The following is a 144179-nucleotide window of genomic DNA, read 5'->3' as shown; positions in this document are numbered from 1 at the left end:
TGCATTTCGGGAATTGATGAAGGTTTTGGATTGGAATCCTTATGCCTTAGGTCAATATGTAAATTATGAATCATAGGGTGTATCATGAGCACTGAAATGAGGACTTTACGTGATGGATCAGCCTAGGAAGGCCAGACCTAGGAATGGTCGGAGCAGTTCTGACCTTAGGATGCAGTTTGAACGGTTGCATGGCATGGACTCGCCGAGTTAGATGAACAGACTCGGCGAGTAGCTTGAAGATTAACTGGGACTCGTCGATTTGTTCTTCAGACTCGGCGAGTTGAGTCGGGGTGGCCCCGCGATTCTTCCAGGAGTAACTCGTCGGGTCAAGGAGGATACTCGACGAGTAGATAGGGAATCTCAGAGGATTGGAGGACGTCTAGACTCGCCGAGTCGCCATGGCACTCGCCGAGTCCAGTCGAGTTGACCGTTGACCGTTGACAAGAGTTGACCTAAGTCTGACTTCTTAGGGATAGTCACACTTAGAAGAGATAAGTATTAATGAGAGATATGTGATGTTATAGGGAGGTTGTAGCTCGACGGATTGTGCACGAGTGATTTCAGGATTTGCTAGCTTTCAGCATTCACGAGGTGAGTCTTCTCACTATACTGTACCCAGAAGGGTTTGACTGTGTGACAGGAAGGTCAGATATGATATGTGATATGTATGCTATATGTGGTAAGTTATTTGTTATATGTGCTATGTATGTCATGTGGGCCGGAAGGCAATATGTGATGGGCCGGAAGGCGATTATGTTATGGGCCGGAAGGCGTTGTGTTGAGGACCGGAAGGTCAGGGCCTGGAAAGGCGTATGTGCGTAAGTTGTATATTGGGGAACTCACTAAGCATTTATGCTTACAGTTGTTATGTATGTGTTTCAGGTACTAGCGAGGACCGTGGGAAGGCGCCGGCGTGATCTGTACACGCTGAAGGATGTTTTTATGATCTTGGGATTTAGACAATTTGTATTGGACATGACACTTAAATTATTTATGCCTTGTTTTGAATGAAAATACTTTATTTTTAAAATGAAAATTTTGTTTGAAATTTGCGTTGTCACATGTTTGATCTGCTTGTTGACTGTGAATTGCTATATGATTGTATGTATATGTGCACATGGTTGTTTGGACTGGAGTTGGGTTGAGGCGGGTCCTGCTTTGTGCTGTAGGCCAAGATACCCAGGGCGGACCGGTTGTTCCGAAGGCCCAGCGAGCGGTCCGGATAGGCTGTAAGCCCCAAGAGGGCGGACCAGACGTGCTGAGGCTCGGAGAGTGGACCAGGCCGACTGAAGGCCCAGTGCGGGCGGACCAGTCATACTGTAGACTCAAAGAGTGGACCAGGTGGATTGAAGGCCCGGTGCGGGCGGACCAATCACACTGCAGACTCGATGTATGTGGTTAGATTCGGAGAGTGGACCAGGTGGATTGAAGGCCCGGTGCGGGCGGACCAATCACACTGTAGACTCGAGGTTTATGGCTAGACTCAGTGGGTGGACCAGGTGGACTGTAGGTCGGTGCGGCGGACCAGTCACACAGTAGACCCGAAGTGCATGGCTGTTCTGTGATCAGATATGTTGTGGCATGTTATACGTGTATGGTATAAGTGGTTGGTATTTTGGGGATATCTCACTAAGCTTTCGGGCTTACAGTTGTGGTTTTATGTTTTTCAGGTTCTTCAGGAGACCGTGGCAAGGCGAAGGCATGAACGTACCGCTCCTCATGATTTTGTAGTAATGTGATTCTGGGAATACGCTAAATGTTTTGTATTGAAAACCTTTTTGTAATGATTTAATGAAGTCGAGTTGTTTTTGAAAACTTTAAAATTGGTTGTATTTTTCGGTCGTTACAAGTTGGTATCAGAGCCTTTGTTTGAGTGAATTGGAGAAACACTCATGTGACTCCAGTCTCAAATCGAGGAGAGTTTTCAAAAGAGAGTTTAAAATGGGTTTCAAAATGAGTAAAGGAGGACGCAGAGGTACGATCAGCCGGAGCCAGTAAGTAACCCCAAAATACCATGCATGTTATTTGTTTTTGAGCTTTGATAGAACAGCATGCTAGTGTTAGGCTAGGGATCTTCCGGATTTCATGATAATGTTGCCTGATTTGTGATGCCTGTAGCCTAGGGTTTCCTTGTGGGAGATTTTCAAAGTTCCTCTAGTGGTGAGGGTTGAGAGTTATTATGCATGTTTTCACTAGGGTGTTGTGGTAGTACTTCATACAAATATGGGTAGGTGTGGAAGGTAGTATGGGCCCGTACTACTGAAAGCACAGGACCCATACGCGTATCCGGGAAACCATGACCTCTAGGGTTGGGCTGAGAGAGTTGGATCCTAGGATAATGGGAAGAGTCTGAGATTTTGTGTGGTGTTTTTCAGTATGGAGATTTCGAGGTATGATGAAAGTGGATCCGGATCAGGATTGGGAGCAGGAGAGGGAGTTTCGGGCGGGTCAGTACCGCCCGAGGTTATCGGTCAGATGAGTACGTGCGAGTTGGATGCGAGGATTCGTGAGATCCTGCGTGATGAGATTGTTGAGTTGTTCCGGGCTGAGTTGTCGGAGCTGTTTGGGTCGATCAAGACCGCCATGGTTGAGTATTTTGATGAGCGTTATGCAGCTCTCACAGAGACGGCTGCCGCGGTGGCTACAGCAGCTGTAGCAGCGGCAGGGGGAGGAGCTGGTCGGGGCTTTCAGTATCGGGACTTCAACAATACGAAGCCTCCCACCTTTGATGGAGTTCAGGACCCAATTGTTGCTATGAGGTGGTTATCGGACGTGGAGGGGTGTTTCTTCACGTGTTCATGCCCTGCTGATCAGAGGGTGAGGTGTGCTCTGAACCTGTTGAGGCTCGGGGCGAAGGATTGGTGGAGATTGACCACGGGGTCATATTCAGATGCGCAGAGGGTTGCGGTTTCATGGGATCAGTTCAGTGAGATGTTCAGTACTCGTTATGTTCCGCAAGTTGAGAGGGAGAGATTGGCTCAGGAGTTCCTTGAGCTGAAGCAGGGTTCGGAGTCGGTGACTGAGATCACCAGGATGTTCACTAAGAGGGCAATGTTTTGCCCAGAGTTCGCTTCGGAGCAGGCTCAGATGTCTCGATATCTAAGCATGCTAAAGAGGGATATCAGACAGTTTGTGTCTACCCAGAGGTGCGATACCTTGTTGGAGTTGCAGGAGGCCGCTAGGCGGCGTGAGTTAGAGATTGAGTTGCAGTTGCGTGAGCTAAGGCAGGCTCCGGTGCAGTCGCAGCCGGCGCCGAAACGGTCTAAGACCGTTGATGTTAGAGTGGGGGATATGAGCAGCCATACTTGTGGGAAGTGTGGGAGGGGTCACACCGGAGTTTGTAGGTCTGGTGGTGCATGCTGCAAGTGCGGAAAGGAGGGGCACTATGCGAGGGATTGTCAGCAGTCAGCGCTGGTTCGGGATTTGAGGATTTGTTATCATTGTCATCAGGTTGGACATTTGAGGGTCAACTGTCCACAGCTTGCTGCGGGACCGGTGCAGGCTCCAGCACCGGCCACTTTGAGGATTACAGGTGGAGGTCAGGGTGGAGTGGAGCCCCCAAGGGCTCAGGGTCGTGCTTATCAGCTTGCGGCAGAGGAGGTCAGAGCAGTGCCGGATGCAGCTGCGGGTATGTTTCTTTCCTGATATCTTGTTATCATGTGATTATTTGTGGTGTATTGTTTATGTGTTGGTATCTTTGTGTGGTGGGTTGTGGTTTGGTTATGGGTTATGGTATTGGGAATTTCGTTGGTTCTCATTCATGAGGGTTATTAGTGAAAACCTGGCATTGGTTTGAAGGCCGGGTAGCATCTGCTTTCTGAGGAGTGGTTAGATGCAGATTGAATTTCTTTCGAGCGGGTTAATCAGTGTTGATGTGGGATCTTGTTAAGGTTGTTTATGCCTGTGTAAATCAGTCCACGTGTAAGTGTTGGTTTTGTGCAGAGCTGTTATGGGAGGTCGGTGATGGCGACCGGTGGTTGTTAATTAGTGCTACAAGTGGGGGAGAATTGGAAAATTCTTCGGGAGATCGATGAGTATTTGAGGGTGCTTAGCTGCTTGGGTTTCAGCAGTGGTTCTGTCAATCAAGAGTATAGGCTGGTGCGAGTGAGTGGCAGGCATGCGGGGCGGGATACAGACCTAGGGCATTCGATTGTGGAGGGCCTGGGAGCAGGCCGGGATCGAGCATGTGCTATTGAGACAGAGTTTGGAACCCTTACAGGGCTAGAACAGTATGCATGGGAGGATTTCCGGGAGAGATAGCTCGGAATGATGAATGTTAGTTGGGCGGTCCGGATAGACTGAAGGCCGGTGAGCGTACCAGTCAAGCCGAAGGCTCGAGTCGGAGAACGGGCCAGCCAAACTGAAGGCACTGAGAGCGGTCCAGATTGGCTGAAGGTTCTAAGAGTGGTCCAGATTGGCTGAAGGCCTGGTGAGGCGGTCCAGTCATGCTGAAGACTCTACAGGTATTGCTAGTCCGGTTGAGGAGATGGATTGAGTATGTTGTGATGTGTTAGCATCAGGAGGTCTGGCCCCGGGTATTGATCTTGATTAGTGGAGATGGTGCATGGACTCGAGAGTCCTTGTGAGCAGATTCAGAGCATGTGTGTTGCATGGATAGCGGTTATGCTATAAAGGGGTGGTGCAGCGTTAGGTGAGCACCGTGGCACTTGTTGTGGTGACAAGGCAGCCAAGTGGATTTCCTTGGTAAGGAATGAGAGAGGAGTGTAACTCCGAGAGGGAGTGCAAGTTCACAGAAGTGAAAACAGCAGAGCAGAGTTATGATTAGAGTGATCCGAGTATGGTTATTGAGCAGCATGTTTGCGGCAGTGGAATGGAGTCACATCCGGATTGGGATGTCTGCTGAGGTCGCGGAGGGAATTCCGTGGGTGTAGAGCCAAGAGGCTCGGAAGGGATGCAGGGAGAGAGTCTTGGGCTCTCAGTGTGATTCTGATCAAGGGTTGAGTGTGTAGTAGTGGTTCATCCTGGGGGATGTTTGGAGATATCATCAGTGTATCGGGTTTTCCCAACCTGAGGGTGCTAGAGCTAGTTCAGCATGTGTATGTGATTACAAGAGGAGAACTCAGGGGAGTTGCTCTGAAGAATGTGTCTTTCTGTCAGCAGAATGATTAGAGTTGGACTCGGATCAGGAATCCGGTGGTGCATGGTTATCTTCTAACTCATATGGGTCGAGTGATGGTTGTGATTTGGAGCAGTGATGCATCTTGGGTAATTTTCGATTGTTGAGTGTGATTATCAGAGGGTACAGCCGGTGCTCGATTTGAGACGGTGGTCAGGACACCGCAAGGAAAGAGGAAATGAGTTCGAGTTTCGATGGTTATGCCTTGAGGAACCTGGTCCGGTTAGGTCCAGGTGGCGCGTCGTGGGAGTATTTTGGAGTTGAGTTGCCGTAGGCTTCGAGGACGAAGCCTAATTTAAGTGGGGAAGAATTGTAACATCCCGGAATAGCAAAGAGTATAGTTGAAGGGCTAAAAGAGTAAACCTGGAAGGGAACTCGGCGAGTCCATGGGTGGACTCGGCGAGTAGAGTCGCGACTTGGTCGCGTGTTAAGTGGCCGACTCGGCGAGTCAGTAAGGTGGACTCGGCGAGTAGGCGCTGAGTGGAGAAAACCCTAATTCTCGGGGTTGAGCCCTATATAAAGAACATAACATTCATTCCCCCAACCTCTTTACTCATCCTTAAGTCCAGAAACCCTTAGCCTTCGTGTGTGAGTGATCATATTGCATTGGGAAGCTTGGAGAAGCAATTGTTGAGGGAATCTTGAAGGGTAGGAGGCTTGGAGCAAGGGGCTTTGCTTGGATTCGAGTTCCATTGCAGTTGGGGCATTCTTTTGAGGTAATATCTCGTCCTTGGGTTGTTATTCTTATGGATTCATCATTATGGGGTTTGTGGGGAGCTTATCTTTTGGTGTTTTGGAGTTTAGAGGTTAGATCTGAGGTTGCTACCTCAGATCTGGAATGGAGAAGGGTTGGAATGCCTGAAAGTCCCTGTGTTTGAGTGTGTAGTGAAGCTATCGTGTCCCAAACCCTAGCCCTAAAGTGTTAAAGGCCTAGATCTCTTTGGATTCACGTAAAGTTTGCCACTTTACGTGATGGATGGGTTGTAGGAGGGTAGATCTATGTTTTGGATCAATTGCATGGCCTGGAGTGCTTTTGTATGGATTCAGACCAGTGGTACTCGGCGAGTCACATGGGTGGACTCGACAAGTTGCTTGAAGATGAGCTGGAACTCGACGAGTTGGAAGAACAACTCGGCGAGTTGGATGACGATGGTTTGGAACTCGGCGAGTTGTATGAACAACTCGGCGAGTAGGTTGAAGATAGCCTTAGACTCGGCGAGTCTGTTCTTGGACTCGGCGAGTCTTGTCGAAGAGTCCCAATATTTTCTGGTTGAGTCGAGAATCAGCGAGTCAAGGGATGACTCGGTGAGTTGTGGGCGAGTGGACTCAGAGTTGTTGGACTCGACGAGTCTCGGGGTGATTCGGCGAGTTAGGTCGCGGATTGAGGGAAGTTCTGAGTATGGGGACCCGGCAAGTCATCGGGTTAACTCAGCGAGTAGAGTCAGTCAGGGGTTGACTTTGACCTTGTCTTTGACCAAGGGTTGACCAATTGTCTTCCGGGGGTATTTTGGTAATTAAGGGTATTTATTGAGTTGAGTGTTTTGGTGTTCAGTGGAGGAGTTCGTGTCGGAGTTTGGAGCAGCGGGATCTTATCCTTTCAGCCGACAGTTTCGAGGTGAGTTATCCTCACTATATCAACAGGGTCTAAGGCACCAAGGTCGGCCCTTATCGAATTGAGATCCGGGTAGTTGTTGTTATGTTACTACTTTGATATGTTTGCATCCTGAGAGCTAGGATGGTATATGTTAGAGACCTGATTGAGATCGGTATCTTGAGAGATAGGGAGATGCTATGCTAGTGACCTGTTAGGTCGGTATCCTGGTTAGGATGATGATATGTTATGTGATATGTTTGATCTGCTTGTTGACTGTGAATTGCTATATGATTGTATGTATATGTGCACATGGTTGTTTGGACTGGAGTTGGGTTGAGGCGGGTCCTGCTTTGTGCTGTAGGCCAAGATACCCAGGGCGGACCGGTTGTTCCGAAGGCCCAGCGAGCAGTCCGGATAGGCTGTAAGCCCCAAGAGGGCGGACCAGACGTGCTGAGGCTCGGAGAGTAGACCAGGCCGACTGAAGGCCCAGTGCGGGCGGACCAATCATACTGTAGACTCAAAGAGTGGACCAGGTGGATTGAAGGCCCGGTGCGGGCGGACCAATCACACTGCAGACTCGATGTATGTGGTTAGATTCGGAGAGTGGACCAGGTGGATTGAAGGCCCGGTGCGGGCGGACCAATCACACTGTAGACTCGAGGTTTATGGCTAGACTCAGTGGGTGGACCAGGTGGACTGTAGGTCGGTGCGGCGGACCAGTCACACAGTAGACCCGAAGTGCATGGCTGTTCTGTGATCAGATATGTTGTGGCATGTTATACGTGTATGGTATAAGTGGTTGGTATTTTGGGGATATCTCACTAAGCTTTCGGGCTTACAGTTGTGGTTTTATGTTTTTCAGGTTCTTCAGGAGACCGTGGCAAGGCGAAGGCGTGATCGTACCGCTCCTCATGATTTTGTAGTAATGTGATTCTAGGAATACGCTAAATGTTTTGTATAGAAAACCTTTTTGTAATGATTTCATGAAGTCGAGTTGTTTTTGAAAAATTTAAAATTGGTTGTATTTTTCAGTCGTTACAAGAGGAGTTGGAGCCTTGTGCTATGAAGGAGTTGTGTTGGCGAGAAGTTGATTGGTTTACTGTGAGAGTAGCAACAACAACAGAGGATCATGGTACAGAGGCAACACAAAGATGCTCATGTTTAAGTCTGGATTCCTCGTAAAGCAAGAACCCTATAAGCTCATCAACACTAAGAGCTTCACAATTCTTCATAAATGTTGTAGTAAATGGATCGTATGAGGAGTCCAGTACACCAGGAATGTAGTTAATCAAATCTTCGTCGATAACTGGATAAAGATTCTCAACTAAGGAATCAGCAATTGAATGTTTACATTCAATATATTTGAGTATTGACATAAAGCCTTTATTAAGGGTTTGGAATTGGGACTTGAGTTGCATACGAGAAGCCCAAGTTTGAGCATGGAAAGTTTTCTCTATTGTATGTCATGTTGTGGAAGACAAAGTTGAGTGAGTAACTAGAGCAAGATCCGATGATTATAGAAGATATGGGTCTATCTACTTAATCAAGAACAAGTCAGAAACCTTTGAAAAGTTCAAAGAGTTTAAGCAATAAGTGGAGAATCTGATGGGGCAGGAAAATTAAGATACTCCGATCTGATCGAGGTGGTGAGTACCTTAGTCTTGAATTCCACGACTACCTCAAGGAATGCAGAATTGTTTCGTAATTAACGCCACCTAGGACAACGCAGTTGAATGGTGTGGTTGATAGGCGCAATCGAACCTTGTTGGACATTATTCGTTCCATCATGAGTTGAGCTTCGTTACCTATCTCATTCTGGGGGTATGCCTTAGAGACTGCCGCCTATATCCTTAATCTAGTCTCAACTAAGAAGGTTGCCAAAACACCTCACGAGATGTGGAAAGGGAAAGCTCCCTCGTTGGCACATATCAAGGTTTGGGGTTGCAAGGCTTTCGTAAGATGAGAGACTCATGCAAGCTCGAGCCTCGTAGTGAGCAGTGTATTTTCATCTGCTATCCACAGAAGTCCTTTGGATAGCTCTTCTATATACCGAGTGAAAATGTTGTTTTCGTTGCGAGGAGAGGGGTTTTCTGAGAGCAGGAACTCATATGCCAAGAGGACAGTGGAAGGCAAATTGATCTTGAAGAGCTTCAAGAATCAAGCGATGAAGGAACCTCTAACACTGGCGCTCAACCCGAGGAGGAAAATCTTGTTGAATCGATTGACGAGTCCTTACCTCTTAGACGTTCCAATAGAGTTAGTGTTCCGCCCGTATTAAATGGTTTCCATATAATTGTTGAGGATGATACGTTTATTAGTGATAATACACTAATAAATTTGGATTAACCTAACAACTACAAGGAAGCCATGGCAGGTCCAGAGTCTGCAATGTGGAAAGAGGCTATGGACAGCGAGATTCAGTCCATGTATGACAATCAAGTTTGGAACTTGGTTGACAATGTACCAGGTCGTAAGACGGTTGGGTGCAAATGGATCTTCAAGAAGAAGACCAACATGGATGGGAAAGTACACACGTATAAGGCGCGATTGGTGGTGAAGGGCTTTACTCAAACTCCCGGAGTTGACTATGATGAGACCTTCTCACCAGTAGCAAAGATTAAATCTATAAGGGTTATGCTAGCCATAGTTGCGTTTCATGATTATGAAATATGGAAAATGGATGTCAAAACCGCTTTCCTTAATGGAAAGTTGGTTGAGTATGTTTACATGAGTCAACCAGAGGGTTTTGTCGATGCGAAGCACCCTGATAGAGTGTATAAGCTTGAGAAATCCATTTATGGATTGAAACAAGGATCTCGTATATGGAATCTTTGTTTCGATGAGAAAGTCAAAGAGTTTGGCTTTTCGAGAAGCGAGGATGAGTCATGTGTATATGTCAAAGCCAGTGGGAGTATAGTTAACTTTCTCGTATTGTATGTGGATGACATACTGCTCATAGGAAACGACGTCCTAACCCTACAGGAGGTTAAGTCCTGGCTTGGGAAGTGCTTCGCTATAAAGGACCTTGGAGAAGCTGCTTATATTCTAGGGATAAGGATAGTGAGAAATAGGAGTAAAAGACTAATAGGAGTTAGTCAAAGTACTTACTTGGATAAAGTGTTGAAACGTTTTAGCATGGAAAATTCCAAGAAAGGGGAGTTACCAATCCAAAGCAATACCAAGTCGAGTAAGACTCAAAGCCCGAGTACCGAAGCTGAGATAGCAGAGATGATCCGAGTACCTTATGCTTCCGCTGTTGGGTCGATCATGTATGCTATGACGTGTACTCGCCTTGATGTGGCATTTGCTTTGAGCATGGTCAGTAGATATCAAGGGAAATCTGGTAGAGCACATTGGACCGCAGTAAAGAATATTCTTAATTGCCTACGAAATACGAAGGAATGGTTCCTTATCCTCGGTGGGAGCGATGAATTGAGAGTGTGAGGGTATAGTGATACTAGTTTTCAGGCTGACCGGGATAATTTCCGCTCGCAGTCGGGTTGGGTCTTTACCCTGAATGGAGGAACAGTGACTTGGAAAAGTTCCAAGCAGGAGACCGTAGCTGATTCAACATGCGAATCAGAGTGTATAGCAGCAAGAGAAGCCTCAAAGGAGGCAATATGGCTAGAGAACTTCATAGGAGACCTTGGAGTTCAACCAGCCATAAAGGAGCCTACAAATATTTTTTGTGATAACGAAGGTGCAGTTGCCTTGACTAAGGAACCGAGGGATCATGACAGATGAGCATATCGACAAAAAATATCATTTCATTAGATGTAACGCCCCGTTTATTTAAATAAATTAATAAATGAAAGTTTAGGACTAAATTGAAAAGGATTTCGGAGGTCAGGGTGCGTTTGGTAATTTATGGATTTAAATAGAAAAAGATTTGAAGATTTAAGGGTATAAATGGTAAAGTAAGTATCTAGTTGGAAAGAAATTTGTCATGAGGGGTTATATGGTAACTTTTGGAGCTCATTTGAAAAAGAACGGATGGGGAGGGACCAGACTTGTATATTTGGGCATAAGCTTGGAAGAGACACGGGATATACCCGTATCCTTTCCCCACGTCGCATCTTCAACCCTAAGAGAACAAGATGCAGCCGCCACTACCCATGGAACGCACGCATCGACCGCCACCTCTGTCTTCTTCTTCTTTCGACCAAACGAGGTCGTCGCCTGCTGCGTCGCCGACGAGCACCACCTCTTTGCTGTTGCTGGTGACGTAAGGGAAGCCGGAAGAGCCACCAAGACCGGCGACTTCAGCTGCGTCGTCACTATGTGGGTTCTACGCGACCTGGAGGTTCTTGGTAAGCTCATATGTCACTTCTCTTCTCATTTCCTCGTTTGTTTTGGTGTTTTGACGCCGTGTTTGGAGGCTGCGAACACCATCGGCCCTTGAGCCACCGTTTTCTTCCTTTTTTCTGCTACCAGCCACCATAGGAGGTGGCTGTGTATGTTTATTTATTATTTATGAAGATTCAAGTGTGATTTCCTTGGACAGGGACCGCCACCACCATTGGGAATGGTGGCCGCCGCCGCTGCTGTTGCTTTTCTGGTGCTCCTGCCGCCGCCGTAGGCCACCAAGGGGTGGCTGGAGTTGCTTTGCGACCTCATAGCAGGTGTGTGTGTGTGTTTTTTTAATCTTGTTAGTGTGTGTTTGTATAGCCGGAAAAGCAAGAAAGGCCAACGCCACCTCATTTCGCCGCGAGTCGCCGTCGGCCACTTCAAGGTGGTTTGTGTGTGTATGTTAGCTTAGTTAGGGTGTGTGTTTCTTTGGTATTTTTGTTGTAATTGTAACTCAAAATCAAAATAATGGAAAGAAATTAGAAACCACCACCCTAGGGTGGTGGCTGCCGCCACCGGCCGCCGTGTCGGGTGGCAGTGTGCTTTGATGGTGTTTGGACTCGTTTGGAGGATTGGACAAGGGACTAAAACCCTAATGGGCTCAAAGGAGCTCTAATGGGCCAATGAAGCTTAATGAACTCTAATGGACCCAATAAAACCCTAATGGACTTGATGACATTCTAGTGGGCTTGATAGGCCCAATAAAGCCCTAAATAACCTAAAAGTCCAATAAATAAATAAATGGGCTAGTATATGGGTTTGGAAAACCCTAATGCAATGAAACCCTAATTTGGGATAATCGGGACACACGAGAAATTATTTAATAACTTGGAATATTAAATAATAATCATTAACGGAAATTAATCTAAGAAATATTGGACTTAATGGATTAAGTCCTTAATGGGTTAAGTAGGAAACTTAACCCTAATCATCATTTTATGTGAAACCCTAATTTCACTTGGGTTTATTGTTGGACCTTCTTTTGGGCCTTGAGGATTGGGTAATTAATGGGCCATCCAAAGTCAAGCCAATGAACTAGAATAATTTAATGGGCCTGGGGTAAGGCCCATGTAAGGGGCTTGGGCCCAATTTGGAAAATTGGGCCTTAGATGGGCCATAGTTTGGGCCTTAATGATTATATGGTGTTGGGCCTTAGAATGAGACCGTATTTAGGCCTAGGCCCAATTTGGAAAATTGGGCCATGTGTTGGGCTTTGACTTCCTAGTTGACTTTGGGCCTACGGGTTGGGCCTTGGGCTTGAATAAGCCAAGCTTGGGGTAATGTAATTATCCAAAGTAAGTGTTTATGGTTATGTAGTGGGACCCAATTATTAATCGGGTGATGTTTTGATATTGACAGATCGGGAATCTGTCATCAAGCAGCTGGGTTGAGTCTGCGGGATTTCAGCAGTGTGGGATTGTGTCTACGGGACTTCAGCAGTGTGAGGTGAGTTACCTTCCAGTAGCGGTGGGTCTAAGGCCACAATGCCGGCCCACCAGTAGGAGACGTATGATAGGTGATTGTCTTTGTGATATCATCTAGGTTTGCTACTACCTGATATGTTATATGCTAGCATGATATGTTGTATGTGATAGTAGTCGAGTTCGGTTGTTAGGACCGAAGGGTAGTCAGACACCCCAGATATGTCTGACAGTATGTGATGATATGATTGCATGCTGGCTTGTTATGTTATATGAGATAGAGGTAGTATGAGGGGACCAGTCCCCGTGTTCGGTTGTTAGGACCGAAGGGTAGTTCAGGCACCCCAAATATGTCTGATAGTATGTTTATGTTATGATATATGTGATAGTAGCAGTAGGGGGTGGAATAGTCCCTAAGGGTCGGTTGTTAGGACCGAAGGGTAGGTCGGCACCCCAGAACGGCTTGACATGGGCAGGTCAGCACCCCAGAACGGCTTGACACGGGTAGGTCAGCACCCCAGAATGGCTTGACACGAGTAGGTCGGGCACCCCATAATTGCCCGACAGTATGTATGCTATGTGATTGTATGGTATGTGGTATGATGGGGGAACTCACTAAGCTTTGTGCTTACGGTTTTCAGTTTTGGTTTCAGGTACTTCGTGTTTAAAGGAAGGGAGTCGGGTTGATTGCAGCGCATCACACTATAGCTTTCCGCACATGAGATCTTTGGGATTACACTCTGATATTGTTCCATGATAACATGTTTTGATTATTTCTACGTTGGTTTTGACATGACATGATATTATGGATGTTTTCTTATACTGTTGGTTTTATAATAATATATTTAAAAATGAAATTTTTGGCCTGTATTTTTGGGATATTACATTAGACATCGGGTAGAAGATGGACTCCTCGTAATAAAGAGAGTATCGTTATAGGAGAACCCAACAGACCCCCTTACGAAGGGACTGAGTAGGGTTAAGCACTTGCAGCACGCTAGGAGCATTGGGTCGAAGGACGATATTATTTTTAATGATTAGATAGTTTCAGAAACTTGTAATAGATAAATTGTAATTAACCTTTGATGATTAAATAAATGATTTTTATTTGTAAGTAAAGTTACTGTCTTGTATCAATTATTTACAATTGTTTCACTTTGCATGTTTTGACTTCCTAAATAATAAGATTATTTAAACTATCCACAGTCAATCATACGTTAAAAGTAAGTATGAAAGAAGACTGTCATGAATTGGCTTGTAGTCGTAGATTGTTTAAGCGTTTAGACAATAGAAAAAGTTTGTTGCGACGTTCATGAGTACTCCTGAAATAAGATTTGAGTATTGGATTAAACCCACGCTCACATGAACCACTTCATGGAATTTAATCACGAGTGATTGTGAAATGATAATATCATATAGTCTTTAAACCTAGATATATGAGTTGTTGTTTACGAGTTGGTTATACATTGATAATACGTAAACGCATCAGTGACTTGATGTTATTGTTGTGTACGATTTGATGAGTAAATAGTACAAGCATATAAGTCGAAGTTTATCTGTTCCTTTTATCCTACGAGGCTAAAATCAATATCTTGGGCCCCTCGATGATTTGGTTTGACTTATGTGTCGGGCCCGGCCAGGACTGAATTGATGTGTTCATTTAAGTTCTATGTCAAAAAATCAACGATCGAGAAACAAACTGTTAGAAAATAAGTATGACCATGTTCCATGTATTTGTCCACACAATATCTTAAGAATGGAGGACTATACGACCCCTTATCTAGAGGACGTGTCATTGACTAGGTCAGAGTTCGACAATGGCTATTGAGAGCTACGATTGCTATTTAGATTTTGAAGTTACATTGGTAGTTATAGTTATTAGACTTATCCAAGTGGGAGACTATTGGACTAGGTGTCTAAACCCATAACTATAAATGGGATGTACTTGACCCGATAGTAGCATGGTCCTTTTGGGTTGCCTTCACATTGGTGACTAGACAAGATGACTGTTGAGGAGAGAGGCTGATTTATTATTAAGAATAATAAAATAGGGCATAAATATGATTTATTAATATATTATATGAATAATATAATAATTTGGAATCATATTATTAATTATTATTTAATCATAAATTAATTTTGGGATTAAAGGAACTGATTAGAAGTACATAGGTTGTTTTGTAATTATTTGATAGTTGAGACTATGGGCCATTAGATCACCCTTGTTAGGGCTAGGCCTAAAATCCTATAAGGATCTAGGATTTTTCGTCCAAGGCTTAATGCAAGGAGGTCAATGGACTTGATTAGGCCCTAAGCTAAGGGATTAGGGTTTCCACCCTGAAACCCTAGTTGGCCTCAAGTATAAATAGACCCCCTAGGCTTAAGAATTCATCCCACCCCTTAAGAAACCCTAGAAGAGAAGATTTCTAGAGCAAGTTACATTCTATCCCCTCTCTCATATTCATCTTTTCACTCTTGTGTGTTTGTGAGCCATTATAGGTACTGCATTCGTGGTACTTGTGCTCAAGAGCAAAGGAACTTCAAGATTTAGTTGTTATTACTATATAGCAACAAAGGTATGTATTCTAATCCCTTTTGTTTGTGATTTTTCAAAATATTAGATGCATGCGAGGGTTTCCTTTTGTGTTCATTTGTTGTATGTCTAATAAAGAAAACATAGATCCAAAACTAGGGTTGCATGCACACATATGATTGTTTGTATAAAACCCAACACAAACACGTATGCAATATACTTCGTTTGAGATAAAAGATAACCCTTTGGAGACTGAGCAACTTCAATCCCTAAGAAATGTCATAGCAAACCCAAGTCTTTCATAGAAAAACGGTGAGCCAAATCACACTTTAAAGACTCTATACCATCATGATCATCACCTGTAATAATCATGTCATTAACATATAAGGAAATAATAATCCAAATTACAATCGTACATGGAAAAAACAGAGCCGAGTCATGGTTACTTGGCAAAATTTATCAAACCAAGCACGAGGGCTTGTTTGAGGCCATATAGTGCCTTCCGAAGTCGACAAACTTCACCTGGTTGGTGAGAAATACCAGGGGGAGACATGTATACTTCCTCATGAAGATCACTATTTAAGAACGCATTCTTGACATCCATCTGATAAATCTTCCATTGGCGAATGGATGAAACTACAATCAAGGTGAAAACAACCGTCATTTTTGTAACAAGAGCAAAAGTCTCCTAATAATCCATACCATACTTTTGTGAGTACCCTTTTCGCAACAAGTCTGGATTTATAATGCTCAATGAATCCATCAGACTTTGCATTTTATTTTATATACCCGACGACAACCAATTGTGTGCTTTCCAGGCGGAAGCGAAACCATATCCCACATCCGCGTCTGATAAATAGTTGCAATTTCCTCAACAATAGTGGTCTGTCAATGAGGATCAGAGATGGCCTCTTTATAGGATGATGGCTCAGAGAGATGATGTTCATTAGCAATAAAGGAGGCAAATAGTGGCGAGTAAGAGGAATATACAAAGTCAGGAAGCTTTGTGGACTTCTTATTACAATAAGGCCTCGATGGTGGGGGATCTTGATGATCTGCAAGTAGAGGATCAACGACATGTGGTGGATCAGCAACAAGTGGTGGATCAGTGGCAGGTGGTGGATTATCAATGTCAATGCTAAACGGATCAATAGTACAAAGCTCCTATCGGGTTGCATCTTGTGATTGAACAGGAATACTATATAATAGAATGTGATCCAAAAAAGTGACATTGAAAGAGACATACAGTTTCTGATTTTATGGATCATGACACTGATAACCTTTCTGAGCAATACCATATCCCAGAAATACACAAAGGGATGGTTTTGAAGACCACTTATCTCTATCTACATGAGGCTTCAAGACAAAATGGTACACCCAAAAACTCGTAATGAAGAATAAATTGGAAGTTGCCCAAACAACATTTCATAAGGAGACTTCCTTGAAGTGTGTGGAGTAGGAATAAGATTAATAACATAAGTGGCAGTATGAACAACTTCTCCCAAAAACATATTGGGAACTTGAGTAGAAAGTAGCAAGGATCTTGCATTTTTTAGGAGATATCGATGTTTTCTTTCTGCAACACCATTCTACTGAGGGATGTCTGTACAAGATGACTGATGCACAGTGCCATAAGATGCCAATAACAGTTTAAAATCATCAGAGGTAAATTCCCCGCCTAAATCACTTCGAAAACATTTTATGACCGCAGAGTGTTGAGTCTTGACAAGAGCTCTAAAGTCATTATATATAGTGAAAAAGTCAGACCTGCGTTTCATAAAGTAAACCCATATGTAGCGAGTGTAATCATCAATGAATGAAACATAATAGTTAGCTCCAGATTTAGAGGTAATCAGAGATGGACCCCACACACCAGAATGCACAATATCAAAGGGAGCAACAAAATGGGTGACACTTTTATTAAACGGTAAAGCAGAAAATTCTCCCAGTTTAGAACCACAACAATAAGAAATATCATTAGTTTTCAAAGAACCTAACACACCAGTGGAAACCAAAAATTTTAAACGAGAAGTTGACACATGTCCCAAACGAGAATTCCAAAGATAAAAACAGACGATGAAGTATTTAAACAAAAAGACGACAAATTGACACTAAATGCAACAACATCACCAGCATGTAGTTGCTCCAAAACATAAAGCTCCCCAAGTCTACGGCCTATCCCAATCACCCTCCGAGACCGAATGTCCTGTACACTACATAATGAATCAGAAAAGAAGACCCAACAACCAGACTTACACAATTGACTGATCGAGGCAAGATTCAAAGAAAGTGTGGGTATGTAATAGACATCTGTTAAAGATATATAAGGAGTGACAATAGAACCAACACCCTCTACTGACATAGGTGTAGCATTAGCAGACATAACAAAGATAGGTGTATGAGATGATAACGAAGCAAAAAATGACATATATGATGAGATGCACCAAAACCCAATATCCACAAGGATGAAGGAATACCTGAAGTGTTGAATGAAGACAGACCCATATGAGACATGGAAGCTGACATATAAGTTGGATTGGCAGCAATGAACTGTCTAAACTGTTCAACAATCTGGGGATCCAAGGTTGGTGATGGTGTAAAATCTGTCTCATTCTCAACTGAATGTGCATCATCAATGTATTGTGGTGGCCTAAAAGATGGAAACTAGGGACGTGACTGAGATTGTCCAGAAGACATGTTCTGTTGTGAAGACTGAGGTTGTGCAAGTGATCTCATTTGTTGTTGTTGCTGATTTCTCTTGTTTTTCAACAAAGGACAATTTTCCTTCCAATGGTTCTTCTTCTCACAGAAAGAACACTCGTCAAATGCAACTTTGGGGCAATTCTGGTTTGAAGACCGAGGTCATTGTGGATCAACAAAGACAACAGGAATGTTGTCTTGGGACCTTTGTCAACATGGGACTTAATACGAGTTTCTTCAGCAATCAACTCGTGAACAACCAAATCAACAGTGGGAAGAGATGTGTGATGCAAGATTGATCCATATAGGCCTTCAAAATCTGAATGTAATGCCATCAAGAACTGAACCAAAGGTTGCTCTCCCCTTCTATCAATATAAGGCTTAAAAAGCCTTCAACACATCAAGTTCAGTAAGAGCCAACTGATCCCACAAATCTAACATAACTGCATAAAATTCCTAAACATTGAGATTGTTCTATTGGAAGGCTCGAATATCAAACTCTAACTGATACTGCTTTGCAAAGTTAGACTGAGTATACAGCCTAGCCAAGTGATCCCAAACCTCATTTGTTGTGTCATACTTCGCCAACTGAGTACCAATAGACTGGGTAACAAAATTATTAATCCAAATAATGATCTTAGAGTTATCAGTCTCCCATGAATCCAATAAAGTTGCATAATTCTCATCATTTTCATCTGTTGGTTTCTTCTTGTCACCTGTAACAATTCCCACATAGTCTTACCTCGCAAGAAATTCTTCATAACATAACTCCAATAGACATAGTTTTGTCTTCAACTTGGATACTAATGGACTGAATTGAATCATCTCTCGGGGCCATATTTCAATATCAGTCAAACAAGGATAACCAAAACAGCAGGAAGTTCGATCCGCACAACATTGTGCCTGCTACAACTCACCCCCAAAAACAAAAAAAAAATACAAATAATCAACTGAGCTCTAATACAATGAAAACTAACAAGACAGAGAACAACTAGTGTTTTGTATTATTATCAAATGAGAAGTACAAGATATAATGAAAGGAAAAGATATAATATATAGACTGGTTAATTAGCATTTTCTAACTAACGAGCCAATGTAAAACCGAATACAAAATATAGTCCAAAATCTTATTATGACACTAAGAACTATAGAAATATAAATTTAATATTAAAAAGTGGTGAAAAAATATAGAATTGTAAACTCTATATTGTTCTCGTTAGTGGAACCAGCTACAAAACCCATCGCTCCAACTTTTGAACTCGTCTGGGGAAAGGCTCAGTGCGAAACGCGTTACAAGTTCAATTTACCAAAGCGATTCGTCTCAAGAGAATCAATGGCGCACAATCCTTCGCAGCTCCTCCCTTCAGGTTCACATTCTTCTATATCGTTTCATAACCCTCTATCATTTGCACCAGTTGGCAGAAATAGCTTTTAATTCAAACTTAAACTTTTGTTTCGATGATGCAGAGTTGATAGATCGGTGCATAGGTTCGAAGATATGGGTGATAATGAAAGGGGACAAGGAACTCGTTGGAACTCTCAAGGGTTTCGATGTCTATGTTAACATGGTTCTCGAGGACGTCACTGAATAGTAAGTAATTGCTCCCTCTTTTCTTATCTGCTACAATTTCATTGATTTTGGATAGTTCAGTGTAGATTTGTGTTACTTATTGCTATAAACTTGATTACATTGGTTAAAGCAAGTTCGGAAAATTGAATAGCTTTTATATATTAGGGTTTATTCAAACCCTAAAATTAGGATTTTTTTTTCGAGGGGATTGTTTGAAATTACAATAATAGGCAGGATTAGTAAATATGAATGATGATCTAGTGTTCAGTTTGAAGGCAGTGAATGCAAACAGGATTGGGGATCTGTTGTTATTGAGTATAAACAGCAATGAACTCCACTTATCTCTCTTATTACATATGCTGCTATCAAACTCTGTTGAACTTGACTTTAGGGCTGTGTCTGATTCAGTCAAATTCAAACTGTTTGATATCACACTGATTCTTAGTCAACAATTATCAAACAATATCTTTTTTGATTTTGTCACTGAAGTATTAATGTTTATAATTATTATCAACACATGTGTTTATATCTATTTTGATCCTTTTTTGTATTGCAGTGAAATAACACCTGAAGGACGTAGGATTACAAAGCTTGATCAAATTTTGCTCAATGGAAATAACATAGCAATTGTAAGTATCATTTTCATGCTTCTTGATTTTTGTTTAACTCTACACAAATCTGCTGCCAAATCCCCGTTTTACCCATATTTGAGTTCCTCATTGTTTCATTGTCTTGATGCAGCTTGTTCCTGGTGGTTCTCCAGATCCAGAATGATTGAAGAATTGGTGAAATTGACGAGTAGGGGTAAGGTTGGAAATTCTGTAGTTGTTATTTTGAAGGATGGGTGCTTTTTTGAACCCATCTCGTATCCTTTAAATGACATTCTAAAACCACCTTACAAAACATTTGTAATTTCTTAATGTCGTTTTTGTTTTTTTTTTATTACTTTGTAATTTGGTGTTGATCAGGATGTTTTAAAATTGATGTTTGTAAGTCTAAATCTTATGGTTTATGTCCAAATGTTTGCTACTATTTTATAATGTAGGGATGATCATTAAATTGTATTTTTGTGTTTGATTTTAGTAGATAAACTTAGAAGATTTGTATTCTAATTGGAGTTAAAACAACATCAAAATTCATTTCAATAAAAACTGAAGACATGTATAAAGGAGTTATAACGTGTTATTTAATTTTTTGGAAACCATTACAAAATATAAAAGATAGTGAAAGCTTTTAACTTTTTATTAGAATATTATTGGAATGTTTAACTGGTCACTAATTTTTTTGTTCTTGAATTAATTCTTGTGAGAAAAAGATTACTTTAAAAGAAATTTAAAAACCAAAAAATTCATGTTCTTAAAATCATATTTGAAAAAAGAAAAGAAATGTTGATTTTCCTTGAGGTTCTAAAAACTTGTCATGGTTCTGAGGTTTGTATATGTTGCCACGTTTTAACAAAATGTCGCCTTAAGTTATTTGTATATATAAAATTTTTTGCTTTAGGTGCCTTACAATCGACATGATTTGCCATAACTCGTAAAATCTTGAGGCTTGACATACTTACTGTCAAGTCACGCCTAACGTTATTTAGAGCCTTGATTTTTTCTTCATTAATGGAAAAAAACCTAAATATTATAATATTTTTCTCTTGTTATGGATGTTGACTTGCACCAACACTTGGTTTTTTTGTAACTATATCATCCATTTTGCTGCTTAATTTATGGTTTTATGCATTTGACGGTTTTGTCGGTAATGATGGTTTGGGTCTTTAGCATGCCGGACAACAACCAACATAATAGAAAAATGTTGAAACAGATTAATGAAGTTTCTTACCTGATGTAATTTCAATAAACCATAAGAAAGAAGCCAAACATGTTGGTTTGAAGTCAATACAAACTATCAAATTGAGGATCAATTGTGTAATGAAGAATACCCCCAAGAGTTTTTTTTAAGAGATACCAATTAAGGCAATGAACTTTTGCTTACATTTTTTTAACCATAACAAGTAGTAGCACTTTTTTTATAATAACAAATATGTAATGAAGAATACCCATAATAGTTTTTTTTTTAATGAAATACCCTATGGCATCCCTTAGTTTCTAGAACAGGAAAAAAAAATTATTTATGCATTTAAAATTTATAACATCTTTATTTGCGGAAAATCTCAGTACATTAAAACATTTTGAATACAATTGATTGTCTTAGATAATAAAAACACTAAGGATGTCATAATCGATACACAACATATGCTACAACGTAATGACATAATGATCCTGAACATTATGACATGTCTTCTCTTCAATCACTTAACATCCTATTCAATTAACAGTCTTAACACCGCTACCTGTGATGCATATAAAATGAGTGGGTCAGGTTGGAAAACCTGATGAGATACATAGGGTTTTCAATCCCTTAATATTTTAATGATAATAAATCATATATCTCAAACCTGCAAAACCAACTGTTATCATCAACATAGATATATTATATCCATAAGACAATCTACCTCGTCCGGTCAATCCTCACATACCGGTACTATACAATGACCTTAAGAGACCTATCTAGATGGGTCACTGTGAACAACAAGATGACTACGTTGCTTCGGGGATTTCCTGGCAGCAAACGAGGATCAATAAAGACAACTTATGAGGGTAACGGAGTACTTGAATGAACCACTGTTCATTAACACCACAATACATTTAAGCCAGGGGTCATATATACTCTGTTGGATGACTTAGACACACCTAGTAGTGGTCTGATACAGACACACCCTATATGACAGTCTCATAAAGCTTACCTGATCATTTCGTAAAGGGAAATGGCAACACACGAAGCTCGTTTGATCACTTCGTAAATGGAAACGATGACACACGAAGCTCATCGAAAAGAAAATCAGGAGGATACTAATACAACACTCATGTACGTAAAACATACCCCACCGGTCATCAATAAGGAAAAGTATGGGGAATATTAATATAGCACTCGTGTATGTAAAACGTACCCCACCGATCATCAAAATCAACGAACAGAGTTCTACTCATCCGTCCTCATCTCACACATACCCTTAATATGATGCTACCCAGTATTCAAGCTTAATTAAACTAAGTATCTCCTCTAGATCTTACAACACTCATAATCATCCTTCAACATCAAATTCATGCCTATCGAATATCTTTATGGTACAAGGTATAACTAACACTTTTTTTAAGCTCAAATCGAAGTAAGCATCCTTTATAAGTCTTATTTCATCACTAGATAAGACTATAATTCTTATAATCAACTTCCAACACCAACTTTGTTTAGGAAACACTATCCTAATTTAGTGTATATTTTTAACACCGAGTATTAGGTATTTTATCTTTTCAGTAATAACAATTTTATTATTATTATTATCATCACATGATAATATTATATATACATCTTTACACTGTTAAAGTTCGTACAAAAATCATAACTCCTTCATATGAACTTCGTTCTCAACTATCTTTATATCGACATATTCGTATTTACGAGATCTTCAACTCTCGTTTATGTCGTTTTGGCTAACAATCAATCGATTTTAACTTCGATTTATTTGTCACACATTGTTTTATCGAAACTTCGAAAAATCATAACTTCTTCATACGATGTCAGATTTAGGCATTCTTTATATGCACGCTCTCGGAATTATGATTACTATGACTTTCATTTAGATCACTTAGGATAAAAAGAAACCTATCGTTGATTCATATTTTATGACACACTTTGTTGTATAGGGTTGAACGCGAAACTTCGAAAAATCATAGCTTCTCCATACGGAGTTAGATTTGAGGGTTTTTTATACCAACAAAATCATCATCGTGACTACTACAACTTTCCTCAATATTATTTATCCTAAATAATCATCTATCAAAAACATTATTGTATTGGTCATCAATAAATTTATCAAATAGGTTTATACAAATATTATATACTAATCATATTTGTCCACACTTCATGTATAAAATTAATTATGTAACGCGTACGACAAACAATTATCATATTCTAGGATTTCAATTATTCAATAAAATCAACAATTGCTACTATAATCACTTAAAACATCTAGCCCGAATTCATGGGTGTTACAGTTCTTCCCTACCTAGGACGATTTCGTCCTCAAAATCACAAGCTCAGTGGGTGAGTGCAATCCTGCCACTTGCTTTTAGTTTTCGCAAGTAAGAATTGTTTTTGTATTGTGCCCCCACAGTACTAAATCATCTCATATCATTGTCTAATACTCATCATAATATTATAGGTTCCTTTATGAGAACTTATTAGTCTGTCAGCCTAGTTTCATCATCGAAACATCAACCATGTTGTTTAAAAGTTTACTATAACCAAGAAACTTTTTTCACCGAATTTCCTCACATGACCAATCCCTTTATCACTAGGGATTAAATGACAAAGCTCACAAACCTATGTATTTCGCGTCCCCTTCGGGTTTCGACTTTGTCAGACTATAACAGGTTTCGCATTGTCACTAATATAAGTATTCTCAAGAAATCAGAGAATAATAAAAAACCTTTACTCAATCATGATAATGATTCTTATGAAAACATTCTCCATAGACCAATTCCTCATATATGTAATGCCTAGAAATGCTTATTTTTATCTCTCGTAACATATTGTGGTTTTATATAATCCCTAGGACCTTGATGATAAGATCATTCCCTCATTAACCATAGGTAAAGGTTTCAGGTTCCCTCACGATAATTAATGTCGTTTCTCACTTTCCAACCAAAACATCCATTCTATCATCTTCATAACAACAATCGAAGCTAATAACTCTCCCTTAGCTTTTGGTGTTGCAACTCTCCTACATCTTGACATCGAATTTGATGTCGAGTTCCCTTTCATACCTTTGCCTTAATGGTTGGGTCTCCTCCACTTTGTTTTGAACCCTCACTTTTTTTACTTACAACCAATCAAAGACCATACTAGCTTTGTCTCCGTGATTGCTAATTTTCTTTCTTCTTGAAAGAAACTCCTGATTGTCCCATTAATGGCTTTATCATCCCCAACATAGCATCACTACTTGTGCTCACAACGAGTGATCTTCTCGTGTTTCAAAATCATAGCATGATCAAGATCACGACAAGCATGATGTCATCTACCAATGTACACATGCAAAAAATGGTACAAGTAGGTCTTAATAACGTAATGGAAAATACTAACAACAATGACGGTTATTGTCACACCCCAAAACCAGAACGGCGGAAGCGTTCTGGGGTGGAGGACGTCATGTACAATATCACAACAATGCATAATAGTAAACAAGCAACAATATCATCCATTCCATTAATAGTATAATTCAATACAAGTATGTTCTGTGCAATAATAATAAGACACCAAAAATGATTAATCAAAATAAAGACGAGTCTTGAAAGATCCGTCTTCTCAAAACGTGGTCATCGGTACATGTCTACTGGTGACCTGAGAATACAAGTTATTTTGAAATAGTTGATCAGCATTTAAGTTAGTGAGTTCATAAGTATTTTAGTGTCATTTGATGTATAAGTTTGATGAAAGCATTTGAAAATGTTTGTTGTAAATGTTTGTAAGTGTTTGTATCTCCTAGAAAATCCTATATTTTCTACTAGAATGCAGCCTTCTACCAAGGCTCGAATGTTCTATCTGTTGTTTGTTTGCAAAAGTGTGTATTTTCCCAAATATGACTATCATTACCAAAATATAGTTTACATTTCCGTTTATGTGAGAAGATCACAAAGTGAATGTTATGGGAAAAATACAGATGTATTGTAGTATTATATGTAAGTAACTATCAATGTACTAACTACCTTAAACCAGATTGTATAATTAAGGTACAATGTGATGTAGTTGTAACCATACTCGATTGATTAGTAAAACACGACGATCAAAGATGCCGATATGGTATGACATTCGTCACCCGTAGACCTGCAGATCCCATTGTAGCTAGCAGCAAGGTGTAGGACGGTCAGTCTCATATAGATCTATACACAAACTCACGCTCTCCCTCTAGGAGACTCTGGTTACAAAATGTGACACAACAGTAGGATGCCATGCCATGAAGTAGTGGCTCACATTAGTGTTATAGTATTCTTGTATATGTATAGTATGCTCTATCTGTTCTAGTGTATTGTGTGTTCTCTTTGTATAGTATATAGTATGCTCTCTTTGTATAGTGTATAGTATGTTCCTCTCTGTTTCTCATTATAGTATGTTCTTTCTGTTTATAGTATGTTCTAACTGACTCACGTATGAACTGACTCTTGTATGTTTCATTGTTCTGGAAATAGTGAGTAGTAAACCTCTAAACTATACCTATTATAGTTTACTAGTAATGTTATTTGAATGACTGTATATGTTTGTAGACCTGTAACATCCCAAATTTCGAGTCCAAAATTTGCATTTTAATTAATTGATTATAAAACATTCATAATAAAACTACATGAAAATATATCATTTCGTAAATCAATATATCATGTCTGAAAACCCAAATCATAAAGTAATAACATGTTAAAGTACAATCCCAGAATATCTCAAGTGCAGAAAACCAATGCATGTGTGTATGATGTGCTGCTACCGCACCAGCTCCTTCCCCTTCACTGAAGAGGTACCTGAAACCAAAATTGTAAGTTGTAAGCACGAAGCTTAGTGATTTCCCCCATCGTACCACATACCATACAATCACATAACATACATATCCTGTCAGACATATATGGGTGCTCGACCTACCCCTTCGGTCCTATCGACTGGATACTGCCTAACATATCTGGGTGTTGGCCTCCCCTTCGGTCCTGTCGACCGGATTCTGCCTAGCATATATGGGTGCTGGCCTCCCTTTCAGTCCTATCGACCGAATACTTCCTAGCATATCTGGGTGCTGGCCTCCCCTTCGGTCCTGTCGACCGGAAACCTTGGGGACTATCTCCCCTACCTGCTACTGGCATATAACATCATATCATTGTTGGATTAGTGTCTAAGTCCATAACTGTTTTGGTATGTACTTGACCAGATGGTGCATGGTCCTTTTGGGTTGCCTTCACCAAAGCAACTTGATAGGATGAATTATGGAGAGAGAGGAGATTAATTATGATTTATTAATGTATTATAATAATAATATATTAAAGGAGAAATCATATAATTTAATTAATATTAGTCAATAATTAATTAAGAATTAATTTTGTGGCTAGAAGAGATTAATTAAACTTAGGGGACTATAATTGGAATTATAAGATAATTGCAATTGGACTATGGATCACCTTGGAATATAGGTTGGACGAAATCTATGGGAAGCCCATATGATTTTCGTCCAAGGCATGTTCAGAAGGGGTCCATGGGCTGCTTAGGTCTTAAGCAGTCAAATTAGGGTTTCCTTGTTAGATAACCCTAATTGCCTACCAATTTAAAGAACCCTTGAGACCCAAAAATGTAGCCAACTAATTTATTAGGGTTTCCATCCGTTTTTGGGTGTCTCATCTCTTCTCCTTCTTCATCCTCTTGCTCTTGGTGTTTGTGAGCCATTATAGGAGTGACACTTGTGACTCTAAGCTTTCTGAAGCCATTACAAGGAGGATTTGAGATTGTTATTGCTACATAACAATCAAGGTAAGATCTAAACCCTAATTCAGATTGAAATATGATAGATCTAGGGTTTATAGCTTTGGATATTCAATTGCATGTTCATTAGACAAACTAGATCCAAACGCTATTAGGGTTTGCATGTACACCATAGGAATGATGTATTGTTTAAATCCCATCAATCATACTAGCACATAACATAATAGGTAATAGCAAACCTAGATGAATATCACAAAGACAATCATCTGACATACAACTCCTACTGGTGGGCCGACATTGTGGCCGTAGACCCACCGCTACTGGAAGGTAACTCACCTCGTGCGAGCAGCTGCTAATATTATGCGCAGGAAATCTCTGTTTGCGGCTGCTCCGGCAATCCTTTGACTATAATTCCCCACAAAACACTCAGTCAGAACCTGATATCTACTCTTAGGGTAAAATGACTATTTCACCCCTGACCAAGTCCAAGTCAAAGTCAACTTCCAGTTGACCCGACTCACCGAGTTGGGCCGCCAACTCGTCGAGTCCCTATACTCTCATTTGTCCTTCTTCACGCCTCTACTTGTCGAGTTTGGCAACGACTCGACGAGTTCTCCTTCTAAATAACCCCGAATGAACTTTCATCCGACTAGCCGAGTTGTATGAACAACTCATCGAGTTCATCTCCATCCTAAGAACAAGTCCTACCCTTGACGCGCTGAGTTGTATGAGCAACTCGTCGAGTTCATCTTCGAAAGTTGGGAGATTGCCTTGGACTCGCCGAGTCTCTTCATACACTCGCCGAGTCCTATGATTTTCAAGTCTATGGCTAAGTCCAATGCATTGGGTCACTCCCCCGGACCCCTTTAAGACCACTCTAACACTCACTGGGTTCCTTCGAACCATTACAGAAAAGGGAAGTCAAGCCATGGACTCGCCGAGTCCCAAGAACGACTCGCCGATTCGAGAATGACCAAGTCTCATTTCTCAATTCCTGGTGTACAACACTTGACCAAAAGATAAATCTAGGCTTCTAAGATCGATCTAGCACGTAAAGTTACAAACTTTACATGCATGCATGGGACTATGAGCTCAAATGGACCTAAATGAGACTCTTAAGATGCATGGGGCTCTCTAAGGCTCCAAAATCAATCCCTTTCTGCCTTGTAACCCCTTAAAGACCTTGGATCTGAAGTCTTACCCCCCAACCATGCTTGCACTCATGATTGGTCACCAAGAATGGCTCCTAAAAGCCCTAAATCACCCCCAAAAAGGGATCTAACACACGAAAGAGCAAGGTATCAGCTTTATACCTTTAATAAAATGCAAAGGGTGCACAAACTCGAACTCCTCTGGCCTCCTCTTGATTCATCAAGCCTTTTTCTTCATTCTTATGTTCCAAAATCACCAAAAACCGCCACAAAGGCCTTAGATCTTTACACAAACGATTAGGGTTTAATATGGAGAGTTCTATGGGCAATAGGGACGAAGGGAGGCTGAATGGGATGCTTAAATAGGGTGCAACCCCCTTAGATTAGGGTTTCACTCAAACAACACCTACTCGCCGAGTCAGCCTACCGACTCGTCGAGTAGGTCACATAAAATGTCCGTGGGTCCCGACTTGACTCGACGAGTTGGGCCTCCAACTCGTCGAGTCCCAGAGAAAAACATAAAAATACTTTGAATTAAGGGCGTACCAAGAATCTGGTGCTACAAATCTCCCCCACTTATTTTAGACTTCGTCCTTGAAGTCTGCTGTTCGACCCTGAAAAAAGCTCTGGGTAATGCTCCATCATCTCGTCCTCCGGCTCCCACGTCCATTTTGAGCCCTTTCGGTGCCGCCATTGCACCTTCACCAGCTCGAACTTCTTGTTCCTCAAATCCCTCGACATTCGGTCGAGGATTGCCACAGGCCGCTCAATGTAATTCAGGCTGTCATCCACCTGAATATACTCCAGAGGTACCACTACCGAGTCATCTACCAAGCACTTTTGCAACTGGGAGACATGGAACGTGCCGTGAATCTGACTAAGTTCGGCCGGTAGATCCAGCCGATATGCCACCCTGCCCACCCGGGCTATAACCTTGAAAAGGTCCAATATACCTGGGACCCAGCTTTCCCCGCTTCCTGAATCGGATGACGCCCTTCCATGGCGACACCTTCAGGGGGACTATATCCCCGACCTGGAACTCCAGGTCTGAGCGATGCTTGTTGGCATAACTTTTCTGCCAACTCTGAGCAGTCTGAAGCTTGCTCCTGACCTGCTGAATCCTCTCTGTCATCTTGAGCACCACTTGGGTGCTCCCCATGACCCTCTGGCCCACCTCACCCCAACATATCGGGGTCCTGCACTTCCCCCGTATAACATCTCAAAGGGAGGACGACCGATGCTCGCGTGGTAGCTGTTGTTGTAGGAGAACTCAGCTAATGGAAGGTAGGTATCCCAACTACCACCGAAGTCCAACACGCATGCCCGCAGCATAGCCTCAAGTGTCTGGATGGTCCGCTCGCTCTGCCCATCCGTCTGCGGGTGAAAAGCGGTGCTAAAGTGTAGACAAGTACCCAACTCGTCGTGGAATTTCTTCCAAAATCTGGAAGTAAACCGCACATCCCTATCAGAAATCACGGAGACTGGCACTCCATGTCGAGCCACCACCTCCCGAATGTAGATGTTGGCCAGCTTCTCGGCCAATATACTCTCTTGGATCGGTATGAAATGAGCACTCTTGGTCAATCGATCCACGATGACCCGTATGGAGTCTACTCCCCGCGTGGTCCTAGGAAGTTTGGTGATGAAATCCATGGTAATATCTTCCCATTTCCACATGGGAATATCTAACGGCTGCATCTTGTCGTGTGGTCTCTGATGCTCGGCCTTGACCTTCTTGCAGGTCAAGCACCACTCCACGCACCACGCCACATCGCACTTCATGCAGGGCCACCAATAGTCGGGACGAAGATCCCTATACATCTTCGTCGCCATGGGATGGATAGAAAACCTAGACCCGTGCGCCTCCTCCATCAATGTCTGAAGGACGCCTCCATGATAGGGGACCCACACCCTATGGTGAAGGGTCAACAATCCTCGGCTATCATAGTCGAAGGAGGAAACCTGACCCACAATACGCTCACTCTTCCCATGTTCCTCCTTCTTAGCCTCCTGCTGGGCCTCTCGGATCTGCTCCAACAGTGGAGTCACCACGGTCATCCGCATGCAGATATCCCTGATCGGTGCTGCCTTGCGGCTAAGCGCGTCGGCTACCATATTGGCCTTCCCTGGGTGGTAAAGGATCTCACAATCATAATCCTTCATCACGTCCAACCGCTGACGCTGCCTCATGTTCAGATTCGGGTGGTCCATGAGATACCTCAAGCTCTTGTGGTCCGTCTAAATGGTACAACAAATCCCATAGAGGTAATGACGCCAAATCTTGAGGGCAAAAATAACCGCCCCCAGCTCCAAATCATGCGTCGTGTAGTTCGCTTCGTGAGGTTTCAGTTGCCTCAAAGTGTAAGCAATAACATGTCCTCTCTGCATCAAAACTACACCCAAACCCGAGATGGACGCATCGCAGTATACGACAAAATCATTCATGCCCTTTGGCAGAGCTAATATTGGCACCTTGCACAATCTCTGTCTCAAAGTCTCAAAAGCAGCCTGCTGCTTAGGCCCCCAACGAAAGACCACGACTTTCCTCGCCGGCCTGGTCAGGGGTACAACTATCTTGGAGAAATCCTGGATGAATCTCCGATAATATCCGGCTAATACTAGGAAACTCCGAATCTCAGATGGAGACCTCGAGACCTCCCATATCATCACGGCCTCCATTTTGGCCGGGTCAACCAATATCCCGTTCTGGTTGACAAGGTGCCCAAGAAACTGCACCCTGCGCAACCAGAACTCACACTTGGAGAACTTAGCATACAAGTTCTCCCTCCTCAAAGTCTCCAAAACCTCTCAGAGATGCTCCTCGTGCTCCTCCTGTGTCTTGGAGCAAACCAAGATATCATCGATGAAAACTATCACGGACCGATCCAACATCGATCTACATACGCGGTTCATGAGATCCATGAACGTGGCAGGAGCATTGGTGAGCCCGAAGGGCATCACCACGAACTCAAAGTGGCCATAGCGAGTCCGGAACACAGTCTTTTACACATCCTCCTCTCGGACCCTCATCTGATGATAACCTGAATGCAAATCGATCTTGGAAAACCAAGATGCTCCCTGTAGTTGGTCAAAGAGGTCGTCAATCCTTGGGATTGGGTAACGGTTCTTCACCGTTACCTTGTTCAGCTCCCGGTAATTTATGCACATATGATGCGACCCGTCCTTCTTCTTGACAAACAGGATCGGGGCTCCTCAAGGCGAACTACTCGGCCTGATAAATCCCTTGTCTAGTAGCTCCTGCAGTTGCGTAGACAACTCCTGCATCTCCGGAGGAGCCAACCGATACAGTGCCTTGGCTATCGGAGCCGCACTAGGGACTAGGTCGATCCTGAACTCCACCTGTCACTCCGGAGGTATCGCAGGAAGCTCCTCTGGGAACACATCTGCGTAGCCTCGTACAACCGGAACGTCGCTCACTGTCGCCTTACCCGCCTCCCGGGTATCCATAACATATGCGACATACCAGGCGCAACCCTGATGTAGGTAGCGTCTAGCCCTTGCTGTTGAACACTGTGGGTCCATGATGGGGCCTCTCGCCATGGATCACCAACTCTCCCCCACCTGGGGTCCTGACTCGCACTAGTTGTTGTGCGCAATCTATCACTGCCCCGTTGGGGCTCAACCAATCCATGCCTATAATTACCTTGTTCCCTCGCAATGGAATGGGAACCAGGTCTACCAGGTAGCACTCCTCGAATAACCTCAGCACACAATCTTGAAAAATTGTTGATGCTCGCACCGATCAATCATCGACAATATCTACCTCTAAAGGGCAATCCAACATGCCCGAAGACTCAGAAAACCTCTTGCTGAGCTCAAGAGAAACAAAAAATCGAGTGGCGCCTGAATCAAACAACACCTTTACCAGAATACCGTTCACATGGAACGATCCTAAACATGTACACACAGAGCATATATAAATATCATAAACATCATATAAATAGAACAGGGAGAAAGAATCATACCCGTCACCATATCGGGTGTGGCGCGTGCCTCCTCGGTAGTCAACTGGAAGGCCCGACTCCTCACCACTGGAGACTCTGACTTGCCTTGCTGGCCATCAGTGATCCATAGGGTCGCTGGGGCTGGCGCCTTCACCGGCGCTGCTGATGTCAACTAGGGGCAATTGGCCTTCTTATGGCCCCTCTAGTTGCAGTGGAAACACAACAACTCAAATGTCTGAAAAGTGGGTGCAGGGGCGGTACAATCCATGCTGAAATGCCCCGTCTTGCCACACTTGTAGCAGCCAGACGCTCCAAACCTACAAACTCCCTCATGCGACTTGTCGTATTTCCGGTAGTGGCTACCTCTCTGTTGGCCTTTCAGCCTAGCATCTGATCCCTTGGGCTTCTTCCCCGAAGCCCCAGTCACTTACCCCTCCTCGCCCTTCCTCTTCCGGATGTGCTCCAGATCGATCTCCCTCTCCCTTGCCCTAGAAATCATGGAATCCAGGGTAGGGCAAGCTGAAAAACTGCCATGTTCCCGAATTTCAGCTCGTAGCATGTCATGGTAGCGGGTCCTCCTCATGTCCTCATCTACCGCATACTGGGGCACCAATAACACCCTCTCTCGGAACTTGGCAGTGATCTCTGCCACTATCTCAGTCGTCTGTCTCATATCTAGGAACTCCTGGGCCAACTGCTGGAGTTCCACCACAGGCGCGAACTCAGCTCTGAACCAGGTCACAAAATCCGGCCATGTCATAGCCTCGATAGTCGAGGCTCCCAAAGAGTCACCAACCGACTCCCACCAATACCTGGCCCGGTCCCTCAAGCATCCCGCTGCATATCGCACCTTCGACCCCTCGGGGCAAAAGCTAGTCAACCGTGCAGACTCAATGTATGCAATCCATCGTCTGGCAGCAATGGGGTCCTTTGCCCCATGGATATCCGGCGCACCACTGCCCCTGAAGTCCTTAAAAGACAGTGTGCGTGATCCTGACTGGCTGGTCGCCATGTCACTCCTGAATGCCCTAAGGCGATCCTCCATCGGCTCGACAATCCCTTCCTTGATCGACCCAAAGATGACCAGGGTCGCATCAAGGATGTATCTAGTGATCTCGGACGCAATAAACTTGCATAGCCTCTCATCTACTAGTTCGGAACCTGAACCTGAACCCGATCCCTCTCCTGAACTGCCAACTGCTGGCCTTGGGCGTAGTACCACCATTCTATAATTCATAATGAAAATCGTCAATGATACTTATACATTTAGAGGGATCACATCTATTACAAGTTCCTTAGTCTTGCCTCAACCTTCCTCGATTCAAGTACGGATCCTTTGCTTTCAGTAGTACAGTCCCATACCACCTTCCACATCTACTCGTACTTTCCTCAAGAACTACCTCGACTCCACTAAGTCCCTTCTACTGCTACTGATTTCTGCTACTCTCATCCTAGGCTTGCCCTAGGGTACCTCTGGATCTACCCTAATCAGTCCTCAGCTGTTGAAGGCCTCTTTGTAATGCCAATTAGCCATTACCTGAATACAATCACATGCAACGAAGCCCGAATAATCCTTCGAGTAAGGGACTCATCCCTACAACGGTTAGGTCTCAAACAAGAGCTGCGAAATAGGGTCAAATCCAATCCTCTACGATTATTCAACCCTGATAACATGTGACTTTAACGTATTCACCTAATAGCTAACTCCCATCGCTCAAAGTCCCACAAAGCACAAAGCAAGCAACATTCTGACAAAAGGGCACTACAAGAAAAATAACCTTTTACGACGCGCAAAATACGACACTCGTTGATTTATGTTATGTAAAAGGGAGTGACATTAAAAAAGTGTCATCTCTTCAAAAAATTTATGGATTTAGGTCACGCATTATTGCGCGCCCTTAAATTAGTGTCTTATGTAAAAAAAAGTAAAAACACGGAGGGAACTTTATCTAAAATGCGCGTCCTTTGTGAATGTCACTTTATAATTTTTACTCAAAACACGCGCTCTTATAAGGGGGAAATGAAATCCTCTTAAAATTCTAAATTTTTTAAATACCCCGCTTCAAGATCTCCCTTCTCCCTTCGTTTTCTTCTTCCATTCTCTCTGCAAACCCTAACCACGATACCATCTCTGCTATAAACCTCGACAACTCATAAAATCGTTCTATAATTTTTTTTCTTAAAAAGTGGCATTTATTCCTGAAGATCATAGAATGGCGACCAACAACTAGGGCTTTTATTTCCCACTTACATATAATCATGATTTTCATCAAGACTTTCAAAAACACTTCCTTCACGTACGCTTTTCTTCTTCAATCTCACATCCATTTAGGGTTTTGGCATACAAGAACTCTATTCGACTCATCACACACCAACTATTAAGGGAAGACATCAAGGCATTCATAGGCCGGATATAGTAACAGTCGAAGATTCACCTTGTCTTGCCTCGTCCATTCGACAACCTCTTTGGTCACCTCTCCTCAGGTAACCTCGTGCTCACTTCTCCTCGTCGGAGACCCTGTCATTTGACCTCGTCAGAGACTATGACGATTGCTCAAATTTACATGCCCTAGTTTGACTAAGGTATGTTTTGTTTTTTTCTCTCTTCCTAATGTTTTCGTTCTTCTATCCTCACTCATCCATAATTTCTGAAAAATCCCGAAGCTTACTGGTTTTCTCATGATAAAAATTAGATTTTGGTTGTTTTAGTCGATAGAGTTTTCATGGCAACATCTCTCTCTCTCTCTCTCTCTCTCTCTCTCTCTCAAACTATTACCCTCCATGGCGATGTCTCCATTTCTTTTATCTTATATCTTTTCCAAAATTGATCCCTATCTATTTTTGGTGGGTGATTAATAAATAAATTGAACTCCTCATGTTAAATATCTCACGTAATTAGCTTAAGGTTCTTGGGTTCGACTCCTGGTGTGTTTGGCGTCCTTGATTGTGTGGAATTTTATAGATGAGGCTCTTTCGTAGCTGCATACTTTCAATTTTCGTGTTGAACTCATAATCTTATAAGCTTTATCCTCATATGACGATATTGCCCTTCCCACTGTAGCAATATATGTATTGTTCCATGTATTATTGTCCACAATCACAAAAAAAAGATTCTCACCTTAGATAATCCCTTTATACTCACTGTTCCCTTAGAAGACATGATTTGAGTGGTTTTTCCTCTAATTTCTTGGGTCAAATTCTTTGTCTAGTCGTAAAGCTACTTTGGAGGGTTATTTCCATGAACACGAATCAGTTATTGACGCCCACAAGGTGGTCAACGCAATGTTTCTGTTAGGTCAGTTACTGACGCCCACAAGGTGCTCGACATAATGTCTCTATTAGGTTTTCACCAAGATGAGACCAATTTTGCTACCTTGTCTATCTATATGCAACAAAAGGACTTGAGAAAAAGATAATTGAACTACAATACTTGGAATTTAGGTTCAATTTTACCAATAAATCAGTGTTTATTAGTGATGGCTTGTTAGCAGCAAGTCAACTTGTTAACAATCTTATCAAAGATGGTGAAATGTATTTTGTGTTAATAAGGATACCATTAGTTATTAAGTTTGACATCTTTCTTTGTTGTTGTTGTAGGTTTGACAACCAAAGCAGAAACTCTATTTGGCATGTTATTGAAGCACGGTTATTAACTTCATATACAAAATTTACAAAAATCTCTTTTAATTCTTTCCTTTATGAGCTTGTTAACTTCATTTTGAAATATAATAGACAACATTTTTTGTGTAGTGGAGCTGACCTGTTTACATCTGGTACCCAATCACCTACCTATCAGAAGGAATTTGGATTTAGTAGTCTCAATAATTTAACTGAATAGGTTCAGTAGTCTTTAGTCAACATATTCTCAAGTCCAAAGGCTAAAGGAGAATCTAATTAGGTTATAAATTGTTATTTGTATTATATTTCTATATTATATATTTATAAATTCTGATTTTATCTTATTCTGTGTTTTTTTCTGATTAAATATTATTATTCCAGATTGGTATTAAAGCGGACTGGCGAGGTCTAATCAGGTTATAAATTGTTATTTGTGTTATATTTCTGTGTTTTTTTCTAATGATTTAGGTTCAATGCCCAGTTGAAATAGTATTTCAGTACTTATCACTTGTTATTTACACTTTTATTGTATTTCAGTTGTGTATACTCAACCCCTTTCATCAACCTCTTAGTTTTCAGTGTCGGAGAAGGTGAGGTGAGGTCTCGGTGGATTTCTTTATCTGTTTCATGTAAATAAAAAAAATACACCCCTGAATTTTAAAAAAGGAAAAGAAATAGATGAAAGTATATGTTGATATTTATTTCATAAAAATGCACGTAACTCTACAATACAACAGCGAAAAGCTCTAAAATGCACTATTTCTTCAAGTTTTTCTTTCTTTCTATTGAAGTATTTATTTGGTGTTATGTGTCGGAACACTAAGGTAAAATTTAGTATTTACAATGTCTTTGAGAAGAGGGTTATATCCGTCTTTTGTCTTTGTCTTTTTGGTCAAACCAAACTCTTCCATAAACACCGATGTATGAAGCTACATATACCCGAAACTGTAATTGTCGATCCGCTCCAAAAGCCAAAGATCAGTTGGGAAAAATATATCCACATCACCCTGCAACAAATATAAAAAAAAGATATGTGAATTTATTTATAATTAAAGAGTGCAAATATGAAACTATACCTTGGAATCCAAATATGGATGTGTGTGGTGATTTATGCAGCCCCTTTGATTATGGAATTTGATGTGTTGTGCGTGTGTGTTATATTAAGAATAATCACCACGTCGTTATCGTTGGTGCTCCTCCCAGACTCTCCACAGGCCACCGTGCAAGGGTGGTTGTGGGATGTGTTGTTGCAACCTGTTAAGAGTAAGGGTTAAGGTTGTTAAGAGATGTTTCTTTTTAATTAGTGTAACCACGATATTTTATTCTGATTTTTGAATTGGGCTCATGTATCTGACTCTTTTGGCTCTTGCTCCAACTGTATCTCGCTATTTCATCTTTGGTTCTCGTTTTTTCATGTATCTTGACTCTTTTGTTCTGCTTTTTTTATTGTTTTCTTCTTTGATATATGCTATTTCATTACTTTTTTTCGTTAATATTATAGTTGTTGAAAATAAAGTAATAAATGTCGAATTACCCTTCACATAAGGATTGTTATAGTTGTTGAAAATAAAGTAATAAAGGATGGGGAACGGAAAGAGGTTTGCTCCTTTTGGTCTTAGTTGGACAAAATTGCCCTTCTTGGAATTACTCCTGTCAAAGCCTTTTTTACTAACTTTGTGGGGTTGTAGTCTTAGCTCATATACTTAAGATTGTTTTGTCCCTTGTTTAGTTTTTTTTCTTGATCTATTTTGGTGTGTAGCTACTTTGTATCTTTCCACCTCCTAGATGGTTTTACTTCTTTTTTTTTTTAAATTTAGTTCTTTCGTTTGAAAAATATATAGGTCTTGTATATAAAAAAGCTTCGATATGGTTATCATTTCTGTTTTGGTAAAAGCTACCAAAAATGAACTATTAATTTTAGTTATTTAATTATAATATTTGTTTTTTTACGGGGCCTCATTTTTACTTTCGCCCTAGGCCCAAAATTAGCTAGGACCGACCTTGACGAAAATGTTGCTTGAAGAAAAAGCACAAATGAGACGCTTGAAGAACAAACAACCCTGGTTGCAGGAAGCCTTAATAGGTATCTCTCTCTCTCTCTCTAAGTTAAAAAAAAAAAAAAAAAAAAAAAAAAAAAAAAAAAAAGAGGATAGTTAGTATCTGATATGAAGTCTGTATATCTCCTTCAATTGTTATACATACAATACTCCCAATAAACAGAATAACAAGTAGTAATATAAATTGATAATGAATAACTGATCTCAATTTCAAAATATTATAGGTTGAAGTAACACATGAGAAAATTTACAGAAACAAATTGAGAAGCAGGGGTTTGAAATCTCCATAAACAAATTGAGAAAATTTACCACAAGGTTTGCTTTGCAGACTTCATATTTGATCATTTTAATGTGAAATAGCGACTTACTTTCACTAGTTTATTTCATTTCTTCCTATTACATTTACAGCATTGTACTTTGAATTATCCACCCAATTATAGCAATATAATCTAAATACCAAGCAATTTACAGTTCAAGATGTCATGTAGAGCACGAAACATGCCTGGTTGCAGGTTTGTTTTTCTCGCAAGTAGGGTAAAATGGTCATTTTACCTTCTTCATATTTAGATCATTCATTCAGTCCCAAACTGTTTGATAAAATGCTAAAGAGACTATCATCTACGAGGTAAATTATAAATATTATTATTGATACTAGAAAATAAACTATGAAGAAGCTTTACTTTTTTTTTTTGCAGCTTGTCACATGGATTGAAGCATTGAAGACAGCAACAATGGTTTCGACTTTGGACTTACAAATCTATATATAATATATGTTATTTTCCAATTTGAATGAATGGGTATTAATTAACTTTTTTGGTATTTTCAGATGTACCAAAGATGTAGTCAGCATGAACGCATTGTCAGCATTCTAGACGATTATTTGAGAAAGAACCCAAAAGATGTTGCTCTGAGTGTGGTCCATGTATTGGCTTCAACGCATATGTTGGGAAATGCACATGACAAAGCTCTTCACCATATTGAATATGCACAACATAATTATTCTGCTGCTAAAGACTTACCTGTTTAGTTGTTGGTTCAAGCAGGGATATACCATGTTCATCTTGGAAACATGGAAAAAGCATAGGTATTTTTTTTATAAAAAAGTACTCCTTATATATCATGGATTAGGATAAGAAGAAATGGAAGTATAACGCTATAACATAATTTTTTGTGGAAAGAACATTACTATTTCATATATTTAGCCCTTGAGTGACTTGTTTCTCTTTGAAACTAACCTTGTTCTCTTTTGTTGTCAAATGTTTGTAGGCTTTCTTCGGTGTGTTCACACATGAGACTGTAAATGATTATTCTCACTTAATTATTGAAGCTGCTGACTCATTAATGACTGTAAAGCACCATGCATACCTTATGTTAGAAGGGAATGATGGTGTCAATAAAGTAAGTAAATAATCACAACCATGAAGGGTAATTATTATCATTTTCTATTGCTTTTCAATTCATGAACTGGTTACAAACTGTAGAATGTGTTCAGTAGTGAATCTCATAGGGACAAAATTAATGGTAAATCTACAGGTGGTCCAATCAATGTCATTTATTAATATTTGGAATTATAGCCGCTGTATGTTTGACTAAAACCTTCTGATTTTGTTGACTTTTTAACTTTGTATTTGGTTTCATTTAGTAATAAAGTATCAAATATCAACAATTATGTGGTAGTAATCCTTCTAAGGGGGTGTTTGTTGGGCTGCTTCTTTCAATGTCATTAACAATAGTGGTAAGTAAAATCATGGCTGCTTCTTTCAATGTCATTAATAACAGTGGTAAGTAAAATCTTACTATTATTAAACTCTTTTGTTTAAACCTACCTTATTGACCTGTAGCTGATTAATTACACATTAATTTAATTATGCAGGTTTTGAAGTTTTTGATGGAAAAGAATAGTGTTAATGCTCTTCAAAGAAAAGTATGTTGGTATTTTAGGAAATTTGGCTAATAATTTAGTTAATTATATAAAAAATGTTGAAATTTTACATTTGTCTACTATTGGAATGATTATTTGATGTATTACATTTGTCTACTATTGGAATGATTATTTGTATGGCACTAACTTTTGTGCAATGTATTGTATTTTTTGTATATGGTATTTTATTTTCTATTATGAGACATGAAATGCAAATTTAATTTGAAAATCAGTAAATCTATAAACAATTTTTTTTAAAAAAATTAAAATTACGATACGCAAAAATGTGTGTCGTCTTCATTTATGACATGGCCTATCTTGATAGGGGCTTCCTTGATACGCATTGTGTGTCATAAACACGCGCGTCGTAAGGTTACGACACGTAAATGCATGTCGTCTTCCTTTATGATAGGGCATTCCTTGATACACATTGCGTGTCATAACCGCGCATCGTAAATGTGCGTCATAAATGTGCGTCGTAAATGCGTGTCGTCTATAGACGACGCGCAAAAGTGCATCGTCTCTCTTTATGACAGGGCCTTCCTTGACGCGCATTTGCGCGTCGTCTCAGCGTTTTACGACGCGCAATGAGCGTCGTAAAAGGATGTTTTTCTAGTAATGGGGAACGATCTCAAGCAATTATATTTTCATAACAGGAAACTATACTAGCATACAATGCTAAGCTCATACTATCAGGCATAACCTAAACAGGCTATCCTACTTACATCTACTTAATGCTAGCATGCAGTTCTCATAAGCTGAAACACATAAAGCAGACACATAAGGTATCATTCCTAGATCCTTATTCCTATTCTAGCATGTTGTTCTACTAAAACTGATAAACATAACATAAACTTGTATGGGTACTTTGGGGAATACTTACTTGAGCTTGGTCAGTCACGCACATCACACACTTCGTTCTTTTTCCAAAACTCTTTTAACTTATCTTTTAGAAAACCATTTCCTTGTAAAAATCTTTTAATCCCTCGATTTGAGTCCAGACAACCCCGAGAGTGTGTCTGAATCCATCAAACTAGGGCTCTGATACCAACTTGTAACATCCCAAATTTCGAATCCAAAAATTTCATTTTAATTAATTGATTATAAAACATTCATACGAAAACTACGTGAAAATATATCATTTCGTAAATCAATACATCATGTCTGAAAACCCAAATCATAAAGTAATAACATGTCAGAGTACAATCCCAGAATATCTCAAGTGCAGAAAACCAATGCGTGTGTGTATGATGTGCTGCTACCGGCTCCTTCCCCTTCGCCGAAGAGGTACCTAAAACCAAAATTGTAAGCTATAAGCACGAAGCTTAGTGTGTTCACCCATCGTACCACATACCATACAATCACATAACATACATATCCTGTCAGGCATATCTGGGTGCCGACCTACCCCTTCGGTCCTGTCAACCGGGTACTGCCTAGCATATATGGGTGTTGGCCTCCCCTTTGGTCCTGTCGATCGGATTTTGTCTAGCATATCTGGGTGCTAGCATCCCCTTTGGTCCTGTCGAACGGATACTGCCAAGCATATCTGGGTGCTGGCCTCCCCTTCAATCCAGTCGACCGGAAACCTTCGGGACTATCTCCCCTACCTGTTACTGGCATATAACATCATATCATACTAGCACATAATATATCAGGTAGTTGCAAACCTAGATGAATACCATAAATACAATCATCTGACGTACAACTCCTACTGGTGGGCCGGTATTGTGGTCGTAGACCCACCGCTACTGGAAGGTAACTCACCTCGTGCGAGCAGCTGCTGATAATCTGCATAGGAAATCTCTGTCTGCGGCTGCTCCGGAAATCCTCCGGCTATAATTCCCCACAAAACACTCAGTCAGAACCTGATATCTACTCTTAGGGTAAAATGACTATTTCACCCCTGACCAAGTCCAAGTCAAAGTCAACTTCCAACTGACCCGACTCACCGAGTTGGGCCACCAACTCATCGAGTCCCTATACTCTCATTTGTCCTTCTTCACGCCTCTACTCGTCGAGTTTGGCAACGACTCGACGAGTTCTCCTTCTAAATAACCCCGAATGAACTTTCATCCGACTCACCGAGTTGTATGAACAACTCGTCGAGTTCATCTCCATCCTAAGAACAAGTCCTACCCTTGACGCGCCGAGTTGTATGAGCAACTCGTCGAGTTCATCTTAGAAAGTTGGGAGATTGCCTTGGACTCGCCGAGTCCTATGATTTTCAGGTCTATGGCTAAGTCCAATGCATTGGGTCACTCCCCCGGACCCCTCTAAGACCACTCTAACACTCACTGGGTTCCTTCGAACCATTACAGAAAAGGGAAGTCAAGCCATGGACTCGCCGAGTCCCAAGAACGACTCGCCGATTCGAGAATGACCAAGTCTCATTTCTCAATTCCTGGTGTACAACACTTGACCAAAAGATAAATCTAGGCTTCTAAGATCGATCTAGCACGTAAAGTTACAAACTTTACATGCATGCATGGGACTATGAGCTCAAATGGACCTAAATGAGACTCTTAAGATGCATGGGGCTCTCTAAGGCTCCAAAATCAATCCCTTTCTGCCTTGTAACCCCTTAAAGACCTTGGATCTGAAGTCTTACCCCCCAACCATGCTTGCACTCATGATTGGTCACCAAGAATGGCTCCTAAAAGCCCTAAATCACCCCCAAAAAGGGATCTAACACACGAAAGAGCAAGGTATCAGCTTTATACCTTTAATAAAATGCAAAGGGTGCACAAACTCGAACTCCTCTGGCCTCCTCTTGATTCCTCAAGCCTTTCTCTTCCTTATTATGTTCCAAAATCACCAAAAACCACCACAAAGGCCTTAGATCTTTACACAAACGATTAGGGTTTTATATGGATAGTTCTGAGGGCAATAGGGACGAAGGGAGGCTGAATGGGATGCTTAAATAGGGTGCAACCCCCTTAGATTAGGGTTTCACTCAAACAACACCTGCTCGTCGAGTCAACCTACCGACTCGTCGAGTAGGTCACTTAAAATGTCCGCGGGTTCCGACTTGACTCAACGAGTTGGGCCTCTAACTCGTCGAGTCCCAGAGAAAAACATAAAAATACTTTGAATTAAGGGCGTACCAGGAATCGGATGCTACAACACCTTTGCTACCCAAAGATGTTGAACTGAGGTAAAAGCTTTTATATCTATACACATATACATAATATATAACTAAGATTAAAACGACACTCGGACAAACAACCGGATACCCTAAGTCCACAACCAAACAAGGAACAAGAAATAAAGTGAGTTATCAGTCCTAAGCCCTTTCAACCTTACTTATATAACTATAACTATATAGACATGATTTTGACAATATATAAGTTTAAAAGAGTTCAACATATAAAAGAGTTTAACATAAAAAGAAATTTTAACCATTTGAATAGTAACAGGTGACTTGATGTCAGTTTATAAAATGTTTTGAAGAGTTTGTTTGATAAACAGTTTTGAAGTATATGAAATACACTTGTTTGATAGTTATTAATCACATGTGATTTATATAATAACTATAATGTTTTCAACTTGTATCCCCCCCCATAAAAGCATTTAAAATCATTTAAAAGGTAGATTAAGGGGTATGAACTCACCTGTAGTGAGTGATTCGAATGTAAGTCGAGGGTAGGATGCTAAGTGTCAAGTGAAGACTCGAGCACACACAGATCCTATTAAGCATATAATGACATATATATGGATATAATTAGTGTTTAAGCAACTAATCTAATAGAGGACCGCCTTAGGGACTAGGAAACACCAATACTGAAGTGTTACAATCACAAAGGATTGCATTTAAGGGGTTTACGGCCACACAATGGAGTGTACGCCCAAGATGTGTATGGTCCATGTGTATATGGCCAATGGGGGTATACGGCCCATGAGTGTACGGTCATACACTCATGAATAAGTATGAAAATGAGGTGTTTTAAGGTCCTATCTAGCATCAAGGAAGTGTTCTTGGTCCCATGCTTAGCTTTAAGGAAAGATTAAGGCCACTTATGAACATCAACAAGGGTTTACGGCCCTATGAGGTGTGTACGGACGTATAAGGGTTTACGACCGTACACTCTTCATGTTCTTGCTAAGATGGTCGATTTTAAGATGAATAACAAGTGTTTCTAGTAGATAACAAACATAGGAAGTAGTTACTCACGTTTTGGAAGCTTGATGAGGGTTCACGGCCACCAAGAACTAGTGTGTTCTTGGTGAAAGATGAAGATCTAGCCAAATATGAAATTCATGGAATGGAAACATGGATTCTTCACTAGTAAAGCAATGAAGCAACTAATCAAGGTAGGAAACACTTACATATTTGAAGATCTAGGTGAGAAACTTGATGATAGTTGAGAGAGAATCTGAATTCTTGGCTTGGAAATGTGAAAAGTGTTGAAAAATGACCAAGTATCATTTATATAGGTGAGGGTTTACAGCCAAATATGGGTGTACGGCCGTACACTCCTCTTGAAGGAGTTTTTGGCCCGAATGCAACCCAATGATCTTAAGTGACTAATTCCTAAACCCAAACCTTGAATGTACTAGGCTTAGATCACTTAAACAGACTCTAAACAATGCTAAAAGTAAGCGGAAAAAAGTCTGCCTTTGATTGAATTGAATGGTTGTACAAGATAGAAATTTCGGGTTGTCATACTTATTGAACTCAATATTATCCTCCATCTACTCTAGGAGAATTGACTTGTTCCTCTCCAATTGATCTTCTTGCCCATATATAAAGTATCTGGACACAAACACACAACGAACATCCTCATGAGTCTTCTTACTTTTCCTGTAATATCCTAAACTCCTATGGATTGCTAGACTATAACACCCATTTTTCCAGAATGGTTTGGTTTAGGGAATTAAGGAGTCAAAAGCTTAGTTTTTAGGGGAAACTGAGTGTCACAACATGACCTTAGGTTCGTCACGACGTGACAAGACAAAAGTGAAGAACGTGTATCGGGACAATGCTCACGATATTACACATAAGTGGTCACAATGTGAGAAATGTTGCAACCCAAGCCCATGATCTTTTAGGTTCGTATTTAAACCCCATTATCTTGAATATAGGGTCCATTATCAGCCTCCATCACCCTCAAACGTCATAAAATCCTAACCCTAAACTCTCTCGGTGAATCTTGGCCTTTTGGTGCCCTTGGTAGCTTGAAGAAGAAGAAGAAGAAGAGGAATGATAAGGTGTCCTTATAGTGGATATAGCAAGGGAAACTCATCATCATCATCTTGTACTCATTTTGGACCTTTGTAAGTGTCCAAGATCCAAAATTTATTGCCTTACGTTGCTAGATCTAGGTTCTTGTCCTATTTTTTCTCATGTTTGAGCAAGTGAACTGAAGGGATTCATAAAGTTATAAACACTATGGATTCTAAGGTGATGGCTTATGTGCATAACATCAATCATATGGTGTTCATGCAACCCTAATTGCTTTGATATAGGTTTTTCTACTATGAACACAACAACATTGAATACCAAAGCAATGATCCTATGAACTGGAATATAACAATCAAATTGACATATAAAGTAGGGTTTAGATCTTAGCTTTTATTGTTATGTAGTAATAACAAGTTCTCCATGAATATCCTTGACCTTTGAATGCTTAGTGCCTAAAATGTTGCACCTCTAATGGAGTCACAAACACCACTAGCAACAAGATGACTTAGGAGAGGGGATGAAATCGGCTAAGGAAACATCAAGAAGCATAGGGTCGAAATCCTTATGCTAGGGGTCTAGTTATACTTGTGGCTGCTAGGGTGTTTAGGTGGAAACCCTAATATGACTACTTAAGCCTTAAGCAGCCCATGGACTCCTTCTAGAATATCCCTTAGACGAATTCCGTATGAGCTTCCCATAGAATTCGTCCAACCTTTATTCCAAGGTGATCCATCAGCCCAATTGCAATTATCTTATAATTACAGTATCAGTCCCCTTGATTTAATTAATCGCTTTTGATCACAAAATTATTTATAAATTAATTCTTGATCAATATTAATTAAACAATATGATTTCTCTTTTAATATATTATTCACATAATATAATAATAAATCATAATTAATTCACTTTCTCCATAATTCATCCTATCAGTTGCTATGGTGAAGGAAACCCAAAAGGACCATGCTCATAATTTGTTCAAGTACATACCAAAATAGTTATGGGCTTAGACATCTAATCCAACAGTCTCTCACTTGCATAAGTCTAATAACTATTTTGCAAGTACGACTTCAGAACCCGATCAGCAATCGTAGCTTTCAAAAGCCGCTGTCAACTCTGATCGTATCATAAACGCGTCCTTTAGATAAGGGATTATATATTCCTCCATTCTAGATATTGTATGAACTAAGACATGGATTTTAATCATACTCTCTGTTCATGTGTTGTTTCCCGATTTCCGATTTATGGCGACTGACAACAGACTACTATTGAACACATCAACTTAGTCCAGTCTTAGCCAAGCGCTTAGGGTGTCATCACTAAATCATTGAGGGGCCCACATATATTGCTTTTATCTAAATTTGGGTAAAAGGAACGGATAAACTTCACCTCAAATGCTTGCTTGTATTTACTCATCAAATCACACAAAACAATATGTTTTGTAACACCAAGTTATTGGTGCGTTTACATATTATCCATGTGCAACCGACTTGCAAACTACAACTCACACGTATCAGTTTCAAGAATATAAGATATTATTGTCTCACTAATCACTCGTGATAAAATCCATGAAGTGATTCAAGTGAGCGTGAGTTTAATCCAATACTCAAATCTTATTTTAGGAGCACCAAGGTTGCAGAAAACGCTCGACGTAGGCTCGGCGGTGGACTGGGATCAAGGGATTAATCGGCTAGGCGGGGATTAATCGGAGGATTAATCGGGGACCATTAATTATTAAAAAATTATTAAGTTTTTAATAAATATAACATTAATCCTAAGAATATAACACTAAATATAACATTAAATATAACATAAATAGAACATTATAACATGAAAATATGATTACAAAAAAAACCCCTTTGATTTTTAATACATCACATCTAAATAACTAAATATTACATTGCTTTTCTCAATCACTTGATACATCTTAATAACCAACTTTTAATGAGGTTTTGAATCGATCTCATGCTAACTTTCCAAGCTGTTTTAGTAACACTTAATGCCATCACAGGAACATTTGGAAAATTCTGCTTTAGACACCCGAGCAATTTGTAATCTGGATGAAAATCATGTCCCCAATTGTTGAATAAACAATAATGAGTATGTATGTTTATATATCATAGTGTAAAATCATAAGAGTAAGTAGAATTGGACATTGTTATACCTTACACAATGTGCTTCATCAACAACAAATCCAACAAGTTGTCCTTGTAATTGATCGAACAGGTTGTTGCACTTTATCAACTAGTTGTGGCACCTTATCAACATTATCAACATTCACTCAAGCAATTGATCGAACACTCGTGAATTGAATTACCTTCAAGATCAATCACTTCTAATTTCTCCATATCCTAAATTTCAAAAGGGATTTTACCACTCAAATATTTGAAAGGAAGTGATAAAAGAACAGAAGAAAGAACAAACTATAGAAAACACAATCTTGAATGCTGTAGCCTCCAACAATTGTGAATCAAATTTCATTGTGACAAAACATCAAACAGCTGGTGTGCACCTTGATTCGCTATCACCTGCACAACATTTTCATAAGAGATTACGACCTTTTATGTAATCGCTATTCTATTTTCTTATTCTCAATCGATTTCACCATTGGGACTTAACCCATGGTCAACAAACATGCTACCGATAAGTGAGAAGTCGGAAGAAGAGTTAGAAGTAAAAATGAACCCGGATAACTCAATTAGTGTTGACAAGAGGAGCTGAAGTCGGAAGAAGAGTTGATTTTGGAATCGATAAACTTCAAGAGTTGATTTTGGAACCGATAAGCTGAAGTCGTGAACTGAAGCTTGGAAGGAGACTGCGGCATCGTTGCTTGAAGGAGATGACGAACCGGGCGACGGCGTGAGACTGTCGAAGGTGAACGGAAGAAGATGCAATCGATTTCCCTTTGTTCATTCTCGTTCGTGGTTCAGAGAGACAGAGAGAATGATACTTAATCGATTTTATTTTGACTGCATCAAGTGAGAAAACGGAAGCAACCCTAGAAGCATTTGTTACATTTTTTACAATTTTGCCCTTATTTTTTTTTTAAATTGCGTTGACTTTCGTTGACCGATTTGGGCGCCCAGACCCGCCTAGACCCGTCTTTGACCAACTTTGACCACCTCCGATTATATAGCCCGATTAGCTATAAACGTCGACAGTCGAGGACCGCCAAGCGCCTAGGCGCCGATTAATCGGCCGCCTAGGCCGATATTTGCAACACTGAGGAGCACTCATGAACACTGCAACAAACTTTTTCTATGTCTAAAACGCTTCAGAAAATCTACAGTCGGATTCATGACATTCTTCTTTCATACCTACTTCCAAAGTATGATCGACTGTGAATAGTTTAAATAATCTTATTATTTTGGAAGTCAAAACATGCGAAATGAAACACAAGAATAATTGAATCCAATATGGCGCCAAACTTTTAAGTATAAATAAAACACCTTTTATTTAGTCACCATATTGATTACACATTATTCATTGTATAATGTTTCGGATAATCAACTTATTACTTGAATTATAACAATAGTTGTCCCATGCTCCAAGCATGCACACTATGTTTACCTATGGTCCTTACTTTGTGAAATAGATCAATTGAACACATTTCCGACGATACTCATTTCACAACTCCTAATCCATATCATTAGTGTAAGAATACCAAGTTCTTCCCACCATTAGAATATGTTAGATTCTAACATTTTATGCAACGATCCTTACGTAATGTCATAGCACTAAAGTCACCAAGAATTTGCCAATGAAATTATAAATTGCTCTATTGGAGATTGTTACAAGGTAATTCCATAGATATGAAGTCTCACATTCAAAGTACATTCCTTTGAACATCCTTCTTGCATAAAAGTTTCTAATCTAGACATAGATTCTTGATCTTTAACTCCCATTATGGAAACATTTCCATATCTGCCATATGACAACTCATTCTTAATAGAATCATATCTCTAATAATAATGTCAGTATGCTCCACCCAATACTATACTTCCAACTGCCCACAAGAGACCAATCCTTGGCAAACCTTAAATTGTCCTTGACAGTTGTTTAATTAATTTCAGTCATTTCCGGTTCTGATCCTTTTTCCCTCTTAATGCCCTAGGCATTTGGAAAATTCAAAACGGTCGAATATTACAACATATGCAATCGATCCTATATCCGAAGCGTATGGGATATGATACATAATGTCTTACGTAAAAACATGGTACTTTCCCAGTCTCTTGCTATAATATTGCTATATATAGAATGCCCCTATGTTAAATCTTTTCAACATAACATTCATATATGTCCTTTGACTAATTTTGATTAAAATTTCTCGATCCAAACTTTTAGATTTTGAAATGAAGTATAATATTCTCTCCTTTAATTATAGCAAAACAACTTTTCAACCCCTACAACTTTGCAAAGTGAAACTTTTGTTTTCTATAATTAATATTGCTAACTTGCAACTTTTAAAATAATAATCATGCTCCCACTAACATGATAATTATATCCTTACCAACATAACTCTTATGTTCCAACTAGCTTAGACATGTATTCAAAAAACAGTTGGACGTCTAGAAATCAATAGTTATTGACTTCCAAATTTTATATTTCTAATACGATATGCTTCGATAATCCTTTATCTAAGTTTCTCAAACTCATACACCTTTCCTTAGATAACTTATATGTATGTCTAAACTAATTCAAAACTTATAGCAATAAGTCTCGAATGTTCAAACTAATTGCCAAATCTCACAATTCGAACAATGAAGAAGGATGTCGTAGTCATAATCGAATTTAAGAATGCAAATATCACAATTGCTATCTTCTGAAAATCTCTCTTAGTGAAAGCGTTTCCTCACAATCATTTTCATGAAGGAGAGAAACCTTCTGACACTTAGATTTTATGGTGTATGTGTTCCTATCCATGTTCATTTTACATAACCATAATCATAAGACAATGTTTGTGACAAATCCAACTCATGTGGACAAAAGTTGTACAATCCTAATGTAACGACCCGTCCCCGGTATGATGATTCCATAGTATTTAATTAGAAGTTTGCAAGAGGGACTCGGCGAGTTCATAGCCTGACTCGCCGAGTAGGGACGGGATTTCGAGCACGTGTTAGTCGGCGACTCGGCGAGTCCATATTCGGGACTCGGCGAGTCTGCCTGCCTGGGAGAAACCCTAAATCCCCGGGTTGCTCACTATTTAATCCACCTTATAGCCCCCAATCTCGCCTCCTTCACCCTCAGAAAGCTGTGAGAAAACCCTAATCCATCCTTGAGTGATCTAAGTGTTCTTGTGTTAAATTTTGAAGGCTTGAAGAAGGAGAAGAAGAAAGGAGCAAGGAGAAGAGGTGTAGAGCAAAGATCCAAGGGCAAATCAGAGTTCTTTGAGGTATTCTTCGGATCCCCTCCTGTTTTATGCTTTTAACCTCCATTAGAACTCTTTTAGATCTAGTTTGATGCTTCTCTCAAGCCTTATGATTGTATGGATGCCCTATTATGTCGAGATATCCTTAGATCTGTTCATTTAGGAGTTGTAGAGCCCAGATCTATTGCCTTTTTGAAGTTATCTTGCATGAAAACCCTAGATCTAGCCTTTATTATGCTTTTTGAGCCATTTTAGCTTCATGGATGCATATGGGCACGTAAAGATAGAATCTTTACGTGCTAATCGAGTTAAGGGAGTTCAGATCCATTAGTTTTATACACTGGATTCAAGCAGAATCGAGTTTTGAGTTGCTGCATGCAAGCGACTCGGTGAGTCGAGTCGCGAGTCCCCGTTTTTCCCCTTTTGAGTGATGACGAGTGGAAGCCTGTGAGTAGTAGAGTGGACTCAGTGAGTCGGAGAGCAAACTCAGTAATGGAGGGACTCGGCGAGTTGTTCATACAACTCGGCGAGTCCAAGGCAATCTTCTTAAGCTCAAGAACAACTCGTCGAGTTGTTCATATGACCCGGCGAGTCGGATGAAGATTGTCTAAGTTCTGGGATAAAGAGAGTACTCGTCGAGTCGATGCCATACTCGACGAGTAGCCACGAGTGGGGTTGTGAAATGAGATTAGAGACTCGGCGATTTGGTGGCCCAACTCAGCGAGTCAGGTCAACTGTGGGTTGACTTTGACCGGGAGAGTTGACTTTGACCAAGGGTAAAAGAGTCATTTTACCCCAGTGCAGTGTTTAGTATTTGATTGAGTGTGTTTATGGCCTTGTAGCCGGGGAGATACCGGAGCAGCAGCAGTTAGCTTCCAGAGCCATTCACACAGCAGCCAGTTCACGAGGTGAGTTTCCTTCCAGTAGTAACGGGTCTAAGGCCACAATGCCGGCCCGTTTAGCTAGCAGTCAGCTTCGGACCTCGATCCGATGTAGTAGTTAGTATGCTTGATGCCTTCGTGGTTCAGACAGGATATGTGTTTATGCCAGTTGATATGTTTATGCTATGTTCAGTCAGCTTCGGACTTCGGTCCGATGTAGGGGACAGAGGTCCAGTCAGCTTCGGACTCCGGTCCGATGTAGGGGACGTAGGTCCCAGTCAGCCTCAGACTTCGGTCTGATGTCTCAGTCAGCTTCGGACTTTGGTCCGATGTCCTAGTCAGCTTCGGACTCGGTTCGATGTAGGGGACGAAGATCCCAGTCAGCTTCGGACTTCGGTTCGATGTAGGGGGCAAGGCCCCGGTTAGCCGGACTTCGGTCCGATGCAGTGGGCAAGGCCCAGTATGTGCTTTATATGTTTGTGTGGTATGTGGTAGTTTGGGGGAGCTCACTAAGCTTCGTGCTTACAGTTTCAGTTTTGGTTTCAGGTACTTCCGCAAGCAGAGGGAAGGGCTCGGGATGATGGCATCGCACACACCACAGCCACAGTTTTTATCCTGGGAGTTGATCAGTTATCTTATATATGTTTTGATACAGTCATGACACCGTTTTCTCATTTGTATTTTAGTATGGGTTTGAGATTTGCAACGCATGGTTTTATTATGATATACTCTGTTTTATGATTATGGTTATATTAAAAATGAAATTTTCAGGCCGTATTTTTGGGCCGTTTCACCTAATTTCTATCCACTTGGCAGCATAAGGGCCTACCATATCTTCCAAGTCGTTGACCAGCTCCCCTTACTGATCAAGGTGTTCTGCCTTATGCAATCAAATGGGAAATCATATGCATAGTCAACCTTAATGGAATGACACGGAAATAAGAATATGTCAACGCGATAGGTTACAAACCTCAAGTCATGTGCTAGTGTTTAACAATAGGTTTAATCTTGATTAGTTCTTGAAAGTTTTCAAGATCTTTAAGACTCCCACTGACCTCTTGACATATAAGATTCTTTTGTCAAGAAACATTCCTTGTCAAACAAATATTCAAGAGTTATTGTGGTTTTTTATCAAGATAAACACCTCACACAATTGGTCTTAGTTGGTCTTTGTTTTATCCAAAACATCACAACTTACCAATTTCAAATGTACAAGAGTAAGAAACCTTTTACTCTACATTTGATAAGTGTTATAAACCTTTCTTAAGATGATGTCACTCAAGTCACAATCTTGGAGTATGACTCTAAGACTCGATATTGGAACGAAGTATGATTCACCTTTTTGATTTAACCATTTCAACAATTTCCAATTCCTCTACTTAGCAATGCTAGTGCACTAAGTTATCCTTGGAGGATCAATTGTGGTATGATTTCATAATCATTCAAATGATCATAAAACATGATACTTAAGTACTCTCCCTTCTTTTCAGATTGGAGAAACTTTTTATCTTTCTGCCTTATTGATTCTTCTTACTTGTTCTGCCATTCATTAAACTTTTCAATGATTCATAATTACACTTATCTTGTATGCATAACCACATTTACTAGACTTTTTAGTAAATCATGACAAATAATCATATTGTTCTTTGTGGCATACTTGACCTAGTGCACAACAATGCGTACTAGATCCTTTATTTCTTCACTTGACTCACATACTTATGTGAATAAGGAATTAGTCTTAATTTCCTAAGTACCAAGATTTCCATACATCACATGACTCAAATCATATGATTCCAAGATTCTATCCAATCGAAACTTAGGCAATACGAATCTTTCCTTACTTAGAAAATTACGACACTACCATAAATAACATAACTAAGAATCACATCCACATAATATATTGCTTATAATAGAAACACACAAGCATCAATTTTCACAAATGACATTCCAAGGAGACATAAATAAGACAAAACTCAAAATTTATTTTATTTATAAAAAAGTGCGGAAAATTTGTCCTTACAACACAAATTCAAATGAAAACTATGTTATTACATATTCCTAAGCAATCTATCATAACTCTAAGTAGAAGCTCAAAAATCTGATCATCGAATCATGCGATCAAAATCCATTTCTTCGTAATCAGACTCAACTCACTTCTTCCTTTAAGCTTCCTTTCTTTTCTTCGATCCTACAACACATCACAAGGTAATCTTATCACATCATGTATTAAGAGCCTAAAATAAAAAACTTAATAAAGTTATATAATGGATTTTACCTGCAGCAGAGTCATACATCTTGACTCTCCCATCTTTGCGATCTCTCGGGTAACTCTGGAAGCTTCGCATCCAATGCCCCTTTTCTTGGCAATAGAAACAAATGGACTCTTTTAGAACGGTACACGAGACAATCTCAGACTTAGCCTTTCTCTTGACTAGAGAAAATCTTTTTGGACTTCCAATGTTGCCATTGTCAATGTCCATGGAAGTTGGGGACATTGATTTACCAGACAGATTTGCTTGACCAGTGTGCCAAATCATTGTTGATTCAGCAGCAACAAGCAAATAAGTCAAATCAACGAGGGTCACGTCGTGGTCCATCATATAGTACTCTCTAATGAACTCACTATATGAGTCAGGAAGTGATTGAAGAACCAAGTCAACAACCAGCTTCCCAGAGACTTCCACACCCAACATTCCCAATCTATCAATATGCAACTTCATATCTAAGACATGAGCACATATAGAATTCCCATCTTCATGTCTTTTTGCCAATAGGGCTTGAGTGACCTTGAACTTTTCAAGTCTTCAAACTTGTGGGTCAGGGAGAATAATTAGAAGAGGTGGAGGAAGTGAAGTTCCACTTAACCATAAACAAGGGATTGATCTTTCACCTTGATCGTTATGTGGACTCCCACTTTTATGAGGAAAACTTTTTCCAAAGGATTTGGGAAGACCATGATTGTCATAACTAGACATCTAGAAGGGGAGAAAATTCAAGTTAGTTGATTGAGTCCTTAACAAAACACCCAAGTGAGATATTAAGGCTAGGACGCAACACAATATTCTACAACTAGGAAGAAGGATGCCGTAATCCAGTTGCAGAATATTTGAAGGTAGGTAAATGAAGATTTACAAATTTCCACCACGAAAAACGAAAAAAAATAGTTTTTAGATGAATTGAAACTCCTAGATCTTTTGAGATTCATTGAACTTTTCAATGGCATGTTTAATCTCGATTATGCCCTTCAAGTTTGTGACTGGGATGCCGAGGATCACAAACAAGGTGTGAAAAACCATGAAAATATACTTGGTACCCTCAATGTCACTATCACCTAATCAATGTGCCGGTTAACCACACACGCTCCATTGATCTATGAAAAACATCGAGTTACCTTCTTCCATCCTTGCTAGTCCCAAATTAGTGTGTCGGTTAACCACACACGCTCCACTAACGTCTCATCAAGGTGCAAATTGTAATTTATGATGGAATAAGCTGACAAGACCATGTACTCGATTCATCCTGGCAGCACAAAAATGTATAGGGATCTAAAACCCTACTACTGGTGGTCGACGATGAAGATCGATGTTGCGAAGTATGTGGTCGAGTGTGTGACATGTGCGAGAGTTAAGGCACAACATCAGAAACCGTATGGGAGTTTAGAACCTTTACCTGTTCCCATGGGTAAATGGGAAGACATCACCATGAACTTTGTCACTAAACTGCCCAGAACAAAGGATGGTCACGACATGATTTGGGTGGTCGTTGATCGATTCACTAAGAGTCCACACTTCATAGCAGCCAATGAAAGATGGTCTATGGATAAGATTGCTAATGCTTATGTAAGGAAGTAGTAAGACTTCATGGTGTTCCTTAACGATAGTATTAGACCATGATATCCGTTTCATGTCAAGGTTTTGGAGAAGTCTACAAGAGGAATTGGGTATGAAATTGTGTTTAAGTACAACTTACCATCCGCACACTGATGGTCAGAGCGAAAGAACAATCCAAACGTTGGAGGATATGCTAAGAGCATGTACCCTGGAATTTCAAGGTAACTGGAATGAACATTTTCCTCTGGTAGAATTTTACTACAACAACAGTTACCATTCGAGCATCAAGATGGCACCTTATCAAGCCTTATATGGACAAAAGTGTCGTACGCCGTCTTGTTGGCTTGAAGCCGGAAAAAGCAGTTTATGGGCCCCGAGATAGTCCATCAGACTGCTGAAAAGCTGAAAGTGATTAGGGAAATGATGTTAGTAGTTCAGGATCGTAAAAAGAGCTATGCTGACAAGAAGAGGCGACCGGTGACATTCAAAGTTGGGGATTCAGTTTTGCTCAGAGTCTCACCGTGGAAATGACTTATGAGATCTGGGAAACGAGGAAAGTTGAGTCCAAGGTTTATTGGACCATTCAAAGTTCTTCAAAGGATTGGGAACCAAGATTACAAACTCGAACTACCAGAAGAACTAGATGGTATTCATAACACATTCCATGTGTGTTATTTGAGGAAATTTACGGGAGAAGTTCCTGACATAACTCCAATTTCAGAGTTAAGGATGGATGAGAATAAGAGGCTAATCGAAGAGCTCGACGCAATCGTTGACCGTAAGACTAAGAAGTTGCGACGCAAGATGGTCGACTTAATGCTTGTACGATGGAAACATTCGAATGGGTCGAATCTCAACTGGGAAACAGAGAGTGACATGATGAGTCGCTACCCATATTTGCTTGTTGATGCATGATTCCGGGACAGAATCATCCAAAGAGGGAGACAATTGTAACTCCCGTGTTTCTGGGCCAAGCATTAGTATAGTGATGTAATAGTCAGGGTTAACCATTGTAACTCGTTTTAAAGTAATAAAGATGAATTGCTTGAATATTATGTGAATAATGTCTTTTTGTGTGCTTATTACATGTTTATATTAATATAATAAATAAAGGATAAAAATAAGCGTAAAAAAATGTTAGATAAACCTGATATCTATGAAGAAAGTTGTAGTGGTCGTGACAAGGATTCCGGAGATATAAAGAACGCCGAAATCCGAGTTATAACGAAAAAGTTATGGCATGTCGAAGTTTCACGACAGAACCGGCATGACACTACGTGACGTAAATAGTGAATTTACGATAGAGGAATTTTTATCCCTATCTATCTAAACGAAAGTCGTAGTGTTCGTTAAACCAAGAGCATGCATAAAAAGGACGCCCAAATCTGACTTCGTATGAGGAAGTTATGATTTTTCTAAATTTCGGATCGGCAGTGCACAGCCCGAAGTTTGAATTCTAGAGCGAGAGATTTTTAGCCGACACAAACCAAATAAGAATTTAAGATCTCATTAATAGGAGCTCAACGATAAAAAGACAGTTGAAAACGGAGTCCGTATGAAGAAGTTATGAATTATACACGGCCGTTTAGCAGTGTAATTTTCTCATACTGTTAAATTTAAAATCGGTCAATAATTAGCCAATGGAGTCTAAATAAAAGTTGTAGAGCATGTTCCTGCCTATGCGTGGATATAAAGAATGTCAAAAACGGATCTCGTATGAAAAAGTTATGACCTTCCGAAGACACACCTGTCTGAGAGCACGACACGTGTCAGAAACCCTAATATGAAAGGACTCACGACGTGAGCACAGATTCTCACGACGTGAGGAGTCAAATCGTCACTTTTTAGGCCTAGAATGTAGATGACAAGTCTATGGAGTGATAGGTCAAAAGCTCACGACGTGAGCATGGATTCTCACGGCGTGAGAGGGCCCAAAATTGCCTATAAATAGCAACTTCGACCATTTCATTCCTTACACCTTTCATTCTCACTCTACTCTCTCTCTCTCTCTCTCTCTCTCTCTCTCTCTAGCCACCCTAATCCACCCAGAAGCCTAGGAAACCTTTCTAGCTCTAGGAGACAGCCTCGGAGAGCCCGAAGGCTCTGAGAAAAATAATTTTTCGGTTTGATACTCTGCCCGCATGGAGCCCAGTTTTCAAGCAAACTTCCCGGTTTCGTCGAAGAAGATTATTTTAAGAAGCGAAGTGATGTCCGAATCACTCTTTATCAGGTGAGTGTGTAGTCGCTTTCATCTTACACATAGATATGAAGTATTTTATATAAATTACGTGTTATGTGTATAAATATATGTTGTCTATTTACCTGAGATGTTTGTTGGATGAAAGATCTGAACCTCTTTCTTTTCAGATCTGAACTTCTTCCTTCAGATCTAAACATTTTCTTCCATATCTGAACTTTCTCCTTCAGATCTAGATTTTTCCTTCAGATCTAAACTTTTTCTTTTTAGATCTAAGACTTTTTCCTTCAGATCTAGACTTTCTCACTTTAGATCTAAACTTTTCAGATCTAAACTGTATATGTATGTTTTATACTTTGAGATCTATGTTGTATGAAAGATTTAAACTCTGTTTTCCAGATTTAAACTATGTATGTATTTTATATCTACAAAAATGTTGGTTAAAACATGGGTAGATGAAATAGTTGGTGCGTGGTGAAATAAAATGATGAGAGGCTTCGATGTTGACGTTGATCCGGTCATCTAGCGGAGTATGGATGACGACCACAAACTTTTCTACGAAGTCCAGTGGAACGCTAGCAGGCTCGCAACCTGTAGGTGTTTGTGAACGATGTGTTCATCAGTGTACTCCATCTCCCCATGGTTGCCTTACGGACACTTATGGCTGAGGAATCCCCTTAGCAGTAGTGTCCATCCCGATGAAATTCCTTAGGATAGTTCCCTTATGATAGATGCTTTAGGGACGTAAGGTGAGGATAACGGGAATGGGTAATCGGGTTTAATGATTGTTGAAAATAATAAACTTATTTATTGTGGGTTGAAAACCCTATATGCTCACCAGCCTAACCCACTCAGTTTCTTGTATTACAGGTAGTGGCAAAAGCATAGTTGGATGACTTGACGGGAAATTATGGATTTTAGGCCAGTAGAAAATAAATGGGATATTGTAAGGCCTATGTTGTTTTGAGGCCAGATTGTGTTTTGTGGCCTATGATGTTTTTGGTTTATGCTTATGATCTGTATCGATGATTGACATCCCGAGTTTTTGTAATGTAATGAAAATACATTTCTTTAAGAAATGCTTTGATAAATTCTTATCATATTTTGTTTTGGGAACAAATTCCGCAACACTTTTCTTAAGAAGTTACTCTGATTTTTATTAAAAAGCATAAACGAAATTGGTCTTTTTTGGCCGTAAAAATGAGGATGTCACAAATACCCCCTCCTCTCCCCTCTCATCCTTATCTCGGCCGAGACCACCATCACCTCCCTCATTCTCACTTCAAACACACTTACAACTCTCTCATTTCCCTCTCAATCCTCAAGAAAATTTTCTCATCCTTCACTTCTTGCTCCAAAAACAGTGGGTTTTGTGTGGGCTTCACAGGAAGTTCTCTTCAAGCCTTTTATCAACTTGGTAAGCTTCTAACAAACTTAAGGTGTTCCATTTACATTTTATACTAAGATTATTCCTCAAAAACCACTCTTTTTTGTGATATGATCCTATAAACCAACTTGGGTTCAAAAATCTCTTCAAAATAGTAAGCTAGGCCGAGAATCACCTCTACATTCCTCTTCAAAACTGATCAAACCCCAAAGGTGAGCTTCAGACCCCTTTGTTTTGTGATTTTCCATCTTTAGGGGGAAATACAAGCTTGGCTTTGTGTTTAATCTTAGTATTTATGCATGCATGTGTATATTTTCATGATATGTTGTGTTATGTGTTATGAAACCATGATAAACACACATTAACTTGAAATTTCTTCCAAGTTTCGAAGTTATTAGTAAACAAGTCACTTTATGTAACTCCTTATGATGTTTGGAAAGATTAAACATGTTAAAAGTTGCTATGAAACTAAAGAAAGTATACAAAAGGGCCATATTTGACAATGAAGATAAAAATGGAATTTATTTGACATTCTCGAAATTTATGGGCCAAGAGTGCCATTTTTTATAAAAATGGGCTTCTATTGATGGTCTCGGCATTAATGGGCCAAAAGTGTCATTTTTGATAAAAATGGACTTTTATTGACAATCTTGGTAAAAATGGGCCTTTTATGTCATTTTTGATATTAATGGGCCAAAATGGACATTTTATGATAAAAATGGGCCCTTTGTGTTATCTTTGACATTTTTGGGCCAAAAAGGCCATTTTTGATGAAAATGGGCCTTTTATTGTTAGTTTCGGTATTTTTGGGCTAAAAGGGTCATTTTTGATAAAAATGGGCTTTTTATGACATTTTCATTTACAATGGGCCGAAAATGAACTATTTAACAAATTTGGGCTAAAAATGACTTTTTATATAAAATGGGCCGAAATTAGATTATTTAGTAAAATGGGTCACCTATAACAATTTGGACCAAAAATTGGGCCTTATATGGCCCTTCTATCCTAATTGGGCATTATATGACACCTTTTATGTTAATTGGGCATTAGTGTCAATTTTATGTAAATCGGGCCTCTCGTGAACATATCGTTAACAATTGACTATTTTGATAACAACGATGAAACAACGAACTATTCCAACACTCTCGATAAAAATGATTACAATTTTACTATTTATGAGTTATAGTAAAAAATATACACATGTAACATTATTTTAACACTAAATAATGGAACATACTATTCGCACCCTCACCGTATCTATCTTAGTGTACACCGTAAGTCTTGTAGTTATAACCAGAGTCTCCTGAATGTAGAACGATAATTTGTATATAGATCTATACAAGGTTGATACCCCACACCTGAGTTGCTCGCTACAGCTAGACAGGTCAGTCTAGGGTGACCAATGTCTTCTCAGAAACCGACGTCCGAAGAACGTCAAGACATGCACTCTGTCGTATTAGTATGGTTATAATGACTCACATAGAGAATAACAAATCTATTATAAGATTTACGCTGAATATACATATCACGTAGTTTTGTAAAGTATAAACATTGTGTTGATTATCTTATACTATTCACATCACTCCGGTCTTAGGGTTTAAGACCATATTTTTTCATAATACAGAAAATACAGGATTTTATGGAGATCATTCTCCTTACATTTTCAAACAAGATACAACAAAAATACACATGCTATTATACAAGATTTGAAACAAAACCCACAAACTATTTATTTTAGAAAATATCGGATTTTATGGAATTTACAAACCAATACAAAGTTTTCATTTAAACATACTTATGAACTCACCAACATTTTATATATATTGGCGCTTTTCAAAATAACTTGTATTCTCAGGAACTCATTAAGCATGTTAGCAGTTTTGACTTTTTGGAATTTGCTGTATTTTTGTTTTCACCATACACTTGTTATTTTTGGGATGTAATTTATGAATGGATACAATGATGCAAACCATGTATGTTGTCATATTTTATGTATGGTGGTGATGATGTATATGTTTCATTTATATACACTTGTTATGATATTAAAAGATGAAGTCATTCGCCCCCAAATGTTTCCACCGTTCATGTTCGGGTGTGTGACACACACACACATACACACTCTCCCCCCTCTCTATCTCTCTCTCTCTCTCTCTTTTTCTCTCTCTCTCTCTCTCTCTCCTACATTAAAGCCAACTACCTCCTTTACCATCGACTTTTAACCCATCCCCCTCTATCTTGCATTCAAATTTGACATCTCTCTCTTATACCCTCATTCTTCCGTCCTTATTTTGACATTACCAGTTTCTCTTTCTCTCATTACCCCATACTATTTTGTTGTTGTTTTTTGTGGTTGTTGGAGGTAGATCATCGGAGATGAAGAAGGTGAGGAGGTGGGTTGATTATTTTTTGGACTATGGTGGTGGTAGCTCGTCGGAGATGAAAATGGTTGATTATTTTATGGAATGTGGTAGTGATGGCTCGTTGGAGATAAAAAAAAAGGGTGAGGTGTGTGTGTGTTTTTTTTGGTCTATAGAGATGGCAGTGGTAGTCCGTTGGAGACGAAAATTGATGTTGGAAAAGGAGTGTCACTGACAAATTCAAGGTGGGGTTAGGGTTTTAGGGTAGGTAGGGCCTATTTATTTAATAATAATAATAATAAGTATAAACACAAGGAATGATGGTATTAGAAAAATTAGTCTTTTTATATGTACTTAACGGATGACTGATGGTAAACGGGATAGGGACCATATTTGATGGATTTGAAGACCATAAGGATATTTAGCATCAATTTTTAAAAATATGACCAAACCTACAAAAATATGCATACCTGAGGGATCAAACTGTAAGTTACTTTAATCATAACGTATAATGATACATGTCAGTTGTACTTTTATTTTTATACCACCATATTGCATGGTACAATATCACTGTCGCGTGTTTGTGGTACCAAAATTTGATTGGGTCCGCGTGGTAGCTAATAAAAACGACACGTGTCCTTCACTCGCATGGTTATGCGCGTGGGTTTTACCATTGAAGTAAAAATCGGGTCAGCCCCGTAGAATGGGGCATTAAAAGCTGACCGACCCGGATATGGTTGTTAAGATTAAGAAATTCCTTCTAATGGGTTTTAGCCTCTCCGGCTGCTTCTTCTTCTTCATCTTTCTCACTCATCAGAAAAAAGGGTTTTAGGGCTATTTTCTCTCTCTAGGGTTTTGAGCGCCATGGACAGGTACACGAAGGTGGAACAGAAGAAACCTGATATACCTATCAACGAGAATGAGATCAGAATCACTTCTCAGGGCTTGGTTCGTAACTACGTCAGCTATGCTACTACTCTTCTTCAGGTATTACCATTATCATTCCGATGTCTATTTAATAAATGTGCATTACTTTGTGCTTCTCGTTACCTTTTTGTAAGTTCTGTTGCTCAGTTTATGCCAATGTGAAATCCGTGTCTGATCTTTTGGTTCATGTGGGCATTGTTTGCTTCTTCATGCATTTTGTGTTTGATCAGAGTCTGATCATAGAATACGACGCCGATTGCTGTTTATTTTGTGTTTTTTCGTATTAATTTTGCATCGCTCTAGTGCAGCAACAAACATTTTATTTCAATGTGGTTTTCTAGGCGCTCTGATCTGCTGATAGATGGTTGGTATTAACTATCAACATATGATATCCGATTGTTTGATTTTCTCCATGGATTTGTGCATTGTCTGTTTCTCCTTGTATGTTTTGCTTGGTAAGAGTGTAATGTTAGAAATACAAAACCGTTTATCATGTCATATTTATGTGCTTTTGTTTTCTGATCACCGATTTTTACTTGATCATGCTCTATACAATCTCCATGGTACCTCAAATTCTTCTTAACAGATCCTTCTCTCATGTGATTATTACATTAACTATTATATGTAACCTATATCTCAGTCTTTAGCCATATATCCATCTCCACATTCTCATTGATGCTGCAATCATGTATGCTTTTATTTACATGACCAACTTTTTTTTGTCTGTAGTGTACATGTACCCTGCAACATCAATTCTTGTTTTCTTTCCTGATTTGATTGTGTGTTCCTCTAGGCTTCATCTTGTTTTATGTATCAAACAAATCATTTTGATGTTTATGAAAAGAATTATTGTTTTTTTTTTTAATAGGAGAGACGTGGGAAAGAAATTGTGCTGAAAGCAATGGGACAGGCAATTAGCAAGACAGTAACCATTGCAGAATATATCAAGGTTTACTACTTAAATCACTTGTCTGTAATTTTATCCTTTTTCTTTTTAATGTTATCATGTGCAAATTAGTAAAAATAACAAGAAGTTTCAAACAGAGAAACATTCCTCGATTGCATCAAGATACTCAAATCAGCTCCATAAGCATAACTGACGTTTGGGAACCTATTGAAGAGGGTCTTTTCCCGTAAGTTTCAAAACATTTTATTCCACATTTCAAGATTTATAACAATTTGTTAAAGATAAGATATGGTTTTTGGTAAATGCAGTGTGGAGATGACTCGCCAGGTGTCAATGATATCAATTACTTTGTCAACCAAGGAGCTAAACAAGAATTCACCAGGGTGAGTTCTGCTTGTAATAATTATTACCTTTTTTTTCAAAAAATTAAATAAAAATTGACATAAAGTCAGGTACCAAGCTCCACTCTATGTTGAGAGGCCAAGGCCACAGTATAACAATTATCAGAGACAACAACAACAACCACCAAGAAACACACAGCAAGCTTACAATGTGATCAATGAAGGTGTCTTATCATGATTATATTGTCATGTAAAAAACCATTATTATTTTTTTGATAAAAAAAATGTTCTTTTTTAATTGTAGAGCCATATGGTGGAAACTACCATGGAAACAGGGGGGGTCGTGGTCAAGGTGGGGGAAGAGGAGGGAGGGGTCGTGGGTGGAACAGGGGTGGTGGGTATGGGTATGGGTATCAAGGGGGGGATGGGTATAGGAACTACCAGGGTGGTGGTGGTGGTGGTGGTTATGGTAACTACCAGGGTGGTGCTGGTGGTGGCAGGGGGTATGGGAACTATCGAGGCGGCAGGGGGTATGGAAACTATCAAAGTGGCGGTGATTATGGAAACAACTATCAAAGTGGTGGTGGTGGTGGTGACTATGGAAACAACTATCAAGGTAATTTAGATTTTGCATAAACTTTATTTATAGGATTGAATTTTAATTTTTGTTTTGATTATTGTTTTTCATAGATAACAATGGTTATGTAAACCGTGGTCGAGGTGGTGCCCGTGGTGGGAATGCAGGCTACCGTGGTGAGTGATTTTTGATTTTTTATGCAAGTTACATTTTTGGTCCCTGACTATAGCTGATTTTTTATATTTTAGTCCCAAAAAGTTAGTTCTCTTGCAATTCTAGCTCTTATTTCTGGATTTAAAACAAAATGATTATTTGCAACAAAAAACAGCTATAGTATTACTATTACTCAAAGACCAAAAATGTTACAAGAACCTCAAATGATAAGGCAAGAGAACTTTTTGGGACCAAAGTTACAAAAATCAGCTATACTCAGGGACCAAAATGTAATTTACTCTTTTTGTTTAATCCTTTTGATATTTGATGTTAAATTGAAATACAGGAGGTGGGTTCATGAGAGGAGGTGGTGGCAGGGGAGGTGGAGGTGGAAGAGGTAGGGGGAGGATGGGCGGCCGGTCTAGGGAAGGTGGCGAGCCACAGCAACAGTAGGCGGCTAGTGGTGCTTGGTTGGTTTGCTCTATTTAATCAGTAATTAGTGATTTTATTATCTAAAAAAAAATCTAATGATGTTTTTTTTCCCTTTTTTTTTCTGGGTATTGGGCGAGGTTTGTTATTATCTATGGTGTTTTGGTAATATTGTTATATAGCAAAAGGAGCAAGTCTTCTTTGTTCGACTAGTACTAGGTAGGATGAATGCTTTTGGTATATTCTGATCTGAGCTACTTTTTTCACTGTATATCGCCATAAAAAAGGTTTGCTTTTATTATTCATCTTTTTTTTTTTTCAATTTTGGTTTGGCTTGTATATTTTAAAAATACACTATCTGATAATAAAGGGACTATAGCTGCACAAAACTACAAAAAAAAGTTATAACATTGGTTGCAAAAGTTTTGTACCAACAATAGTAGGCATGGTACATAGTTTGAAGAAATAATGATCAATATTGCACCATGTTCACCCCTAATTATGGATGAGGATTTATAACCTCAAACCTTCCAAACTTACATGTAGGTTGACCATAAAATTTATAAATTCATGTATGTAATGCAATGTATATTCATATTTCAAATCTAATTAGAATTTGAGTAGTATTTATTTGATCGATAGGGTTTCTAATGAGTGTTGTCAAGTCATACAAAAAACTCAATTCGATCTAAAATGATGACGCCCGAGAAACTATTGCACCATACTCATCCATCCATGATCATATGACTATATGGTTAGGATAATTGGATTTTTAGATCGATCTTTATCAAAATCGTATTATTTTGGATTTCGGATGGGTTTTGGTTGCTAAAATGATAATCGAATAGTCCACACAAATTGGATAACAATTATTTATTTATTTATTTATAGTGTGTATATATATTACTAATATTGTTTTGAATTTTATTATAGGATGTCCCAAATAATGTCTCAAGTAATATAAAAATTCAGTTCACAAGTAAGTCATTTCTTTGTTTTGTTTATTTACTCGTGTTTACTAAGATGAAATAACATGAATGTTTGTTGAAAAATCAAGCTTATTAATATTAAAGGTATATGATTTTTTGGAATGTATTAAAACTTTGAAAACTGAATAGTGAAAATTGATTCAACCGAATTATAGTTTTGTTGGTTTGGATCAGATTTTAATTTAATTTTAACTATTCTAATCCATGTTTTGAAAATCAAAATTAAATTGAATTACTTCTCGATCCTATGTCTTTTATTTCACTATTTTGGATCACCGTATTATTTCATTAACAGAGTTCTACAAAACGTCTCATCCCTTGTTTTATTTATTACACAAACACAATCATTATTTCCAATGCTACATATCATTTGTATGTGTTAAATAGCTCTTTAATATTATTATGGAAAATTAAATTAATTCCTATTTAATCCTTCTACTTCGTCCTCTTACTCATTCAACGATTGACATGTGTAAAACACTAATTTTCTTTTCTCATCTTATCCTTTGATTTTGACACTTATGACAATCTTACTAGTAGGATGATAAGTGGAAACATTTAGTAAGAGGATATTTAACATCTCCATTATCATTCCTCGTTAGACTTGACAACCAACAATTTTATGATTTTATGAGTTGCATTTTACAGGAAACTATTACCTTGAGCTTATTATTTGCCTTATAAGTTAGAAAATAATAAAAAATAAAATTTATTTGTATAGGTAAAAAAGCCAATTGTTACTACTTGATATAATTGAAAATTTGAAATAGTCGGTTAAAACAAATATAACACCCCCTAACCTCTTAAGCATGTCGGTGATTTCAATATCAATTTTATTTATTTATTGTATTAACATTAGAGACAAATAAGGATTTGAATTGTAATATAATACAAATTAGATGGTACAGAATATATTTGTATATAAAACAAATTTGATCTCAAAACATGATGAAATATGGGATGTTAGAAATCGGGGTATAGAAAAGGTTGGAATTCTGAGAATTGTGTTAAACACTTTCAGATTAAAGTATTTGGGTGGTACTCTCAATATTCTTTAATCGGATAAGACTCAGAGAGACAAGAACTTAAAATGTTTTGATGATAGTTTCGTATGTACCAGAAATGAAACCAAAACCAACTTTATGATCTTTATCTGAAAACTGTCATATGACAGTTTCAAACTGTCATAAAACTATAAAAACTGACATAAAAACGGAAGTTTGGATAAGGATCAAACAATGGTCAATTCTCTGAAAATCCGATTTTCTGATGTATTTTTAATGTAGTAACATGCCCTATATAAAAAAAATTACGCTGACCTAGTAGCTCGACCCTAGCCAGGGGCTCTGCCCCTTGGACCCCGCTGCCCCCGGACCCCGTTCGTTTAGGGGCTTCGCTCGACAGTGTACTTTGAAACTTGATCAAACTTAAACAAATGTGTACCCCACACCTTCATTACTTGTTTAATATTTATCAAAATCACTTTTGGTCAACAAAGTAATCTCATTACACTTAAATAATATTGATGATAACAAATCACCAATATAAAGATAATGGGGCAAGGCTCCCATTCAAAGCTTTACAATTTTGTACTAAGAAAGAACATAGGAATGAATCATTCGAAAAGTACCGCCATCTCTCATTTGTTCGTAAGGAATACATGTTTCCGGAAGGTTCGAGCCACTAAAAGGAGCTAAAAGTTTGAGAACATTATTAGCGGTATCTGTTGGGGTGATAAAAAGTTGGCAAAGATTCTACTTATCGAATAAGGTCCTGGAGAACTTACTTCAGGAGTTACCATTGTTAAGGGTCCTAAGTTTGAGTAATGTTAGCATAAGCAAGGTACCCGAATTCATTGGCAGTCTAAAGCACTTACGGTATCTGAATTTATCTCAAACTAATATCAAGCGTATACCAGAAAATGTCTGCAATCTTTATAATCTCCAGACATTGATCCTTTTTAGATGTGAAAGTTTAACTAAGTTGCCGAACAACTTCTTAAGGCTTAAAAACTTGAGGCATTTGGACGTTAGGGATACCCCATGTTTGAAGAAGATGCCCTTAGGGATTGGTGATTTGAAAGGCCTACAAACTCTCTCCAAGATCATAATTGGAGGTGAAAACAGCTTTGCAATAACCGAGCTTAAGAATTTGCAAAATCTCCATGGGAAAGTTTCCATTTGGGGGCTGGGAAATGTGCAAAATGAAATGGAGGCATGTGGTGCACACTTATCTCCAAAGAGGCTTAGTGGGTTAGAGTTGAATTGGGGTTATGGCTCATTGCAAAAAAGGTTTGGTGTGTTAAAGTACGATAAGTAGGTCCTTAATGTGCTGAAGCCTGAAAATGATAGTTTAAAAAAGCTTAAAACTGTGTCATATGGGGGTACAGATTTTCCAGATTGGGTTGGGGATCCCTCGTTCCTTGGGTTGACTCATGTATCGATATATGGCTGTGATGAATCTATGTCTCTACCTAGACTTGGGCAGCGACCATCACTTAAGGAGTTGTATATTGGGAAGATGAGTAAGGTGAAAGTTGTAGGTTAGGAGTTGCTTGGAACAGGTGTTGCATTCCCTTCCCTTGAAATTCTAACTTTTGATAGTATGCCAACATGGGAGGTATGATCAACCAATAATAATGGGGTTGTAGGTGCAGCAGTCTTTCCATGTCTTCAAGAGCTTCGTATTTATTTTTGTCCTAATCTTGTTGAAGTCTCACTTGCAACACTACCTTTACTCAGAGTTCTGACAGTAAAAGGATGTGGTCATGGTGTGTTGACAAGCCTGGTTCATGTAGCTTCATCAGTCACCAAGTTGAACATACACGGAATTTTAGGGCTTACTAATATGTTGTGGGTAGGTGTTATAAAGTATCTTGGGAAAGTTGAAGAAGTAACAACTGAAAGGTGTAATGAAATAAGATACTTGTGGGAATCAGAAGCAGAGGCGAGTAAGGTTCTTGCGAATTTAAGGACGTTGATTGTATATGAATGTTCAAATTTGGCGAGTTTAGGAGAGAAAGAGGAGGATAATTGTGGTAGCAACCTAACATCTCTTAGATTCTTGTCGGTCTATGGTTGTGCAAGCTTACAGCATTGCAGTTGTCTAGAGAGCCTTGAGTTATTGAGTATTGATAGTTGTGATTCAATTACATCTGTGTCTTTCCCAACAGGAAGATGGCAGAACCTCAAGTCACTTTCCATCTACGACTGCAAGAAACTTAAATCGATGAATGAATTGAAGTACTTCATCCATCTGACCTCATTTAGAATAGACGAGTGTCCAAGTCTGGAGTCATTTCCTGACCATGAGTTGTCGAATCTTGCCTCGTTAATTTATTTGGAAATAAAAAAGTGTAAAAGTATGGATGCTTCCTTTCATGGTGGGCTTTGGCCTCCAAAACTGTGTTCCCTTACCATAGGAGGGTTGAAGAAGCCCATGTCAGAGCGGGGCCCACAGAGTTTTCCAACCTCACTTTTTGACCTACATTTATATGGCGGACCATATGAAGATGTGACTGACCTTAGTCGATTGTCCGGTCTTTTTCCTTAATCTCTTACTACACTTCGAATATAAACATTTGAGAAACTGGAATCAGTTTCAATGGGACTCCAACACCTCACCTCTCTCCAGCATCTCAGCTTTGACAAGTGCCCAAAGATGATGGATCTACCAGCAAAGTTGTTGCCTTCACTTTTGAGTTTGGGGATTAGTGAATGCCCAAATCTGGAAAAAAAAAAAAAAAAAAAAAAGACTAGTATAGGAGGCTCCTATTGGCCCGTCATCTCTCTAATCCTACGCCTCTACACGGATGACTATATTTTAATTTGAAGGTGCGTCCTTCTCTATGTATTTTAACTTCTTTTTGTTTCATAATGTATAATGTTGGTGTACCTTTGGGTGATATGGAACTATCGAAACCAAACACTTCATGCTCCAAGTACAGGTTCAAAATCTAATTCGGCATTGGCTATCGAAATAAAATCGCTGGCTCATTTATGGATAAATGCACGGAATCGAAAGGGGACTTTTAATTGGCGGGAGTGGTGTTGTGACCCAATCCTTGAATCCTACAACAGGATTAAGTAGTCATGTTCTTAGTTATCGTTTTCTGTCTTGTATTTTCCACAACATTCTCTGTTTGGGTTTTTTTTTCTTTTTTTTTTTTTGTTTTTGTACCCGTAGCCTCTGGCTAGCTTTTCAGTTAATGGTTATCGTTTGCTTGCCGTTCAAAAAAAAATTAAATTAAATAACTGTCGATCAAACAAATGTTTTAAATATTATCTTAATCCAAGCATGTATTTCAACAAAGGTTCTATTTGTGTCTCAGTATTTGTTTGTTAACATGGTACGCTTACCGATTTAATATTGATAACGGCACCCAATTATAGGTCAAAACCACTGCAAACCTAAAAACCACTCTTACTAAACCACTATTAAAACCATTAAAATATAGTATTAAAAATTTATGACAGAACAATTCCATCTTTACTCTTTTACTTTATAATTTGTTTTCTATTTCAATCCCTTTTAATTTTGAAGTATTTTACTTACAACCCTTTATTTTCTATTCTTTATAATTACTAACCTATTTTTTAAACTTGAATGTGGCTTTTAGTTTACTGAATTCAGTTTTTTAATTAATTTATATGTTTGTTCGTAAGTTTATTTAATCTTCTTTTTATAATTATTCTTTTAGAAACATGATATAACCAAGTTATTTTATCATTAAGGAAAATATAATAGTATTTAATAAAAATATATATTCTACATTCCTTTTATAATGAAGTATATTTTTATTATTTTATTGTCTTGCTACCAATATTTTAGTGGATATTATCTTAATTTTGTAAACAACTCTATGATCATATTGAAAATAAATATTTATGTTAGCAGTTGATCTTTTTATTATAATAACCTAACCAAGTCGATACTCCGTCTTTTTAACTCGGTCTATTAATTGTTCACGAGAACTAAATACCTGGAAATAATTTTTTATTAGAATACTTTTACTGTTTAAAACTTTTACCATGTCATTTTCAAAATTTCATATGTCACTAATGAAGTAATTTATTTTAATATGGTCATCTTGAGGTGCATTGCTTGTATGAATATCGCTGGCCTAATTAATACATATACATATTAATATATATGATTTACATAAACATAAATATCTTAATAATAATAAATGAACATAACTCGTAATTTATTTCATTAAACGATGACAAATACTCGTGTTTTTTTGTTTAGTTACACGAACAAAAATCATGTTTAGATTCGTTCATTTATTAAATAAACGACGATAAATGTTTTTTTTGTCAAACTGGATGTTTTGGATATGCATTCGACTTGTTTACCTTCAAATTTTATAATAACTCTTAAATTTTAAAATACAAAATATTAAATTACATTAAATAAAACTTTTTTAGATATTACAGAATAATTTATTTTAATATAAACTAAATAAAAATCTTTAGAAATATATAATTATTAAGTTTATAATAAATTATTTTAATATAATGGTAAGGTTTAATAATAAAAATTATAAAATATAAAGGTTTAAAATAAAACTTCGATATGTATTAGGGGTTAATATGTAAATAAAAGGGAGAATTTCATATATGCCCCTCTTAAACTTCAAAATATCATATTTGTCCGGTTTAATTTTTTAATATCATATTTACCCTTCATAAACCTTCAAAATATCATATTTGCCCAAAAAAAAATTATAATGTTTTTAATATTTTATAATATTTTTTATACCTTCGAATTAGTATAATAATTAAGAAATTAAACAATATTATCCTTACGTCTATGATAATTGAATGTGAACTTCCAAATTGTTGGAATGTCGGCCTCTTGATAGATAAAAAGATTCATCTTCAACCATTTCTATGGAATGTATGTTTTGATTGTTTAGTTTCTGTTGTTGTTGATTATTATCATGTTGTAGATATTAGATATTAACATTAATGTTTTGATGTTTAAAAAGTGCATATAAGATATTTTGATATTTAAGGACATATAAGATATTTTGATGTTTAAAAAGGACATATATAATATTTTAAAATTATATGAAGGATAAATATGATATTCAGAAATTTTATGAAGGGTAAATATGATATTTAAAAATTAAGTTGGATAAATATGATATTTTGATGTTTAAGAAGGGCATATATGAAATTCTCCCTAAATAAAATATTAGTATCATCGTCACAAGAGAAACATCCATATTTGGACCCGCTAAAAGCAAATTCAAGTTGCCTTGACATGTGATATGTCTCAATATGACAACTCAAAATGTCTCGATAGTTTTTTCAAAAACATTTTTTCAAGTTTTAGAATTGCAGTCTTCAACTTTATCTAACTTTTCAAATAGATAGTATATATGCTCATATTTCATCATATTCTGAACTCCCTTACGAAATTGAACAATATGTATACACTTTAGAACGTTTTTTCTATTTTATTCATGGCATACGAGATATTTTTACGAATTATTTCTTGTTAATCCAGACACAATAGAAATCAGAAAACATTAATATCAAAAGCGAGCTTACTGATATGTGGAAAAATTATTTTTCAAACCCATTATGGAAACCTATTTTTTCTAATAAAGTCACACGATAATATTGATTTTATTTTCAACGTTGTCTTGAATATTTTATTTAGCCTCTTTCTAATAACGGATATTCAAAGAAAACAAAACACCAATAAAATGTGAATAAAGGGATTTCACGTGGTTGTAACCACTGCATCAAAAGTTGTAAATTCACGGCGGCGATGAACAATCCAATCCCAAGTCCCAACCATTTGTAACGAACGCTACCGATTTGAAGTTCTTCACTCCCGCCGCCACCTAGATCTGCTCAAAGAAGCCTACCCCTAATCTCCAATACGCTACCAAAAATGGCGCCCAGAGAACCAGAAATCATCAGAAACAAAGAACAGATGAGAAATTGGACAAGATCTATGAGAGCTCAAGGTAAAACAATCGGATTAGTTCCAACAATGGGTTACCTCCATCAAGGCCATCTCTCTCTCATCGCCGAAGCTCGAAAACACGCACAGCTTATCGTGGTCTCAATCTACGTAAATCCCGGTCAATTTTCCGCAAATGAAGATCTGTCCACATACCCCTCTGATTTCCAAGGCGATATTGAAAAACTCCAGTCGACTCCAGACGGCGTAGATGTTGTTTTCAATCCCTATAATCTGTATGATTATGGAAAAGAGAGGGAACGATCAGGTGGGAAGAAGAGAGAGAAAGAGGAGGGAGTAGTGTCTTGTTTGGAGGACGAGAGAGGAGGGGGATTCGGACATGAGACATGGATTAGGGTGGAGGGGTTAGAGAAGGGAATGTGTGGGAAGAGTAGGCCTGTGTTTTTTAGAGGTGTTGCTACTGTTGTGGCTAAATTGTTTAATATAATTGAACCTGATGTTGCTGTTTTTGGGAAGAAGGATTATCAGCAATGGCGGATCATTCAACGAATGGTGAGTTCCTTTCTGATTCGTAATTGTTTTCATCTTTTTGAAGCTTAATTATCCGGAATTATGTTGATATACTTGTTCAGATTGTTGTAGAAACGTGTGTTTAAGTGCGAGTGAGTGAGTTTCCATTCTGATTCGTAATTCTCCTTCAAATCTTAGCTAATTATGCTCATAATTTGCATGAAATTGTTTCAGAGATGTTTGTTTGAGTGCCCAGTGAGTTCCCTTCTGATTCAAAGTTATCTGAATCTTGCTTTTGAAGTTGGAATAATTGAGAATGATGTTGTTCCTGTGCTTGAAATTGTTGTATCAGTTGGTTGATGTTGATACCATGGTTTATCTGTTGGAATTTCATATGTGAATTATGTCGATTGTAGAAGTTGTGCTGCCATGTGAGTGATTAGGTGCAACTTCTTTTCTCATTCATGATTTATTTTTTGTTTGGCGTTCATGTCATCCTGAGTTATGTTCATATCATAGTACTTTGCTTCAAGTTGTTCATGGAAGTGTGTTCATAGTTCGGTTTGCATGGATGTTGTTGATCTTGATGGATTTATGATATGCTTCCAGGTTCGAGATCTTGATTTTGCAGTGAAGGTGATTGGTTCTGAGATGATACGAGACAAAGATGGCTTAGCAATGAGCTCTCGTAACGTGCATCTTTCACCCCAAGAAAGGGAACAGGTCAGCTCCCAATTTACTTTTTTTTTTTTTTTTTTTTTTTCCTTTTGTGGGTCCTCTTTATAAATGCAATAAAAAAGAAAGTTCAAATAGATGTTGAATTTGTTGATTTGATGGTACACAAGAAATGAAGGAGCTGCAAAACCTAGAAAGTTACCTAAAATTGAATGCGATGTTGATATAGTTTCTTCTTGCATGACTAAAAGGACAAATGGTGAAGTTTTTGAACTATCATATTCATACTTGATTTTGATTGCTAAACCATAATTACATTGTAGTTTGCAAGAGTGAACTATTTTATGCATCATGGTTCCTTTTTTTGCATCTATATTTTTACAGATACAATATGTTGTGTTCTTTTGTGATATCTACAAAAACCATATGCTTAGTAAGTTTGCAAGGTGGAAATATATTAATCTTGAAAGAACCAAACTTGTCTATAAGAATTGATGTAATTGGTGTTTACAGTTTGTCAAAGTGTGTATTGTGGAAATGGTAAAGAAATATGTTACAAAATGTTGCAGGCATTGTCGATAAGTAGGTCGTTATTTGAAGCCAAGAAGGGGAAAAACATTTGCAGTGAATTGAGAAGATCAGTGATTGAAAGCATAGAAGCAGCAGGTGGAAAGATTGATTATGTTGAGGTGGAACAATTAAAAACTAGATTACTTGGTTTCTTTTTCTCTTTTTTGAAGTAAGGAAATCAGGTTGTAAAGTTGTGGATTTATGTTTGTTTCAGATTGTGGATCAAGAAAGCCTAGAAGCCATTAACGATGAAGAGATTACAAGAGGTGGAGGGGTTGTTATGTGTGTTGCAGCATGGTTTGGGAAGGTGAGGTTGATCGACAACATGGAAATTGATGTATTGTAGCATATATAGCTGATAGCTTATAACGAACACATGGGGACTTATGTTTTATGATCTGTCAACAATTTCAAATAACTTAAGGAATAAATAAATCTAGATAGATAGACGTGTATCAAAAAATACAACAAAGAAACAAACCTATACAGATATGAAATGAAATATGGTCTCACAATATAAAAGGTATAATAAACCTCCTTTTATGTAGAATCAGTTTACCAAAAAGAAGAAGAAAGAAGCATGGTTTTTGAATGATATCAAAATAATGTTTCACTTGCCACAGTTGAAGCCACCACAAACGGAAAGAACTATAATCAGAATCAATGCAATAATGATTCCAAGAACAATCAGTTTTATCTTCATGTTCTGCAACCACATCTTTCTTCTCAACTGAGTACCTCCCGTCCTAAAATCCTGTGCCTGCATGCAAATTTTACATATTATTATTTGTTGTGGGCCCAAATTGTAAAATTTTGGTTTTCCTAAAAAATACAAAATGTTAGCATTTTCAAATAATCTTAAAATCCTGACTGACCTGTGAACGAAGGTTCTCTGTTTTATCAACCAGAATCTCAATCTTCTCTCCACGGTCAAGAACCTACAGTAATAAAAGAAAATTAGACAATAGGTTTTTATGCTGATTGTAAATTAAAGCTTCTTACCTTCTCAATATTTTCCATCATCACCCCTTTGACTTCTGAAACCTGGGCCTTGACTTTAGAAAGCTTACTGATCTCTTCTGGATGGTCCACACAATATTGCATCTGTTCCTTCAGCTTCGGGCTGATAATCAAAACCAACCCAACCAATTAAAAAAACTAAAAGAAGATGACAACAAATAAATAAAATGGAGAGTGAGATTAGAATACCCAAATTCTTTGTTCAGACTGTTGGCAATAGCTGTTGCAGCTTTCCCACCACCATATTTCTTGGTGAAGTCCTCCTTGATGCGCTCCAGGAAAGCAATTGGAACCTGTCTGCCAATGGCTTCAACCGCAACCACACAGTATGCTTCATACACACAACATAAACTTAAATCAACATCCAAAACCCAATTAGTAACCACATAGCATGTATACAATTGTAACATTTACAAATCAGCTTCTAACTTATCTTCAATCATGTACAAGTTTTGAAGGGTCTAGGGATTAAGATCCAAAAACTATATAGCCAACAAATCTCAAATATTTACTAGTCTCTGTAAAGACAAAGATTAAACTTACGCTGCCATATCATCCAAATCCATATATTATTATTATTAATTAAATAGCAATTAATCTGCTGCGAGGAACACGTGCAAAGTGCAATGGAACTTTACTTTTAAAGCTAAAGCAAGCTAACGAAATCATTGGTTAAAGCAGATCCCAAGTATAACAGAAGTAACTGCAACACCAAGCATCTCGGATTCACATTCAATCAGCAAATGCACATTGGCATCAATTTCATCAACAACAAGCAAATCAAACTAGTAGGATCCTCATACTCCATAAAAGTAATCTCCGATAGCATATTCAAAACGAGCATATACTAAAGAGAAAGTAAAGATGTACGTTCCTTGTTAAATATAGGAAATAGTTAAGGGGAGAAACGCATCTAAAAATAATAGCATCAATATACGAAACAACAAAGAATAAACAATCAAATCGACTAATCATAAGTTATCATTTCTCATTAGCATGGTCAGATCGAGAAAAAAACAAAACGACAAATAGATCAGATCGGACTCACTGTATCCATCTTCGACAAGATAGTTGAAGGTGTGGCCGTCGCAGTTGTAGGTGAACTTATTGTTGGTGGCAGGAAGCTTCTGGAGACACTGAGCAGCGATGCTAGTGAAATTACCGGTGAATTCCGTGTACTCCGACAGAATCACCGTTCCTCTAGCCACGAAACTGTAGATCAGCGACTGTTGTCCCATAATAACCTCCTTCTCTGTCTCCCACGACTATAAAACCGGTCACCGAGCACCACCGCCGGAAGATAACAGATGCACCGAAATGGAGGAAGCGTGACGAAGAAGACGCTGATTAATTCTTAGAGAGAGGATGCAAGAGAGAGAAAGTGGGAGGTGAAATGGGATAAAGGATACACTATGGGTTTTCGTATATGAAAAAGGGGGGTTTTGTTGACGTTGTGGTAAGTGGTTTATAAAAATGCCTGGGTAGGCGCTAGGAAATTACGGAAATGCCACGCGGTGTTTCATTGAATACGTATTTGAATTTTTCAGATCCACATTGACGTTCCCTTTGAATAAATCCCTTGTAAATATAAATTTTGTGTAAATAAATGTCAACATGTCATTTTCAATTACTAATAGTTCTTGCGTTTATGTAAAATTTAATGGGTTCGGAGTCAAAAAACATTCAAACTCTGGAACAAAAGTCCTAAAATAACAAAATCCACACATTTTTAATTAGATGTTGTTATGAGGTAAAATGTTACGGTTACACTTTCTTATGTAGTTTGTTTATCGCAACCAATCTCCTTAAATATTTGTAAAAGTACAATAGTTTACAAATGAAGCTAGAGAGAGTAGAAACAATTTTGTTCATGCAGGATTATTGTCTTATAGCCTGTTTCAAGCTTTACAATTTACAAATGAAGCCATAGAGAGAGTTCTCAATTAATTGATGTGTTTATTTTATGTCATTACTGATACTTATAAACTCGACTTTCATCTATAATACTTTTTAGTTTTGCAAAGGGGATTTTAGGTATTTTACTAAAAATATTGTTAAATAAAATGACAAATTAGATATCATATACTTTCACACAAACATAATCATCCTTCCACCTCAAAAAGCTTTGCAACGGTTTACTACTTTACTTAAACCAACAAAAGAATTTCTAATTACCGTTTGAAGACTTAAAATACATATATGCAGAATAGAAAACAAACCTCTTTTGAAAAAAAAAAAGGTCATGTTTGTCTAGAGTAATGCTAAAAGAATATTATGCTTTTCTATTAACTATTTAAAGTATCTTATTTAATGCAAAATTAAATATCTTCGATAATTTTAAGATCATCATTTCAAAGTTAGAAAAAAGATACACGCTTTGTTTTTTATATATACTTTATTGTGTTGAAACAATATTATAATCTACAGAATAAATCTTTACATTTCAACTTAATTAAAGAAGGCTGCTAAAACGGTCTTCATAATTTGGTGGCTGAATATACCAACATATAACAAAGAATAGGTCGAGTTGACCACCCAATTCTTCCTGTATTAATTTCAACTTTCTAGAATTCGGAAAAAAAATATCGTGAAGATTGTCAACTTTGAATACATGATGTAATTAAAAAAGTGTTAATTTCGTAATTAAACCAAAATAAGTTCGTTACACCATCACAAAAAATATATATTAACCTCGTAAACTGGATAAAAAGTAAAAACATTCTCTACCGGCAAAATTCAAAGTGACAATATAAAAAACCTTAAACCTTAGAGCTCCACGTCCAAATCAGCCAATGCAAATCTGTTGTTGGTGACCTCTTTAACTGACACGTCATCATCTCCCTCATCAACATTCATCCCATTACCAGATTCATTTTTGACATCGTTCATAGACTCATCATCATCTCCTTCCATTAAAGCCAATTTGTTAGCCTTTTTCCTTCTCTTTTTCTCAGCTTTCCTTAACTTTGTGTTTAAAACACCTTCAACAGCATACAATTTTTCATTCTGTCGACTATTTGAACTCTTAATCACTGGGTCCACTCTATCAACATCAGCATCTTCACCCATCGCTTCATCCTCACCCACATGATTGATTTTTTCTACTCGGTTTTCATCACCAGAAGGTTTATCCTTCTGTATAAATGTTTTTATAGTAATGATCAGTATGATTATAAAAAAGGCAAATGAATAGAGTTAAAATGTTGAAGGAAGAAAAAAAAACCTCAAATAGCATTGTCTGGTCAAAAGCAATGGGATTATTGGGTGGGAGAGTAACAGAGTTAAAATCATCTAGGGATTTTAAGCTTCCGATAATGGTGGAATCGGTGCCATATACTTCATCCACATTGAACTCCTTTCCAAGTTCAGACACTATATTTGCCTCCATAACCACTCCTTCATTCCTAATTGGAGGCATCGTGTAATACGGAATTTTACCTGTCAAATGCAATACAACCTGTTATGGAGGGGGCCCACAAGTAGAAAATGCAAAATGGTGATAACTGATAAGATACGATACAAACCTTCATTCCAATCATGCAACACGATTCTTGCAGCAGCATTGATATCAACAATCCCTCCCTTTTTAAGCTTACCTCTAATGGTGGCTACTTTGTAAAGGAAGTCATCAACAGAATCAAAGCCGGAAAGTTTGTATATCCTTGCCAACATTTGCTCAGGGCATAACTTGAGAATCTCCTTCACTGCAGCAATCCACCATCAAAAAAAAAAAAATAACATTCAGATACAAATTACAATACAACGCAACTATTTTCAAGATATATAAATAAATAAATTCAAAATGACCTGGGGCAACAGGATCTTCTAGCTTTTCAATTCTTTTGCAATTGCGAAGTGCAATGGAAGCATCATTTTGATTATCCCCGGATCCGGATTTAAGCATGACAACACCAGGGCAATCCAAAAGTTTAACATTTTTGTCCAACTGGACTTCTTGCATGGTTCTTGTCAGTCCAGGTGTCGCCCCCACATTCACCACATGGCATCTCTTCAAACTGTTGATTAGACTGCTCTTACCAACGTTTGGTAGCCCAACTACACCCACAGTGATTGACTTTTTAATCTGTGACAACAAAAACAAAACATACATCCTTTCTAAGGTAAAATCTTAGTTTTTAACCATATTATTATCTAATAATCAAGATATTATTAATTGCATTTAGTATTTTATATGAAAGAAGCAAGGAAAAAAGATTGAAATGCAGCTAGATATGCATACCTCATGACTTCTTGAGTAATTTTTAAGCAACTTTAAAAGTGTTTCTGCTCCAAGACAGTCACTTGTTTGTAAAAGATTGCTTGTCTTCTTTGCAGACTTGGAAGACTTCCACCCAAGATTTGACCTCTGTTCTTGTGTACTGCACTTAAAAGCAACTGCAGGCAACTCCTCTCTAAGATACTTGAGCCATTTTTCAGCAGCTTCACGAGGAACAAGATCTGATTTCCATGTTCCATTTTGGTAAGTTTCAGTTTCTCAAAAAACAGTCTGATCAATCAAGGCCTCATTTTGATAAATGAAACGAAAATATTACCAATTTTATTTAACAGCAAAACGAGATGCTTCTCAGGCCCGGCTCTCATAACCATCTTTTCCATGTCAGCAGCACGAGTACCAAGTGGGTCCCGAGCATCAAGAACTTCCAAGATGACATCTGATGCTTCGATAACTTTTGCCAATTCCTTGTAGAAAGATCTCTCTGAATTGTCTGTGTAAACAAGAATAATTTAAGAAAAAACGTAACAAAACCAGATTTACATTGAGACATTTATCCGGAGTTATAAAGGGCAGTTTATGAAAGGTCAGATTATTACAATTTACAAGTTAAGTTATCATCAAATCAAATCTAACAAATAGATTGAGATCAACAGTAACTTACCCCTTATCTTACTCGGAACTGTAAAATCATCACGGGCTTCAGGCAGATTTGTGATATCATCATCATCTTCTTCTTCTTCATCCATTTGTCCCAACTTCCTTTTTTTAACCTGAAGAGACATTTGATGTAAGTTTTCGGGCCAAAGTGTTGTGGCAATAGCAGTAATATTTTAATTACTAAAATACCCTCTCTTGGCTTGCAGCCTTTTTGTGCTCGATTCCATTGAGAGCCTTAGCTGCACGACGTGCCTCGAGAGCCTTGAGTTCTTCTTCATTCAAAGGCGACTCATCATTGTTATCAGCATGTTTGTCAACCTTAGGCTTTTTGTTCATACCAAGCTTCTTTGCCTCTTTGGCCTTCTTCTTGTGGTGCAGCTTTACCTTCTTTAGCACCTTGTTCTTCTGCTTCAGAGTGACTCTCTTGTTCTTGCTCTCTACATGTTCAAATTCAAAATCACATTCAGGTAAATATATTGAGCAGAAAAGCAAAGAGAATCACTCACAAATTCAATAGAACCTAAGAAAAAAAATTATCCACTATCTGATTCATCTTATTCACTTTCAATGAATTTGAGCAGAGGAATGGTTAACACAGATAGAAAAGATCCACATATGAACATAATAGGACTCGTGAACCACATACATGCATTCAATAGAATTTGTTCAATACACCCACATAAAAATTCAATCAAATTTCAGCAGAAGAAACTGTCAAACACACAATGTAATGTATAAACGTTCAATCATTTATTCGAATTTGCTGAAGACTTGTTACAACATAAATATATATTCAATCAAACTTGTTATACACGCAGACTAGCATAAATACGTTCAATTGGATTCCTCATAGCAACATAAATCCTATTTGAATTAGAGCAGGAGAAACCAACAGAACCAGAATTTGTTAAACACGCACACATAAATTCAATGGAATCTAAGCAGGAAAATATGTGAAGCGTACAGTCGACCCAGCATAGAATATAACTAACACCAACATACCAACACATACATGAAATAAAAACGAATATGTTAAACATACACATATGTTCAACCGAATTGGAGCAGATAGAAGGATAAAAAATCTGAAGTTGCTTACTTTTGCTTTGTTTCCCCATTATAATGTTGGTTCGATGTTTGGAAGTTGCAGAGGGATTTAGGGTAGGAGATTGGGTTTTTGAAGAAGAGGGATTTAGGGTTTTTGAAGAAGGGTGCCGAATAAATATAGCTCAAAAATTAAAAAGGTAACCAAGGTTGGGGAAAAATTATGGGGTGAGAGAGGCTCGAACTCTCGACCTCAGGATCACTCGCTTAGCTATGAGACCTACGCGCTAGCCAACTGCGCCACCACCCCTTTGTGTTGCTTATCGACTTTATTGTTATATTATATGAACTTGGAGGAAAGAGCTTAGCGAAAAAAATTGACAAAATGTGAGAAAAAGATCATTGGGGTGAGAGAGGCTCGAACTCTCGACCTCAGGATAACTCTTAGCTATGAGACCTACGCGCTAGCCAACTGCGCCACCACCCCAGATGTCTTTGACTTGCAGTTTATCGATATTAACTTTTTTGGGTTGTTTAGTTTTATTTTTTGTTCTTGTACCAACCCAAAGTTCTCCGAGTTGGTCTTCTTCAAACAAAAAAGCATATACCTGATTTTTTTAAATGGCTACGTTGTCTTTTGGGTACAGTCAATATCTTCGATTTTTGCAAATGGTTAGGTTGTTGGTATGTTAAGTAAGGTCGGGCATAAAGCTAAGGTAACACTTGTTAGAAAAATGATCCGTTAGTTTGGCTATCGAACTATTTTATAATGATTTTATATGATAGGTACAATATGATGAATATGACATTTGTCCATAAGTTGAGGGACCAAATTTGTGTGGTTCTAAAACTTTTTCATAAAACGTAATTGATCAATAAAGCACATACATATGAGAGTACATGGGTTTTATAGAGATATTAATGGTTCTACATTTCCTCCTCCCAACACCTCTCTATAAACACCATTAACATGTGTGTGATCTCATCCATCATGATAAACATCATTATGTGAAGTGAAAAGAATCAAAGTATGGCATCCTCAACACCATTGAATGTGTTAATCCCTTCAAGTAAGTATTTTTTTTTATTAATTTAGGGTTTTTCATGATTATTCATTAATTGATCTTGATTATGCATGTCAACTCTACATCAGCCTCCCTTATGTGTGAAAAATGTTCGGGTCAATGTAATTGTGATATGGCATAACCTTAGCTACGAGTGTAAATGACGGAGAGAAAAAGTAATGGTCGTCATTAACTCTTAAAAAAACAAAAACAAAAAACTATTCTTTACTTATAAATATTTACCTATTTTATAAACATTTTCCACACTACAACCACAAAAAATTTCTCTATAAAATACCACATATTTCTCGTTCACCGAACCTCAAAAAATGGATCAACATCCAAACACCTCAAAACATCCCCATTTTCGATTCACTTACCCATTTATATGTCCTTAACACAACAACTCATCAATGCTTACACTACGAATCACATGGATTCATCGCAATCCTCATTGACTCGGGTATGGATGCTCTGCTTGACTGCTTCCAGTAGTACGGGTCAATACTATCTTCCATATTTATTCGTACGTTCCTCAAAGATCGCTTTGAATCCTCCAAGTCACTCATTGTCCACACAAATAATCCTTCACAAGACAAGGCTCCCATCACTAAATCTCTTCCTATGTTTTCCTAGGGCAATCACCACACCATTCTCTGCCATCAGCTGCAGAAGGAACTCCTACCAACACCCTCTAACCAACTTATGAATACAATTACATATCACTAACACCAGATAATTCTTCAAATGAAAGGTCTCACACTACAACGGTTGGACTCAAACAAGAGTCGCGCAAAATAGTTAAAATCTAACCTTCTGAAATTATTCAGTTTTCGTAAGATGTAACTTAACATATTCGCTTACTAGTTAGGTGAAGTTATTGACAATTCCTAAAAAGCACAAATCAAGCAACATTCGAGTGTTGAGTACTCGAAACCAAGCATAACCTAAGCAGTTCATCCTATCACTGACTTATCAGTACTAGCATACAAGTCTACAATCTCATATAGTAGGCATAAAAAGGCATATCTCCTAGCATTCTATCATACAAATCTTGAGAAGATCCTTAGATCTAACTAGCTTAATGATTATTATAAAGTAACTAAATGTTTTTTATAAATTCCCAATCTTAGTAGGCCTCATTCACGAAGCCGGTCTATAAGGGGGATATAAGGTTGTTGCCTATAAAATGACAGCTTAATGGGTGTCCACTCTCACCCACTGCTTCCTTGATCGGTGGAGGGTCGCTAGCCGAACGGGTAGGACAATGACTTAAAAAATATCATTAAAAGTATAATGATTATTATAAAGTAACTAAATGTTTTTTATAAATTCCCAATCTTAGTTACTTTAGGAAAATGTGAATAAGGTGCTAACCCATGAAATTACATTTTGCACTTTGATTAAATCGTTAATGGAGCGTGTGTGGTTAACCGGCACACTAACTTGGACTTAACAAGGCATACAAAGGGTGACTTAAGGTTTTTCATAGGTCGGTGGAGCGCGTGTGGCTAACCGGCACATTGATTGAGTGAAAAACATTAAGGGTACCAAGTAATTTGCATGGTTACTTCACACCTTGTTTTGTGATCCTCGTCATCCTAGTCACAAAACATGAAGGGCACACTCGAGATTGAAACATGTCATTGAAAAAGTTCAATGAATCTCAAAAGAATCTAGGTGTTTCTAAAAACCAATTAAAAACCTAATAATTTATATTTTGTTTTTCATGGTGGAAATTGGTGAATCGTCATTCACCTACCTTTCAAATATGTTATAGCTTATATTACAACATTACTCTTCTAAGTTATAATATATTGTGATTGGATCCTAGCCTTAATATTACATTTGGGTGTTTTATTAAGGACTATCTTTATATCTAATCTAAACTTGTCTTTCTTCTTTTCAGATGTCTTCCAACAATGTTGCTTCTGACTCAAACCCTACCGACTCCTTATCTCTCATGAACCTTTGTGCAAGAGTCATATTTGATGGATCCAACTTTATGGATTGGATCAGGAACATCAGGATGGTCACTCGGTATAAGGACAAGGAATATGTCCTCGACAAGGAGCTTAAGGTACCCGAACCGTTTGCTTCTCCTGAGGAGGTTGCTGAATATGAGGCACATGAAAGAGATGCTACCAAAGTGGCATGCATCATGTTGGTCACTATGATAGCCGAGCTCCAAAAGTCCTATGAGGACTACTATCCTTTTGAGATGCACCAAGATTTGATGGACCGCTACCATCAGAGTGCTCATCAAGAGCGATATGAAATCATCTCCTCTATGATAACAAACTGAATGAAGGATAGTGAACCCATCACAAGCCACATGCAGAAAATGCAAAGATATGTGGACCGTTGGTGAAGCTAAATGTGAACTTCCCAGAGGAGTTAGCAATAGATATTATTTTGCACTCCTTACCATCGTGTTATGATCAATTCCGCATGACATACCACATGAACAAGGAGGAAGTTACCCTCATTAAGCTTCAAGGACCCCTAAAGACCGCTGAAACTGGTCTTAAAGGCAAGTTGGTTGTTACCACTCCTACTCCTACTCCAAGCTTCGCCCCTATCCTGGCAATCGGGAAAAGTAGAGGGAAAAAGAGGAAGAACCCTTCGAAGGGTACCAAGGGTAAGACCCTCGATGACTCATCCTCAAGTGGAACCAAAAAAGGTTTCGTCACTCCTTCTTCTGACCCAAAAGAGGCTGAATGCTTCTATTGCCATGAAAAGTCGCATTGGAAGCGGAACCGCCCAAAGTACCAGCAAGACTTAAAGGACGGGAAAGTAAAACCCACCCATGCAGGTATTTACACAGTCTTGTCTAATAACTCACCCTATTCTAACTCTTGGGTCCTTGATACAGGATGTGGATGCCACACCCCCAAACCAGAACGGCGGAAACATTCAGGGGTGGTTGACGTCATGCGTAGTATCACAACAGTTGTATCATAGCAAGCATAGTAAACAAAACCAAACATTGAATACATATATGAATAAGGTTTACATTGTCTTAGTATATAGTTTTGTTCATATCGAAAGTAGAATAGAAATACGTGACTCTAACGCGCCGATTTCTCCAAAAGTCCTAGAAGTACATGTCTACTAAATCCCTGAGAATACAAGCAGTTTTGAAAGAATATCAGCATAAAGCTGGTGAGTTCATAAGCATTTAGTTTTAATGGGAAATGTTTCCTTGAATCCTTTTGAAAAGTGTTCCTCAAGAAAATCCTATATTTTCTTATGAAAAGCGTGTTTGAAAAACCATTCATTCCATGACATTCAGATTCATACAAGGTATGTACAATCCAAGGAGTCGTGGAATGAATATGAATATGCGTTAGTTACATGTAAAAACAATCCATTTATGAGTATCCGAGTTATACCGAGAAAATCCTATATTTTCCCTAAAAGTTGATGACGCACAAACAATGACGCGCACTAATAGAGGACGCGCATTTGTGCGTGCCCTAAAAAATAATTTCAGCTCTGGAAAATTTGAAGGATAGAGGGCACGCATTTTTTGAGCGCCCTAAAATTAGTGTCCAACAAAAAAAATTAAAAACACAGAGGGCACCTATCCTAAAAAGCGCGTCGTGTTACCCTGTCGCTTTATAATTTTAGTCTATTAGCGCGTGTTTTCATTTTTTGGGGGGGGAATGAAATCCAAAAAATTAAAAACCCCGCTTGCGTCTCCTCCTTCCATGGGAATGCTCACCTCATCAGACTCACCACATCTCTCTCTCTCTCTCTCTCTCTCTCTCTCTCTCTTTCTCTCTCTCTCTACAGTTCCGCTCCATACCACCACCATGGTTGTCGCAGCTACATCTCACCACCTGCAACCTCAACACAATCGACCATCACCACCATTCCTACCATCCATCGCCGCCCTACCATCTTCTCAATCACCACCTCTTTCTTGTTCTATGTGAAACCCTAAAATCGGTACCAACAATTGATAGGTTCGATTCTAACCCTGGTTCGTTCTCCCCCCCCCCCCCCCTCATTTCCTCCACAACAACTGATAGGTTTGATTCTAACACTGATAGGTTCGATTCTATGGGGTTCACGAAGCGTGGTTTATACATCTAGGGTTTCTGATTTTCGAGTGTTATGCACACAAATGTCAGACGAAATATGGTCCGATTCCAGTTCTTTCAGCCCTCAACTCCGATTGACATGTGATCAAGGCTGGAAGAATTATCGACTCCTTCAAAAAAATGTTACCGTCTTCCTATATCAAAATGTTACCGTAAATACACCTTAATTATTTCTTGTTTAAAATAGAATGCATGTGCATGTGCAGGGGTCAATTCATACAACAATCCGATCATTGTTGACTCCTCACCCAATGAAGGAACTCCGAGTAAAGGTGAGGATATGTTTGAACCTTTTTGGGCATTTTAAATTTGACAAATGTTTTTCAAATTCATTATTTTTGTTGAGTCTTTATGAGTTTGTTTGTTGTTTGATTCAGGGAGCTTACATTCATCATAAAGAAATCAAAGCTGCACAAGGGATTGATTTACTTACTTCGCTTCATAGACCCTTCTCTTTTACTGTCCCATGTGGAAGATTTCCCAAATAGATTGATTTGTGGTACGCTGCTGATGGAGACACAAGATGGAGGTGATGTCAAAGGAGAAGTTTCTCCTCGTGACATAGTTTACACACAGGCTGCTGGAGGTGAAGAAGACCTAAACATCTTTCACATGCTTGATCTTCGCTATGAGTAAGTTTTTCTTTTTTATTTTCCCTCGGCATAAAGTCATATTTTTTTTCAATATCAGCAGAGGAATAAGCTGGCGTGATGATTCACTTGCATTGATATATGAAGATGCGTACTCTGACCCATGCTGCGGAGAACTTCTGATGGGACTTATGTTATTGCCAAGTTCAAGAAGGAAGATAAACAAGAGACATACCGGTTGCTAAATGGAAGTGGTGCTACTGCAGAAGGAAACACGAAATAATTAAGGTGTATTTACATTCTACATTTCTACATTACATTACATACCCACATCTTTTATTTATACTATAACTTACGTTTTATATATATTCTTAGGGTTGTGAAGGAGAACCCGATAATTTGGGCAATTGTGAAGAAGTACATAATACCTGTCTTTTGGATTTATATCATTAGTATGTCAGTGAAGTTGGGGACCGAAATTTAAAAATTTAATATCTGTTTTTTGTAACAGATCTTCTTAGAGCCAATGAAAGTTCCATGTTCGGAAGCTAAACTCATAGTTTACTCTTATAAGTTGCAGTTTAGTACACAGGTCAGGAGATACTATTCTTTTCATTTCATGCTTTCTTATATTTACCATATTTTAACTTTACTGTTCTTTTTGCAAATTTAGGTTTCAGAACTTAGGGATAAGCTAAACATTGTATATTTATCAATAGAACATGCAAGTTCTTTGTAATTACATGTGACTTTAATTATGCAGTTATTCAGTGACTATAAGATTGGATTAAAGTTTACTTACTTTTTTATTATGTTGGGTGGTGGTTATATCAGATTAGGAGTTCTGTAAAGTTGAGGAGAGTGTTGCTGACAATTTTTTCTCTTGGAAATGCTTTCAACTAGGGAACTACAAAAGGTTAGTTTTCTATTTTTTTTTGGAGTTACAAAAATTAAAAAAGCATGGCTTTGGTTTTAGGTTCTGCTGTTGGGTTCAGATTGAGCAGCCTCTTAAGACATGACGAAACAAAGGCACATTTTGATTTGGTTTTGAATTTTGGTGTTAGATCTTTAACTTTGATTTTGGGTTGGTTTGATTTATATAGGATTTGGTTGAATTTGGTTAGGGTTTCTCTAGGAAAGAGATGGATTGATGTTGGGGTTTAATTATACACCATGACCATGAAAGACAGAAGCGATAAAGTCTACAAGGGCAAAATGGTCATTTTCATAAATTTAGTTGATTCAGGGACCAAAAGTGTTATGAAAAATTGCCCTCATCAAGCCTTCAAAACTCGTTCCTGCCCTCAAGGTATACATATATATATATATATATATATATATATATATATATATATATATAACCTCCTTTAATATTTTTTAAATTAATTAATAAAATGTAATTGTTTTTAATATAAATTTTTTAGGAGCGAACAACTAGTCCTGCTGCATTCACCAGGGCAACGGTTGTTGTTGCGGTCAAGTATTTGATAGTTGAACAACCAGAGAAGATCGATGCGGTCCTCTACCCTGAAATTTCCTCATTTCTTATGCTTATCAAGGATCAGGACCGAGTAAGTCTCTCTCTCTCCCTCTCCCTCTATATATATATATATATATATATATATATATATATATATATATATATATATACATATATATTCCAATATCCTACATACCTTCACACACATGGAAACACGGTAACTTTTATGAACTTTTCTTTCTGTCTTCCACTCTCTGTGATACAGAAGTCTTATTCTGTTTGGATAACTTACAAGTTATAGTCTATTTGGACATGAAACTACTGGGGGCAGAATGTGAGGGTGACCTACTAGGTGTATAAACTTGATCCTGTCTCTTTCTATTTCATATATGTGTCTACACCTAAGTGAGCTTACTCTTATTCTTTTACTTTTACAGTTACCACTAAAAGCAATCTGAATCCTTTTGATTATGTCCCTGAGACATAGTCACAGACCTTGAGGCCTTCTTCAAAGCATTCTGACCAAAATACCCTTCACAACATTTACCTTTTTATCCTTCTTCTTGAGACTTTATTTTGACTTATCCTTGAGGTACACACTAACCCATAAGCTTAAACTCCCTGCCTGATACCCTGTTAACTGTAAGCTTTACTAAAGTAATCAACTTTTTCACATATTTTGAGCTGGTTTTGGGCGAGGTGGTTTTAGGCGAGGTGGTTTTGGGCCTATTTTCAGTTAATTTTCTTCACAAGAGGTCGCAATACAGCCAATTATAAGTGCTTTATTATAGGGTAATCTTCCTGGAGACAAAGAAATTGCAGTGAAGAGGTTGTCAAGCCTCTCTGGACAAGGTTTGCAAGAGTTCAAAAATAAGGTTATGCTTATTGCTAAACTTCAACATTGAAATCTTGTTAGACTATTGGGATATTGCATCAGGGGAGAAGAACAGATTCTTCTTTACGAGTACATGCCAAATAGAAGCCTAGATACATTTATATTTGGTTAGTTCATTTCTCCATTCATATGCTTAGTTATATCTGTAAACATAACTAACTTTTTTTTATAGTAAGATAAAGAAAGGTCTTCATGATGCTGAATTTTTCTAATATTGGTTTTGCGTTGCAGACAGTATGGTACAAGGGAAAGTAAAGAAGTTACATTGGAAGGGAGAGTTCAGTTTGATTTACTTCAGGTCATTTCTTCTAATAAATGTTATTGAACAAGTAAGTTGATATGTAGGGATAACGATAAGGTTTTGATTCATTGTCTTATTTTCTGCAGGCTATGCAAAGAGATTATAAATTGAGCTCGTACTCACTGAATTCTGTTTCAACACACTCTTTTAATGAGCAGGTATTCTTTTTACGTTCTAGTAAGGTACATATAACTAACTTTTTTTATATTATGAAACTATATCTTATATATATTTATATAAAAAACTAGTAGAAGTTTGGTTAGATATGAATTTTGTGCATGCAACATCGATTAGAAGAAGAAGCAAAAGGAAAGGTTTTGGGAGGAGATTAATCTCATAATTAAGAGTCACGTGGGAAGGTGCTTAAAAAATTGTAAATCACACCACACGTTAAGGTCCTAGGGTCTTGTTCAATGCTTTAGCTTTGTTTGCTCTAAGGGATATCAACTTATCAAAAGTAAGTTATTTTTTTCACCCTTTTATTTAATATTTTTTTGATTGAATGAAAGTCTTAATGAAAGTAATTGACAACCCTTTTTCTGTAAATGATGTTGTGATTGTGGGAGAGGTGTTGTGTTTTTCTCTGTTGCTAGGTAACCTTCTCAACAACAACATTCTACTTAAGCAGGTGAGTAATCAAGATTAAGGGAGACTTGTAATCATGTTTGGCATTCCTTTCCAGTAAGAAACAGAGTTGTATGATTATTTGTTAGTTTTACAGGAATGTATAACCCATGTTAGCAATGTATTATTTTTGTTTAACATTTGAATGATTATTTGTATGACATTATAATTTGTGCAATTTATTTTATTTTTTGAGTATAAAATTTTATTTTATATTATGCAATGGATTGTATTTTTTGTATATGGTATTTTATTTCTATTATGAGAAATTAAAAGCAAATTTAATTTAAAAATCAATAAATATATAAATTTATTTTTTTTAAACATTTAAATTTATGATACGCAAAAATGTGTGTCGTCTTCATTTATGACATGGTCTTTCTTGACAGGGGCTTTCTTGATACGCATTGCGTGTCATTAAAACGCGCGTCGTAAGGTTACAACACGCAAATGCGTGTCGTCTTCCTTTATGACAAGGCCTTCCTTGATACGCATTGAGTGTCGTAAACGCGCGTCGTAAATGCGCGTCGTCTCTCTTTATGACAGGGTCTTCCTTGACGCACATTTGCGCGTCGTCTGAGCCTTTTACGACGCGCAATGAGCGTCGTAAAAGGCTGTTTTTCTAGTAGTGCTGCTAACTTTTCAGCAGAGGAACTCTCACTGATAGCAAGAAAGTGAGCGCTCTTCATCAACCGGTCCACGATCACCCAAATTGCATCGACACCCCTGGCAGTCCTCGACAATTTGGTGATAAAATCCATGGTGATTTGTTCCCACTTCCACTCAGGAATCTCTAACGGCTGCAACTTACCATGTGGACGTTAGTGCTCAGCCTTAACCTTGCGACAGGTCAAGCACCTCTCCACGAACCATGCAACATCCCTCTTCATACAGGGCCACTAATACTCTTTTTTTCAGGTCCAAATACATCTTAGTGGCTCCGGGGTGGATCGAGAACTTCGATTTATGCGCCTCCTCCATCAAGACGGTACGCGTTCCTCCCACAAACGGTACCCAGACCCGACCCTGGAAGGTCATAAGTCCTCGACTATCGGTAACAAACTCCGATACCTGCCCGATCACCCGCTCTCTCCTGCGGTTCTCCGGTCTCACGGCCTCCGCCTGGGCCCCTCGGATGGCGTCCCATACCGGAGTCATCACTGTCAATCTCATGCAAATATCTCGAATCGGGGCGCCCTCCGCCATACGGCTCACGGCATCGGCTACCACATTAGCCTTGCCCGGGTGGTACAGGATCTCACAATCATAATCCTTTACTACATCCAGCCATCTCCTCTGGCGCATATTCAGATTGGGCTGATCCATCAAATACTTTAAGCTCTTGTGGTCCGTGTATATCGTACACCGAACCCCATACAAATAGTGACGCCAAATCTTGAGGGCGAACACCACCGTTCCCAATTCCAGATCATGAGTGGGATACCTCGACTCATGAGGCTTAAGCTGCCTCGATGCATATGCTATCACATGCCCCTTCTGCATAAGCACCGCTCCTAATCCAGATATCGATGCATCACAATATACCACGAAATCCTCCATCCCTTTCGGAAGGGCCAACACCGGGGCTTCGCATAATTTCTGACGAAGTGTCTCGAATGAGGTCTGCTGCTCCGGACCCCAAGAAAATGCAACACCATTTCGGGTCAGCTTGGTGAGTGGCACGACAATCTTGGAGAAATCCCTGATAAATCTCTGATAGTAGCCTGCCAACCCTAAGAAACTCCTGATCTCAGAAGGTGACCTCGGCACTTCCCCACTCATCACCGCCTCAATCTTAGCCGAATCGACCAATATCCCCTGCTGGTTAACGAGATGCCCTAGGAACTGGACCTCCCATAACCAAAAATCACACTTGGAGAATTTGGCATAAAGCCTCTTCGATATCAGAACTTCGAGGATTTCCCTCAAATGCTCCTCATGCTGCTCTCTAGATTTTGAATATACTAGAATGTCATCGATGAAAACAATCACTGATCGATCAACCATCGGTCTGCACACTCTGTTCATGAGATCCAAGAACGCGGCTGGTGCATTGGTGAGCCCAAAAGGCATCACCACGAACTCGTAATGCCCATAACGAGTTCTGAACGCTGTCTTCTGGATATCCTCATCCCGAACCCTCATCTGATGATAACCTGGCCTCAAGTCAATCTTGGAGAACCAAGACGCTCCCTGCAACTGATCGAATAAATTGTCGATCCTCGGTAACAGATAACGGTTCTTGACCGTTAGTGTGTTCAACTCCCGGTAATCAATACACATCCGGTGTGAACCATCCTTCTTCTTGACAAAAAGGATCGGCGCTCCTCAAGGTGAGCTACTCGGTCTAATAAACCCCTTTCCCAACAGCTCCTGAAGCTGCGAGGATAAGTCCTGCATCTCGGACGGCGCAAGGCGATAGGGTGCCTTGGAAATGGGCACCGCCTCGGGCACCAAGTCGATACGAAGCTCCACCTACCTCTCGGGAGGCACACCCGACAAATCCTCGGCGAAAACGTCAGGGAACTCCCGCACAGTTAGTACCTCATCGATCGAACTTGGCCTCCCAGCGGCCACTCGTGTGTCCATCACGTAAGCCACAAATCCCATACAGTCCTGCTGTAAACTCTGCCTCGCCTTAGCAGCCGAACAAAATGCTGACTCAGGACGGGTACCCTCACCGTACACCGTAAGTACTCCCCCACTAGGGTCTCGTATCGTCACCAACTGACGCTCGCAATCTATAACAACTCCAAATCGGCTCAACCAATCCATGCCCACTATGACACACATGCCCCCCATCGCAATCGGGACCAGATCTATTGGGAACTCCACACCAAAGATCTCAAGGATACATCCTCGAATCACATCTGTGGCATACACTGCTCGCTCGTTAACTATAGAAACTCGCAGAGGTCAACTCATGGCCTCTCGACAAGTGCTGATATGACGACTGAAGGCTAACGACACAAAAGATCGACTCGCTCCCGAGTCAAATAACACTAAGGCATGTACATAATTCACAAGAAAAGTACCTACGCATAACATAATATAAGCATAATATCTCAGACTTAGATAAATAGAGAGAATTATACATACCGGCCACAACGTCGGGTGCTGCACGGACCTCCTCCGCTGTCAACTGGAAAGCTCTCCTACGAGCCTTCGGAGCCTCAGCCTTTACCGACCGAACCTTGGTAACCCTAGCAACAAGTGCAGATCCCTGTGTTGTCCCCTGATGCAACTGCGGACACTCGGCCTTCCGATGGCCAGTCTAGTTGCAATGGAAGCAAACCATGAATCCCTTGGGGAAATCCTTGGCGATATGCCCTTCCTTTCCACATTTGTAGCAAGCACCCGATCGACAAGCTCCCTCATGAACCTTGCAGCACTTCCCGCAAGTGCGGCCCTTCTGGCCTACAGTCCTCGAATCAGCGGACTTGGCCCGCTTGGCTGTCGGCTGAGACTGAGTCGGCCGCCGATCCATCCTCTGAGACTCGGCCTCCTCCCTGGCCTAAGTCTCCAACTCGATCTCCCGCTTCCGGGAATTTACTGAAGCTCAGCAAAAGTATGGTACGTCGAGTTCGACACGAACTCTCGAATGTCCCTCCTCAAAATGCCCAAATACCGGCTCATCCATGCCTGCTCTGTCGACACCTGCTCAGGCAGAACATCGCCTTCTCATGAAACTTCCGGGTAACCACAGTAACCGAATCATTACCCTGCTTGAGGGTCAAGAACTCCTGAACCAACCATTCCCTCTCCATCGGGGGAACATACTCATCTCTGAACATGGCGGTGAACCTCTCCCAGGTCACCTCAGAAATCTCTGCCAGAGTGAAACTCGCCGTCACGAACTTCCACCAATCCTTCGCTCCCAAGCGAAGCTGGTTCAAAGCGAACCGCACCCTCAAGTGTTCTGGACAAGAACACGTATAGAAACATCCCTCAATGTCAGAGATCCACCTCATCGCTGCTATCGGATCCTGCGTCCCATCGAATTCTGGTGGCTTCGTGTTGCTGAACTCCCGAAACAACAACGAGTCACCTCCCTGAGGTCTGGAAGCAGCAATAGCTGCGGTAGCCGCATCAGCTGCAGCCTCAGTCACCGTTGCATACCGCTCATCGAAGGTTTCAATCAGTGTGGTCTTGATGTCCCCAAACATCTCTGGAATCTCAGCTCGGATGGCAGTAGCCACCTCCTCATGAATCAATTGACGGATCTCCTCGTCACTAACCCCATTGATCTCAGGTGTGTGTCGTGTCCCAACCATGATGCCTCTGAAATACAACATAAAAATATCAGAGACTCGATCGAGCATACTCGCACTCGATAACGCAACCCTACTCGTCCTCCAATACCCAAAGGATTCTTACCTGGGCTGCTCACTGATCCGGTGTCTTTAGTAGTACGACCCTATACTACTGACTACACCGCATCAGCATTCACCCCAAGTCCTCCTCCCTGGATCCCGGATCGCAAGTACTCTATTCTCGCTATGCTTTGACTACCTACTCGCTCTCAAGGCATCTCATAGCAGCAGGATTCTCCTAGGCTAAGGCATCACAAATCAGGCCACTCTAGTCCTAATATGAGTACATAGCCCACTCTAGCATGCATAACATAACATAACATATCTCATAACATATATTGTAAGGGTATCTTGGGGATTCACCGTTCGGGCGCTGGCTGACCGTACACACTGTTCTGCTCCGTTTGTTTGAAAACTCTTTGATCTTTTAGAAAATTTTTGTTTTTATTGTTGAAAATTTCTCAAATCCTCAGTTTGAGTTCAGATACGCCCAAAGGTGCATCCGAGTCCCTCAAACCAAGGCTCCGATACCAACTTGTAACAACGTAATTTTTCAAAGCAACTTTTCATTTCTTAAAAACATATTTTCATCCAAATCCAACCATAAAAATCCCATGTATAATAATCATAATACAAAACATATCAAATCCCAAGATCAAATAAATCCAAATCCGACTGCGTGTGTGTGTGTGTGTACGAGTCATGCCGGTGCCTTCCCACGGTCGTCACTAGTACCTGAAACACATAACACAACAACTGTAAGCATAAACGCTTAGTGAGTTCCCCAATATACCACTTACACACATACGCCCTTCCAGGCCATGACCTTCCGGTCCATGTGTCTCAGGGGACTTCTGTCCCGATCCGGTAAACCTTCCGGTCCCACCCGTGTCGACCTTCCGGTCCATAACTCCCTGACCTTCCGGTCCACAGCATGATGCCTTCCAGCCCATAACATATTGCCTTTCGGCCCATATCAATCATAACATACATAACGCATACAAAACAGGCAACTTCACATATAATGTATATATCTTATAGCATACCAGACCTTCCGGTCACATGATCTTCTCCCATGGGCGTTAGCGGACGTTTTTCATTTTTCACTCGGTCCATGTAGATACCTTTCCAGGTACAGTATAGTGAGAAGACTCACCTCGTATGATGTCTAAGTCTCACGTGCTCGATATTTCTGAATCTCGTAACCTCGACCTAGCCTTGCCTAATCACATCAAATAATCATTCTAAATCATTAACGACTTGCAAGGCTATACCATATTCCTTCTAAAATTCCACAGAAGGGTAAAAGACTATTTTACCCCTCCCTGATCCAAAAGTCCGCATGTTGCCTAAAACCCTAGAAGTCAACAAAAGTCAACAGCAAGCAGTACGCGGGGCATACTCTTGCCTTCCAGAAACGGGGTACGCAACCCCTTACGGGGCGCGTACTGGGATTACGCCCAACGTAATGCCCAATTTCTCTGTTCAACATATTAAGGTCTTAAACGATTAAGACTTGCATCCAAATTTCATATATGACCCCTCTAATACGTCTTAAACCATAAAGTTGGAACCTTTAAGCCTTTGCATGGATGTAAAGATCACTTTGTGCCCAAAACACCTTTCCTCTTTCCATAATGAGACTATAACTCATGCGTGCCACAAGATCCACGTCCAAGACTCGATTTTTATGACTCCTCAACACATTTTACACTAGAAAAAGCCAGATCTAAGCTTATGGAGACTCTTTGCACATAAAGTCTCCAACTTTGAACGAAAACCCTAACAAATGGTCCAACAAGCAAAGCTTATGAAGAACAAGGAAAGCTTTGAGCTTTTTACCTCAGGAAGGATCTCCAACCACTGTAAAACTCGGATCTATACTCGTTCTTCAACTTCTAGCTCCAACAATGGCTTCCTCTTCTCCTTCTTCACCTTGAAAAGACAACTTCAAGCTCAAAAACTCACACACCAGCTAAAGCACAAATCTCAGCTCTCTAAGGGTTCTCTCAAGGGTGTATGGTGGCTAAGGCAAAGGACTACATGTTCCTTTTATCGTGCAAGGCCACAATTTAGGGTTTTACATCTGGTCAGGTTACGCTCGTCGTAACCTTGGGTACGCCCAGCGTACCCGGATGAACACGCGTATGAATTAAGCGCATGAGTACGCGCGGCGTACGCCCCAGTATGCCCAACGTACTCACCAATTCATCTTTTCAACTTCACGGGACTAAAATGCCAACTCACCAAAATAGAAGGGCCATAAAGCTAACCTGGAATTTGGGCTGTTACAGTATAGATCTATACACAACAGTCATGTTCTCCCTACAAGAGATTCTAGTCACAAGTGCTAGTCTTACACTCTGTTTTTTGTGGTGAGTGTTACCAAGGACGTGTCTCCAACTTAGACTAACAAATTTAAAAGTAATAATATAGAAAATCCTTTTGTGATTAACATGAATCTTTTATAAAACGATACATTTTGCTACATGATTCATAAGTTCATTGCTCTAGTTTAGAAAACAGTTTCTACGAGTTGATCTGTTAATCGTTTGGTAAAACTGTTTTTTGTGTTACTGTGTTAAAAGCATACTTAAAATATAATTATCTTAAACAAAATAATATATTTTGAGCACAAGTTTCCTTGTACTTTTGCTTGTATTCCCCCTGAAAACATGAAAAACTCGGAAAAACGTAGGGGTATGAACTCACTTCGGGCAATTAGAATGGAAGATCGATACGGAAAGCCGGATGTTCAAGTGAAGCCTTGAACACGATTTGATCCCAATTAACATGTAATGACACATAATTGAGTTAAATGAAGGTATTTATCTATTAAATGTGATGGAGAACCACTCTAAGAACTTGGGACTACCTACACTAAGTGCTAGAACCTTAAAGGATTGCACGAGGGAGGTGTATGGCCACCTTAAAGGTGTGTACGGCCATGGGTGTGCGACTGTACACTCATGATGGAAGGTACTTTTGTGGTGTTTTCAAGGTCCATACTTTCATCCATGAAGTGTTCTAGGTCCAACTCGAATATGGAAGTCCAACTCTCACTTTTGGAGGGTCTTTTAGGAGTGTGAGGCCACCTTGTGTGGGTGTGCGGCCGCACTCCTTCAAAGAGATGAAGAACATGATGGGACTCAATGATTATAGGCTTAGATTAAGTGGTTCTTCAAGCACAACAAGCTAAGAGATGGATTACTCATGTTTTTGAAGTCTTGGGAGGATTTGTGGTTGAAGAAGCCTGAGAGAGAGAGAGAGAGAGGTGTGCGGTTGAGGAGAGGGGAAATGAAGTGAAAATGAGCCTCATCTATATATAGATAATGGGTGTGCAGCCACACACTCGTGTGTGCGGCCATACACTCGGGTGTGCGGCCACACACTCATGTGTGCAACCATACACTCGGGTGTGCGACCACACACTCCTTTTGATGGAGTGTTTGGCCTTTTTGCAACCCTAAATCTTAAACCAACTCATCCCTAATTCAAACTTTGGTTGTAATCGAGTTTATAACGCTTAAATGAACCCTTAATCAATGTTAAGAGTTAAAAGAAATTAGTTTAACTTAGATTGACTGACTAGATGTACCAGGTGGAAGTTTCGGGTTGTCACAGTGGAACTCACATATGTTCTGATTTGCAGGGACTAAGAAGAAGTGAGAATGTGGAGCATGGAAAGATAAACTTGATCATGGGGAATAGGAAAGCTTCACCTATCACCAAGATTGGAGTTTATTCTTTGTTGCTAAGTAGTGGGTTTACATTAGATTTGAATAAATGTTGTTACTCGCCTGAAATGGCAAGAAATATTATTTCCTTTCATGCTTTGTACAAACACGGGTTACCTTTTCTTTTGATAATGAAGTTGGTGGAATAAATGCTTTCTTTAATAATGTTCTTTATTTTAAAGCATTACCTTGTGATGATGTATATGAAGTTGTGTCTGTTGTAGATAACATGGGAAATAATGTGTTGTGTATTGATTCTTCTAATAATAATAACTTGGATAAAGCATCATTATGGCATTGTCGTCTTGGACATGTAAGCAAGAAACGCATAGGCCAACTCCAAAAGGATGGAGTCTTGGAGTCATTTGACCTAAAGTCAGATGATAGTTGTAAATCATGCTTACTTGGGAAAATGACAAAGTCACCCTTTACTGGTTCTTGTGCAAGGGGTGAAGGTTTATTGGATCTAGTGCACACAGATGTGTGTGGACCCTTCAAAACTACCACAAGGGATGCTAATCGTTATTATGTGACTATTACATATGATTATAGTAGATATGGATATGTCTACTTAATCAAGCATAAGTCGGAGACTTTTGAAAGGTTTAAAGAGTTTAAACAAGAAGTCGAGAATCAATTGGGCAGGAACATTAATATGCTTTGATCCGATCGTGGTGGTGAGTATCTTAGTACAGATTTCCTCGACTATCTTAAGGAATGTGAGATTGTCTCACAATTGAAACCTCCCATGACACCACAATTGAATGGTGTGGCTGAGAGGCGTAATCGAACCTTGTTGGATATGGTTCGTTCCATGATGAGTCGAGCTTCGCTACCAATCTCATTTTGGGGGTATGCCTTAGAGACTGTCGTACATATCCTTAATATAGTCCCTACAAAGAAAGCTGCGAAAACTCCTCATGAGACATGGACTGGAAAAGTTCCTAATTTATACCACATCAAGATTTCGGGTTGCGAGGATTTCATGAGGCGTGAGACTCACGATAAGCTCGAACCTCGAAGTGAGAGGTGTATTTGCATCGGCTACCCACATAAATCCTTTGGTTACCTCTTCTACAGACCCAGTGAGAATGTGGTCTTTGTAGCAGGGAGGGGTGTCCTCTGAGAGAGAGAGAGAGAGAGAGAGAGAGAGAGAGTTCATAAGCCAAGGAAATAGTGGGAGGCAAATTGACCTCGAAGAAATTCAAGAGTCAAGTGGTGAAGGAACTTCAAACCTTAGCAATCAACATGAGGAGGAAACTCCTGTTGATCCAATTGATGAGTATGTACCTATGAGGCGTTCCACAAGGGTTAGGAATGCACCTGAGCACTACTATGGTTTCCATATTACTGCGGAAGGCGAGACACTTATTAGTGATGATACATTGGTAAGTCTGGATGAACCTAACAACTATGCGGAAGCCATGACAGGCCCCGAGTCTGCTAAATGGAAAGAGGCAATAGATAGCGAGATACAATCCATGTATGACAATCAAATATGGAACTTGGTTGACAATGTACCAGGTCGTAAGACAGTTGGGTGCAAATGGATCTTCAAGAAGAAGACCGACATGGATGGTAATGTACACACGTATAAGGCGCGACTGGTTGCAAAGGAACTTGGTTGACAATATACCAGGTCGTAAGACAATACCCCTCGATGATTTTTTTTGGCCTATGTGTCGGGCCCTGTCAGAACTAAATTGATGTGTTCGATTAAGTTCTTTGTCAAACAAATCAGACATCAAGAAACAAACTGCTGGATAATAAGTAAGACATTGTTCCATGTATTTGTCCGGATGATATCTAGAACAGAGGATTATATGATCACTTATCTTAAATAGCGTATCATCATCATCTCAGTTCCGAGAGACCTTGAAAGAGCTATGATTGTTGATCGGTTCCTGAATTCATACTTACAGTTATAGTTATAATACTTATCCAAGTGGGAGACTGTTGGATAAGGTGTTTAAGTTCATAAATATTTCTGGTATGTACTTGACCCGGTTTGGCATGGTCCATTTGGGTTGCATGGAATCATGCATTTGGATAGACTAAAATGAGAGAAATAACACTCATGGTTTATTAATATATTATAAGTTCTAATATATTAATAATATTATTTAATTAGTATTGATCAAGAATTAATTTAGAATTAATCAAGTGATCAAAAAGGTGACTAATTAAATATATGGGTTGATTGTGTAAATCATCCATACTTGTATAGTGGGCTAAATGCTCCATGGATTATCAAGTTGGGCTAAGACCCATAGGATGCTCCATAGAGGTGTAAACCCATGGATCATGGAAATGAAGAGTCATGTCACATTAGGGTTTACATGGTGTAACCCTAATTGTAACACACTATATAAGCAACATAAAGTTCACCAAAATCGGCCACTAGAAGGAATAGAGAGGGCAAGCCGATTTTAGAAGTGTTATACATTTCTCTCAAGTCATTCCAATAGCATTTGGTGTTGTGTGAGACATTTGAGGCATCACACTTGGGGTGCTAGCCTCACAAGGTTTTCAAGGAATCCAAACTACTAGCTACAAGGTATGTTTTCTAGCTTACTTTTATGTTTAAAAGTTCCCCATGTATGTTAGATGGGATTATGAACCTTGGAGAATCAATTTTGCATGTATCTTAGTCAAACATAGATCCAAGGTTTCTAGGGTTGCATGAACACCTTAGGAGTGTTAGAATGCTCAAAAACCTACACCATATCTGTTGGCTCCTCCCGAGATGCAGGATTTGTCTACGCAGCTGCAAGAGTTAGAAAAAGGATTTATTAGGCCGAGTAGTTCGCAATGGGGAGCCCCGATCCTGTTTGTGAAGAAGAAGGACGGGTCACATCAGATGTGCATAGACTATCGGGTGTTGAATAAGGTAACGGTGAAGAACTATTATCCCCTCCCGATGATCGATGAGTTGTTTGACCAACTACAGGGTGCATCTTGGTTCTCCAAGATTGATCTACGATCGGGTTATCACCAGACACGAGTCAGGGACAAGGATGTGCAGAAGACAACTTTTAGGACTCGTTATGGTCACTATGAGTTTGTAGTGATGTTGTTTAGGCTCACCAATGTTCCAGCCGCATTCATGGACCTCATGAAACGCATGTGCAGACTGATTTTGGACCGGTATGTGATAGTTTTTGTTGATGACATCTTGGTTTATTCCAAGACCCAGGAGCAGCATGAGGAACACCTGAGGGAGGTACTGGAGACACTGAAGGTGGAGAGATTTTTTGCAAAGTTCTCCAAGTGTGAATCCTGGTTGCGCGAGGTGTAGTTTTTGGGCCACCTTGTCAACCAGAAGGGTATTTTGGTCGATCCAGCCAAGATAAAGGTCGTGATGTAGTGGGAGGTTCCGAGGTCTCCATCTGAGATCCAAAGTTTTCTTGGTCTAGCAGGTTATTACCAGAGATTCATCCAGGATTTCTCCAAGATCATTGTTCCTTTGACCCAACTGACCAAGAAGTCAGTGACATTCTGATGGGGGCCTGACCAGCAGGCATCCTTCGAGACTCTCAGACAGCGGTTATGCAAGGTACCGATCTTGACTTTGCCATAGGGAGTCGATGACTTCGTGGTTTACTGTGACGCGTCGATCACAGGCATGTGAGCGGTATTGATGCAACGAGTTCACATGAAAAGCTTACGCTTAAAGACAGTTGAAGTCTCACAAGGCTAACTATCCGACACATTATTTAGAGCTGGGGGCTGTGGTTTTCGCCCTCAAGATTTGGTGACATTACCTCTATGGGGTCCGTTGTACCATTTACACGGACCACAAGAGTTTGAGGTACCTAATGAATCAGCTGAATCTGAACATGAGGCAGCATCGGTGGTTAGATGTGGTGAAGGATTACGACTGTGAGATCCTTTACCACCCGGGTAAGGCTAATGTGGTGGCTGATGTTCTGAGCCGCAAGGCAGTGGCGGTTCTGATTTGATATATATGTTTGAGGATGACAGTGATTACTCCATTGCTGGAGCAAATTAGAGAGGCGCAGGTTGATAGCCTGAAGGAGGAGGGCTGAAAGTGCGAGCGGATCATAGGCCATGTGGCCTCATTTGATTATGAAAGCCGCAGGTTGTTGACCCTGCATGGGAGGGTCTAGGATTTGTATTGGGGCAAAGTACGGCATGATCTGATGGATGAGGCCCATAAGTCAAGGTTCTCTGTCCATCCCAGGGTGACGAATATGTATCCGAATCTTCGCCCTGATTACTGGCGGCCCTGCATGAAGCGCGACGTAGCGTGTTATGTGGAGAAGTTCTTGACCTGCAGGAAGGTCAAGGTCAAGCACCAGAGGCCCCAAGGTAAGATGCAGCCGTTGGATATTCCCGTGTGGAAATGGGAGGATATCACCATGGATTTCATCACCAGGCTTCCCAGTACTGCACATGGAGTAGACTCGATATGGTTCATCGTGGATCAGTTGACTAAGAGTGCTCATTTTTATCCCGATCCAGGAGAGTATATTGGCTGAGAAGCTGGCTGATATTTACATGCGTGAGATAGTGGCACGACATGGAGTGCTTGTCTCGGTGGTGTCAGACTACAAAAGGGATCCAACAGGTCCGGAGCAGGCTCTAGACTATTTAGAGTCGACAGAAGAGCTATGCCGACAAGCGGCGTTCAGACTTGGAGTTTCAGGTGGGCGACATGGTCCTCCTAAAGGTGTCACCTTGGAAAGGTGTCATCCGGTTCAGGAAGCAGGGCAAGTTGGCCCCTAAGTACATTAACCCTTTTAGGGTTATAGCCCGGGTGGGCAAGGTGGCGTATCGATTGGATCTTCCAACAGAGCTCTGCCAGATCCACAACACTTTCCATATTCCTCAGCTGCAGAAGTGCTTAGTGAACGACTCAACGGTTTTGCCTCTAGAGGACATTCAGGTTGATGACAACCTGAATTACATCGAGGGACCAGTAGCTATTCTCGACAAGAAGACAAATGAGTTGAGGAACAAGAGGGTTGAGCTAGTGAAGGTGTAGTGGCAGCATCACAAGGGGTCATATTGGACTTGGGAGCCCGATGAGGAGATGAGGGAGCACTACCCGGAGTTGTTTCCCGACGCAACAGACTTCAAGGACGAAGTCTAAGACAAGTGTGAGAGAATTGTAACGCCTGGTTCCTGGTACACATTTATTTATAATTTATTCAATTTTGTAGAGCTACTCGACAAGTTGGGAGCCCCAGACTCGTTGAGTAGAAACGAGATTAGCCGCAGGAATTTAAGTCACCCACTCGACGAGTTGAGACGCCTCGACTCGGCGAGTAGGTTTGTCAAAATGAAACCCTAATTTTGGGGTTTTTCACCCTATTTAAGCATCTTAATCCCCACTTGTTGGCCTCATTTCCAGCCTCCAAGTCCCAAACTAATCCACGAAACCCTAGATCCCTATGTGAGTTTGTGAGCCATTTGTGAGTGAACTTTGTGTGGTTTGAAGCTCGTAGAAGAAGAAGAAGCTAGAGGATTTCAGGAGAAGATTGTAGATCCAAAAGCAACATCTCATCCTCTTCATTTTCTGGTAAGCAGGCCTCAACCTTGCTTAGTAGCTTGTTGGATCTTCTTCTTATCATTTCATGGGGTTTTTGGTCCAAGAAGCTTTGTATGTGGGACATGGACGTCTTAAGTGATCTACCTTTCAGATATAGGGTCTAGAAGGGGTTTCATGGCATAAAGGTGCAAACTTCATGACCATGGAAGCCCCATGCAAGCTTTAAGGTGCTATTTTGGCCTTTTAACCCCAAAAGGCCATGCATGAAAGGAAAGTTAGGTGCTTTACGTGTTCAAATGGTGTCTAAGACCTAGATCTATGTTAGTATGCTTTAGTTTGGAGTATTATGACTTTTGGAGCAAGATCTATGTCCTAGAGAACTAGGGTTTTAGCTAAACCCATTAAGAAGGACTATTAGTGGGTAAAGTTGGAAACTTTACCCTTAAAAGGGCATTTCCAGTAGGTGGATGAAGTATGGAGTTTGGATCTGAAGAGTATGGGCTTAATCCTTTAAGATGACCCAAACATACCAGGGAACTCGACGAGTCTAAATAGGGACTCGATGAGTTGAGTCGTTATGTCCCGATTCCGTTTAAGGTAGAACTCGACGAGTCTGTGAAGGGACTCGACGAGTTGATTCACCAAATCGCGACTATGAGTAGCTAGGGAACTCGACGAGTCAGGGGGGATGACTCGACGAGTTGGATCGCGATTTCAGGGTTTTTGATCTATAGAACTCGGCGAGTTGATGAGTCAACTCGGAAAGCTGAGTCAACCTAGAACGTTGACTTTGACCAAGGGTAAAATGATCATTTTACCCTAAGAAGGATTATCAGATTTTGACTATGTGTTATTGTGATAAAGATAGTCGGGGAGTCATTGGAGCAGCCGTCGGAGATCCCTCACATGAGATTTCACAACTAGCTTACGAGGTGAGTTTTCCTCAAGTAGGAACGGGTCGAATGCACCAAGGACGACCCGTTTATGTATAATAGTATGTTACGGATTAAGGTCTGATGCGGGGTGGGGCCCGATATAAGTGTATATGTTTTTCCGGACTACGGTCCGATGCCGGGGCGTACCCGAAGAATGTTAATATGCTTGATGTCTTTTGTGATTCTTGCATGTATATGTATTTGTATGTTTCCACACTACGACCCGATGCCAGGGCGGTTCCCGAGGAATGTTTGCATGCTTCCGGATTTCGGTCTGATGCCGGGTGGGGCTCGAGGAATGTGTATATGTTATAGTTAAGTAGTTATGCCTATGTTATGTGTATTAGTAGTTATGCTCATATGTATGTCGAGCTTTGCTCAATGCCGAGCGGAGCCCAATGCCAGATGTGGTCTTATGTCGGGCGGGGCCTGATGCCAGGTAGCGCCCGAGGTAGTAGGGCGGGGCCCAATGAATGTTATATGCGATTATGTGATTATGTGTATGGTATGTGGTAGTTTGGGGATCGAGACTCGCTAAATTTCATGCTTACAAATTCAGTTTTGGTTTTAGGTACTTTCGGTAGCAAAGGGAAGAGCTCGGGATGACTGCATTGCACATACAACAATGTTTTAGACTGGGAGGATTTACTCTTATGTTTTGATATATGATTTGGATACAATGTTTTGACATGATGTTTTGAGATATTACCACTTATGTTTTTATGTGATGATTGGATTACTATGATTTTATAATGATTAAAAACGAAAATTTTGGACCGTGTTTTTGGGATGTTTCAGTGGGGCTCATTTACCGAGCTCAGCTCGATGCCGGGCGGGGCCCGATGTCGGAGGAGGTCTAATGTTGAGCGAGGCCCAATGACAGGGCGGAGCCCACTATATGTTTACCGTATGATTGTTATGTGGTATTTTGGGGAGAATCAGTAAGCTTTGTGCTTACCGTTTTTAGTTCATGTTTCAAGTACTTCCGGTTGTAAATGGAAGAACTCGGGATGACTGCATTTCACACACCGTTGAGATTCCGCTTGTGATGTTTACTCTGATTTTATGACAAAATGATACATTGGGTTTTATTTAAATGGTTGGATATTATTAGAAAAAAAAATACTATTTTATCTATTATTAAAATTAATTTTTTGGGACCATACTTTTGGATGTTTCATACTCCCTAGTGTGCCCTTTCTATGACTTATCACGTAAAGTTGACAACTTTACACTCATGCATGACTTAATGGGACTCAATATCTCAAAAAGAGCTTAATAAAGATCTTAATACATGCATTGATCAAAATACTCCATAAAGTTGACATTTTTATGAGCATGGGGACTGAATGGAGCTAAGATCTAGCATCCATTGCTTTTGGAGTAGATCAAAAGCTCACATTTTACACATAAGACTCAAAAGTGCACAAAATACACCATAAACTAGTCTAACATACATGATCATCAAGGTGTGAGATTTTTACCTCAAAAACTTGCAAATGAGAAGGTGATTATGGATCTAAAAGCCCTAGCTACTCCTCCAAGTGTTCCTTTTTTTCTTCTTTTTCACAAACCACCAATAAACACTCTTTCAAGCTTAAAACTAACCAAATCACTCTAGTGTTCCGATTTCATGGTAAAGGGGAGGTGGAGGCTGGTCTAAAATGTCCAAGATATGAGTTTAAGTTGTTTAAATAGGGCACAAACCCTAAAAATTAGGGTTTGTCCCAGCCTTGCGTACGCCATGCGTACTCCACGTATGCCCTGCGTAGGTGGGTGGAACATGTGACCATCAGGATGGCTAGTACGCTAAGCGTACTCATTGAGTACGCCCTACGTACTAACCAGGGGACCAAAATGTTAACAATTTAACATAAAGGGCTAGAAAAGAAATTTATCAAAACTTGAATGTTACATGGTGGGTGGACCTTCGGTGGGTGGAAATAATTGTCTCTGATGGTGGTTTTGGGGCTAGGGTAAACTCGTCTAACTCAAATGTTTCAAGAGTTGATATGATGGTTGATCGCCATAAAGAGTAGTTGCCACGATCTAGTTTGATGTTGATGGATGTAAATTAAAAGTTGAGAGTGGAATTGTTATTAGGATTGAGAAGAATGTGATTGGCAGCCATGGATGAACAACAAGAGGAAAAAAAAATTCTTAAGTGGCTCTGATATCATGTAACCATGTAAATAAAGAGAACAATGTATTTGTCTTTATTCTGAAGTGGTTTGCAACGTATACTTATGATTGCAATTTATACTAAGTTTACAATTGAAATCCTAAATCTATGGTTGTACACCAGGTCTTCAACTTGATTGAGAAACAATATTCTAAACACGTGTGTTTCATTTTGATGTTACCATTACTAGGAGTTAAGACATGAAGAAATGAAGAACCACTATGTATCTACTAAACGAATATGAACTTTAAAGGAGTCATTGGAATTTGACAATTTGGATAAGACGATTTTTTAGTTTTCGAAGGAGCTAAATGTGATTGTTCAAGTTTTTAAAGAATTACAAAGTATTATTTAATTTGAAAAATATTACGGATAAGAAGCTTTAAAATTGGCTATGTTTCATGTGTTAACTTGAATACGATACAACATAACAACATATTTTTTGTGTTGAAATTTCCACAACGTACCAAACATGAAATGATGCGGCATATGAGGGTGATGGCCTGATGGGTATGGTCAACGGGGTGGTGAGGCTAGGTAAGCATCAAAAAGCTTCTTAATCTCCACCACTTTTTTTTGGGGGTGATGTTACATGTAAGGAACGACGTTGAAGTGAAGAAAAAACCGACGAAGAAAGAAAGAAATCAAAGGGAAAATGGTGTTGCAGATCGTTGCCATGACCACTGAAGACCACATAACGGGAAGAGGACGGTGTTCCTCCCATGATAACGCCGTTTAAGTGTGTCTATGTGACAAAAACGACACCCGTCGTTGCCCACACCGAGTCATTTGAACATGAGCACAAACTCAAAAACAGATACAATTCGGCATTACATCTTTTCTATATCAAATTATGAATAGAGGAGTGGGTAGTGTGGCCCGTGGTGTGTGTGTTTTTGTGGGTTTGGTGTGATATGTGTGTTTGTAAGGTTTTGAAGTGTGCGAAACGTGTGTATTTGGAAATCTGGACACGGTGCCAAACAAAACCGTTCGCCCATGAATGGGCCCTTGAGGCTCTTTCGATAGAGTGGAAATCCAGAGATTAGAACCACTTTGCACACCCAAAAAAGCCAGGTACGCACATACGATATCCAATCTTCAATTTCAACTCTCTTGGATTTCCAACTCTGTTCCCTAAAATTTAGGGTTCCTACACCTCGGTCACGTCGTTATTTCACCTGGTAACTACATTACTGATTCTCTGCTACTTAACAGATCTTACATTAACAGCGCTGACCTGATCTATAGGTATGAACTCAAATAAATTTTGATCGAGGCCCCAATTGGGTTCACAGTTGATTGAATACAATGTAGGAAACACTTTAGGTTTTTGTTTGCAAGTGAATTCATATCGGTTTGACTGTTGATACTTGATACTGCACCTTGTAGTCATGACACGAGCTATTGCGGTAATCTACGTTTTCCTCGATTCGGTTACGGTTGGCTGTGGGCATTGGTGTCTGTTGATCTTATAGATGTGTGCTCTGGAAGTTATCTGCTACTACAATTTGTGACGTTATTTGTTTCTTTTATAGTTAATGTTCTAAGGGAAAAAGCAGGAAGATAGACGAATGACAGAATATGTTGCTGTCCTGCCATTTATGAAGTTTCCCGTTTATGGAAATTCTGTTACGGAGCTAAGTTTTATGCCAAATGGGTTATGTGCTCAAACTCGCAGGTCTTACACTTAACTTAATAACTTTTAGTTTTCATGTTTTTCTTACTTCTGATTATATTTGAACTACCATTAATCAGTAGGAGGTCTTATGCTGCCTGTGGTAGAGCTACACAACACAAGGCTGGTGGAATCTGCTTCACAAACCTAAAAGTAAATCACAAGCAGAAGCCGAAAATCATGGAATGCTATTGTTTAGGAACTTTAATAAGTACAAATGGCGATCCTTCTGTGTGGATTCCTGTAATTGATCAAGTGCTCCTCATGTCAAGTATTTTTCTTACACATTTGGCTGGAGTTATACCTGCTGATGGGCCGTTTTCAACTTCTAGAAGAAACACATCTAGTGATAATGTGGCTCCTGATGGGACTCCCATTTCTGGTAGGTAAGCAAGGTACTAGAAAAGAAATATAATATATAATCTTTCTCATATATATTCAATCAATATTCTATCTGTTGTTGATCCTCTCAAAATCTGCAGTGGTGTAAAGAATGATAAGGGCAAGGAGGTTAGCTTAGAGTTGTCATGGGACACTGTGGAAAACAAACTTATCAATTCCATAACTGCAATTGAATATGGGACCAAACTTGAAACTGAAACTATGGAATCAGGACAAACTGCCAACAAATCCTCAAGTTTGTCTGCCATTGCAGAGGGTCCCAGGTTCCGGTTGATGTTGGCTTCCTTTCATTGGCTTAAAAACGAGGCAGGTACTTTTTCCTATATTGGTTTGTACTTCTCTTTTTATTTTCTTAATAAAAAGTTCAATTACTTGATTATAGGTGGACAATATGTATAGAAACACTTCTACATCAGACATGAAAAACCTGCAGAAGGTTTTCTCTGAAATCCTACAGAGATCTTCATTGTCTATATGCACGAATTGGCTGAAAGAAGAGCTTTTAGTAAGAAACAAGAGATCCATGAAGGTACGTTCAAAAACAAGGATGGTATACTGTAAGAAAAAGGTCAAAGTGGTTAATTTGGAAAAATGATGAAACTTTCATGGTTTGATTGGAAAAAAGTAAAGATTAAGTCCTTACTTAAAATGTAAGGGTTTTTCTGTAATTTTTCTATAAGGAAATCTAAGAAGCAGATACAAGTGCTAAAAGTGGTTTCATATTAAGATTTTTTTTTTCTTGAATCAGGAACTCCCCCTTCGATTATTTGAAAAGTTAAAAGGAGATGACTCTGTTGTACAAATGGTTAAAAAATCAGGCAAGGAGGATCTTTATACTGAACTACTTTACATACTTAGATTTGATTCTGTCAGGTATATAATATATAATATTACAGTTTCTGTATTATTATTTTATTTATTTAAAGTCATTAATTTGAAGTCTAAATTTTCTCTGAATGTTCACCAACAGCCAGGATTCCCGTTACAGTGACAAATTTTTTGATTGTTGGGGGGTTTCTGTGTTGGAAGATTTGGTGATCACATTATCTGATGGAATCGCGAGCATCTATTTAGAATTAATTTCTGTAGACAGTGACATGTCAAATGACATAAATGACCTTGGTTTGAATCTGTGCACCTTATCGACCCGAGCACTTCAAAGACTACGTAACGAGGTGCAACAATTGTAAAATTTGGTATTATGATTTAAAAGTTAAAACAATAAAAAAATAATTATGATTGATGATGTTACAGGTGTCACTGAACCAGTGGTTTGTTCAAAACATGGAGACGGTTGTATCCATGTATGAGGATCGGTTTGACCTTCGTGTCCTTGAAAGTCAACGCGTTCTTGAATCCTCCAAGGGCAATTCTGGAAAGTTTGATTGGTTGAAGAAGATTGGTGTAAAGAAATCAACACCATTACCATTGGCGTCTCCTTTATTATGCTATGCTGTAATCAGCTGTGTTCGTGTACCTGTGAAGCGCACCAAAGAATTACGGGGCCTCGTTGGCTGGTATGGATTAAGTGTTTGACTCTTTTATTTATGAACAAATCTGGGCCATTAGATCAAAAAGATCATGTTAATGATTTATTATTGTTTTGACTTTGGTGTATGTAGGAGGTACTATTTCAGCCTATACCTTGAGCTGAGTGATATTGGAATGCCTTTTGTAAGGACAGTTGCTGCAAAAATTAGCGATGCAGTGTCTTTCTTTTTGGTTTGTTTGATTGGGAGATCTTTGGGTCTCATTTACACTGGGATAAGACAGTCGCTGAGGTGGAAATAAAGATGTATATCCCTCCCTATACTCGGTGTTTATGTTTATTCTTTTGGCAGTGTAATGATTTAGATGGACAATCAATGTATTCATGCATATTAGAATACAGTATAATAACAATTTATTTCATGCAAAATTCAAGGAAAATGTGTTTGGACTATTAAGGATTCTTTGACATCGAGTGTTTGGGAGCTTCTAGCTTCTAGAGTTTGACAAAACGCTCCGTTTTGATAAAAAAGTCTCGTTCGACACTATATATTTTTAGCGTTTAGTTTAAACAAAATGCTCACAATTTAAAAGCTATCTCACGTAACGTTTAACAAAATTTTACCAGCTATCCACTAGTTTTGTCGAATATGTCCTTAATCTAGCTTTGAGTAAATGCAATTTTATAAGGCCTTTTTTTAATCCAAAGTATTTTAAAATATTGCAAAGAAAGTATAAAGAAAGAAAAAAAGTATAAAACAGAGTTATAAAAGAATTTGGAGTAGGTTGTAAAAACGTTTAAAAAATTTATATATATATATATATATATATATATATATATATATATATATATATATATATATATATATAAACTTATAATATATATTTTTATTTTCAATGACTTAATAATATATATTTTTATTTTTCATTGACTTAATTGTCACAATTTAAACTTAAATTGTTAAATGACAATGGTAGATAAGAAAATGATTTTTTTTGACATCCCTCCCAATCTACACATTTTAGATTTGGTACAAAGTTAATAATACAAGTGGTTAAGGCTATCCATAATACACTAGTTGTGAGACCCGTATGTTATACGGGTTGGATAAAAAAAAATTAAATATGAAAGTTTAAATAAAAATTTATTTAAATTTGAAATTTAAAATTTAAATTTAAAATGAAACATATTAAATACTACATGAGTTGTAATATTGTAATTTATTGATTATTTTCAATTAAGACAATTATTAATTAAGGTGTAAATATGATGTGTTAATTAAGAAAGATAGAAAAAATAAGAAAATGACAAATGAAAAAAACATTTACTCAATTACCACAAAATGACAAGTGTCAAAACTCATAAAAGATTGACATGTGGCAAAAAAAACCTTCATTTATTAAAAAGGATATTAAGGACACCATCTTGGTCTATTTAGCAACAACCACTAACCATGAACATCACCTCGTGGTTAGTGGTCGCGCAAAGACCAACCAACACATTCAATAATTTTTTTTGTTCTCTACATTTTAAGTAATTAAAAAAATATTTTTTATTTAATGATCAAAAAATAAGATGAATATAGTGATTTGATGTGGTGGATATATCGACCTTTATTGGTTGTGTGTGGTGATAAAGTGAAACTGATAATGATGTGACAAACACTATATTTATGGTTACTGGTGAATACTTTTGATAGCGAAAGAAGAAAAGAGAAACAAGAAGTGGGTTAAGTAACCCGCCCCGTGCTGCGAGTTCGGGACGATGTAGCGAATGGTAACCGTAAACCCACTATAAAATATAATCTACTCCGTCCCTTCTAAGAAACTTAATTAGCACGATTTGAACTTAGAATTCACATCAAACTACTATGATTAATTAAGTCAAACACACCTTTTAATAGAAGTTTGTGAAATTGAAAAAAAATGGTTTTGAAACATGCCCTTGCTCCTTGTATTTTTTAGGGTTTAGCAGGAAAGGGGTTTAGAGGAAAAAAATGCATAACAGGGGCATCATTCCCAGAGGTTTTTCAAATTTTTTTTTTACAGTCCCCTTTCCTTGTGAATTGCTTTGATTCAAGTACTTATATGCAGCAGCCAAATTCGGCTTCGACTTTATAATCAGATTCGATTTGGGTTTTTAATAAATTCAACGCCTGGGGAAAGAAGAGTCGTACATTGTTACACGAGTGCGACTATGGTGATGCGATCAGTAGGTAATGTTTTTGCCTCTCAATTTGGTTATGCACATTCAAACTTCAGTCATTAAGTTTGATTATGGCATTGATTCTGATGAATTCCAGATTTTGGTATAATTGTTTTAGGTAGATGGTATCATATATTAAGGAAGTATCAAGCATCCAGACGGGTAGTCAACTCGGTTGCTCTATATTCATGCCGGAAAATCAACGATGGTGGATTAATACATAAACAACATACTCATAGGTAAATCTGTTTTCTTCCCGTTAAAGCTTTCTTCAATCGGTCTGTTTTTATGATATATTTGGATTCTTTGAAGTCAAATTCCATCATTCAGCGTCACTGATAAAGGGGTTGCTTTACTTTCCTAATTCACCAACGACAGCTTCTTTCAGGTTTTCAACTGTACCAGAATCATGTAGAACGTCGCCTTCAGAGGTCGATCTATTGTCTACCTTCATCAGATCTAGTCTTAACGAGCTCGAAGGTATAATTCCTTATTCATTTCTTGGATTATACGTACTTGTGCAATGGAATTTTGTGGCTGATAAATATTTTATCTTAAATACATAGGTCCCTCTCATTGTTGGTTCAATAGAAGCACTGCTACCAAGGATTTAACCGGGAAAAATGGAGTCTTCTTAGTTGTTGCTGGCGCTTTTCTTGAATCAGGCCACAATTCAACCTTTATGTTTGAAAAAGTAAAATCACTTCAACAAAGGTCTAAAAATAGTTTATATAGTTATCATTAGCTTCTTTACTTTACTTGCATCGAATTTTAAAACTCATTGATATTCATTTTCCTATATGTTTATCATTCCAGGCATCCTTCCCTGAATGTTATGGGATTTCAGGTCTGCAAATCAGTTAGCAGTGATGTTGTTCGTTCTCATTTAGCAAAGACTATCATGAGTGAATACATCACATTTCCTATTTTAGTCTCGACCAAATCTCTTTCTGAGGTAATATTTATAGATATTGCCAGATGAATCTTCAGTGTTTGTAAGAATCGTTTTTTGTTGTATTGTTTATATGATTATATCCTTGTTTGTTGTTTGTAGATGTCTGATAAAATGGGCTACATGATATTTAAAGGTATGGAAGGTCCTCTACTCTTGCATGACAAGGATGTGGATTTTGAAATTCTTGAGACAGGTGCCCTATTTTTCACTTTCATTTGTTTATCTTTTGTGTTGTATCATATTATTTTTCTATTTATTTATTTTGTTGTGATGAAAAACCTACAGCCATTAAGGAGTTAATCGTGCAACAGAAAGAAAAACCAGGATTGTTGCATAATCTGAGAGGCAGTTGGGTAAAGCCACTTGATGCTTTAAAGGAACCATATCTCTGTTCCCCATTGCAGAATTTACTTCTTTATTTTCCAGGTACAGTAGTCAACACTAGAAGGAAAAGTAAATGAGGCCAAAATTTATTAAAAATAAAAAAAAGCCTTTTTTTCCCTGACTTTCTGTATTAATTCGTTGTTTCCACATCAAGTCAAAAAGAGACACCCATATATAACTTACCAGATTAAGTCATGTCTCCATTCAGTCAAAAAGAAAGAGCAAATAGTGGGTAATTGCATTGTACTTTACTTTTTAGTCATAATAGCAACATAGTTACAAAGTACATTGCTATTTTCCACAATTTGCTTAAAAAAGAACCAACATCTTAGCTAATGTTGTGGTAAATATAATTTGCAGGTTGCATTGAGGTTGATGAAGTTAATGAACGGTTGTTTCTTTCTGACACAAATCACCACCGTATAATTGTGTTTGATGGCAATGGAAAGATCTTAGATTGTGTATGTAAGGAGTTCCATTTGTAACTCACATAGCATTTCAATTTTGAGCAGCTAAAAGCTTATGCTAATAATATAAATATATTTTTCAGATTGGATCTTCACCTGGATTTGAAGATGGAGAGTTTGAATCTTCTAAAATAATCCGCCCTGCTGCTTTGTTTTATCACAATGAGGATGATTACCTCTATTTTGTTGACTCAGAGGTATTCTTTTTTAAATGATTAATTACAAATATATTGATAGTCGATATAGTCATATTATGGTTTTTACTTTTCATGTGATGAAAGAATCATGCTATAAGGAGAGCTGATATGGAGAGCAGGACAGTTGAGACATTATATCCAAAACCTAATGTCAGTGAGACAAAAAGCGGTTTAGTGAGTTGGATCATTGATAAACTTTGGAGTACGAAAGACATTCCTTCAAATTCTGAGGAAGTTGATCCTAGATTACTTTTTTACCCCTGGCATCTTCTCAAGTCATTGGAAAACGACCTCTTTATTCTCAACCGCAGGTAATCCACATTTCACATGTCATATTTTAATCAACATGATATACTGTTGATCTCCTATATAATGGTTTTCATGCAGTTTTGAAACTTTATGGATCATGGATCTGTCATCTGGTATCATTAAAGAAGTGGTCAAAGGTTTGACTTTTAATGTCTACATGTTCTTTTGATGTTTCTAGGTTTATTAATCATGTTAGTCAATAATAGTTTTTGTGGTGTGAAGGATCTGCAAATATTATAGACATCTGCGGACAGTTGATAAAGGAGAAATCATCCCTTGTAAAAGAAATACCGCCTAGTCAGCTTCCACAAAATAATTTCTCGGTGGAGGGTATTTCACATGCGGGTCTGCTCTCTTCCGTGGCAACTTTTCAGGACAATATCGTAATTTGTGACACAGGTAAAATCAAATGTTTTCTTCCTTTTTTTTTTAATTGATGAACTACAATATCCTCTTAAGAAACAAGAGTGGTTAGATGGTCAGGTGGTGCTGAAATACAACAAAACTTGTGACTCAATGACAAGCTTTGAGTTCTCAAATTTTGGAATGCTTGGATTGCCATACTGGTTGGTCCCCCCTATGGAATCAGCTTATGCTGCGTGAGTAATCTTATTCTATCTGTATTTCTATAACCCATGACCCGACCCGACCCGACCCATTTAGGACACTCATGTATGTATGTATACCTTTTTCTACCAATGTGACAGTGGTTTTGGGGTCTCGGGACTTCCCCTGGATCATATTCAACATTTCAGCTTGTTACCAGGTAATTAATAATTAACCGTCTCTATCTACATGCTCTTTCACTTGATCATGGTTTCTATTTTTGTTTAGTAAAAAAAAGGTTATGAAACAAACAGGCAGGATAGACATACGGATGAAAGTAGAAATCCCTCAAGAGACAGAGCTTGTGGAGCCGCTAGATGAAGCTTGTATATGGCGCCAAACAAGAGGCACTGCCACTGAAACTTTAGGAGCTGAGAACAAAGCTGAATCCACAGAAAAGGTTAAGTTACAGTTTACAAATTTGCCCTTCCGTTTTCTCAAAATATTACCCTGAAATGAATGCAGGTTGGTGTGGCCCAACAATGGTATGATGAGTTAGATGAACTTGCGTCTTTAACACAAAAACAAGTGGATGCTGAAGAGGATAAAAACATGTCTGATTCCAGAGTGCAAGATGGAAATGTATTCATTGATTGTGCTGTGAATACTAGCCCAGGAACAAGTGAGGTATTCTTCTTCTTCTTCTTCTTCTTCTTCAAGCATATCCAATTTTTTGCTTCCTACTTATATTGTCTTCCCATAATAGCAACGTATGTATGTTGCTATTATCGGTAAAGAAATATAAGTACATTGTTATTAGTATGTCCATTGTGGTAAAAAAGAGTAAAGTAGGTTGTGATTTCCAGCATTCAAAAAATAAATGTTTGATTTTCTTCCAGGTTATTATCAATGCTGCATTGTACTTGAGACATAAAAGCGGTGATGATTCTAAGAAGAAGCAGGAGGTGGGTAGATTGATAGATGCTTTAAACCCGAGTGGGAAGGGTAACAATGTATTTTTGAGGCCATTACATGTCAAGTTAAAGATCAATTCACTTGACCACCCAAAAGCAGACAACTCAAAAGACATAATTTTGACAGAATCTGCTATACAAGTTAATGTTTCTCTCAAATAACTACACTTCTTTCTCTTGTATAATTACTTTTTTGTCCCTTGGGGAGGCTGGTGGTGCCTAATATCGATGCTTCTTGCTTGCCACCTCATCTTCTGGTAAGAAATGTTTTTCAAATCACTTGTTCCGGGCAATCAAAAGAAAATTTTGGCTATTGATTTTGTACTTTAATAATCGTTATTTGAAAAGTGAAATTAGTTACATTTATTCTGACTCATTACCTTTTTCTTTTATTTTTGTTACAAAGCAATTGGTCGATAATTATTTTATACATTTTAAATCCCATTTTGTAACTTTTTTTTTTGGAATTAGAAAGCATATATATTTTGTTGTTGCTGAAAGATGTAAAAGATATTTAATTATTAGTTAGAAATTAACCCTCCAGAGTTTAGCTACGGAGGGTGAATTGCCAAAAAAAATGTCAATGGCAAAACTGCAAAATTTTCAAATTGTCGATGTTTTTTCCAATAAATAAATAAATATAAAGTAATGACTTTTTTTTTTTTTTTTTTTTTTTTTTTTTTTTTTTTTTTTTTTTTCGATTAAAAGATCGAAAAAATGTAATGGGTTTTGTGAAATTAACCCAAATAATAAATTGGTGCTGAAGTTGTGCTTTGATGGTTTTATGTTTATGATTTCTTCTATTTGGTGCACTCTCATTTCAGTTGTTTATTCAGTTTCAAGATAAATATTTAATACAGTATGAATGTTATGACTAGTATCATCAAATTAACCATTAAGACACAAATTTGGAAAAATAATCAGATTTACACTATTGTAAATAATGGACGAAGCGTGAAATTATCATTTTTGTTTTTTATATAAATACTTAAAAAAAACACCATGTAATTGTCAAATGGTCATATGCTTTATTCAATCTAGTACTCGGCAAAATGTTATAATTCTAGGGATAACAAATGGGATAAAACCCGAGCCTTGGTTTGAGCCGAGCAAAGGCATCTTCCACGACACACAAGCAAAGGGCAGAGCTTCAAGTGACTTTTTTCTTTGCTCTTGGACACTATATAATTAATCGTCATCTCTCTCTCTCTCTCTCTCTCTCTCTCTCTCTCTCTCTCTCTCTCAGAGTAAATTTTTTGAATTTATATATATATATATATATATATATATATATATATATATATATATATATATATATATATATATATATATATATATATATATATATTTCTTTTCAACATGGTAACACACCCTTTCTAAATGACACCATTTTTTTCATTTCTATGCTTAAACCATAAGAAAGTCGATGATATAATGATATTAACAACTTTCGTAGCACTCACCTTTTTGTTGTTGAATACTCTTTCATTCATTGCCTTCCATATAGACCATAAAGTCCCAAAGCAGATGGCCATTAGTCTCCTCTTCTTTTTTGGGCAATTTCCCCAATTTGAAGCTTAATCTAGAACCTCATTTACCTACTGAAAGTCTACCAATGCAATTTGACACTAGTGAAAGACCCATTTCAGAATAGTTTTTGCGAATGGGCATTGTATCAATGCATGGATGTTTGTTTCGTCATTATGTCCACATTGGTAGCAAGATGTAGAGGGAAGACTGATGCCTCGAGTGGATAGAGCTGAGGCAGTGGGGATTCGTCCTAACTTCGCCCTCTACACAAAGCATGTCACTTTGATTGGTACTTCTTTAATCCACCATAATTTGCTTGCATCTACACTATTGTTAACTTCCAGCACCTTCCTAAACGCGCGCACATGGTAATTCCCATCATCCGTAAGGCTGTAGATCCATGAGTATCCGTTTGACACCTCATGCTTCTTTATGACATTGGTGGGAGGGATGCCTATTTTGACTAGTTCCTTTTCGATACTTGCAATATTGTTCTAGTCCCCTGCAATTGATTTCATGGAGTATTGATTATCAGGTTTATTAGCGAGGTTATGTATGCTTGAGATGACTTTGGCCCATAATAAGCAGGGCTTAATTCGAAGCCGACACCACCATTTAACAATTAAGGATGTGTTGAGAGAGTTTATAGATCCCACACCCAGACCACCAACATCCTTGTTAGCTATCACTTTCTCCTATGAGACCCAATGAATCTTGTTGCACCCAGATCCACCCCATAAAAACCTCCTTCTAAGTTTTTCAAGTTTCACTAGTACACCAACATGTGCGATAAAGAGAGACAGAAAATAATTTGGAAGATTTCCAAGGATAAATTTAATTAGTGTCAAGTGCCCACCAAATGAGAGAGTTTTCGCCTTCCATGAAGACAATTTTTTTTTTTGAAACTTATCAACAATTGGATACCAATGTTTTGTGAGCCTCATGTTAGCACCCACGGGGACTCCAAGATATGTGAATGCCAATATCGATGGTTCACACCCTAAGGGTGTTGCCCAACGAGACACATATTGCGGACAAGCTCCCACTCCAAACACCTTTGACTTGTTGAAGTCGACTTTAAGTCTCGAAGCCACATGAAAACAACGTAGGATTCTTGCAAGGTTTTTTATGTTGTGTTTGGACCATTCACCTACAAACAGTGCGTCGTATGTATATAGGAGGTGTGAGATTAGCAGCCCCCTATGAGGCAGTTGGATGCCTTGGAAAACACCAGCTTGACAGGTTGCTCTCATTGTGACGCTGTGACCTTCCATGGTCGTGATGAAGAGGAAGGGGGAGAGAGGGTCTCCCTGTCGCACTCCTTTTGAGATTTTGAACTCATCTGTGGGATTTCCGTTAATAAGGACCGATGTATGAGATGAATGAAGGCACCCTTTGATCCACATTCTCCATTTGCCTCCGAAACCCGTCTGCATGAGGTTAACGTCGAAAAATCCCTAGTTAATAGAATCAAATGCCTTGTCAAAGTCAGCTTTAAAGAGAAGTACTTTCTTTTTGCTCTTTTTTGCCCAGGAGCAAATCTCATTAACAATTAATGGCCCATCTAGGATATTTCTACCCTCAACATAAGCTGACTGCACTTCATCGATACAATGCCCCATTAATTTTTTTTAATCTAGTAGCCAAGATTTTAGCGATGATTTTATAAATGCACCCAATAAGGCTGATTGATCTGAAGTCACTTAGCATTTGAGGATCTTTGATCTTTGAGATTAGGGATATGAAGGACGAGTTACAAGACTTATCTAGCCGACCATATCTTTCGAAGTATTTTACCACCGCTGCGATGTCACCAAAAAGAACCCCCCAATATGTTTTTATGAATTCGAAGGAAAACCCATTGGGCCCCGGAGCCTTCTCATTGCCACATGCCCAAACCGATGCCTTAATTTCATCAAGGGAAATTAGGGCCTTAAGATTATGAAGTTCAGAATCAGGAAGTTTTTTAAACAGGGGGCTTATTAGCTTCGGTCTAGAAGGTCAAGTTTCAGTGAATTTTGTTTTAAAAAAACTCAAAGTCTCGAGCTTGATCTTGCATGGGTCAGTACACCATTCACCATTGATCTTGTTCCTCATTTTGTTATTATTGACGTATCCGTGAACTAAGATGATATTGCAACATACATGACACCATTTGTTAGTAACTGTTGGTGATTTTGCATCATCAATGTGTATTTAAGTGTAATGGATTGACTTGTTGACCAAAAATCAATCTTGATGAATATTAAACAAGTAAGGAAGGTGCGGGTCGAAGGGCAGAGCCCCTGGCTGGGATCGAGCTGCCAGGTCAGCGCGAATTTTTTTTATATGAGTTATATTGCTATATAAAAAATGTCTTAGAAATCTGAATTTTCTATAAATGAACCCGGTTTTTTGACTTCGTTTTAACCCTTTTTAATGATCCGCTTTTAGTGATAGTTTGTGACTGTTATAAACCGTTTTGACAGTTGGAGTAGTTTTTGGACAAAGAAAACTGCCTTGACAGTTTTCAGACAAATGATATACATAATCATTCTTTGGTCATTATTTTCCTGGTACAAGAACAATCACGAAATCATAACTTCATATTCTCTATTCTAGAAAGTCTTCTGAGTCTTATCCGATTAAAGGTTGGGAGTAACACCTAAATACTTTAATCTGAAAGTGTTTAACACGATTCTCAGAATTTCTAAGTCTTTCCATACCCCAATTTTCTAACAGTAACAAATAAATTATACATTTTTGTTTCTATTTAGTAACACTTTAGAGCACAATATGGTATTTAACTTCGTCGGATAAAGTTACATTGTTGGAACTAGTTGGCCCATAAGGTCTTCTTTTGTTTTGTTCTCTTATATTCAAATTACAACATTTAATTTAACAAACTATTTTCACTAAAAGTGTGAAATATAAACCCCACAAGAACAACATTAGAAATCTTGCCAAGCCCAGCCAATCCAATCCATTCCAAATCAATTCACCAAAAAATAACAACTAAACAGACAATTGAAAATAGTTCAAAAAACTGTTACAATTTTCAAGTGAAAGGAGGACATTATTTGACAAAATGGTCCATATAGATATTTCTTAAAAGCCGTGCTACAAAACAAAACAAAACAAAACAAAACACCCTTAATATTGGCGCATCGATCGTTCTACACACGAACAGAAGGTTAGAAAAATCAGAAAGACGCCATCAAAACTAACCAAGTTTTAACTGGACTTGGAATCCGACTTGGAATCAGACTTGGAATCGGAAATGGAATTGGAATTGGGATTGGAAGTGGAATCCAAGAATCCATATTTTTGCATGACATTCCTGGTGGCAAGTGCAGCAGCTTCACTGGGACTTAAGGTTCCCTGAGCCCTAAGTGCAGCAAACTCCTTAGCGATGTCATCTTGCACTTGAGTCCGAGCATTTCCAAGTGGATCAACCAGCGGTTCATGAATCTTCTTCGGTTTCACCTCCGACCCTTCGCCTTTGCTGCCTTCTGATGCTGGTAACGGTGCTACAAGTTGAAGGACTTGCGGGACTTCATTGTCCCTCAACTGAGACTCTAGATTTTGTATCATCGGCACTGTAATACATATACTCATTTTTTAGCGTTAATCATTTCATATTTCATGTATGTTATTTAATAAATAACACAAAACTACCAAAATTAAAGTTCAGGTAAAGTTTTTATCAGTTTTTAGCTTTTAGATTTTAACAATCAAATGGAATTAAAGAAAAGCTTTGTTCCATGGTATAACCTTTTAGCTTTTATTTCTAACAAAAAAACTTTTAATCCAAAAGCTACTTCAGAGTTTTTAGTTTTTTTGTTTTATGTAATTTTACACATTTAAAAAGTAACGACTATTTTTATCAAACCTTCTGCACGAATAAAAGTTATAACTTTTAATTTCAGCTAACAACTACTTTTGCTAAACATACTGATAATATTGAACTTTTTATTTTTGGAAACAATTCTATTAAAGTGATAAATAATTTTTTTACGACATGAAATATGTTTATGGGTGTGTTGTAAAATTACATAAAGACAATTAAAAGAGATTATGTTAATCTTTTTAAGAGCAATTTTGGATATTGATTAAAAATGCTCAATAGCTTTTTCCTGAACAACAAGCTTTTAGATTTGATATTTGTTGTTTAAACTAAAAACTAAAAGCTCACATCTTCAAACAAAGCTTTTTGTTAAAAACTATAAGCCAAAAGTTCCAAAAAGTCCGCTGCCAAAGATAACAACTTCTTTTTCTTTATTTATCAAATTCATTTACTTCTCTAATCTTTGAATGACTCAGCTACATTCTTTCAAGTCAACCAAACATGATGATGGTATATGTAATGTAATAATCCATTCCATTACTTTAAATCTGATTCCATCATTACCAAAGAGAAGCAAGATTAATTGATGACTTACGCATTAGAGGGGCGAGTGGACAGTTCATGACATCATTAGGGAGGTCAAGAATGTACTGCGGGATGGTGGTGCCAACAAGAAACTGTGCAACTTCATTGCTAAAAGTATTGCAATTATGCTTCAGTAAATTGTATGTTTCATGTGTGTAACGCGGACTTATTTCCTTTAAATAAGACACAAAGTCATCCTTTTTAATCTTGGTGACACCAAGCTCAATCATTTCAATTGGAGTCCCATATGGTGCTGTTCCAACTGGAGTCTCTAGTATCCCACCACCAAAATAATACTCTATACCATATACCACTATTCCCGTGTGCCTGTGTTCATTTTCAGGTATGCAATATTATTTCAACAAAATATATATTTCAACAGCAAAGTTTGAGGGTATGGATTATTTTAAGAAAAAGATTCCAGGGTATGTACCCGTTTTAGCAAAAAGATTCTAATGGTATTGATGGTATGTACTATGTTACAAAAAAGGATTCCAGGGTATGTACTATTTTAACAAAAAGGTTACATGGTCAATACTAATTTAACAAGATTCTGTAGTATCCACGATTTTAACAAGGTTTTAGGGTAGGCACCATATTCATGAAAAAGGTTTTAGGTTATGCACTATTTTTTACAAAAAAGATTCCAGTTTTTTTTTTTTTTTTTAACAAAAAGATTTCATGGTATATGGAATGACGAATGTATTAATCATAATAATAGTAAATGCATGATAATGGAAGAAAATTAGGAACGATACACACCATATGCCTTCAATAGCCTTCCCCAACAACGAAGTGGAGACCTGTTTAGCTAGCCCTTGGCTTAAGTCGTAGACATGCAAGCTCACCTTTTCAACCTCCTATATATATATGGATGGATTTCAAAAGTGGATATGCATCATGTTATTGTTATTGTATATGTTCCACAAGGCATGCCATTTGCTTTGACATATAAACATTTAATAACTAATACGACACTTTAAACATCATACCTCAGTCATCTTAATTTCAACGATCAAATTTAAGCAAAAGTTTGATCAGGTGCTAAATTGTGTTGTTTCTGATGTCTTCACTAATCACTAAGCAGAACTATGATAGAATTCTGTTCAAACAAACAATTTAACAAGAAAAATATTAGGGTTTAAGCACTTCAACAATCATTTCGATAATTCCACTAAAAACAAAGTTCTTATGCAAAACAAAAATAAGACACAATATTTAACGTAGTTCACATAATCAGGATGATCGACTACGTCCATTGCCAAAACGAGAGTAAGAGAGATTTTATTGTTTCCAGCCGAATGACTTTCTGATTATTACACTGGGTTACACAAATACAGAGAATATAAATACTAGTTGTTTTACCTAAAATAATAAAGTTATCCCGATAAGTCTGGTAAATTTAGCCCATGACGATATCTCAAGGTGAATATGATATAGGGTTAAAAGCGGGACCTCATTCTTGGTCTACCTAGTGGCTATAGTGTTAAAAGTATCAAAACAGCCCCACGCTAAAATTTTTGTTTATAGAATATTAAATAGGTTTGAAGAATGTGTTTATGAAATGCTTTTCGGAATTGGTATAATGAACGATAATTTATCAAAATGTTACAATCTCATTGCCAAGATAAAGTCATCAATTGATATTTGATGATCAAATCAAATGGGTAATCTATTATCTTCAAAATTGACATCAGAAAATAAGAATCATATCCAATACTTGAATATATGAAGATCATAATTCATTAGCATTTCAGGTATAAATCTATATCTTCTCATAAGAAGCAATTGATCTCATCACAAAAATAAACCATAATTTTATTTTTTGGAATGGCTGGTTAGTGGTGGTTAGATGTTAGATTAACCAAGTTAATTAATAATTAACCCGCCAATGTCCAGGTTTGAATCCGTGACCTCCGATCTAAATTTAGATTGTAGAAACAATAAAATGCCGATCAAAAACAACGAAAACATACATAGTCGCTTACACATACGATAGAATTATACATACAGAATCAATCTCTTGCGGAAGAATATGAATAAAAGAAAGAAATTCAATTAATAAATGACGAACAAACAAAAGCATCAAGAAAGAACAAATGAATAATCCGGAAAAAAGACGATCTAGATCATACCTGAAATGCTCCGTTTTAAACAAGAAATTAGAGAGGAAACAAAATTTGAAGAGAAATTTATAAACGGTACAAGAAGAAATCACGAGCGAGTGGATCCATGATATTATAAAGAGATCTCTATTATAAAATCTATCAACCTATGGAAAACATGGGTTAAATGTGGCCTCTTATTTGGTTTAGTAGCTTGTTACATATATAGTCCCTTGATTAACTTGTAAGTTGCAAACTTGGATAATTGATAAATTTGCTTCATATATATTCGTTAGGAACAAACAGAATTTATTTGAATAGATGGTTATTTGATTTTGTTTTAAAAAACAAAAGTTTAGGGTTAGTCTTTTTTTTTTTTTTTTTTTTTTTTTTTTTTTTTTATAAATAAAGCAAACCAAATCTAACTGTATTAATTATATAAGTTCTTTACTTGATTAATTATATAAGATATTTATAGTTTTCATTCCAATTATTTGTGATGTTAGGTATTTGAAATCCATCAAATATATTTTTTGTGTTTTCATGGACTTTTTCACTTTAACAAGTATGTATATTCAATTGCTAATTTTATTGCTTTATTTGATCGAAAAACCGAAAAGAAAATACCAAAACTCGCTCTAATTGAACCAAAAATCCCAACATAAATGTTCTTTTTTTCATAGTTAGTGTTAATCCATTTTAGTTGTGTTAGATAGATGATGACAAACCTTGCAATAAACGACTTTGTATCATATACCAAACTTATAGGTTTGTATGATCAATAATAAATTGTACATACATGCAGATGATGATTAAATAGATAGTTTTCAGAAAAAGAAATCATTGAAGACAAGACCATGACAATCTCATGAGATTATCTATGTAATGTTGTGATTTTTTACCTTATTTTTTTCTTTTATTTAAAACATTTTTTAAAAGAAAATGTTAATGAAAGTCTTAGTTGGCAAATTATTTCAAAAAACATCACTAACGTTACTTTTAACTTCAAAAACCACCCTCAAATAGTTAAAGTTTGCAAAACCAACCGTAAGTGAAAGATCAAACAAAAATGTCCATGATGGTATCAACTACAAAAGGAAATACCAAAAGCATAACTACCCAAAGAATCCCATCCTCACCGAGCCATATAATCAAGCTACCTTGAACCAATGCAAGACAATTGCAATAAACCAAAAACAAGTGTCAACAAGTGCTAAGTGAGCCGATCATAAGTAAAATGTTAAATGAAAACATGCATATCCCAAAACGGTAAATCAATCATCACATAACATGTAATTAACTTCACACATTGCATAAAATCACATACAACATACAATCATCATTATAATATGTTAATATTAATCTTTGTTTTAATCTTCATTAATAGTTACTCATTACTCTCCATCCCTTGTAATTATTCATCACTATAATATTTCAAATATTGATCTTCATTATAATCTTCATTAGTAATTACTCATCACTATTCATTCGTGTAATTATTCATCATTATTCATCACTATAATATTTAAATATTAATCTGTTATCATCGCTTTACTTCATTATTGTGGGTTTTTATGTTCTTCATTAACCCATAAGGAATAACCCTTTTTCACTACTAGCATGGCCGACTTGGCTTAATGCACTAAGTGAGGCACAACTCTCACTCATAACATTGCCCTCGATACCTTGCGTTCGCTACTCACATGATGCATGTACAAGTACGATGCGTTGTAGTTCGAGAGTGGTAAAAGTGGCAATTTCATCATTTTACCTCCCACTCAAACGTGATGTTTGATCTTGGCGTCCTCCAACTTCTAACATCACTCCAGTCCCACCATCAAAGAACCATGTACCGAATGGTTGTCTATAAAAACCACTCGACTTCATTGTTGGCTTTAAACTCTTATCATATAGGTATTCTTTCAACCTATTAGGCCATCATACAATCTAGATAAGGTACATACCTAAGTCTAGGTTGCTACTTTTTCCCCTCTAAGCATGTTTTTCCCCATTATTAATTTGTTATTAATCTACATACCAAGGGATATTTATATTTCATCATTTTCTCATCACTATATAATCATGCATATCACATCATCATTTCTTTTAGGAATATTATATCACTAGCATGCATTGTACTAACATCATAGACGATATAATTTCTAGAAAAACATAGCATGCATATATCACACAACATAATCAATTCATATCCCTCATGTTAGCATGCACCTATCCACAAAATCCGCACCAAAACATCATATCAAGTATCTAGCATGCAATACACCCTAGATATTATTTCCACAGTAAAGAATATACATTTATAATACATACATCATTCACAATTAAGGTCACACACTACACATATCAACCTAGTATCAATTAACTCATCCTAGGATATGATATTTCCTCAAAAAGTACTAGAATTGCAACATGAGTTGACTCACCTCTAGTCCAAGTTTTGGGAAGCAATGAACAGACGAAAGAACTCTCCAAGAAGCAATTAAGCACCCTAAAAGGATACACAAGAGTCCGACCAGTGATGAGCCTCAAAACATAAAATAGAAAATACAAACTACAATTTGCATCGCTAAGGACAAGAGGTAACGTCACCATAAGTCAACAAATTGCGACTTTGGTCAAGACAAACCACCGACATCGTGTCACGAGTATAAGGTCATTGCCTCGAAAACTCTCTGAAAGTTACAACACATTGGGAATTTCCGATCCAGTCTATTCTAGTCCTAAAGCATCCCTACTCGGGGTACCTTTTAGCCTTTGGGATTAGTCCCACCAGCTTTGAACCGATCAATCACAAGATGGAAGCACAATTACACTATATACATCATATAAGATTCTAGTTTGTGCTTTAATCGACCAATAATCATTCCTACCAATTCTCATGAACTCACTACATAAAAATATGTTATAGATTGAGCACTAACCTCCTGGAAGTCATGTACTACCCAAAGAACAAGACACGATCCATATACACCACTTTAGTATATGATAAATTTCATTTCCCAGCCATACTACTATTTAATATTTTGAGGATATCTTGAGATTTATAAATTCAATTAAGCTGATATCAGAGTCCTTGGAAACTAGACTTAATTTCCTTTAACATTTCCTTTATGGTGCATAGTCCAGTTCTGCCCAGTTTAGTCGCTACATCCCTTGAAAGTTGGGGGAACATTGTTGTGTAAAATTTCAACATTCATCAAAATCACCACATTTGTGCTTAAATTCAACGATTCATGTTTCTAATGATTCAAAATATAAATATGAGTTGAAGAATTCATAATTACCTTGTGGAACCCTTGAGGAATACGATGAGAGACTGAATGAGAGGAATCCCTTACAATCCTCTCCTCCTTAAAAGAATTCTGTCCCAGAATCTAGTACCGACACGAACAAGCGAGGTTAACGAGTCCTCTTGTCATCTTCGACTCTCCACTTCATATCCCCCCATACTTGTCCTTACAACATGCCTTGACAAGTTTGGCTTCTTTTTTATTTGTACCAGTATGGTTTCATGTTCTGGAACAACAATCGATTATTCCACCAAACTATTCGACTCATCTACAAGTAGCTCCTCCTGTAATCTTTGTCAAAAACTCGATGCAAATTTAATGTCATGATAAGAGATAATGGATAATGGAAATCCATGTATCGTGAAAATCTCATTTACATAATGTTTTCCAAGTTCCATAATTTTCCATTCTCTTTCATCACTAGGAAAAAGAGCACTCTTCGTCATACGATCTACAATCACTCAAATCTATTACCTTTCATAATCTTGAGTAACTTGGTGACATAATCCCTTGTGACTTTGTCTCACCTCCACTCTAGAACGTTCGGATGTTGTAGTATGCCATATAGATTCTAATGATATGCTTTGACTTGCGATCAAGTCATACATTCTGTCTCGTACTTAACTATCCCTCTCTTCATTCCTGGGCACCAATAATCGGTTTTTACAACATGATACATCTTCATTGTGCCTTGATGAAATCAAGTACTTCTATCTGTGTATGTATCGGAACAGTGTGCCACAAACACCAGAAACTTTAGGGCCTTAAAACCTTCCTTTAAAGGTCTTAGGTCCTCGACTATCCTCTACTAGAAGAACTTGCTTTTTCATCATCACCTCACCCTTCAGCCTGAGCAACCCGAATTTGCTCAAAAAAATATTCGAAACCACTACCAATCCTATAAACTCCAGATGATAGGATACCCTAGGCTCCTTACGACTTAGAGTATTGGCTACTACATTTTCTTTCCCAGGTGATAACTAATCTCACAGTCATAATTGACAAGCAACTCAACCCAACACCACTGCCTCATATACAACTACTAGTTATAGATGTGTTGAAAACAATTATGAGCAATATATATCGTACATTTTGTCCCATACAACTAGTGACACCATAACTTGAGTGCAAACCCCATTACTTCCAACTCCAAATCATGTATTAAGTAATTCATCTCGACACTCTTCAACTGTCGGGATGTAACGTCCCAAAAATTACAATAAATTTGAACTTTTGAAAACATTTATATTTATAATAAAAACCATTAAATCTATTAATTAACCAAAATTGTTAAGTTTCAATTATTCAAATAATATTTCAAAATCAAAACATACTTCCAACAATATTAATCCATTTAAACTTCAAAACAACAGTGGAAAACTAATATTCTTAAAATCCCATATCAAGAGTCTGTGACAAGGACCCAATCTTCAACCGCGTCAGTGTACAGTCAAGTTAAAACCTCATCCATGCCATATGCACATGTAATAATCATTTTATAAAGGAAAGGGTAAGCACGAAGCTTAGTGAATTCCATCACAACATAACAATATAAGTATCACACATTACTCCTACATTCCATGCTATCAACAAATATGCAAGCATCCATATAATATATAAACATCAATATCATACATGTTGTGTGTAACATTCCGAGTTCAGGAGTGCAAGTTCAGGGTTCAAAGTGAAAATGTGAATGGGCAACTCGGCGAGTCCATGGGTGGACTCGGCGAGTAGGGTCGCGATTCTGGTCGCGTGTTAAGTGGCCAACTCGGCGACTGGACTCGGCGAGTTGGTGCTGTGTGGAGAAAACCCTAATTTCGGAGGATGAGACCTTTATAAAGGACATTATACCCTCTCCCCAACCTCTTTACCCTCTCTTGAAGTCCAGAAAACCCTAATGCGCGTTTGTGAGTGCTTTAAGAGCATTTGAACCTTGGAGAAGAGATTTTGGAAGAGATATTGGAGAGTTAGAGGCTTGGAGCAAGGGGCTTTGCAAGGATTTGGATTTCTCTTCTGTTGGAGCTTTCTTTTGAGGTATTATTTCGTTGCTTGGGCTGATATTCATCAAGATTCATCATTTTGGAGTATTTGGAAAGAATAGCTTGTGATATTTTGAGTTTGGAGGTTAGATCTGAGGTTGCTACCTCAGATATGGAATGGAGAAGGTCTAGAGTGCATTAAAGTCCCTGTTCTTGAGTGGTTGGTGAAGCCATCTTGTCCCAAACCCTAAACCTAGAGTGTTATATGCTTAGATGTCTTTGGATTCACGTAAAGTTTGCCACATTACGTGATGGATGGGTTGTAGAAGGGTAGATCTATGGTTTGGATCATCTGCATGGCCTGGAAAGCTTCTGTATGGATTAAGATCTAGGGGTACTCGGCGAGTCACAAGGGTGTACTCGACGAGTTGCTTGAAGATGGGCAGGAACTCGACGAGTTGGAAGAACAACTCGGCGAGTTGGTTGAAGATAGCCTTGGACTCGGAAAGTGTGTTCTTGGAATCGGTGAGTCTGGTCGTGAGGTCCTACCTTCTTCTGGTTTGAGCCGTGAATCGGTGAGTCAAGGGAGGACTCGATGAGTTGAGTGCGAGGGGACTCAGAGTTGTGGGACTCGGCGAGTCTCGGGGTGACTCGACGAGTTGTGTCCCGGATTGAGGAAGTTCTGAGCATGGGGACTCGACGAGTCATCGGGTTAAATCGGCGAGTAGAGTCAGTCAGGAGGTTGACTTTGACCAAGGGTTGACCAGTTGACTTCCAGGGGCATTTTGGTAATTGTTGGAATTTGTTTTGAGTTCAGTGTTGGTGTTGGCTAGTGGTGGAGATCGTGTCAGTGGTCGGAGCAGATCGGTCTTATCTTTTCAGTCGGCAGTTGCGAGGTGAGTTATCCTCACTATATCGACAGGGTCTAGGACACCAAGGCCGTCCCTTTATCGGATTGTGATCCGGGTATCGTTGTTATGTTATTGCTTTGCTATGTTTGCATCCTGGTAGTTAGGATGGTATATGCCAGTGACCGGTTAGGTCGGTATCCTGTTTAGGATGATATTATGCTATATGATCTGCTAGATCGGTTTGATTGGATGTGAATTTTTATATGATTGAATGTTTATGTGCACATGGTTGTTGGACTGGGGTTGGGTTGAGGCGGGTCTTGCTTTGTGCTATAGGCCAACATACCCAAGGCGGATCGGTTATCCGAAGTCCTAGCGAGCGGTCCGGATAGGCTTTAGGCCCCAAGAGGGCGGACCAGACGTGCCGAGGCTCGGAGAGTGGACCGGGCCGACTGAAGGCCCAGTGTGGGCGGACCAGTCATACTGTAGACTCAGAGAGTGGACCAGGTGGATTGAAGGCCCGGTGCGGGCGGACCAATCACACTGTAGACTTGATGTATATGGCTAGACTCGGAGGGTGGACCAGGTGGACTGAAGGCCGGTGCGGCGGACCAGTCACACAGTAGAATCGAAGTGCATGACTGTTCTGTGTTTTGTTATGATATGGCATGTTGTGCGTGTATGGTATATGTGGTTGGTATTTTGGGGGTATCTCACTAAGCTTTCGGGCTTACAGGTGTCGTTTAATGTTTTTCAAGTTCTTCAGGAGACCGTGGCAAGGCAAAGGTGTGATCATACCGCTCCTCATGATTATGTTTTATGATGTGGTTCTGGGAAGACTCTGATAATAATTGTAATGAAAACCTTTTTGTAATAACTTTATGAAGCCGGGAACACATCCCAAACAACACCCAAATAAAGACTCGGTTTTCAGCCGTGGAGTCCACAGACTTGGCGTTTCCGCCTTCGGTCTCCCTGACTTGGCACAATGGCCTTCACTTAGTCGGCTCGGTATTCAGCCGTCGAGCCCAAACATATCGACTCGGTATTCAGCCGTGGAGCCCAAACATATCATGCATATACATTCCACCTAACAAATAAGTACATTAAATATAACTAATGCAACAAGTATTACTTTAACTATCAACCATATAGTTCCTAGTCTCACCCGACCTAACAGTAGGCATATAATACCCTAAGGTTATGAAGTGAGGAACTCACCTCCAATAGCAAAACACTCTCCAAAGTAGCTCGAGACACCCTTTACACCAGTTCAACCTTCAAGCTTCTTAATAATAGCAAATATAGTTCAATTATGGTCTTTTGATATCTCAAAAGTATAATGACTCATGGGTTATTTTTTTCCAGATTTATAGATAAGAGTTATGGTCTGTTCGGGACCTGTTTTTACCCCACTTAAACACATTATTTTTCAAAACTGTTTTATATGCATGAAGTTCAGGTTCTTAGCTTTTAAAGTAGTATTCGCACACCTCTGAATAATTTTTATACAATTCTTGATGATTTTTACAAAACTATCTCGCAAAACAGTTCATTACGGACTAGTCTGGGTAAATGATCGATTTCACCCTAGTTAGTTGAATTTCTGGACTTTGGTCAAAACTAATGGGTTGTAGAGAACTCAAAAAAGAAACAATGGGATTTGGTTTCGACTCAAAACTAATGGGTTGTAGAGAACTCAAAAAAGAAACAATGGGATTTGGTTTCGACTAAAAAGGTTTTCTCATGATCGAGATATGGTCTCTCAAAGATATGGACAGATTGGTCTATTTTTCAGAAAGATAAAACTAGGGTTATGATTCAATCCACTCAACCCATTAAGTCTCAAGTTCGATTAACATCTTCTAGGTCTGTATAACATCAGCCGTAGGAATTATAGGACATTTACATTCAATGGTCAAAAAAATCATACCTAGGTTGTTGAGATTGAAAGCTCCATACAAGCCTTGCACCTAAAATGATTTTGACAACAACCCTAAAATTTCTGTCACGATTGACGACCTTTAACTCGAGCTCCATACATTTAAATTAAAATTCCAACGGTCAAAGTTTCAATATATTTCTTGGAAAGCTTCAATCCAATTTTCTTGATGATCCAACGGTTTAATCTCCAGGGATCGTCTGAACACTGCTGAAAGGTCTTCAAAAACGGGAATTCCAAGCAAAATGGATATTAGGGTTAAGTTGTGTTTAAGGGTTCTTAACTTAAGGGGCTGACCAAATTCGGACATATGGCCCCCAACTCAACCCAAAACATTTCCCCTTATGTCCCTAGGTTTGAAACAACAACTCTATTGCCCCTCTTTGCAATATTATGACTTTTAAGTCCTGAAGTCTGAGTCTGGTTCTTCATAACTCCAACTATCATTGATTTGACATTCAAGTAATTATAATTTCATTTCATACGCCTTATTACTCAGTCTTGAAATATAAAATTATGTATTGGAATTCAAAGATTTGAATTTATAACCTCAAACTGTTATTTTTGACCCATGATTATATCTATTTAAATTAATTTGAAATTAGGGTGTTACAACTCTCCCCCACTTAAATCATACTTCGTCCCCAAAGTCTCTGTCAATGGAAAAAATAAGCTCTAGATAATGCGCCCACATCTTTACCTCTATCTCCTATGTCCATTCAGAACCCTTCTAGTGTTGCTAATGGAGCTTTACTATGCTGATCACCTTGTTGCACAAGGTCTTTGTATTTCTGTAAATGATTGTAATCATCTTCTCAACATAATTGAGTCACTTGCCTATTTGAATGTCTTCGAGTGGGCCCGCCCCCGTCTCATCCCCTAACACTTCCAAAGCTACGAAATATGGAAAGTTTTGTAGGTTAATCCCTACTCATCTTCCAGTTCCAAATGATACACCACCTTCCTCACTCGAAAAATGATCTTGTATGGACCTATGCACCGAGGCCCTAAGCTCCTTTTCTACGATACCTCATCACCTCTTACCGATGTGAAACTAGCAACATGTTATAATCTCCTGACTGGAATTCCAAATCCGGACGTCTCTTGCCAACGTAGCCGTCCTATCGACTCTGCATGTTTATCAATCGCTTCCAAGACATCTGACTCAACTTATTTGCCATAAGTACGATGTCTGTGCTCCCCAACACTCGATGAACAATCCCTATCCAACATATAGGTGTCTAATTCTTCTTGCCACACAACAGAACAAATGACGACATGCCAATACACGATTGGAAACCATGCTAAATTGCATCAAGTACCCATTTCCTCCTAAACCTTTCCTAAAGCCGAGACACGAACCGGATGTCCCTGCCAGAGACAACAAAAAATATCACCCCATGCCTAGCTACGACCTTTCTAATGCAGTACCTTCTTGTTACCTCCATTGTAGGCACCCATACCTGGCCATAATATGTCAAATAACCCTGACTATCCTGATCCGCAGCCGAAATCTCTCTTGAAACCCTCTCGCATTTGGCTTTCTCATTTAGAAACTAACGCCACTTCATGTACCATTTCCAACACCTCCAAAGAGGAGTAAACATTTCCATTAAAAGACAACACCCCCAAGGTGACTCATTATCCGACTTCTAACTAAGAGCATCAACATCTACACTCACTTCATCGGGATAGTAAGGTATCTCGCCATTAACATCCTAAACCATGTCTAGCAACAAACCAAACTCCTTGAAAAACTCCCATAAATCTAAAATTTATGGCCCACACTTTCCAATACCGACTCTCCAAAGGAAACGATCATTCTTACTTCTTCATACATGAAACCAAGTCCTCTCTTTGAAAGGAACTCTTCTACTTCGAAATGAAACAACATCTTGAGCGACACCTCCTCAACATATCGTCAGGGGTAATGGTTCCGACACACAACCGTACAACTCTAGCACTCTGTTTGTCTTCCTGACGTACCAACACTTTCAATTACATGAATAAAGCATATCATACTCACTGGCTAGCAATATCCTATCGATGCATCCAACTCACACTCTTACATCATTCCTCTCTGCATCAGAGGTATAATACCTTGCACCAAACAAACACCATGGTACTCTCATCAATTAGTCACCATACAATCAAACTAACTAGCCTAAACATGCATTTATACATATACCAATTTAAGCTCATAACCAACCATTGTGAGTCTATAGACATGTAACCATCATTTATCAACCTGTAGATTTCCAATTATCATTCCTTCAGTTCACGACAACACACCATCCTTGTCCAACCTGGTCTGTCTGGTTCATGACCAACACTTTAATGGGCCTATAGTTATCATACCATCATCCCACTGACCCAAAGGAACCTAACCATCATCTCACCCCCCGTGATAGTAGTAACTAAGAACAAAATGAGTATCAACATCTAGAAACCTATACAATACTATCTTGTTTTCATCCCACACCTCTAATATCCAATATCTTATTAGCAATAAAAGTCCAAGGGGACTCTCGACTCCATTCTAAACCAAGTTCTAACCAATGCCTAACATAGGAGTCGATGCTGATGACTCAAAATGACTGACAGACACTTACCTAAAACAAGTTGAATCTGTTATAACAATCGAATCCACGACATTATTGAGCACGTAATAGGCCGCAACGATACACCACACCTGAACCAAATCATCCATCTCGAATGGTTGTCTGCCTTTTATCTCTCCTATGCATCAACTGGTGGGACTAAAGATTTCAAAATCTATAGCAACCGATTCAATCCTTCCTTACCATACCGAAGTTTATGCAGTCCTTGAACTCTTATTATGATGAATAATTCCCCCCACTTGGAATCCAACGAACCTGTGTTGATGCCCCTGGATGGATCCAATCTCAACCTATCTTAATGAGTCACACCATTTGAATTCTAAGTGATCAATGTTTTACGAAAATAAATACACCTTCCTCCACACGAAACTTCACTATGCGAAACCCCAAAATCAGACTAATATGCAACCCCCATCCGATGCACGGATAGTATACCCAAAAAATCTTCAAGGGATACATCCATGGAACTCTCTAACGACCTGGTCTTTTTCAACCACCTTATATTCTTTTTCATCAAGCGTATTCTTCTTAATAACTAAATACTCTACACTGTAACACAACGGGCAACTTCGAGCCCTACGATCACAAATGTTGTCATGCTCCGACTAAGGTATCACTCTTAATCGATGGTTCTCCCCTACTTGGGTTCAAACTTTTACTTATTTGTGAAGACAAACAATCCCGGCACCAATGCACACATCCAACTATTTCCACTATCACACATAAAAGCCCTTAAGTTTTTACAAAAATGTCGGTTTTACCCTTGGACGTGTTTTATGTCCAGTAAAGCCCGAAGTTTTTCTTTAATTTGTTCATTTTTACCCTTGTAGCTGGTTTCCAGGTAACCTACCGGTTACCTAATGCCATTAAAGCCCTTGAATTTTCAAAAATGTTTGGATTTACCCTTAAGTTTTTCAAAAATGTTCGGATTTACCCTTACATTGATTGATTGTTGTTGTTGTTGTTGTTATTATTATTATTATTATTACTACTACTACTACTACTACTACTACTATTATTAATACATTTTAATTGTATAAAAATATTTTATACATACATTTTTAAATGTATAAAAATATTTTATACATTTTAATACATTTTTAAATGTATAAAAATATTTTTACTAATATAAATATATTTTTAAAAATATATGTACTTGTATTTAGTATTTATATACGTTTGAAAACCCTAAATCTTCATCTATAATTGTTGAGTCGAACGGAAAAAGCTTGATAAAGTAAAAAAATATCGTCAGTGACTGATTTTGAAAAAACAAATGCTTCAGATCAATTGATGCATTTCGTGATCTTTTTTGTGAACTTACAACAATCATAAATGAAGTTTACACTCGTATTTGACATTTCATTATCAATTTTTGAGATAAAAACAGTTAATGAATGATTTTAAGTTGATAATACTTAATTTTTACAGTGATCAAGTGTTTTTGTCGAGGTTTTTTTGAATTATATTCTGTATATTTTCCATTTACGAGTGTTATTTGTTGATCATTTATTGTTATCTACTCACTATTAACCTAATATATTTGAATATTAGAGGTTTTTCAAATTTTATACTAAATCTTATCTGTAATCGAGTGTTTTTATTGAGGTTTTCTAATTACGAGGGTTTTATAATTGTTACGTTATGTTTTTAATTAATGAATATTTATTTTGCTTATCTATTTAGTATGATGTTTGATAATAAATACATATTTATACTTGGTAATATGTACAAATACATATAATTTTATCTTTTATATAATATAAACCATATAAATAAATATTTTTATATTTATATGTATATAATATATTTTTATATGAAATAAATATATATTTATACTTATACCTACTAAATATAAATAAATACATTTTTAATATATAAATACATTTCTTTAGGAATACATGGGCTTTCAAATGTATATATAAATATTAAATAAAAGTATATATATTTTTAAAAATATATTTATATTAGTAAAAATATTTTTATACATTTAAAAATGTAATAATAATAATAATAATAATAATAATAATAATAATAATAATAATATGTATAAAAATGTATTAAAAACGTAAGAAATATTTTTATACATTTAAAAATGTATGTATAAAATATTTTTATACAATTAAAAATGTAATAATAATAATAATAATAATAATAATAATAATAATAATAATAATAATAATAATAATAATAATAATCAAAATAACAATCAAGGTAGGGGTAAATTCGAACATTTTTTAAAAACTTAAGGGTAAATCCGAATATTTTTGAAAATTCAAGGGCTTTACTGGCATCAAGTAACCTAGGTAACCGGTAGGTTACCTGGAAACCGGCTACAAGGGTAAAAATGAACAAATTAAACAAAACTTCAGACTTTACTGGACATAAAACACGTCCAAGGGTAAAACCGACATTTTTGTGAAAACTTAAGGGCTTTTATGTCATTTTCCCATTGAAATAAACCGGTCGGTAACCTCCCGCCAAGGACCTCTAAAGTGCAACCTCGGTAACCATAGGTAACCGTCACCATCCCATCATCGACAATCTCAACCACAAGGGAATGGATTAGACTTCAAAAAAATATCACGACCCAACTAATTATCAAAGCAAAAAATATAAACGAGTGGCAAATTCTAGGCTATATAAACCTATCCATGGAACTCCCCGAACGTAGTCACAATATAACTAATACAATTTCAGCTATACATACCCGAATGTATGTAACGAGGATATAACAACATACAACATGAAGAACGCATTCAAAAACGTCTTAAGGCCATGTCTTAACTTTCTGCAAACTGTAGGTACCGGGACCTATGCCACCTCTACTGGTAAACACGTGCATTTGACCCTATTGTAACCAAGACATAACCCTGCAACAGTAAACAATCCTAGTGTGCATGTCCCTTCCATTTGTACTTACCGCATTTAAACTTACAATGTACAAACACAAGAGTCTTCCAATATTACCATAGATGCTGTGATTCTTTTGGCCTTTAATTCTTGACACAACAACGTTTGACTTCTTGATACTTGCTAACAAAGTCAAGCCCCATGCCCACTTCCTCTTTCCCAGCTGCGTCTCTAAGCTAAGGTCTCCATTTTTTAGTCGCCTCATCACTCCTATTAGCAGCATGAACAACTACAACTCCATTCCTCGAACCTAACGACCGACCTATTAGAGCCACTTATCATCTTATCTTCGGTCCTGTGACATCCCCAAAATCACGGCCAGAAAAGACCAATTTAATTTATGCTTTTAAAATAATTTTCAGAGTAATCCTTTGATTTAAAAGAGCTGCGGAATTTGTTCCCAAAACAAAATATGATAAATAAAATTTATCAAAGCATTCCTTAAAGAAATGTATTTTCATATATAGCAAAACTCGGTATGTCATGTTCCGATACATACCAAAAGCATAAACGGCACATTATAAGCCTTACAACAGTTATAGACAACTACTGGCCTATAAACAAAATATCTTCACAAGTTGTCCAACTTATGCTCTCGCGTCACTACCTGTAATACAAAGAAACTGAGTGGGTCAAGCTTAGGATCCTGGTGAGCATATAGGGTTTTCAACCCACAATAATAATTATATTTAATTTTCACCATCCAACAATAACCCGATTACCCATTCCCGTTATCCTCACTTTACGTCCCTAAAACAACAACTATCACGAGGGACATAGTCCAAGGATTTTCATCGGGATGGACATTACTGCAAAGGGGTTTCCTCAAAAAAATATGATAAATAAAATTTATCAAAGCATTCCTTAAAGAAATGTATTTTCATATATAACAAAACTCGGGATGTTATGTTCCGATACAGACCAAAAGCATAAACAACACATTATAAGCTTTACAACAGTTATATATAACTACTAGCCTATAAACAAAATATCTTCACAAGTTGTCCAACTTATGTTCTCGCGCCATTACTTGTAATACAAAGAAACTGAGTGGGTCAGGCTTGGGAGCCTGGTGAGCATATAGGGTTTTCAACCCACAATAAATAATTATATTTAAATTTCACCATCCAACAATAACTTGATTACCCATTCCCGTTATCCTCACTTTACGTCCCTAAAACAACATCTATCACGAGGGACCTAGTCTAAGGATTTTCATCGGGATGGACATTACTGCAAAAGGGTTTCCTCAACAATAGATGTCCTAAAGGCAACCATAAGGGGGATAGAGTAAACCGGTGAACACATCGTTCACAACACCTACAGGTTATGAACCTGCCAGCGTTCCACTGGATAGTCTAGAAAGACTCCGTGGTCGTCATCCATACTCCGCTAGATGACTAGATCAACAACAACATCGAGGCCTCTCATCATTTTATTTCATCACACATCTACTATCTACCCATGTTCTACCCAACATATTTGTAGATAAAAGCATATATATACAATTTAAAACATGTATACAACATTCAATCAATACTCATTTCATTAACAAATAATATATAAACACATAGCACATATTTTATGGAGAATACTTCGTATTTATGTGTTAGCAGAAAGCAACTACACACTTACACAAAACGTGTACTTAATACATTCAAAAATACTTGTATTAAATCTCGTGATTATGAAAGAGACTATGTACTCATGTAACGCCTGTGTTTATGGGCTTGCCATTAATGTTGATATAGTAGTCTATGTTAACCTTTGTAACTCATTTTGAAATAAAAGAAGTGTATTATTTGAGTATTTTGTGTTTTGTGCTTAATTGTGTGTCTTAATTGAATTAAGAATAAAAATAAGCGTCAAAATGAAATGTTAGATAAGATTGATATCTATGGATAATGTTGTAGTAGTTGAAACAAGGTTTCCGAATATATAAAGAATTCCGAAATTCGAGTTATAACGAAGAGGTTATGATCTGTCGAAGTTTTGCGAAAGAACCGGCACGACGCTGAATGACGTAAAAAGTGAATTTATGTTAGAGAGATATTTAGCCCTAGTGATCTAAAAGAATGTTGTAGAGTTCGTTAAACCGAGAGCGTGCATAAAAAGAATGCCCAAATCTGACTTCGTATGAGGAAGTTATGATTTTTCTAAGTTTCAGCTTAGCAATATGCAGCCCGAAACTCGAATTCGAGATCGAGTGATTGTTGGTCGAAACAATCTAAACGAGAATCGAAGATCTCGTTGATAGTAGTGCATTGGTTAAAAGACAGACGAAAACGGACGTTAGATGAAGAAGTTATGAATTTATAACGGAGTTTTCATGTCCCGGCCTACTAAAAATAAATAATAAAACTAAATTCAAAATTAGCCGATGGAGTCTAAATGAAAGTTGTAGAGCGTAGTCTCACCTACGCGTGGATATAAAGAACGTCGAAAACGGAGTTCGTATGAAGAAGATATGAATTTCTGAAGTTTTTAAATAATTAATATTTATTATTTAATCTTTAATTCGGATGGATATCCGAAGGAGTCACCGATCTGATCCGAACTACGCCCAGCGTACCCCGATGCATGCACCGCCTCGCACTCAAGAGCTCCAATGACGTAAGCGATGACGAATCCGAAGCGTACGCCCCGCGTACTGAGCATTACGCCCAACGTAATGCGAGGCTTCAGCCTCTATAAAAGGGCATGCGAGGGCAACCGATCCTTTTGCTCAATTTCTCTTCTCTCTCTCCCGTTTGGCATCTTTTTTCATGCAGCTTTTACCCTGAAGCCCCGATATCATTCCCGAGCCCTGAAGCAAGTCCCGAAGCCCCGAAGATCCCTAGAAGTGCAATTCCCAAGCCAAAGCTCTGCCCACGAGAAGCCAGTTTTTGTGAAGATCTTCCAGATCTACCAAAGAATACTACTTCTACAAGCCGTAGTGCTATCTGATCATCTTTTGATCAAGTGAGTGTGTAGTTACTTTCTTCTAATGCATAGTTATGAAGTATTTGATACGAAATACGTGTTATGTGTATATTTTATTGTTATATGTGTGAATGTATATTCATTTTCTTCTATCTCATAGATGTGATTTATTCTCTATGAAATACGTGTTATGTGTATGTGTCTCATCTGTTGTTTGGAATATGTATTGAATGAGAATGCTATACAGGTTTTAAACAATGTATAAAAATATATATTTTTATCTACTAATATGTTGGGTAGAACATGGGTAGATAGTTGATGTGTGATAAACAGATGAGAGGCCTCGATGTTGTTGTTGTTGATCTAATTATTCAGCGGAGTATGGATAACGACCACAGACTCTTTCTAGACAGTCCTGTGGAACGCTAGCAGGCTCATAACCTGTAGGTGTTGTGAACGATGTGTTCACCGGTGTACTCTATCCCCCTCATGGTTGCCTTTAGGACATGTACTGTTGAGGAAACCCCTTTGCAGTAATGTCCGTCCCGATGAAAATCCTAGATTAGGTCTCTTGAGATAGATGTTGTTTTAGGGACATAAAGTGAGGATAACAGGAATGGGTAATTGGGTTATTGTTGAATTGTTGGTGAAATTAAATATAATTATTTATTGTGGGTTGAAAACCATATATGCTCACCAGGCTCCTAAGCCTGACCCGCTCAATTTTGTTGTATTACAGGTAGTGGCGCGAAAGCATAAGTTGGATGACTTATCAAGATCTTTTGATATTAGACCAGTTGTTATATGTAACTATTTTATGGTCGATCTTTTGTTGTTTATGCTTTTGGTCTGTTTATCGGAACATGACATCCCGAATATTGTTATATAATGAAAATGCATCTCTTGATGAAATGCTTTGATAAACTTTATTTTATCATATTTTGTTTTGGGAAAAAATTCCGCAACTCTTTTAAATCAAAAGGATTTACTCTGAAATTATTTTAAAAGCATAAATGAAATCGGTCTTTTCTGGCCGTGATTTTTGGGGATGCCACAGTTGGTATCAGAGCATTAGTTTAAGCGAACTAAGAATTTGTAGGATTTCTAGACTTAAACTTAGAATGCTAAGTGAATATTGTTAGATGTGTGTCTATTATATTTCAGACACGAGCACTAAGTTTATTTTAGGAAAGTTTCCTAAAATGCTTTTATGTGCTAAATGTTATATGTTGCCATATATGATATTATTTGTTCGGATCTATGGTCTGTTGCCGACTGAATCTGGAAACCTTATGTGTGTAGGATTCTAAGCGTACGTCTACGGTATTAGAACTAACATGCAAACTTTTCAAAGTGATAAGGATGATTTAGTTATCTATCATGGATGAGGATCTAATTTCACCTTATTCGGTGTATAGATCAAAATGGTAAGAACCAGGAGTGGCATTGGAAACGCAGATGAAAAGAGGAATCAACCTCCTGTGATTGAACAAGTAGCTGTTGAAGCTGCTGCACCAGAGCAGATCACTATGGCTGGAGTGCAAGCCATGATTCGGGATATGTTAGCCGGACAAAGGGAAGAAATGCGACTGATGTTACATGACAATAGGGACGAACCAATCATACCCATTGAGGAACCCGAACTGATTCCCGAACAATCGGAGGAAGGAAAGAATAGTCGCGCTGTGAGTCAAGTTGGGACTCAAGGAGAACGAAGGAACGACTCGGAAAGGGGAAACAACAAGGATTGGTGAATGTACAAGAATTTCTTGGGCACCAAGCCGCCAAGTCTTTCTGGGAGCCCAAAGCCTGTTGAAATTATGGATTGGATCTCTGAAATGGAGATGGTATTTGAAAGTTGCGACTGTAGCAACAAACAGAAGGCTGTCTTTGCAGTTAGACAATTGAAGACTAGAGTCTTGAGCTGGTGGAAGTTGTTGGCAGATACTATGCCACGAGGAGAAGCCTTGAAAATGTCATGGGAGGAGTTCTTGGAACAACTAAGGGTGCCGTACTGTTCAGAGATAGATCTGACTGATCTGAACAATGACTTCCAAAACTTGAAGAAGGGGAGGATGAGCATAGATGACTATGCTACTGCAGTCACTGAGAAAATGAAGTTATTTCCGTACCTAGTGCCAACAGAACTCTCCAAGATTGAGAGGTTCGCTAATGGACTGCCTGCCGACTTTGGCCCGACAGTCAAGATGGCAACCACTCTGAAAACAGCTATTCGAGCAGCTAAGAATGTGGAGGCCCAGCAGAAGGAAAAGGGTCTGGAAAGGATAGAGGTTGGTGAGAAAAGGAATTTCGATGGACCCTCGAGGTCCAACAAGAAAAACAAGTTCTCAAAGTCTAGTTCGAGAGGAGGAGGAGGCGAAGCAAAATGGTGCGACAAATGTAAGAAGAAGCATCATGGAAAATGCGAGGTAGTGGCCACATGTTTTAAATGTGGAAAGCCAGGGCATTATGCTAACGAATGCACACTTACCAAGAAAGTTTGCTATGGTTGCAGTGAGGAGGGTCACATGTCGAGGGACTGCCCAAAAAAGAAGGAGGTAGCAAAACCCAATATTCCGCCAAAGCCGAAAGAGAGAGCCTTCCAGATGACACTGGAAGCTGCTAAAGATGAAGCTGATGTCGCTTCAGGTATCTTTCTCGTAAACAAATTGCCTGCCCAAATTTTATTTGATTCTTGAGCCAACTACTCATTTATTTCACATGAATTTGGTAGAAAACTAGCTTTGCCTATTTCTAGACTAGATAATGCTTTATTAGTCGAAGTTGCTAGTGGCAAGTTTGTACCTATTAGCCATCGTATGAAAAACATCTTAATTGACTTGAATGGGAATAAGTTCCACGAGGAATTAATGCCTATCGAACTAAACGGTTTCGACATCGTGCTTGGAATGGATTGGCTTAGTGCTAATGACACCGAGATATTGTGCAGGAAGAAGATAGTCAAAGTAAAACCGCCTGGGAAAGAGTAGTTTATGGTGTATGGAGATAAACACAGAGTAAATTATGGAATCATTTCATTGATGAAAGCCAAAAAGTGTTTGGCCAAAGAATGTACATCGTATCTAGCATTCGTGATCGATGCTAAAAAGGAGATGCGGAGCATTCCTGTCGTTTATGATTATCCGGAAGTATTTCCCGAAGATCTTCCCGGATTACCGTCTGATAGACAAGTGGAGTTTAGAATAGACTTGTTACCAGGGACGACGCCTATAGCAAAAGCACCTTACCAATTAGCACCCTGGGGAGCTCCGGTGTTATTCGTGAAGAAGAAATATGGAAGCATGAGAATATGCATCGATTACAGATAGCTGAACAAGGCAACAATAAAGAATAGATATCCGTTGCCGATGATTGATGACCTGTTCGATCAACTTCAAGGCTCAAGTTATTTTTCAAATATCGATCTGAGGTCAGGATATCATCAGCTGAAGGTGAAAGAGCAGGATATAGAGAAGACTGCATTCA

At 38.4% G+C, this 144179-nt stretch overlaps 10 protein-coding genes and 2 non-coding genes across 24 annotated transcripts; 7 read left to right on the top strand and 5 right to left on the bottom strand.

Annotated features, from left to right (window-relative positions):
• The first annotated feature begins 10689 nt into the window (after nucleotides 1–10689).
• LOC128127845 (uncharacterized) lies at nucleotides 10690–11596 on the top strand. The gene is made up of 2 exons (XM_052766556.1): nucleotides 10690–11041; nucleotides 11236–11596. Exons 1-2 carry the CDS (start codon nucleotides 10690–10692, stop codon nucleotides 11373–11375), a joined length of 492 nt encoding a protein of 163 aa, XP_052622516.1. The 3' UTR covers nucleotides 11376–11596.
• A 7344-nt stretch (nucleotides 11597–18940) lies between these two features.
• Nucleotides 18941–20366, top strand: LOC111907677 (sm-like protein LSM5). Its single transcript, XM_023903492.3, has 4 exons — nucleotides 18941–19099; nucleotides 19200–19323; nucleotides 19859–19931; nucleotides 20044–20366. The coding sequence occupies exons 1-4, from the start codon at nucleotides 19066–19068 to the stop codon at nucleotides 20074–20076; spliced, it is 264 nt and encodes an 87-aa protein (XP_023759260.1). The 5' UTR covers nucleotides 18941–19065; the 3' UTR covers nucleotides 20077–20366.
• Nucleotides 20367–61530: 41164 nt separating this feature from the next.
• On the top strand, nucleotides 61531–64418 carry LOC111907676 (uncharacterized). Its single transcript, XM_023903491.3, has 8 exons — nucleotides 61531–61766; nucleotides 62575–62655; nucleotides 62751–62839; nucleotides 62922–62996; nucleotides 63066–63178; nucleotides 63259–63570; nucleotides 63645–63707; nucleotides 64031–64418. The coding sequence occupies exons 1-8, from the start codon at nucleotides 61644–61646 to the stop codon at nucleotides 64135–64137; spliced, it is 963 nt and encodes a 320-aa protein (XP_023759259.1). The 5' UTR covers nucleotides 61531–61643; the 3' UTR covers nucleotides 64138–64418.
• A 2739-nt stretch (nucleotides 64419–67157) lies between these two features.
• On the top strand, nucleotides 67158–68654 carry LOC111907624 (putative disease resistance protein At3g14460). Its single transcript, XM_023903416.1, has 3 exons — nucleotides 67158–67398; nucleotides 67492–67644; nucleotides 67753–68654. The coding sequence occupies exons 1-3, from the start codon at nucleotides 67158–67160 to the stop codon at nucleotides 68652–68654; spliced, it is 1296 nt and encodes a 431-aa protein (XP_023759184.1).
• A 2925-nt stretch (nucleotides 68655–71579) lies between these two features.
• Nucleotides 71580–74242, top strand: LOC111907674 (pantoate--beta-alanine ligase). The gene is made up of 4 exons (XM_023903489.3): nucleotides 71580–72596; nucleotides 73164–73277; nucleotides 73799–73918; nucleotides 74014–74242. Exons 1-4 carry the CDS (start codon nucleotides 72012–72014, stop codon nucleotides 74143–74145), a joined length of 951 nt encoding a protein of 316 aa, XP_023759257.1. The 5' UTR covers nucleotides 71580–72011; the 3' UTR covers nucleotides 74146–74242.
• LOC111907675 (vesicle-associated membrane protein 722) lies at nucleotides 74215–76257 on the bottom strand. The gene is made up of 5 exons (XM_023903490.3): nucleotides 75868–76257; nucleotides 75009–75150; nucleotides 74802–74922; nucleotides 74675–74737; nucleotides 74215–74559 (listed from the first exon to the last, which is right to left on the bottom strand). The coding sequence occupies exons 1-5, from the start codon at nucleotides 76055–76057 to the stop codon at nucleotides 74410–74412; spliced, it is 666 nt and encodes a 221-aa protein (XP_023759258.1). The 5' UTR covers nucleotides 76058–76257; the 3' UTR covers nucleotides 74215–74409.
• A 1179-nt stretch (nucleotides 76258–77436) lies between these two features.
• Nucleotides 77437–80971, bottom strand: LOC111907673 (guanine nucleotide-binding protein-like NSN1). Its single transcript, XM_023903488.3, has 9 exons — nucleotides 80813–80971; nucleotides 79903–80150; nucleotides 79718–79826; nucleotides 79373–79546; nucleotides 79060–79277; nucleotides 78627–78903; nucleotides 78344–78523; nucleotides 78043–78257; nucleotides 77437–77954 (listed from the first exon to the last, which is right to left on the bottom strand). The coding sequence occupies exons 1-9, from the start codon at nucleotides 80829–80831 to the stop codon at nucleotides 77586–77588; spliced, it is 1809 nt and encodes a 602-aa protein (XP_023759256.1). The 5' UTR covers nucleotides 80832–80971; the 3' UTR covers nucleotides 77437–77585.
• Nucleotides 80972–80981: 10 nt separating this feature from the next.
• On the bottom strand, nucleotides 80982–81067 carry TRNAM-CAU (transfer RNA methionine (anticodon CAU)). The gene is given in 2 exon segments: nucleotides 80982–81017; nucleotides 81030–81067. It is a non-coding gene; the product is annotated as a tRNA-Met (tRNA).
• Nucleotides 81068–81160: 93 nt separating this feature from the next.
• Nucleotides 81161–81244, bottom strand: TRNAM-CAU (transfer RNA methionine (anticodon CAU)). The gene is given in 2 exon segments: nucleotides 81161–81196; nucleotides 81207–81244. It is a non-coding gene; the product is annotated as a tRNA-Met (tRNA).
• Nucleotides 81245–107417: 26173 nt separating this feature from the next.
• Nucleotides 107418–110521, top strand: LOC111907671 (uncharacterized). 9 transcript variants are annotated; one of them, XM_023903487.3, is made up of 10 exons: nucleotides 107418–107576; nucleotides 107718–107911; nucleotides 108038–108180; nucleotides 108261–108563; nucleotides 108660–108885; nucleotides 108962–109108; nucleotides 109328–109452; nucleotides 109550–109754; nucleotides 109834–110096; nucleotides 110202–110521. In XM_023903487.3, the coding sequence occupies exons 3-10, from the start codon at nucleotides 108074–108076 to the stop codon at nucleotides 110368–110370; spliced, it is 1545 nt and encodes a 514-aa protein (XP_023759255.1). In that variant the 5' UTR covers nucleotides 107418–107576; nucleotides 107718–107911; nucleotides 108038–108073; the 3' UTR covers nucleotides 110371–110521. The 9 variants fall into 9 exon arrangements, with proteins under 9 accessions (XP_023759255.1, XP_023759252.1, XP_023759254.1 ...); XM_023903484.3 differs by having other exon boundaries at nucleotides 107418–107750; nucleotides 108258–108563; XM_023903486.3 differs by lacking the exon at nucleotides 107718–107911 and having other exon boundaries at nucleotides 107419–107576; nucleotides 108258–108563.
• A 1425-nt stretch (nucleotides 110522–111946) lies between these two features.
• LOC111907670 (uncharacterized) lies at nucleotides 111947–116471 on the top strand. Of its 5 annotated transcripts, none has more exons than XM_023903475.3 (18): nucleotides 111947–112092; nucleotides 112165–112283; nucleotides 112392–112512; nucleotides 112662–112753; nucleotides 112840–112987; nucleotides 113090–113228; nucleotides 113328–113421; nucleotides 113514–113654; nucleotides 113973–114073; nucleotides 114163–114276; nucleotides 114361–114587; nucleotides 114664–114722; nucleotides 114808–114984; nucleotides 115061–115184; nucleotides 115293–115351; nucleotides 115446–115591; nucleotides 115657–115818; nucleotides 116031–116471. In XM_023903475.3, exons 2-18 carry the CDS (start codon nucleotides 112265–112267, stop codon nucleotides 116265–116267), a joined length of 2160 nt encoding a protein of 719 aa, XP_023759243.1. In that variant the 5' UTR covers nucleotides 111947–112092; nucleotides 112165–112264; the 3' UTR covers nucleotides 116268–116471. The 5 variants fall into 5 exon arrangements, with proteins under 5 accessions (XP_023759243.1, XP_023759242.1, XP_052622117.1 ...); XM_023903474.3 differs by having other exon boundaries at nucleotides 111970–112092; nucleotides 112162–112283; XM_052766157.1 differs by having other exon boundaries at nucleotides 112002–112283; nucleotides 112396–112512; nucleotides 112652–112753.
• A 3987-nt stretch (nucleotides 116472–120458) lies between these two features.
• LOC111907609 (uncharacterized) lies at nucleotides 120459–124329 on the bottom strand. The gene is made up of 5 exons (XM_023903403.3): nucleotides 124182–124329; nucleotides 123039–123148; nucleotides 122809–122906; nucleotides 122057–122373; nucleotides 120459–121213 (listed from the first exon to the last, which is right to left on the bottom strand). The coding sequence occupies exons 2-5, from the start codon at nucleotides 123045–123047 to the stop codon at nucleotides 120849–120851; spliced, it is 789 nt and encodes a 262-aa protein (XP_023759171.1). The 5' UTR covers nucleotides 123048–123148; nucleotides 124182–124329; the 3' UTR covers nucleotides 120459–120848.
• Nucleotides 124330–144179: the final 19850 nt, after the last annotated feature.

Source organism: Lactuca sativa, chromosome 8 (genome assembly GCF_002870075.4).
Source record: "Lactuca sativa cultivar Salinas chromosome 8, Lsat_Salinas_v11, whole genome shotgun sequence".
Lineage (NCBI taxonomy): Eukaryota > Viridiplantae > Streptophyta > Magnoliopsida > Asterales > Asteraceae > Lactuca > Lactuca sativa.
This window is presented reverse-complemented; position numbering and strand designations above follow the sequence as displayed.

Bases quoted from the DNA above. Each gene is read 5' to 3' on its own strand.
- LOC128127845 (XM_052766556.1), top strand. From the start codon at position 10,690: ATGGTAACTTTTGGAGCTCATTTGAAAAAGAACGGATGGGGAGGGACC. The intron at 11,042-11,235 runs GTAAGCTCATAT...TTCCTTGGACAG, and splicing joins ACGCGACCTGGAGGTTCTTG to GGACCGCCACCACCATTGGG.
- LOC111907677 (XM_023903492.3), top strand. From the start codon at position 19,066: ATGGCGCACAATCCTTCGCAGCTCCTCCCTTCAG. The intron at 19,100-19,199 runs GTTCACATTCTT...TCGATGATGCAG, and splicing joins TTCGCAGCTCCTCCCTTCAG to AGTTGATAGATCGGTGCATA. The intron at 19,324-19,858 runs GTAAGTAATTGC...TTTGTATTGCAG, and splicing joins CTCGAGGACGTCACTGAATA to TGAAATAACACCTGAAGGAC.
- LOC111907676 (XM_023903491.3), top strand. From the start codon at position 61,644: ATGGACAGGTACACGAAGGTGGAACAGAAGAAACCTGATATACCTATC. The intron at 61,767-62,574 runs GTATTACCATTA...TTTTTTTAATAG, and splicing joins ATGCTACTACTCTTCTTCAG to GAGAGACGTGGGAAAGAAAT. The intron at 63,708-64,030 runs GTGAGTGATTTT...ATTGAAATACAG, and splicing joins TGGGAATGCAGGCTACCGTG to GAGGTGGGTTCATGAGAGGA.
- LOC111907624 (XM_023903416.1), top strand. From the start codon at position 67,158: ATGCCCTTAGGGATTGGTGATTTGAAAGGCCTACAAACTCTCTCCAAG. The intron at 67,399-67,491 runs GTGTGTTAAAGT...ATGGGGGTACAG, and splicing joins CTCATTGCAAAAAAGGTTTG to ATTTTCCAGATTGGGTTGGG. The intron at 67,645-67,752 runs GTTAGGAGTTGC...ATGGGGTTGTAG, and splicing joins GAGTAAGGTGAAAGTTGTAG to GTGCAGCAGTCTTTCCATGT.
- LOC111907674 (XM_023903489.3), top strand. From the start codon at position 72,012: ATGGCGCCCAGAGAACCAGAAATCATCAGAAACAAAGAACAGATGAGA. The intron at 72,597-73,163 runs GTGAGTTCCTTT...ATATGCTTCCAG, and splicing joins GGCGGATCATTCAACGAATG to GTTCGAGATCTTGATTTTGC. The intron at 73,278-73,798 runs GTCAGCTCCCAA...AAAATGTTGCAG, and splicing joins CACCCCAAGAAAGGGAACAG to GCATTGTCGATAAGTAGGTC.
- LOC111907675 (XM_023903490.3), bottom strand. From the start codon at position 76,057: ATGGGACAACAGTCGCTGATCTACAGTTTCGTGGCTAGAGGAACGGTG. The intron at 74,738-74,801 runs GTAAGAAGCTTT...TTATTACTGTAG, and splicing joins TGATGGAAAATATTGAGAAG to GTTCTTGACCGTGGAGAGAA. The intron at 74,560-74,674 runs GTCAGTCAGGAT...ATTTGCATGCAG, and splicing joins CAGAGAACCTTCGTTCACAG to GCACAGGATTTTAGGACGGG.
- LOC111907673 (XM_023903488.3), bottom strand. The intron at 79,278-79,372 runs GTAATATTTTCG...CATGGAAATCAG, and splicing joins TTTGCTGTTAAATAAAATTG to ATCTTGTTCCTCGTGAAGCT. The intron at 77,955-78,042 runs GTTTTTTTTTCT...ACATTTATACAG, and splicing joins ACCAGACAATGCTATTTGAG to AAGGATAAACCTTCTGGTGA.
- LOC111907671 (XM_023903484.3), top strand. From the start codon at position 108,074: ATGACAGAATATGTTGCTGTCCTGCCATTTATGAAGTTTCCCGTTTAT. The intron at 108,564-108,659 runs GTAAGCAAGGTA...CAAAATCTGCAG, and splicing joins GGGACTCCCATTTCTGGTAG to TGGTGTAAAGAATGATAAGG. The intron at 110,097-110,201 runs GTATGGATTAAG...TGGTGTATGTAG, and splicing joins TTACGGGGCCTCGTTGGCTG to GAGGTACTATTTCAGCCTAT.
- LOC111907670 (XM_023903475.3), top strand. The intron at 114,277-114,360 runs GTATTCTTTTTT...ATGTGATGAAAG, and splicing joins TCTATTTTGTTGACTCAGAG to AATCATGCTATAAGGAGAGC. The intron at 115,352-115,445 runs GTAATTAATAAT...TGAAACAAACAG, and splicing joins ACATTTCAGCTTGTTACCAG to GCAGGATAGACATACGGATG.
- LOC111907609 (XM_023903403.3), bottom strand. The intron at 122,374-122,808 runs GTGTGTATCGTT...AAATGAACACAG, and splicing joins AAGGCTATTGAAGGCATATG to GCACACGGGAATAGTGGTAT. The intron at 121,214-122,056 runs GTAAGTCATCAA...TATGTATTACAG, and splicing joins TCCACTCGCCCCTCTAATGC to TGCCGATGATACAAAATCTA.